The sequence below is a fragment of the Onychostruthus taczanowskii genome, unplaced genomic scaffold (assembly GCF_017590055.1).
Source record: "Onychostruthus taczanowskii isolate IOZ18803 unplaced genomic scaffold, ASM1759005v1 scaffold10, whole genome shotgun sequence".
Taxonomy (NCBI): Eukaryota; Metazoa; Chordata; class Aves; order Passeriformes; family Passeridae; genus Onychostruthus; species Onychostruthus taczanowskii.
The window spans coordinates 8,509,543-8,631,438 of NW_024496526.1; the positions used below are offsets into that span (position 1 = coordinate 8,509,543).

At 46.3% G+C, this 121,896-nt stretch overlaps 3 protein-coding genes across 12 annotated transcripts in view; 2 read left to right on the forward strand and 1 right to left on the reverse strand.

Moving 5' to 3' along the window:
- KALRN (kalirin RhoGEF kinase) overlaps positions 1–41,055 on the forward strand; it is a 473,687-nt gene extending 432,632 nt beyond the window's left edge. For 5 of the 10 annotated variants that reach the window (XM_041406297.1, XM_041406207.1, XM_041406217.1 and 2 more), the window contains 17 exons: positions 961–1,011; positions 1,326–1,403; positions 2,287–2,472; positions 5,498–5,669; positions 9,636–9,874; positions 10,738–10,985; positions 14,217–14,340; positions 15,678–15,737; positions 24,069–24,096; positions 24,541–24,712; positions 26,847–26,968; positions 28,074–28,205; positions 29,869–30,033; positions 30,895–30,973; positions 32,103–32,303; positions 33,193–33,331; positions 35,507–41,055. In XM_041406297.1, coding sequence (XP_041262231.1) covers positions 961–1,011; positions 1,326–1,403; positions 2,287–2,472; positions 5,498–5,669; positions 9,636–9,874; positions 10,738–10,985; positions 14,217–14,340; positions 15,678–15,737; positions 24,069–24,096; positions 24,541–24,712; positions 26,847–26,968; positions 28,074–28,205; positions 29,869–30,033; positions 30,895–30,973; positions 32,103–32,303; positions 33,193–33,331; positions 35,507–36,052 — 2,742 coding nt within the window. In that variant the 3' untranslated portion in view covers positions 36,053–41,055. The other 5 variants (XM_041406244.1, XM_041406254.1, XM_041406263.1 and 2 more) reach the window with 5 other exon arrangements.
- Positions 41,056–41,568: 513 nt separating this feature from the next.
- Positions 41,569–47,460, forward strand: UMPS (uridine monophosphate synthetase). Its single transcript, XM_041409441.1, has 6 exons — positions 41,569–41,724; positions 41,949–42,102; positions 43,751–44,419; positions 45,111–45,286; positions 45,799–45,913; positions 46,692–47,460. The coding sequence occupies exons 1-6, from the start codon at positions 41,575–41,577 to the stop codon at positions 46,871–46,873; spliced, it is 1,446 nt and encodes a 481-aa protein (XP_041265375.1). The 5' UTR covers positions 41,569–41,574; the 3' UTR covers positions 46,874–47,460.
- Positions 47,461–63,420: 15,960 nt separating this feature from the next.
- On the reverse strand, positions 63,421–121,284 carry ITGB5 (integrin subunit beta 5). The gene is made up of 15 exons (XM_041405265.1): positions 121,224–121,284; positions 117,197–117,282; positions 109,705–109,909; positions 104,924–105,173; positions 101,350–101,518; positions 95,339–95,500; positions 93,793–93,888; positions 92,653–92,742; positions 89,308–89,442; positions 86,591–87,020; positions 70,284–70,506; positions 69,411–69,514; positions 65,825–65,941; positions 64,539–64,705; positions 63,421–64,003 (listed from the first exon to the last, which is right to left on the reverse strand). Exons 4-15 carry the CDS (start codon positions 105,103–105,105, stop codon positions 63,908–63,910), a joined length of 1,971 nt encoding a protein of 656 aa, XP_041261199.1. The 5' UTR covers positions 105,106–105,173; positions 109,705–109,909; positions 117,197–117,282; positions 121,224–121,284; the 3' UTR covers positions 63,421–63,907.
- Positions 121,285–121,896: the final 612 nt, after the last annotated feature.

Genomic DNA, 121,896 nt, shown 5'->3' on the forward strand with positions numbered 1-121,896 from the left:
GAGGGGTCTGCTCTCTGGGCATGCAATGACAGAGACCTGTGGAAAGTGTCCAGAGAGCAGGAGGCCACATCTGTGTGAGGGGTTTGTAATTTAGGATAGTAAACAGGTTTTTTTTTAAACTTTCTTTTGAAATTTTTTTATAGAAGAGTACACTTCAAATAGGACTTTTCTTCCTCTGAAGTTTCAGAGCAAACTTTCATTTTGTTTTTAACTGGAACAAAGATACACAAGCGTACTGCTAAAGTCTGTCATAGGTGCTGAATGGCATGCTTCCAGTAAATGCTATAGCCTCCATTTCTGAATATCTGTCTTCAAATTAGCTGAAGAAACTTTTTTTCAGAATATTCTGTTGTCTTAAAATTTGGGGAGCTCACCACAATTTTTTTCCCAAGGAGCCTGACCACTCTGGTTTATGCTGACTTATCCATAATGACAATTACGCAGCACTTTCGAAAATTCATCGCGAGGGGTCTGAAGCCAAGATCTGAAATCAGGCACGTCTGAACCCACCCTGTAATCTCCAGCAGCACCGGGGCTCTGAGCTGGTTTCTCCTGTTTTTTGGACTATACCCCAGCAGGCTGCCATCAGCCCAGGTCTGGGAATTGCACACTAGCAAAGGCACAGCAGTGTGTTCCCCAAAATGCCAAAAGGAAAAGAAAAATCTTCATGTGTGTGTGTGTGTGGTCTTGTGGCTTAAGACAGGGACCAAATAAGCAATCCCAAGGTCTAACCCCAGCTTTGTCTTTTTTTCTGTGATCTTCTCAACAATCATCCACACCCCTTTTCCATATTTCTAAAGTGGTTATGACATTCAGCAATCTCTGAAGACAAATTTATTAATATTAGCAAGTTTCTTCTCAGAAAATCACATGCTGAATATGCTTTTTCCTTTTCAAACTGGTGTCTTTTGTTCTCTCTTTTCTGAAGTGCCTTAATGCAAACCTTTCTGCTTTCTCCAGGACTTCCTGAGGTACAGTGAAAAAGCTGGTCTGGAGTGCTCCGAGATAGAGGTACATTTTCATGACCTGGACAATAGGGCTAATGGGACTCTGTGTGGAGAAATGAAAACCCCAGTATTCCTTTGACAATAGCTGAAGATCCTGCTGGTATTCTAAATGTGGTATTTCTCTTAGCTTAAATCAGAACTAAAAGAGGATGGTGCAGTCCTGCATTTTAGTCCTGCACCATCCTCTTTTAGACATCTATTCATGAGGGCCTTGCCACAAGCACAGCAATCGTGCTATTGAACTTCATTATTTGACACTGTGCTTTCAGGAGCCCTCTGGTTCTCTTGTAATAATGCAACATCCCTTTTCCTCAACAGAAAGCAGTTGAATTAATGTGCCTTGTACCAAAACGTTGCAATGACATGATGAACCTGGGTCGCCTCCAAGGCTTTGAGGTATGCATTTTCCTTCTTCTTATAATAATAACTAGGCAAGGAAAATGACTTTCTCTTTATATGGATTGTCTCTACAGTCTACCCAAGGTGCTTATCTAGGGCTTGTTCTTCTGCAGTGCTGAACTGCATGCTTTGGTGAGGTTTCAAAGGTGGGGGAATCACGCACCTCTCACTCTAATCTTGTGACAATTCGTATTGTTTCTTCAAAATCTGAGGTCTGTAAAAGCTTCTGCAAGCTTTAGTGAGACTTATTATATCTATTACCAGAGCAAAATAAGTGATGAACCAACCTGCCCTGCCTATTAGTAAGGTCACCTGGCATTATTAACATGTTAACAGCTCCCACCAAATTGAACAACATCCAGGAGGAGACTTGGGAGTTAAAACCCCACAGAGTACAGCTTGTGGCTTATAACTAAGCCAGTGTAGGCTTTGGAGAGAGGTCTTATCTCCAAAATGAATTAAGATTTGTCTTACTGTCTTAGGCACTGCAAACGGGTAGGTCCTGGCCTTTGCAGATTCAGAGGTGTTGTGTCAGTGACTGCTGGCTTAGGGCATAATGGAGAGCTCTTGGCTGGAGCACTACAGTAACATAATGGGAACAGGATGTGGAATGAAGTGTACAAAACAGTCTGCTTGAGACCTCTTGCTGTTGGTTTTCTATACACAGTGGCTATGAGAGCAAGGAAAACCTATGTTGTTTGTCTTCAGCTGAGGTCACGATTCACAGGATTGCTGCTTCGGTAACTCAGAGGGGATATGATGTGTCTCACGTGCATGCAGGGCTACCTGGAAAACTTGGGCTGCATGAAATAGAGCATATCACCTTGTGGGATCACAGTGGGTCAGAGTTTGTAATGTTGGTGCCCTGTCTGCTTCCCAGGGCAAGCTGACAGCTCAAGGCAAGCTGCTGCAGCAGGACACCTTCTACGTGACGGAGCAGGATTCCGGGGTTCAGTCTCGGCCCAAGGAGCGCAGGGTGTTTCTCTTTGAGCAAATAGTTATCTTCAGTGAGCTCCTTAGAAAAGGGTCTCTAACACCAGGCTGCATGTTCAAGAAGAGCATAAAGGTAAGAAATGCAGAAGAAGCATATTCTGTTTGATGGCCACGTAAAGTTCATCCTGTCATAGGGGACAGCAATGTGCAGAAAACATTTGCATTTACCTTTCAGTGGATCAGAAGCTGCTTAAGACCATCTCTAAGTAAACCACTGGGTATCTAAATATATTCAGTAATTTTTACAATTTTTACATAGCCAGGGCAGATCCTCTCTCATTCATAGCTCTGAATTAGCAAATATTGCTACAAAACCTGCAGTAGTCAAAGGACCTTTACAATAGTTGCTTTTATGCATGATCATAAAAGGTAAATGAAGGTACAGTATCCAAAACAGTCATTTTAGGCCAAACTATAAGTCAATACTAAGCCTTTAATATGATATTTCTGGAAACACTCTCCCTAATTTGGGTGAGGGCTCTTAGTACAAATTTGGATGTTGCAAGAATGTTTCAAAGACAAATAAAATCACACATGATTCTAAAAATACAGCTGTGAGGAATTACAAAACGAGATAAACTATAAAGAGAGTTTTGAGAAATTAATTTTGGTTTTAAATAATCTGTCCAGATTATGGGGCTGGAGCTAAAAGTAAAAACTGAAAGTCACCACCACAAATACTTCTTTGTTTAACAAATGCAAAGTTAACCTGTGGAATGGTCAGTGAAAGTGAATGAGTGCTGCACATCTCCTGGTAGAACAGCCTTTGCTGTGCCTGCAGAAAGAGCAAAATCAGTGATTCATATGAATTTCTGGGTCGTTCAAAGCTGAGAAACCAGTCTGGCATTGATTTCCTTTTCAAAGATACAGGTTAAGAGACATGGGAGAATGCATTGTGTTTGCTCTAAATTTTAAATGGTGCATTAATACGGAATAGAAGAGAATACTATCAGCTGAAATAATGCATATTAACATATATAACTAAACAGATTTACAGTAAACACCATATTTACTGAAATGAGGTCATCTTGGCTGATGGAAACAGCAGCATTTACTGAAAAGCTTATATCCATTATATCCATTTGCAAGTCAGTGTATTTTATAGTTTCCAACCAAATAATAGGCTATACAGGGAAAACCCAAAGTGTACAAATGAAGTCGTCTTCATTTAGATGATCAGCTTTGATTTTATCTTTTTTGTTGATTTAAATCATTATTAAAATTGGAGATGGAAATAGTATGAATAATTTTTACTTCAGTTTATTGTATGTATAACAATGAGGCTTTTATCTGCAGGAAACAATTCCTGAATTGTATATTGTAGATAAAGAGAGAAAAATAAATCTCTCCTAATGTCAATAAAATTAGCTTGCCTCAAGGGTATGAGTTGCTTTTCTAGTTACACAGCCTACGAAAGAAATGCTGTTCCCACTGCCTGAGTTTAAAATTTTTGTATTATAATTTTCCAGCCCCTTTTCTTCCACTTGGCAAACAGCTCATTCTCCTGTAGAGTGTCTACTGCAAGTGTGGGATCCCCTGTGGCTCCACGTGTGTCTCCCCAGCTCAGCATGGAGTTTGTGTGCCAGCAGCTCTCACACCCTCCCTCCCAGCCCCCACCTGAGCTTCTCAGTGCTTTTACATTTGTCTGTTTCCCAGAGGGAAGAGCTGTGGCTCTCAGTGGAGCAGGACCATCCCCTGCCTCCCTGGGCTCTGAGCATCCCCACCTTGCAGTGGGGCTCCACAGATCCCATTTCTTTCCTCTGTCACAGCCACAGAGTAAAGAGTGCATATGACTTCAAATGCAGCTGTTCTGGTCTGTCAGTGAGATGGGACTCCCAGATACTGTTCTCCAAGGTCTGTCACACTCAAACTGTGACAGAAGCTTCAGCATCTTGTCCTGCATTAGCAAAGAATCCTTTTTTACACAATCAGATCCTTGGTGCTGAGAAATGGCACATCCCTTCTCAGGCACTGCTCAGTTGGACACCTTTCAGGCTCTCAAAGTACCTAAGTGAAAGCCTTGATGAATGCATCTCCCTGAGACACAAATAGGAGATTAGGGGACTCGTCTTTTACCTGGAGTCATACCAGGATTGGTTTGGCTGTCAACCAGAGGAAAATGAGCTCAGAGCAGGAGCAAGAGCACTGTCCAGGCTCACCTGTGTGTCCTTGTCTTTTCCATGTCCTCATGTCAGGGGAGTTCCTGCTTGTCACTGTACTTCACAGGGACCCCCAGAAGCAAAGAAAGATGCTAATTCCATCTTGCTGGACAATATTCTGATGAGGAGTGGATCTCCATATCTTGGCAGATACTCAGATTAATTAGAGATGGATTTCTTCTGAGGGACATTACTGCCTCAGTCTTCAGAGCTGTCTGCTTTTGACATGAAGACACTCCCTCTCTTGTGTTTTTGGGAGGCTATGCCAACTTATTCTTGTTTACTACCCTAAGTATCTCAGGAAAAGTTAAAGTTATGAGTACACTTAAAACAGAAGCCTCCTAAGGGCAGGACAGCAGCCAAAATTCCCATCCATATGATTTCCAGAAAGAGTATCTGTGACTACAGTCAAGTGAAGTGATTGCACACAGATGACTCTAGTCTGCTAGAAATAAGATCTTTTGGAGCATCACAGGAGAATTGCTCTTTTTTTTCATTATAACCCTGTGCACAGTCTATTCCATTTTTAAAATGCACTAATTACTGAGACTTTTGTATCAGAGCACAAGAAATATAAACATTTATTTAAATTGGAGGAATGATAGACTTTATTAACATATTAATAGGAACATTTTTGTTCTATTTAGGGGTTTCAGTAAATTTAAAGCGCACCAGTCAGGTCTGAGTTACTTAAAATAGAAGCTGTAATTCAAGACAAGGCAGGTGGATGTCTGGTACATCTGTCAGAGCTTTATTAAGCATCATATTTAAGATTTAGATCTATCTGGGTATATCTAGATGAGACAAATTCTTCTTATTATGATCTAACAGTTTCTTTTATTGCACTTAATTATTTTCAGGAACATTTCACAACAGTTTTAATTCTTGTGTAATGTTAGCTCATGCTCCCTGTAAAATGCTTCCCTTGGCTTGTTTCAGATGAACTACCTTATCATTGAAGAAAATGTGGACAATGATCCCTGCAAGTTTGCTCTAATGAGCCGGGAAACATCAGAGAGAGTCATTTTGCAGGCAGCTAATCCAGAAATTCAGCAAGCTTGGGTACAGGACATCAACCAGGTCCTGGACACACAAAGAGATTTCCTAAATGGTACGTACATGCTCTTTGTTCTCTTTCCCAAACTGTAGTGCTAAATGGGATTTAGAATCTTTAAGTCCTTGTTTCCTCTGTGAGAAAATTACTGAGCAACTTCTGCATGTGTCAGTGGGCTCATGTTCCTCAGGTCCCTGTGGGGGTGGTGCTTTTGTTGGTGGTGCTTCTGTACTGGGGTTTGCAGGGCTCTGTCACCTGTTGCTTTCCACTGTACAGTGAGATTTTAAATCTGAAGCCATCTCAAGATCATGATGAAGGCAGGTTGCCACTGTGTCTACACAGCATCTCTCATTTACTCAGACCTGGTTTATCCCCAGGAGCCTCCTGTTAGACCTCACTGTTTGCTACCAGCTGAGGATGTGAGGTGGGATGAAGGCTGCCCCACCATGCACCCCCCTACAGGTCCCAGCTCTGCAGGGCTGCAGCAGCATTCAATTTAAAAAAAAAAAAAAAAAAAAAAAAAAAAAAATAAAAAAAAGAAAAAAAAGAAAAAAAAAAAGGCAAGGAAACAAGGGCAAGGGCTTGTTTCTCCTAGGAACCATGGGAGCTGTGCATGAAAAGGGGCCTTTCCAAAGTATCAGCTTTGCTGTAGAAAAAGATCTGAGGTAGTCTGAAATCATATTTCAAATTAAAGCTATGTTTCAAAAAAAAAAAAAAAATTCTCAAAAACCAGACACACAACCAACAAAAGTGTGTAATTTTAAAATACAGAGGAATCAAATTCAGTTAACAATTTTAGAGTCTTCCTGCTCCTGAGTTGATGAGGGAAAGAGAAGGGAACAGGACTAGAGAAAAAAATATAAAAATAGTATCTCTTTTGTTTGCTTGGAAGCAACAAAGTAGCTCTGGCTGCCTCCAAGATTGCTTTGCACTATTCATTTCATAACAGCATATTTTATAGAGCTTATGTTAGAGTTCTATATTTAATAGCTTAATACATGTTCATTAATAAAACATATTTGCTTGAATCAAGATGTTTGGGCTTGGAACAATGTTAGGTTTTGTGATTTTTTGGGGGCAGGGTTTGTTATTTGGTTTTGTGAATTGTTTTCTTTTTTGCAAAATGGAAAGAGGTTCTTTCAGTTCACATCAAAGGTCCCCTTCTCTTTAGTGTGGAGGTTTTAAAAATTTTAATTCAGCTTAATTTTACTTTTCAGAAGTTAACTGGGAAGGGGTTACATGCAAAAGTTGTTTGTGACAGCTTAGAATCTGTGGCTGAGCTGAGAAGGGAAATATATTTCACCCATGATGGCACAACTTGATACTGGGTTTTGTGACTTGGAATAGAAACAGCCTCATGCAACCATGGCAAAATAATTCCTTAAATATACTGGTGAGATGCAGAGTCTAAGTGCTCCAGTTGGTACCAACACTTGATGGGTTTATGACAGTGCAGTTTGCTTTGGAATTATTGGAATAAAAATAACTAACCACTAACTATTCCACTAACAGTTAGCTGCAGACTTTTTTTTTAAAAGCCTTGTGAGAGCTCTGCAGGCACTAATGCAGGGGGTTTTGTCCCTCCATATCTTTCTTGCTTGTTCTTTTTATTTTTTTAAGTATTCCATCTTCTCTTCACAGGACTTACTGCCCTGTGAGCCTCTTTTTCTACTGAGACATCTTCACAGCCCCTATTCAGCCTATCTTCTATGAAGGCAGTGAGCAATTTGATGGGTTAGGAACATAATCATCACTATCTCTAAAGCAAAAGTAAAAATAGATTTCTATTAAAACACAAGCTTAAGGATTTACCTTAAAACTATAAATAAGATCCAAGAAAATTATACTGTATCCAGTAGAGCCTGTCCAGTCCAGAATATTTTAAGTGGCTTTTATAATGTAATCTTATTGAGGCTGACTAATCTTTAAATATGTTCTTTAGCTTTGCATTTCATTAAAGCAGATGTTTTCTGTCCTTATAGTCATATTAAATCCACACTGAGCCAATGCTATGTAAACTTAATAACAAAATATTCCCCTTGAGTTCTTGCCCAAGCTGTCTCTGATTTTTCTCTCTTCACCAGGGAAGTCCTAAAGATTCAGGGGCTATGTACAAAGCAAGGGATTTACATCCAAACTTCATTAATGTGAAAGTGTAATATTCAAGTTTTTCAATTTTTTTTCCATGGAAAAGTAAAAGCTGCTAAACTTGAGAAACAGGCTGTGCATCAAATGATGGGCTGTTGTGACCATTCTTTAGGAAGCAAGCTGTAATGAAAGTCTGTCACTGCTGGACATGTTTCATAAGGAAAATGCCATCCATCTGTACTTTCTTTTTATCATGTTTTGTGGGGGGAATTTGAGAGAGAAAGAGAGAACATGCAAGTAGATGGACACTGACTTTTGCCAGAAGCTTCTAAGAATACTGACAGATGTTTAACAGGAGGCTGGAAGCCAGGCATCACTGTGATAGTTCATGGTGGAATTAGCAGTTAGAAATGGACACTCAGCTAAATACCCTTTAAAAGTACTGAGTACAGTAGATTGTTTCAGGATAGATTGAGAAGTATCCCTTCAGATCTTACTGCTAACTGCCTTGCGCAGCCTTATTTACTGTATACAGGAGAAAAATGTCACTGTCAAAATCATTGTCAAAGTTCTCCCCAGCCTTCCTTGCCCTCTATTGCTGGTCTGCAGCAGGACCAAACCATTTTCAGCTGCAGCTGAGGTAAGCAAGTGAAGCTGGCAGTCACTGTGGCATAAATACAATCTGCTTTTGTGACAAGGGTCAGGTTTTAGAGACAAGTTATCTTCCAGATTGCTACAGATCTGTGTCTGTGTCCTTTTGAAGAAAATGGTGGTCTGGCATCCTCCTTGATTTTTTTTTTCCAGTCATTTGTTCTTTAGTATGAAGTGATTTCTTGAGTTGTCCTGCCTTTCTCTGGAAGGGAAGTGCTAGAGAGTGTGCAGTATGGTGCTGAGCTTTTCTGTTTTTCTTTCCTTTTCATTTTGTTGGGAAAGACATTCCTTCTGTTGTGGTTCCCTGGTGGGGCTGATGCCGTGACATTGTGTCCTCTGTCTGCCTCTTGCTAGACTAGTCTCTCTGCATTCCAGTAGATTTAGTCTGATGCATGTACACAGCATTAACTGACTATAAATCATCAGTTAAAGCCACATGACATGCAAAAAACCAAGCCCATAGGTCTGGGGCTGGTAGCCTGAGCCCAGCAAATCTGCTCACTGTGAGTCCCAGCCCTGATCCCTTCTCCTCCAAACATAACAGATTATTTCTTTATGATCTGGAATTCTTTTCCTTCCATTTCCCAGTGCAAGCTTTCTCTGTTACTATAAAATCTACTCTCACAAGCAGACTTTATTTTTTATAGCTTATGAAGCTTTTTAGTGTTGCCTGTTGGGTGTTTTCTGGAGAGGTTTGGACTGCTGGGATTAATGTCTTGGTGCCATCTATACTTCCAGCAGTTTCCTTGAACCAAAGCAGTTCATGTAGAAAGCACATTGAGAGACAAGTTGCAGTGCATCACATCCAAAGAGTATTTAATAGTCACATTTTCTTCGCGATATGTAAATGAGACTTAGGGGTCTTGACCTGTGTTTTCTGATGTTAGCGAAATTCACTGCAAATGTGCTGTGCACCCCTTAGTCAGGCTTGCATTTATTTTGACTACAGGATGTGATTAATTTGTGTGATTGCAAAGAAAATGAATGCAATTATGTATGCTGTAAATGGCAAACATTTTAGCCTACTCACTGTGTAGGTCAGAGAAGCTGTTCTTCACATCAGCATGGAGTCTTGTGTTCAGCTCATGCACAGCAAGTGTAAAGTGCTTTTGTCCTGTCTAGCCATGAACGCGCCATGTGCTTCCAAGAGCGGCATCTCCTGTTCCTGTTTGGTTTGCAGCGTATGAGTCTGTTCTGTTTGAACCATCCCACCTGTTGGAACACCTCTGCAGCCCCTGGCAGGGCTGTTGGGAGCAGGTGGCTGACTCCTGTCCTCTCTTGCAGCGCTGCAGTCGCCCATCGAGTACCAGCGCAAGGAGAACAGCTCGGCGGTGCTGCGGCCCCAGGCTGGCAGGGTCCCTCAGCCCAACACCCGGCCCCATTCCTCTATTCCAGTAGGGTCTGAGAAGCCTTTGAAGGCTACAAGCCGTAACCCTTCTCTCCCACCCCTGAAGATATCTACCTCCAATGGCAGCACAGGGTATGAGCACTCACAGCCTGGAGACAAGTATGAACAAAGCAAGGTACTGAGCTCATCTAATAAAACATGATCTCACAACCCGTTTCTTGTACCACAGGTGATCCGTGATGTTATCTTTAATTAGCAGCTAACCAGGTCAACAGGAATCAACATACTGAAGCAATGGGGTAACATGTGATTTGGGATTAAACAGCTCATGCAAAAGCCCTGGCATCCACATGGATGATGCTTCATCTGGGAAACAGAGACAGAGCCTGACCCTTAAGCATTGATCTCGATGTTTTTCAGGGCACTATGCTTGCAGATCTGGTGAACTAAATATCCATTTCCAGTACTGGCAGAAGTAATATTCAGTCTTCTCTTTTAACCATTAACCACCTATTCCTGAAAAAGTCTGTGGTAGGGAAGAGCTTAGACCTTTTCCTGTGTAACAGCTCGTGCAGGGTGCCGCTAAAGGTATAATTCAGGTACCTGTGCGCTGTACACAAACCACCAAAGAGTCAGTGGCCACCAACCTGTTTGGACCCTGCTGCTGTCTGAGGCTGAGCAAAGCCACTTTCCATCTGACCTATATTTAACTGTGAGTATTCACTCAGCTTCATTTGTCTCTGTCCCCATTTGGCTCAGCACAGCCCATTCATCTGTGACACCCCCCCAGATGAGAACACCCAGGGACGCAATCGTTAGCAGCTTTGAAGTCTGATGTGAAATAGGAGACTGGTTTGTATTAGGTTACTGCCACCCTTCAGATCTCTAAAATCCTTTTCTGCCAATGTGAACTTCCAAGTGTTTTGTGTCCTTTTCCCTGGTCCGGTTAGGCTGGACATGAAGTAGTAGGATTGCTGCCAGAAAGGGCAGGTTCCTCCATGCCGGCCGCTCACCGGTTTGTGTTGTGTCCGTTTGCAGACTGATTTGGGAGGGTGCAATGGGACCTCTTCCATGGTGGTGATTAAAGATTACTATGCACTGAAGGAGGATGAGATCTGTGTGAATCAAGGAGAGGTGGTTCAGATCCTTGCTATCAACCAGCAGAACATGTTCCTGGTGTACCAGCCTGCAAACGACCACTCTCCAGCTGCTGAAGGATGGATCCCTGGCAGTATCTTGGCTCCCCTCCCTAAATCCACTACAGATAATAGCGATGGAAGCATCAAGTAAGTGCCCTATTGGCTTCACTGGGAGCACTATGTGGATTTTTTGAGGAAAATAAAATAAATGAATAAAAATAAACAAACCCAAATGGTAGGGAAATCCTGCTGATTTTTATCCACAGTGCCATTGGAACAAGCTGAGTGGTCAATCCGCAGCGTCGGGCAGCCATGGTGGATAGCTCGGGTTTTGCTTATTTTCATTTTGTGGGATTTTGTTTATACTTTGGAGAGAAATAAAACCATAGACGGTTAAAGATATGCTTTACGTGACACCATTTTACACCAACATGGACCTGCTTGGACTGGACTTATATTTATGTTGTATTAAGTTACTAATCTATATATTGGTTATAACAGCATCTAGATTAAAAAAAAAAAAAACCAAACACAAACATCCAGGCTCTGTGTTGGACTGAAGTTTGCTTCTCAAGGAGGAGAGATTTTGTTGTCTATGGCAATTTCCTTGTACAGCTTGTATCTTCTTTTTTTTTTCTTTTGTTTTGTTTTTTTTTTTCTGTTTGCAGTATCTTTTGTAATATATTTTTTTGTTTGCAAGGCCCCCATCCAAGTACATTCCTGTAAAAAGTATTTTGCACTATTTAAAAAAAAAAAGAAACAAACTCACATTGATGAAGTCAGGTTGTGCAATATAATGAATAGTCGCAATGTTCATCATTGTACCTGTAATGTAACTAATTTTAAATGTACTATTTTAAATATGTAAAATAAATTTTCACTATGAGCATGTTTTAATGAGGTAAAAGAATTAGTTTGACCCTTATTTTTTTGTTTGATTTTGTTTTGTTTTGATTTTAATTTTGTTTATAATATTTTGTTGTTTATTTAACAAATGTGTGGATATATATTTTTCTTTTCTGATTTTTAGAAATTTGTCAGTCTGAAATGACTAATGCAAGGAAGTGGTTTTTTGGTATTAAATACAGAAGGTACAACCCTCTTTTCAGTAATACCTGTTGATTTCTTTAAACATCTAAAATGACTAGATGGTAATGCATGATGTATGCTACAAATTGTGTTACCTTACACAAATACCTCAAGGCGCAGAATTGAACACAAGGAAGGATTTTGTGACAGATTCACTAAAAATAATAATTTGATCTCTGCTGCCGTTTCAGTTAAGAGAAATGATGACTTTACCTGTCAGTCAGTAAGGAATGCTACCTGGAATTGCATGTTAAGCCAAAGGAATTGCTTGGCACATCTCTTGCACATCCGCCACGGCCATTCCCAGGTTCCTCTCTAGCCACAATTTGCAACCACGTGCCCTTAGAATCATCCACGGTACCAGACTCCTGGTGAAGACTGATTTCATGGCAGCTGTACAGTAAAATTCTGCATCAAATTCTCTAGGCAGATGAATTGTGGCCAGGAAGGTGTGGCAAAACTGAAAGACACATGAATTGCACTTTTTTCTTTCTCACTGCAATGAGATTTAAAGTCCTAGACAATTTTTTCAGATTCAAACAGCTAAAACAACCCTGAAAACAAAAAGATGCTTCAATAATAGGAGTCCTATGAATAAAAAACAACCTGGAGCTGTGCTGTCTTCAACCCTATCTGGACTGTCAGATCACAGTGGCTACTTAGTTTAAGTAATAAAACTGTTCTTCTGTGACAAATACTGTACACAAAATATACGGTCAATCCAGCAGTGTTGGCACCATGAATTATTCACCTATGTTCATTGTATAGATCAGGGAGCCTCATCTGCCGGGTTCTTGCTGCTTATATATCCTAAAGGAAAACATAACAGTCCTGAAGTGTTGGATAACTTCCCGTGCCGTGCAGTTCACGTTTGGATCTTGTGCAGAAACGCCCAAATACCGGTCAGCACTTAGTGCCTGTCTGAGCTGTGCAGGGTGCTCTGGTGCTCCCTATCTCAGACTGCCCTTACAGGCTGAGTTAGTGCACACTCTAATCCTGGTTGCAAAAACAGTTGTCATGACCCAGTTCAGTCTTGTGGCTGTGGCAGGGTTTGCTTGTTCTTTAACAGAGCTACTGAACAGCTCCCATCAGCGCTGAGGGAAAAGCAGGAAGCGCGTAGGAGGCAGACGCAGTGTTCATGGGGGAGTGTCGGCTGTGTGGGGCATCCTTTGGGTCCTGCCTTGCTAACATACTGCGTTTTATTGGCATCACAGGTGATCCCTGGATTTCATACAACTTCCTTTGTAAAATGTATCAAGGTACTGTAGACGTGACATGTGCCAAACATTGGGCTTAAACATGCAAATCAAATTTGCATGACTTAAAGGTGGGCAGATGCTTTGAACCTGGATCCCAGCTCATCACACTGCTGTTTTGAGAGCTTTATGCTTTGGACAACATACCCCTCCCCAAATTCCCCCTCAACCTGTCCACTATTTTAACCAAATGAAACCCATATCAAGAACTGTTTTGATTTTTTTCTTATGTCTGCTTTGATATGCAATTCTCTTGTCAATGCAGCATTGCTCTTACAAAGGTTGATATTGGTCTTTTTTATTTTTTTTTCCAAGAATGAGGTCATAGGAGCAGTAATAAAGGGTGAAAAATTTACTGGAAATGGTGCCTGCTGTAATGCTAGCCAAAACCCATGGCTGACTGATGTCCTCTTTAACTGGATTGGCAAAGTCAAATCAGAAATTCTTGGTCTTGAGAGACACAGCAGAGCTTGTCATTCTAGGAAATTACTTATCTCTTGGAAAATTAATAACACAGCTCCTATTTATTGAGCTGTTTGTGTTCTGAGCAACATGTAGTGAGCAACAACTTGAATTTCTTTTTTTTTAAAGTTTGTTATACTGAGTAATCTATTAGGACCATTCTTATATATTTATATTTGTTACACTACTTTCAACCAACGAGACTAAGGACCAGGTTGGTCTTTAAAATGTAGCAAAATTAAAATAAATTTGTATTTGTGGCAATGCAAGACAAAGTCCCTGAAACCAGATGACCAACTTTGAGTTGCCTGTGCTTCCATCATGGACATTTTTTTCCTGCTCCATGCATTTAAACAGCAAGTGTGGCACAACATCTGCTTTGCAGAACTCTTTGGTTTGGTTTTTAACTTCAGCTCTCATTGCTGAGATTGAGACAGGCATATTGCCTGCTGGTGGCTTTCACCTTCTAGGAAATTGCAGTAATTGCAAATGTGGATGCTGGTTCCCCTTTCCAAAACCTTTCTTCCTGCTCTGATTTGCCGTTTGATTGCTGCGTTTTTTGGTACAACAGGAAGTCATGTTCATGGCATACCCTGCGCATGAGAAAGCGGGCGGAAAAGGAGAGCAGTGGCAAAAATGAAGCCAATGGGCCACGTAAATCCAAGGATATTCTGGGGAACAAAGTCTCTGTTAAAGTGAGTAAGGCCATCTGAAAGCTCTGTGCTGCTCTCCTGCTTCCCATCCTTTCCACCCCCTGTAGCATCCTCTCCTGAGAGAGGGAGGGGGCGGCAATTTTGAGTTTGGTTTTGGTTTTTTTGTTGTTTTGGTTTAGTTTTTTGTTTTGGTTTTTTTTTCAACTTCAGTTCTCTTTTTTTTGGTCTTTTTTTGTAGTATCCATTTTAGCAGGATTTTTGCATGCAAGATAAAATGCAGTTTTTGTTTTTTGTTTTCTTTTTCCTGGCATCCCACACACAAGTAAGTAATCCTCATTAAGAAACCCAACTATATACATAGTTAAATAACTTAAAATTGGGACACTAGTGATTTACTGACCTCTGATCTGCTTCATCAGAGCAGCTGCAGCAGTGAGAAAGCCACTGGGTGAACCAGTGGCCTTGCTGATGAGTTTTCTTCAGGTCAATATTTCACCAGATGTTAAGATAAAGGGTTCTCAGCCTGGGGATTCTTAAGGTTTTTGGTCTATAGAGATGGTCTCAATGACCTTTTTCTTTCCATGTTATCAGACAGGGCAGAGATGCTGACTGTCTTGCCAGGAGAAGGTCTCGTGTGTGTGTCTGTGTGTGTGTCTGTGTGTGTCTGTGTGTCTGCGTCTCTCTCTCTTTCTCTGAGATCTCCCAGTATGGAAAAGTTTGAGAACTGTGGGGTTAAGCTCCATCTTCTGCTCTGGGTGCCTGACTACTGTGCTCCAACTCAGAGGATCCACCCCTATAAACCGACCATGAGGCCTGCTCAGGACTAGTCTGGGGCTTTCCCTCCCAGCAGAGGCAAGCAAACACTTGTGATTTTGACACAACCAAAGCCCAGCCTTGATGCAGGAAAGCACTTGAGCATGTCCTTTGGATCCACCCCTCTCTAGGAGAGTCCATGATGAAGTGTTTTCCTTTGCAGAGGCTTTCTGTCTTACAAGCCTGGTGCAATAGCCCTGGCATGTGCAAAGGGAGGAGCCCTGACACTGCATCCCGGGCGTCCCGGCACCCTCCGGATGAGGAAGGACTGGGTCCGAGGGAAGAGGCTGCTCCAGCATGGTGGCACAGCTCTTCCTTCTCTTGCTTCCTCCTTGTTTTCACCACCTGAATGAATTGCAGAATCACTGCTGCTTCTCTGGCAAAAGCATGTCTTTGCCTTTGATTCCCTTGTTTTGTTGTCAGTTTGTTTTTTGTTTGTGTTTCAGGAGCATTTTCCCTACCGTTAACCATTTCCATGCTGCTCACAATGGTGCTGCTCTGCCCTGACTAACCAGTCTCTTTTCTAATCTCTTGTTCTCTTTATTCTCTTCATGCTGCCAAACAAGGAGACAAACAGCTCAGAGGAATCAGAGTGTGATGACCTTGACCCCAATACTAGTATGGAGGTAGAGACAATCATCCTTGTGATTATTTTTTCCCAAAAAAGTGTGTCTGTTTTGAAATGCCTTTGCTGCAAGAGGAGTTGGTGGGTCTGTATTGCTTGCAGATGTGTGTGCCAATTTAGTGTGAGTCACAGAAAGTGTCAGTTCTGGTTTTGCCAAGCCTTGACCTGGAGTTTGGCCTTCATTTGTAGTGGGAGCTCAGTAACAAGCTCCTACTGAGCTGGAGGCTCTCATAGCCGCCCTCAGTCTCTGCTTCCTATTTGAGACCTCAATCCAACAATAATGCAAGTGTGTCAACTGCTGATAAATGTAGCATCTTTCTATATTAAAAACACCCTTTGCCCTGGCAATATACACTTGAGCTGCCAGTCAGGCCAAATATTGTAGCACAACCAGCACTTTGTCTAGAAAATCAGAAAATACAACGTTTCTCTTTTCTCTTAGCAGAGTGGGAATTGCATTTCTGTCAAGGTACTGGAGGAGGGTGGTAAAACCAGTTGTGTGAATGTACCTGTGTCTCAGGGAAGGCTGATGCAGATCTGTGGACCCAAATTATGCTACATTATGCCACTGTTTTTCCATTGTGAAACCACCAGTCCTAGTGGAGTGCCTCGTTGAGAGAGCCTAAGAGAGCTTAAAATCATGAAGAGCTATGTGTCTGATTCTCCTCAATTAGATCTAGCAGGATCTTTTTTGTTGTTTTTTTTTTCCTCCTGTTTACAGTGACCACACAAAGCATTTCTTTACATTTTTCCAAGGCCGAAAGAGATTCCTGTTGAAACAGGCAAGGACATGGTTCAGAGAGATGGTGATTTTGTGGTGATGACAGGACAGGTCACTGGAGAACAGAGATATTTGTGTCCTAGCAGATCTCCCGGATGCTGTCAGCCAGGCTGCACTATAAACATCCTGCAAAAGAAAGCTGATCTTCCTCCTGAAGGGAAAATAAAAAGAGGGAGAAGTGTATTGAGGTGCACCACCTAGGCAGTTAACCTGCTTTTATTTAAGAAAGCTTGCTTTTATTTTAATTGTGTTGGGATGTGTACAAAAGGAAAGCTTTTGACCCAGCTGACATCCTGGAGATTGAATGGTCCTCACCTCTAAAGCTGCATTATTCTCAGGAGTGTGTTTACATTTCCAAAGAGTGTTTTGCCAGTCATAGGTAATATCTGCAAGTGTATTTATTATAAGGCAGTGCCCATTACTACACAGATGTCTGTGTAATTTTCATTCACTGAAAATTGTCCTGTGGACCAACAGGTGGCTGAGACAAGGGTGATTGTGCAGAGCTGGGTGAAAATCACCATTCTTTTGCAGAGGATTTCTGTGGTTTGACTGTTCAACAGGAGGAAAACCAGATGGTTTAGAATTTCCAGTGGGAGGTATCTGAATCCTTGCCTTGTCAGCATTTCTAGTCTTTCTGATGGCTTGATTTGGGTTTTTACCATGGTACCGTCTACTGTTCTGAAATTCAGGAGAAAAAAAGCCTTTCTATTTAAACCAGAAGACACCAATGTGAAGTCTCAGCTATGGTATCAATCTGCTATTGGGGGAGTAACTGTGTGCCTTCTGTGTGACTATTTACACTCAAAAAGCCCCGTCCTGCATCTCCCAGGTCACTTACTGGAGCTGACAGTGCCACTGCACTGCAGAAGCCACAGTATTCTTCATGGCTTGGAAAGCTCAAGTTTGCTTCTGGCAAAACTCTGTGGCCAAGCAAATATTTAAAACGGCAGAGAAAGAGAAAATAAGAGAACAATTGTGGGGTGACTTATTAAGGTCACACTGCCCTGCAAGGAGCAGCACAGCCCTTGCTTCATGATGGCTTTAGTACATCTGCAGCCAGGATTGAGTGTGGTCATCTCACTGGTCTGGCTAAGAAATACTGGGAGGAAGGGATTGCAGATACCCAGTATAACCTAAATAAAGTCATCTGGAGGGAGCAGAGCAAGGGCAGGCTCATAAAATGCTGGTGAAGCCCTAGAAGAGGCCATGGGGGAGTCTGGTCTGTAAAGGTCTGAGGTGTTCACCTACTGGAAGCCACGACTGCTCTTCCTTTTTCTTCATTATGAGAGTTTTGATTTTCCTTTCCAAACATGTTAAAATAAATGGGCCACATTATAGTCCAGGAGGCCAAAGCCTTTTCTCATTAAATCAGAGGCAAAACAAGCTAATTCCAACACCAGAGCCTGATTCAGGGCTTCATCAATCTTCTAGGCCTCGTGTGCTGGGCTCAGATAACTTAGAGAGCTGTGCTACCCCTCCAGCCCAACCTGTGTGTGCAGTGAACATCTCCATCTCACCTTGTTTTGCTTTCCCTGCTCTGTGTGGAATGTCCACTGGTGAGTTCCCAGGGCAGCTGGAGACAACGTGACAGCCCAAGGAGAGGGAACACCTTGTCCTCACAGCTGGCCAGGCTCGTGAGGGGTTTTATAGATGCTGGGAGTGGTGACAGAAGAGCTGTGTCCTGGCCAGCAGCACTCAGAGGTGCCTTTCCTGTGTCATTAAGGTGGAGTCATCACTACAGCCTGGTAACAACAGGGCCACTCACCTGGCTTCTTGTATGGGACTGTCACCCCTGACATCCCTCTTCTTCCCATGAGAACATGCACCCAGTGCTGCAACAGATAGAGCAGTCTCTAAATGCAAAGCAGACATATTAATTACCTGGAAATGTGGGTGCAATTTAGCTCCACCCTACTTCCTGCACAATAAGTTAGTGAGCTGGTCAGAGTACCCACGAAGTCCCACAGCTACTGTGGCCTTTCAGATCTGGCTTTGTTTGCTTCTTATGAAATACCACAGTGGGTTCCATTCAGTAGATTACAGGTTTCTGGAAGTACTTTGCCTTTGTTTCAAGGGAACACAAAGACAGAAAGAAATGTGGAAAACATACATTGTGAGAGCAGGAAACAAATTCTGGGTGACTGTTTAAAAGAGCTAAAATTCCACTACTGGGTTTCCACTACTGGCATCTCTTGGTGACTGTTTTTTTCCCTCTTTCTTTATTAATATGTAATGAAAGTGCATAAAAATGGAAATGAAATTTGATTTTCCCCCTCCTAGTTTTCTGCTTTGTGCTGTAGTTTCATAAAGCAGAAGGCATGAAGTCACCCATTAAGTATGTGAGTAGGAGCGGGCACTTAAGGGCCACGTGTAGCCACGTGAGTGACAGGAGTAACCTGCACTTAAGGATGATCAGAGACTCTCTTTCCACATGTCTGTAGTTAACTGCACAGGGACAGGCAACTCCACTTCTGGGAAGATGTAAGCCCTTGTGAATCAGTATCCACACCCATGTCTGGGGTCCTGGACAGTGACACAACTAATTGTCCTACAATTCTTTATTGTAACATCTCATGGGGTTGCAGTATTGCTGAAGGGGTCACAAGGCAGCTGTGCAGATACCACCAGGATACCTCTCTTGTCTAAGGGAATGTTCTTCCAGCAGTCAGAAGATCTGACTGAGGTAAACCTCACTAAATCCAACAGCAGCTCCTCCCAGCTTTGGGTGGACCTCAGGTGCAGGGTTCTGACACGGCTCCAGATGTTTTGCACAACTCCAGCTGCAGTGTTACAAGTGCTGTTGGTGACACACATCTGTCACTGAGCTCTGGTGTCTGTTCCAGTGTCTCTGCTGTGCAAAGCAGAGATGAAGGCCAGGCCAAGTCACTGGAAGTTCCATCATTAGATTAGTGAGCTGAGCTGTTGCCAAGGTACGTATGTTGGCCTTCCTAATCTGTTTTTTTCAGTTGTGACATTTTAGCATGTCAAGAACTACTCAGAGACACTTAGACCACGATAAGCACTAGGAAACATACACTGTGGAAGAAATATTGTGTTAGCACCCCACAGTCCATGTGGTTGAGTAAGTAATGTTTTGGTGGATACAGCACTGGCTCCAAGACACAACTCAGCTCAGGCCAAGAATTCCCAAGTGCTTTATGCCTTGTAAGAAAGGCTTACAAACGCTCTGGAAACCCCATCCCTGACAAAAGGCTGATGTCATGGGATGCTTCATTAAATGCCATTTTAATTTTGCCCTTTGGTAGCCTCATTCCCTCTGTGGTGGAATCCTTATCTGCTCATTTTATCAAGAAATTTCTCTAGTTAATTTGTTTCCTTTTTTCGGTGGAGGGGAGGCGGGTGACACTGTGAGCCTGTCACCCTGAAGGTCTCAAAGTAAAGTTGACCTAGCCAGAGATGGGTGATAAGTATTTTCCTGAAGATTAGAGTTTACCTAATTTCTCTCCAATTAATTTCATTTTTTTTGAGAGAATCGTAATTTTTGGTTTTGAGCGAGGTAGCAGGGAACATGCTGCTTACTCTGCTACCAGTATGAGCAAATGTGTCAGTATAGTATTTTAACTCAGTGACCAAGAGGTGCCATGAAATGGTTTACAAAATACTCAGCTGCTTGTCTTGGAGTGAACATGCCCTCTGCTGTTTAAGTGAAGCACTGGCCTTGTTACAGAGGGCTTGGTTTGCAAGACTAGGATTCTTATGCTTTGGGGAAAAAGTAATATTCTCACTCCTGGTTTTGATATGTTCCCTTATAATGGGATTAAAACGTGGCACTGGAAAAATCTGGGCATCTGCTGGGCACTTCTGTGCACTGTGTGTCTGGGCTGGGTGTAATCCCTCCAAGGAAGTGGGGTAGGCATGGCAAGGACACCCCTGCACTGTAGAAACAAACCCTGGCCAAGGTGAGAACCCTCTCAGGCAGCCAAGCTGTGTTTGCAGAGCATTTTGGGACTGCCACTGGCGTGGCAGGATGGCTTCTCCCTCCCCACCAGATAAAGCATGTGTGCACAAGTGAAAGATAAGATTGTGCTAAGAATTAGGGCAGTTAGAGTCACTTTGCATATGGGCTTTGCAGCTACTGATGCAGATGCCTTTCTATCCTTATAACATAATCTTAACAGACCAGGAAAAATACTGCAAAATACTGAGTTTCTGGAGAAGCACCCCTGCTACTTTTCTAAAGCTTGACTGTTAAGTTACACTTAATTGACCTAGATGTAAGTGACTTAGATCCCTGCAGGTCCCCAAAGGCATTCAGGTATGTGCCTTATGTGCCTTTCTTGGTCTGAGCCCTGAGACAGCACAGGCTGGAACAGGGAGAAGCAAGATCTATTCATGGCTTTTTATTGAATAGCCCTGACCTGTTCTCCCATTCCTTTATCTCACCCCCTCCTTCCAGCTGCCTGGCTTTTCCTGGTCAGTGTTAGACCCGACATTACTTGAGCAGAGGCCATTTCATGTTCTGCCTTTTGTTACTTTGCATAGGATTTCCATTTTCAGCTTACACTGTATGGGAAACAAACTCTCCTGGCCACAGAGGGGAGAAACTTTAACTTGCTCTGGGCCACGCAACAGGTATTTCATCCAATTAAAAAAAAAAAAAACAAAACTACCTCATCTCAATTAAAATTATGTTTCAAGGAAAAAGTGCACATCTGTGTTTCTCACATGCAGTGCAGGCTGAGTTTGATCCCCTTAGGGTTTGTGTTTGCATGTCAGTGGACTGACACTGAAAATGGAGTGAGAAGCTCTTGTGCTGGGTGGTTCCATCCCCATGAGTTTGTCCTCTCACAGCCAGACTGGTAGCCACTCTGGTGCAGGAGGTTTGTGCTGGGATTTCTTCAGTTTGCCCTTTTCAGCATGAGACCCTGGCCACCTTCCCCTGCTCAAGGCTGCTGTGGCCACAGGTGCTCATCTGGGGGCTGGGCTGTGAGATCCTCATTCAAACTGCTGCAGAATGAGGGGGCAAGTGTGTCCATGGGGGGATTCAGCCCTGGCACCAGAGGAGGCTGTGAGGAGAAGCAACACATGAGCTCCCATCCTCTGAGGGCAGCGAGGACACGCTCTGGAACTCCCCTTCTCCACCCCTGGGGATTACAAACCTATTTGGAAAATGAAGAAATTGTCTACAAAGGTCTTGCACTTAATCTAGAAGGACTCTGTGGAGGCTGCCACCTCCTGCCATCCAGCCACAGCCCAGGAACCTGCAGGCAGAGGCAGCAGAACCCCAGGCCTGGGAGCAGATGTGTGAACCACCAAGCCACCCCTGGATGCAGATCTGGCTGTGAATCTTTGCTTTCCCATTTCTGCCCTTCTCGCCCCATCATTTGATGTCCTCCTTCAAAGCAGAAGAAAGCCCATTCCCTTATAAGGTGCTGTATTAAATCATTTAAATGTTCTCATGCAGACAGACTTTTATTTTTGTCTAAGCTTACAGCAGGCTAAAGCTGTGCTGTGGCTGGGGGGTGTTGTTAGGTACCACTTGATTAATTAACAGATGAAGTTTTGGTAAAGAAAATGTAAATTTTACCCACAGACTCTTCCAATAGTATGTTGCAGAGATAATTTTCTTTCTGCTATTCCCATGGTGAGGCAATGAAAAAAAAATTGGTAAGGCAATTATTATAAATTATTGTACCTTGGAAGTCACTAGAAATGTAGAATTATTTGTTTATAGGGATATCTATTGCATTCATCATTGTAGTTGCATCTTCTAATGAATCCTTTAGAGTAATAAAATTAATATAAAGTGTTAACTAGTGTTTCTTTCTTCTGATCCCTAATCCGCAGGGATGGAGATCAGTGAATAATAAGGGAATTTAGTGTGTGCTGCAGGGAAGGAAAGGGAGAGCTTTGGAGAATGGATATTTCAGTTAAGCCAAACACCACAAAAATGAAGATGCATGTGCAAATGAGATGATGCCTGGGGTTACTCAGCTGAAAAGTAGATGGTGTCTGTGAGTGAAAGTGGCAAGCAATGGTTATCCACAAAACAGCTTTTTCTTCCTTTGCTGTGTTGTGTGAGAGATACAACTTAATCACAAAGATCCATCTCTCTTTTTTTCACATGCACAGAGAGGACAGAGGATGTTTTCCATCCATTGTGCCACCATTTCTTCCTGTGTGCAGGGTCCAGGGGCTGTGTGTGGGTCCTGGAGCTGCTCCCCACACCCCTGGGCTGGCAGATCCATGTGCTGGTGGCAGTGCCCAGCTGCACCCTTCAGAGGGACTTCGTGCTTTCCACATTATGCCTGGTTCATTTGGGCTTTGTGGTGGTGGTAGGGGAAAGCAGACCCTGAGGTCTCAGTGCTGGTACCAGATCTTTGCCTGGGGCTGCAAAGAAAGGCTGTGAAACCAAAATGAACCTGAATGTGCCCAAATGCCTCCTTGAATGGCACCCTGAGCCATCGACCTTGGAAAACTATTTATAAAGCCAAAATGTAAATATAAATCTTGAAGATGTATCTACTTTATTTTGAAGGGTTATTGCTTCGGTTTTGTGGCCTGGTTTCTGAGCCTCTGCAAAAACCTCCTATCAGCTTTGGCAGGCCATGAATTAGGTCACTGCTTCATTGGTGTCTTCCAAAATAGCTCTGAAATAAATAGCAACAGAAATATTTAAGGTGAGATAAACCACATTGGTGTTTATGGTTGAACATGAAATGGCTTGAACATGAAATTATTAGATTGAATTTGAATACCAGGCCTTATGAGATTATTTAAACAGTTAATAAGGCTAAAACCACTCTACTGTTGTACACCACAATGTAGTTAGGATCGATTCTGTAAGAACTCAGTGGTGTTGTCTTTGCTTTTTCCACCTTTGCTTCCTGAGTTATATTGGCACATAGAGACCACAGGGTAACAGTAGCTTTTCAAGTCTTTGCTAACTTGGTTAATTAACTAGCTAGATAAAATAACTCGTAGTTATCCAAACCTAGTTTCAAGCTGGAAAGTTTCCAGCAGTCCAATGAAATGAGTGAATTTTCACTTATGGCAATAGACCAAGAATTGTTACAGGACTGATCCTCGACAGTAGGCAAAATGAAGTATTTATGGTCTAGTGCTTTACCTTTTTTCTCCTGAAGCTGAGAACAAATTAAAGAAATTTCCTCAGACCTGGTTAGTGGCCAGAGTGCTGGTGACGTGCCCCAGGTGTGTGGTGACTGCAGGTGCTGTGTGACACAGGTGTGGAGCCAGGCGCAGGGGATGCACAAACCACCTCTGGGAAGAGTTAATGGCTTCATCATTATCACACAGACAAAGAGGAAGCATGTCCACCCCCTCAGCCTTGGTGCTGTGCCTGTTACCTTTAAGCTTTTTCAGGGTTCAAGAAGCCATAGCTTTCATTTACTTTCCCATGTGTGTTACCACTAGAGCTTGCAGCAACTGCTGGTTGTTAGAAGGTGCCACTTGTCACCTCTGCAGCACTTCTGCAGTTCTGGTCAGTCACCATGGTACCTTGTGAAAACAAATGCCTCTTTGTCACTGTCTAGGAAATAAATGCTTGTATCTCTTTGTATTTTTCAGATAATCAACCCCAATTTCATCCAAGAAGGTGAGTTAAGGACAGCTGTGCTGCAGTCGTGATTTACTCTGGTGCCACAGCACGCTCTGTACCTAGCAGCATTTGCAGCAAAGGCAGCTCTCTGCTGCTCAGTCCCCAGGCACAGCAGGCTTCCTGCTGGCTGCTGGGCTCACACAGCCTGGGGCCACAGGCCAGGCTGAACCCCCCAAACCTGCCCTCTCAAAATCTCATCCACGTGCCAGAGCATAGGGCTGGGGGATGGACAGTCCCCTCTACCTCCTTCTCTGAGCTGTAGACAGCTGGCTTTGACTGGAGCGCAGTTTCAAGGACATAATCCCAGGACTCCCAGCTGTTTGGGACCCAGATCCCATAGTTCATCCTATAATGTATTCTCTAGCCTTGTATGACTCTAGACATCCTCACCTGAAAATTGAAAGAGGCGTTGTGTGTGTGTCCCCATGTTTTTTTTTACAGTGGCTCCAGAGTTTCTTGTGCCACTAGTGGACATCACCTGCCTGCTTGGGGACACAGTGATGCTGCAGTGCAAAGTCTGTGGGCGACCCAAACCAACTATAACCTGGAAAGGACCAGACCAAAACATTCTTGACAATGACAACAGCACGGCCACTTACACGGTGTCATCCTGGTAAGGTCCTGCCTGTGGATCCCAACATAGCTGGTCCTGATGGTTGTGGTACCCTCAAATATGGCACCAGCCTGGCTACAATGCTCATTGGATGCAGTTAATTAAGTGTGGCATGGCATATCAGCACATCAGTGTGGCAAACATTGGCTGGAAAGGGTCAGACTTTAGGGCTGGGGTAGCTGTATTTGTTTCCCAAGCTGAGGTAAGGTATAACCAGAAAGGGCTGCTGGCAGACCTGGGCTTGCTCCCGTTGACTTCCTGAGCCAGCTGCAAGCCAGAAGCCAGAATGTTTACAACCCTTTAGTTTGGCTAGTATTGCCTCTGCTGGGGCTTCTCTGCTTGAGCTTGATGCCTTTATCTCCTTTGGGAGTCAAGAAGGGCAAGCCCTCACCTGCTTGCCATACCCCTATCACTGTGAATTTTCTCATCTTATTGGCAGTGGTGGGGTTGCAGTTTTCCTGAGCCTTTCCTCAGCTGTTCATAAAAAAGCCCAGATGTGCTCTGGGAAGGCTACATCTGGCTGTGCTTGGACAGAAAGATGCTTGTCATAATGTTCCTGGCTTGGCTAGCAGAGAGGAAAACTATCTTTACAACAAGCACTGGGAAGATTCAGAAAGATCTGGAGTTGAATTCAGGTCAGGTAACAGCCTGCTGCTAGATGCTCATCTGCAGCTTATATAAGAAATTTGGGGCAAACTGCAGTGGAAATCTCCAGGAGGCAATCTTTCATTTCAACTTTTCAGCACTTCTGGCACAAGCTGAAATGAATCCAGGGAGTACAAAGTCACTGAAAGTGAAAAAAGAACAGTAAGAGAAAGGGATTTTACATGTTCTATAAAGAAAAAAAAAAAAAAAAAAAAAAACACCTCTGATCAAGAGCTTTGTTTGGAGACTATTGGCTTGTCCAGCTGCCCCAGAGTATCCAAAATTGTCTTTTGTTATTCCTCAGTAGATCTCCTCTTGCCTTATCTTCAGCCTCTGTCTGGGCTTGGGATGGGGGGATATTTCCATACAGGGTTCTGGTTTTCATCACAGTCCTCTTCCTGTTGGCTCCCTGTGCACTATCAGCACTTGTATTGTCTTGTTACTCAAATAATCTTTCCAGTGAAGACACTGCCTGCCAAGCAGAGCCCCAATGGATCAGTGACTCTTACAAATCTTGTTGGCACGAGTGTATGGATTTCAGGGAGAGGGGATATTTCTGTCCTGTTTTAAACCAGCACAGTCAGACCAGCAAAAGCTGCAGAGTCCAGACAGTTATCCCAGCAACCACGTCCTTCTGCAGTACCTGACAGATTAAGCATTCAAGAACTAGCCTAGTTTTGCCATCAAAGGAACTTATTGTTGGCTCTAAGATGGGTCTCCAGTACAGCTAAAACAGTTACACAAGCAAAATCTTTTCATTCAGGCCAGCTCCCTCAAATTGCATATTGGAAACTGAAGTGTGCAAACAGCAGTGACTATGAACAGACCTGCGATAAATTCATGAGATTGCACAGAGCTGTTTATTTTCTCAGTGTGTCTCATGAAGTCAGTGCTGTGCTCTTTATCCCTGGCTGCTATAAGATGTCCAGTCTTCCAACTGGGGCCCTGGCAGCAGCATCAGATCAATGGCACATGCTCCAGGGGCCTGAAGCTCCTTGGAAATGTCACCCTGTGCTGTGTGACTGCTTCCTGCATCCGTGGGAAGCCCAATTTGTCTGGTGTGTGTTGGACTTCACTGCAGAGGCACAGCAGCTTACCATCTGCCATGACAGGAAAGATCTTCATGGGTAAATCTTTCCAGATATATGAAGTCTAAGCATCCAGCTCTGGACAGGCACAGGCAATGTTTATCTCCTGGACTTCTTGCTGCTTGAGTGATCCTTGACATCTCATCCTAGGCCACAACAGACATGAGCATTTCATTGGTAGGCAATTTGTACCAAAGGTTTGCTCAAAGGTTTCATTAACAACCAGACCCTGACATATGAAGGGATTGTACTTGGACATCAAATTGCTGGAGGGATATTCCTTCAAATGAGTTAACAGGACTTGTGTGCACGTCTGTTTGCAATGAGGCAGGACAGGAACTATGTAAAAACCATCAGCAAGTGAAGCAGTGTTTTATAACTTGGGCTTCCTGCATCCACAGTGACTCGGGAGAGCTCACCTTGAAGATCTGCAACCTGATGCCTCAGGACAGCGGCATCTACACCTGTGTGGCAACCAATGAACACGGAACCGCATCAACCTCTGCAACTATCAAAGTCCAAGGTAGCACATCTGACCTTAACACACGGGATTTTTCCTCTCTGTGGTCCCTTGGAGGCTGGGGGCACACAGGAACACCCCAAGCAGAGGCAGCCAGATGTGGAGCTGTGCCAGGTGAATTGAGATGTTAAAGTCGTACAATTCCTCAGCCACATCTCCCACTGGTGGCTGAAGGCTTTGCATACTCCTTGTGATGATTAAGTCATCTGACCACAAACATCACATTTGAGAAATGAAAATGCACTGGCACAGGTTCAGCTCCTGCATCCTGCTCCTAGTGCTGCTTCCCAGGAACTCAGTAAGGTCAGCCAGGGGAAGCTCAGCTCCCTCAGGCAGCTGAGTCCCTGGGGGAATGATGCCCCAACTGACTGCAGGAAGCTCTGGGCTTCAGAATCTGCCTGGAGCGAGAGGAACTGGGATTCCGTGACACCAATTTTCTGCCTTCCCTTCCCTTTAGGGGACAAAGGACGTGAGAGTAAGTACAGCTGGGTAAAGCTGTTCTTCAGGGATTCAACTTGGAGACATGTCTCCAAGCCTGAATTCTCAGCACTGTAATTAATGACCCATCTAATTGGAATGAATATGAAATGATGAATTGATGGGCATTGCCTCCAGCTCTGAGGAAGGATTTGCTAGCACTAGCGATGAGGTGCCAGCTGTGTTGAAGGGGATGGTTCAGAGATGAACGTCTAACTGGAGAGTTACAGATGCAGCAATGTCACGAGCATTTAAAAGTTGATTTATTTGGTCTCACAAACTGCCCTAGAGATCCAATTTCCCCAATTTATCCAAGCAAGTCAATGGTTGCACTAACTACTCCTGTGCTGAAGGGTTCCCTAAGCAAAGCACAGAAGGATTACTGGTCGTTTGTCAATCTGCTCCCAAGCACACAAAACACCCTACACACAGAAGAATTCTGAATGCCTTGCTTGTGTCATCTTTGGGCATTCAATGGTAGCTGACTCCTCACCTGCTGCTTAGTTTAGCCCCTCTACAAGGTGCAGCTGTCCTGTAGTGACCTGGTGTACCTGATACACCTGATCTTCAGAATAAAGCACTAGCCCTTATTGATGTGATGCTGGATTTGGTATTGTTTCCTCTTCCCCAGGTGTGCCAGCTGCCCCAAACCGCCCCATTGCTCAGGAGAGAAGCTGCACCTCTGTGATCCTGCGCTGGCTACCCCCAACCAGTACAGGCAATTGCACCATTTCAGGCTACACGGTGGAGTACAGAGAAGAAGGTAAGTGGTGTGAGCTGTGCTTGCTGGCTGTGAGAGTTACAACAGGTTTTATGACACAACAGGTCCCAAAAACATTCTTGTCACCACTGGCATGCCACTAATTGTCGCTTACAGATCTCAAAGTCTAAGGCAGAAAGAAGCCCTTCTATCATCCAGTCCAGACTCTCATATATTACAGATCTTTCCTCTGGTCACTTATGACAAGTAAAGCTAAGCTAAAACTTATCCATATTTTTATCATTTGCATTTTACCACCACCCTTTCTGGTAGGTGCTTCCCAAAAATGCAAAACCAAATCAGCCTCATTATTTTTTTGATCTGGATAAAGTTGCAGATCCCTGCATACTTTTCAAGCTCTGTTCTGAAATTCATTTTTTTTTAAATCCAACCATCCATTTCCCCTGAAGAATTAGCTAGATATTAAATGCACTGTCTTCCCAATATGCACAGGCATACGCTCTTGAAAAGGGCATTTGAAATTATTCACATCCCTTTTTTCATTCTTCCTGCAAAGGTGTGAGGGTCCCTGGGCAGTAAATCTTGCCTTAGGCATATGGCCTCTGTTTTTCCCCCTTCATCCTTCAAAAAATCCTACCCTATTTTAGTAAGAGTGCAAACCTAATCGCTCCATCATACTAATGCCTTCTCCTAGTGAATATTTTATTTTGACCCTCACTGTGTCATCAGTGACTGGAATTTTTTGTAAAAGAATAGAAGGTCCTTTATTAAGAACAATGACCAAAATAAACATTAAAAAACCCCAGCAGTGTTTTCAGTATTCTTCCCACTTCAAAGGTAAAACTGACTCTTGTAAAACCAGCCATTACCTTGTGAAACCTGGAAATCAGAATCTGTCCACAGAACGCACAAAATAATTGGGTCATGTTAAATAATGTAGGGGTAAAATGCCCTGAACTTACTAAAATAAGATAAAATTTTATGTATTCTTGAAGAAATCTCCATCTGTGACAGGGCTCTGTGTTCCGGGGGTCCTTTTCTGCTCTCTGATCCTGTACAGATGAGTAAATCCTGGTCCTTTGGTTGCCACAGATTGGGCAGTGGCTAGGTTTGACAGGAGCAGAAACACATGACAGAGTCACACATTTCTTTGCTGCAGTTCTGCTCACCTGCAAGCTGCCTGTGTTAAGCATCAGAAAGCTGATTCTCCTCCTGCAGCTGCAGCTTTCACTGTAGCCACCACATCTTCATCTGCAAAAGCATTTGGATTGCACTGATGCCCTGTTCAGCTTCATCTCCCTTGCCCGTGGTTTTGGGATTTTTTGCAGTATTTCTGCTACTGTTTCTTTCATAACATCAAAACAGCCCTTCCCTTCTGTCTTACCACACTGCCCTGAGACATCACTTGTAGCACACAGCCACAGCTATAGTGCTGGAGAAATCAGCTTGTCCCTGGGCTGAGCTTTTTCTATCATTATCCTGAGTCAACTGAGGGGCGTTTCCTTCTTTTCTCATTTAGCCAGATGGGAAGGTGGCTGCAACACAACATAGCTTCTTGTGATCCATTTCTGGTTTAACAGTCTGCTGTAACACTCTTAAAAACCCTGTAGGTTTTACCCTGCCAGGGTACTGCCTAAGCTGGGCAGAGAAAGCCTCACACAGGGAGTGCTTCCCTCAGCTCCCCTTCTCTCCCTCTGTCCAACAGGCTCACAGGTCTGGCAGCAGTCAGTAGCCTCAACTTTGGACACGTACCTGGTCATTGAGGACCTGTCCCCAGGCTGCCAGTACCAGTTCCGAGTGAGTGCCAGCAACCCCTGGGGGATCAGCTTGCCCAGCGAGCCCTCCGAGTTCGTGAGGCTCCCGGAGTACGGTGAGTGGGCGCTGCAGGGAGGGACTGACCACACAGGAACCCACCTGTGCTCTGTGTGGTTTGTTTTGATGGGTCCTGATGAAAGCAGGGATGCTGGACCAACTAGGGATGTAAAAAAAAGCCTGGGAGATGCTCAGAGCTAGCTCTTGGCCCCAGAAGGGATTTTTGTGTCTTTACCTCATCCAGGCTCAGAGCCTGCCTCTGCCTCAGAGGCTGTTGCAGATGCTGAGCAGGTCCCTGCTTTCTATCCCAAAACTATTTCTTGTCTTTATCTCTGCCCAGCGGGCTCCATGTCCTGGCTGGTGTCTGTCCTGCTTTTGCACCAATGTTAGCAACAGCTGCATCTTCTGCTGGGCAGCCCAGCTGGGGGCTGCAATTCCACTTGCTAAATATCCCTCTTTAGCAATGCAGCTGGAATGGGAATGCTGTGATGGAGGCAATTCCCAAGCACTCAGTGCTGCAGGAATTTGGGGCACAGCTCACTCTCAAGTGCTGTGAGCAGAGCCCACTTTTCCCCATGTTTTAGCAGCCCTGGTGCACAGCTAGGTCTGTGACTGGATTGGACAGCTGGTGCTGGATGGGGCAAGAGCTCACACAACATAGCTCTACCCCCTGTCTCTGTGGCCCTTTTCAGCCCAAAACTGCAAGGACAGTTTTGTCTCTTCTATACCTTCCCCTGGAGTGCTCTGGCATTTAGTGGTCCAGCTCACTGGAGCTGTGCCTGAGCAGTATGAAACTGGACTTCTAGTGGTAATGTTTCCTGTCTTAATAATAAAGTCTCATGTAATTTTCAAATATGCTGTTTACAGTCCACAGCAAACTGTCTTTATACCTTCTTGACTGTTCTTTGTTCCCTCAAAGACTCTGCTGCTGATGGTGCCACTATTTCATGGAAGGAAAACTTTGACCTTGCCTATGCAGAGCTGCATGAGATTGGGAGGTAATATTAACCCTGTTTATCACTGCAATAAAACACTCAAACAATGGCTTGAAGCTTTTTCCTTGGTGGGGAGTTTAGGTTATTTTGGTAGTTAGCTTGAAAACTGCTGCTTCTTTCAAAGAGCGTTGCATATCAGACACTGATGAAAATACTGACTAAATTCCGTTTTTCAAGATAAGTTCTGATTTGAGAATTGCAGATTGGCAAACTGGTAATCAATTAGGCAGCCAGATCTCTGGCAGTTGGTATCTTCTCTGTCATCTCTGGTTTGAGGTCCTGTTTTGAAGTCATGATGATTTACTCGTTCTGGATAAGCTTAATCTCAAAGACTGAGTTTGCCAAAACACTTGGGCATGTGACTGACTTATCTTTGCTGACTGGGAGAGTGAGTTGAATAGGAGCTGCGCATGCTGTCAGCCCTTCACACTCTCCACAAATAACAGATAAGGGGCATGCAAATAATTCAGGTTAATGCAATTATTTCTTCAGATGTCAGAGACAATTCTGGGGCTGAAAGGACAGGAGTCCCTCTGGTTCTGTAGAAAACTGGGAAGTATTACTAAGAGCTCAAGTTCAGCACATGGTTTCACTGGGTAGTTTTACTTTCAGGGATGGTACTATCATCTGTAAAAGTTTCCTAAATGTTTTCCTGTTAGCTTTTCTCTTAATTTCTTACTGTGTGTCTGAAAAAAAAAATGAGACAAAATGGTAGGTCAGTGATTATTTAACATGGGTTTTCTTTTAGTTGTTTGAGAAGGTTTGGTGTCTTTAATAAAGCAGCTGGAGAAGGGAGACCCACAGCTAAAATAAAAGGAGATAGAACCAGTAAAAGTGGCAGCAAATTGAACCCAGGGGAGGTTGTTAGAGGATATCAGTATGGCTGCACAAAGCAAAGTGACACCGTTTGCTCTCAGTGTTTGCTAATCCCCAAAGAATCTGCACCCAGGGTAAGAGATGGAGGGCCTTTGTTGGAAAAGGTTATGAACAACTTGTTAAATCTGATGCCTTGTGAAATATTAATGTGATGAATCCAAAAAAACCTTTGAAAAACACTCTATTATTGTGCTAAAAACTATGCATGATTTATTCATGAAGCCACCTCATTATTTTGTTTTCTTTATCATTTCAGGGGTCGATTCTCCATAGTAAAGAAATGTGTCCACAAAGCCACCCGGAAAGATGTTGCTGTAAAATTCATTAGTAAAAAAATGAAAAAGAAAGAGCAGGCAGCACATGAAGCAGCTTTGTTACAACACTTACAGCATCCTCAGTACATCACTATCCATGATACATATGAGTCTCCTACTTCTTACATCCTGGTTTTGGAACTGTAAGTATTCAGAGCTTGGATTCAAGTGTCTGGATAGGAATCACAGCCCTATTAAAGCCAAACATAAAGATCACCCTGAGTCCAGCAGGGACAAGATTTTATGGATTGAGATGTCAAATTAAATAGCCATTTTCTGCAGTTTCCACTGCCTTTTCTTTACAGGAACTGAGATTAAGAGGGACAGATAAAACTGCTTTCTACTTGGGTAAAGCTTGGGTAATTTGTGCCACTGAAAAGCATCAGACCTACTTGGGCAGTTTTGTCCACTTTTTACATTTGAGTAAAAGTGTTTCAGCTAGATCAAAGCCTTCATCATTCTAATGCTTTTTGGTGAAAAGACCCATGTAGCAGCCATGCTTGTTCCATAAGAAGAAACAGCAACCAAACTCCAAAATGCTGTGCTACGGTATATCCAACAAAGTGTATTTGGGCTATTTCATTGTTTGGTTGTACAGATAAATAAACTAGGTGGAAAACTTTTATTGGGTTAGTTTTCCCAAGAAAATACTACCAGCTGAAAATGTCAATGATTTTTTTTCTGCAATTATGTAACCAGCTCTATAAATAAATAGATGGATCCAAATAATTAAGAAGTTCTGTTTCCAAAGGGATTGTCTCTGTCTATTGAATCTATCCTTAAGCAAATGAGTTTACTTTAAGAGTGTTGCTAAATTTGTCAAAGTCTGGAGATAACAATTAAGGATTAATCATTCTACCACTTCCATGGCCTGCAGTATCTTGAGATATCATTAAATACTCATCAGATCTTGCATTTTATTTTCCTCCCTTTTTTAGGTCACAAAGTTTCTGCTGCAATTTTGTTTTCAGATATTAAGTGTTCCTAGAGATGCCATGTGATGTTTCAAGCACAGGGTTTGGTTTGTTTTAGGATGGATGACGGTCGTCTCTTAGATTATCTGATGAACCACGATGAACTTATGGAGGAAAAGGTGGCGTTCTATATAAGAGACACAATGGAAGCCTTGCAGTACCTCCACAACTGCAGAGTGGCTCACTTGGACATAAAGGTAGGAACAAATGAGAATGATGCTGTTATTCTGTGCCCTGGAACAGAGAGTTCCCAGCTGTACAGACAGGGAGGAGGTGCAGCCCGTACCCCATGGAGGTGATCACTAAATGGACAAGCTGCTGATCAGAGAAAGGAGTTATGGACCTGCAGCACCAGGTCTCTGCCTTCAGACAAGAAATGCACCTTTTCCCTTGATTCCCTGGTTTGCTCCCAAGGGCTTTCTGGATTTAATGATGGGGAAGGAGGATGTCAGAGAGAAAAGAGTGAGATGTCACTAGCACCTGTCTGAAGGGAAACTATGAATAATTCTATGGAGTATGGTTTGGGCTCACACTGTGCCAACTCAGCCACCAACCTTCCAGAGCAGAGCTGGCTTGTGCCAGGCTGGCAGGGGCAAAGGAAAAGGAAAGCAGCATTCTACATTATGCTGGATAGCCTGAGAGGGGAACTGGGTGGGAAATACACACAGGGAAGGGTTCAGAGGAAGAACAAAGGACAAGCTGCACTGTGGACAAGAAATTGGGGTATTCTCTAACGTCACACTCAGACTAGTACAGCTTGTACCTGCTTTTGTGAGCACACATGGCTCACAGGAGGCACTGTACTATCCTGGATTTGGCATTGTACTCCTGTCCTCCCCAGCATCCCAGTTACCTTGGATGACAGAGAATTAGCCACTGAAGTTGTGATCAAGTGTTTCAAGTTTTGTGATCTGCAACATTGATTCTGGTTGCCAGGGATATCAGATAATCTATAACATTTTGTAGACTTAAATTACAATTAAAAATGGGGAATGAGGGATGAATTTAACTTTCTTATATAGCGGACAATCCAGCTTCAAGGAGATTTATTCTTATCTTTCCAAGCCCCAGGCATGTCAGATGAAGTGATACTTTCATTCTTCTTCTGCCTCTACCCCTACAAAAAAAAATTCCATTTGTACAGGACCTTATATGAGAATTAGACACAAAAAGCTAAATCATCCTGGTTTCTTTCTATGCAACTGTTTATATTTTTTGCTCTATTTATATGACCTGTCAAAAAGTAGGTATTACTTGGAGGTAAGAAACTGCAATGAATTCTCTGTTTGATAATAAACAAAGAAACAAGGTGGAAAGCTAATTTTCTGTGACCTATCTGCAGTTCCTCTGAATGAGGGATGCTAAATAAAGCACCTTCTGTTGCTAACTGGGAAGCAGGAGATGCACTGATAGTGACAGCTGACCTGTCCATGGATTGTGTTTCCCAGGATCCTGCTCAAGGATGTGTTAATTTTGTCAATAGAGACAGCACAAGAGAAGAGCAAGTGGAGAGACTGAAACAGCCAAGTAGTCAACTTTGCTTTAGAGAGATAGATAGATAGATAGATAGATAGATAGATAGATAGATAGATAGATAGATAGATAGAGGAGAGAAAAAAATATCTAGAAGGGTGCAAGAAGTAAATTCAGAAATCCTCTCAGGGCCAACAAAGGAAGGATAATCCATGTTAAGTCCCCAGAAGAGTGTGTATAGGCAATGCTCAGTATCTCTCACTGAGAGAGAGAGAGAGACCTTAAATACTGAGAGCTGCTAAAGCAGAGAAAACCAACTGGGATTAAATGTAATTTTACTGTCTTGGAAAGCATGACTGTGTTCTGGTGTATGTAGGGGAGCACTGGCAGTTCCATGTCAATTGACAGCAACAGTAATGGCAAACACCAGTCCCTCCCAGGATAGTGGGTGCCAAATTGAACATTTACTTCATGAGGAACATTTCTGCTGCAAGTTATGCACACTAACTTAGCCAGTTGTCACCTGAACAAATAAATATGGAATCTAAATAAACTGATCAGATATATATATGTCTTATTAAAATTTAAAAATCCATCAGTGCTCTTAATCTGTGGAGATTTGTTTGGGAATATAAACTGTAAGTACTTGGGACAAAGTGCAAAATCCCAGTGTGTTGCCCTAGTGCAAAGGAGGATCTTGTCATTGCAACTGCAGCATTGATCTGAATTTAGAGCAAACAGCAGCTGAGCTGGGTCCTTGTCACTCACTCTCCTGATCTCTTCCGTGCACACGTGATTAAATGCAAGTTTTGATTAGCTATTAAGCCTATACGAATCCTACACATTTTATTTGCTAAAATATAGTTACAATTAAGTTTATTTCATTGTCTTTTCAACAGCCAGAAAATCTGCTCATCGATTTGAGAATCCCAGTGCCTCGTGTCAAGATCATTGATTTGGAAGATGCAGTCCAGATCACAGGTCATTACCATGTCCACCACCTCCTTGGAAACCCGGAGTTTGCAGCCCCTGAAGTTATCCAAGGCCTTCCAGTCTCCCTGAGCACGGATATCTGGAGCATTGGGGTCCTCACCTACGTCATGTTAAGTGGTGTCTCTCCATTCCTGGATGAAAGCAAAGAGGAGACTTGTATCAACGTGTGTAGAGTGGATTTCAGCTTCCCACACGAGTACTTCTCCAATGTGAGCCACGCCGCCAGGGATTTCATCAACGTTATGCTCCAGGAAGACTTCAGGAGAAGGCCGACAGCAGCCACTTGTTTACAGCATCCGTGGCTGCAACCGCACAATGGCAGCTATTCCAAGATCCCACTGGATACCTCCCGCTTGGCGTCCTTCATCGAGCGCCGCAGGCACCAGTACGACGTGCACCCGGTCCCCAGCGTCAAGAGCTTCCTGCTGAGCAGGATGAACCCGGGCACGTAGTGCCTCCATCCACGGGATCCTCCGCTGCTGCTCCTGAGCCGTGTGCCGGGAGCACGCGGATCCGCCTGTACATATCCCATGTTCGGTTTGCATTTCACCAGCTGCAGGGTGGGAATCACTGCAGACGTGGCAATGGGACCAAGGCAAAGGGGGTGACAGCAGTGGGGACACGCTCCCTCTCTCGGGGCACACGGTACTGCCACGTCCACTGCCAAAAAGGACTGCAGGAAGCAAACACCAACTGGGAATGAGAGCCAAAATTGCAGTTGCCTTAATCGTTGTGAGGCAGCCTTATAAGAAATCCTCTTGATCTTGCTGAACTGAATTCAAAATGTACAAAAGACTAGAAGTAGGATAGTAGGGGGGGAAGTGAGACCAGCTGACCTTAGCACGTACTGCAGAACTGGACTGGTCAGTTTTTGCTGAAATCATTGCAAGCCTGCTCCAGGTTATCAGTCATATTTCTCATGCCCCATATGCCCAGGTCTGCCATGATTTCAGTAGGGACTTTGCCTGCAGAGACATGCAAGATCAGGCTCCAGTCACTGCTGGATCAGCTCCCATGGTGGCGTGGCTTAGGTACATTCGCTCTTGGTAGTGCTCAGACCAAAATCCTCCATTAAGCCCCTGCTTGGGCTTTCTGCTGTGTTAAGTCGACGTGCAGCACTTTTCAGAGCTACGATTAAGGCAATGAATTCACTGGAGCATACAGCTGGTTCTGATTAAGCACAATGGGACTATGGTGGGTTTTTTAAAAGCATTTTATACACATTGTACAGAAATCTTTTGCAAAACCTGTGCATTGAGAAAAGGCAGAGTCCAATTTTTGCAGTATCTGTAAACTAGATGATGATGGTGATGAAGACAATTTTTTCTATCACAGGTTTTCAGTATACATATATTGTATCATAGATATAAATATATATAAATATAAAGGATCCTGTTCCATTTCTAGCTTCAGAATGGCCCAAAGTCCATCTAAGCCTTTCAGAGTGCAGTAGGAGTGGTGAGTTCATTCTTGTGCTTACAGCTTGAAAATTGTTTTCAGTGTTTAAAGCATGTCATTTTTTTCATTTCCAAACTTGTAAATATCTCTCAGCCACCATTAGCACCTCATAACCAAAGCATTCATGAGGATATTTTTATGTCCAAAGCCTAATTTGTAATAAAAAAATTAATATTCACAATTAAAACATTTCTCTCTTGCAAGCCAAGTTGCAACATCATCATATTGATGTTACAGTGATGGAGCCAGCCTTAAGTATAAGGGAGTCTGCAGTGACAAATCAGCAGTTTGTAGGTTGGCCAAATCTTCCTTTCCAGAAATGAGACTGGAAGGGAAAAGTCCATCTGGGACTTCCCCATCCTACTGCCACACCACAAAGCTCTACAGCCTTGTAGGGTTACAATCAAAGAGATTTTTTTCCCCTGGCATGTGGGGACTTTGTCTCGGTGCTGAGTACCATTTGTGTGTCTGTAATGGGAAATGGCAGTTGTTACCAAAGGTTTTCCTAAGGAAAAGGACTAGATCTGACCACGTGTGCTCATACAGACTCTCTGATAAGGGAGAGAGTCAAATCTCATTTACCATCTGAGTAACTGCACTGTGAGCCTGAAGGAGCACGCGCTGTCTCTGCCGGTGGGGTGGTGGAGATACCCTGCAAGTACTGTTAAATTCTCAGGGCTCTGATAGCCCTTTTTTGATCCACCTCCAAGCTCCCTTTCACAGCAGGGAGGAGACCTGGCCTTTCTCTTTGTGCTTGCTCTATCACTACACCAGCGTGGTCAGTATTTTGTTAGCAGAGAAGAGGCACAGCAAAAACCCTCAGTGCTGGACACTGAGTGTGTGCAACAAAGAACAGCCCTTGAGATGGGGAAGGCACAGGCAGAGGGGTGAGCCCAGGGGCCTCAGCAGAGCCAGAAGCAGTTCTGTGAGAGATCTAATGCAGGGAGGGAGTGTGGCAAGGGTTGAAAGAGACAAGTGTTCACAGAAGGGTAAGCTCTTTGAAAATCATCTAGAACCTATCTCAGTTCCTCTCTAGAGCAGCAGCTGATTTGCTAAGCAATCCAGCAGCACCTCTTAGATAAAGAGCAGACTCTCAGAGCAACAGTGCAAAGTATGCAATTTCTTAGCAACTGAATACAGACAGCAGTCAAGAGGGTCTCTAATTACCACCAGCCTCAGGTACTTTCTCACTACAGGACTGTCTGTAATTCTTCCTATTTGTCAAAGCTGGCTCTTTGTGCTGTGATTGTGCTGCCCTTAAAAAAATGTATGTGGAAGTGTGGTCTGTAAAACCCACAGCTTTTATTAGGCCCATGGGTACAGTTTGAGCCACCGACTTTCTGCTTGGCATTAATACAAACAAAATCTCGTGTAGCACATGAAATTTGGAGTTATTTAGCATTTTGTTTTCCTACATCCTGCATTCATATGTCAAACTACATCAACAGACCCTTTGAATGCACAGGGGGGAAAAGCGAGACTGTTTAAGGTAATATTTAAGCCTCTCATTGCTATCAAATAACAGAAAAGAAAACCCAAAAGGCTGAAAGAGAGATGATATATGATTAGATATTGGTGCTCAAATTCAAAAAAGACTCCTTGTTGAGAGAGCTGGAGGTCCTGAATTCTGAAGATGTTGAATGTTGTGGGGTCACTTTCTTTTGTGGTTTTGCTTTTTCCATATTCATGTTAGAACACCTCTTCCTGGACACCATTCTTCTTACAGCCCATTCAGGAATACTTGAACCAGTTAAAACTTCCATAAAACATTTGTGATTACCAACTATTCTTGCTTTTGCCTGAATAATACCAAGTTGACATGCAATATTGCCATGTGATAAATGCAGAGGAAGTATCCTGACTTCGCTCTTTCAAAGTCTTTTTCAGCCAACCTGTGGTGCCTCTGCAGATACAACAGGTCCTGTAACTCTGTTGAAAACTATAACTCCATTTTAAAGAGATAACAGAAGCTGAGTAAGTAGGCCTGGAGTGCACCTGCTGAGTTAGAAGCACCACAGCCAACCCCCTGAGTAGCATTCTCCAGTGACTGGATTTTTTTGGTGCATGAAATATTGTCTGTAACAAACACGGTTTCTCAGTGAAGTTCCCCAGAGAATATCTGACCCCAAGGGGAAGATTTCCACCTGCAGCTGTGTACCACTCAGGGTATTCCCAAGATGGCTTGAAAATATGGTGGTAGCTGCACCCTTCAGCTTCTCCAGCAGCTTCCGACCATCCAGGATGGACAGGAATCCTGAAACAGTGCACCACAAGCTGTGTGTGGAGTGGCACTGTGCACACAGCCACTGCCATCAGACATCTCCACAGTGCTCTTACCCTGCTCTGACAGCAAAATGTGTTCCCCAGGTGCTGGGTGACAGGAGGGCAGCAGCAAAGGTGCTGGTGACACAGAGCCCAGAGGACGCAGTGACATGGGGGCGCCTTATTTAAGATGGATTCATTTAATGAATGTGCAATGAGAAATTAACTCACCTCTGTCTCTGCTCCACTTGGAGCAGCCAGGCCAGGACAGGAATTCTGCTGGCCAGTGTAAACTGCCAGCCCCCATCAGGTGTTGCTGCCCTGGGGGACACCCCATGTACCCCCAGGCTGCCCAGCCCCCTGTGCAGGGTACTGTTGGGGTGACACAGCCAGTCCAGGGTGGTAGACTTCAGTATTTTAAAGCAATCCAGGCTTTAAAATTTATTATATGCCTCTCTCTTCTCAGTGATACCAACAAGTTTAATTTAGTCTTCCTGCCCTTTCTTTTTAAAAGACTACAGATTGGGTTTTTTCAGTAACATGTATCTTTTTACTTCTAAGTTAATGCTGAGAGAAAGTCTGTGCCCTCAGCTGACCCTGAGGCTGTGGCTTCAGTGGAGTTCATGAGCATTTCTGACAATGCTACTAGGCCTGTGCTACAAATACTGTGCATAAAGGCTGAATGCAGAACCTGACTATATAGAATGCCCCTGCAATGAAGGGACTGTGTCAAGTAACCTAAGGTAATATAAATTTCAGACACAGATGTAAAGGCTTCTCTGTGCACATAAAGCTCTAGCAGAAAATTTACATGCACAGGGGCTCACCACCTTTTTTTCATCTTGTTTCTTTCACAGCAGAGGTGGATTCTCCTCTAACACAGGGCTTGGGTTTATTTTTGAGCTCATTCACTCATGTCCCATCAGAAAATGGTGCTTTCCCAAGGAAACTAAATCAAATCCCATTTTACTAGGCTGACTGCACACTGCCATCAAGTGATGTACTCTCAGTCTGGGATCTGTGTAGTGCTGAGTGTTTCCATAGCGTCAGGATGCTGAATGTTTGCTGTAACTGTAGTCTTTATTATGGAGCTAGTGAAAAACCAACATCTCTACTCAAGCCATATTTCACCTTCATGTCCAACTTCTGATGCTGGTGCTTTTACTTCTCTTTCTACAAAACTGTTCAACACTGCTCTGCCACTGAGGTCAATTTGCTGATAACTTTTGGAAAGCAAATGCAATAGCAAGTGCAAAAAAAAAAAAAAAAATCAATCTCAGACTTCTCAGACTTATTCACCGAGATAAGAGCAAATAGTTGGAACGTATTGATGCTTTTCAATCCTAGCAACAATCCACTGAAGGAGGAAAAAAGAAACAGTATTGCTAACAGCTCAGCATTTTCAAGGTGCAAAGTAATTCCACAGCCTTAATTATTTCAGTGTATTGCTGGTCTGCCTTAAATGTATCTTCAGTTTTATTGCGGATTTCATTTTGTATGCACACAATGTTGGTTTGTAAAGGCAGGTTTGTAAATATTTCCTTTGTAAGTCTGATCACTCATGTGTACTGTTGTGAGGTGACTACTTGCTGTCCCATGTTGTTGTTACTATACTGCAGTATATATGATCACCTACAGATGTAGCTTCGACCTGTACATCTCCCGTCCTTGCATTCCCATAAATAGAGTATACTAAAGACTCCGTTTCTGGGCTTTTTTGATTAAATAAAATTATTCCAAGAAGACCGGGTCAGTCTTATTTCACACATGTGGCACCTTTCTGAGTGAGGCCTTGGAGACTCGGGGCTGGCTGAGGGCTTTATTCAGCTCATCTTTTCCGGGGGGACCTCTCAGGGACCCAGCCCGCGGGATTGTCACCCTGGCTGCTTCCACCGAGCCTTTTGGGAATCACCCGGGGAGGAAAACCCCGGGAAAAATCACACCGAGGCGGAAAACCCTCGGGGCACACCAAACCCTCTGCCCCGGCGACTTCTGCTTCCCGGGGAATGGGGTGACGAGAGAACGGGGAACCGTGCAGGGGACAGCGGGCCTTAGGGAGCAGGGCCGGGATGGCGCAGGGGTGCCGCCTCGGGGAGGAGATGCGGGACGGGCACACGGATCCCGGGATGGCGCAGTGGGGATTCCCGGCGCAGGGAGGGGACGCGGGGCGGCCACACCGCCTCCCGTGTGCCACACGGTGTCCCCGCCCCGCGCGCCTCCCGCTCTGCATCATCTCGGTGCGCCGGGCCCGGCGATGGCGGCGGGGCCTGCGGGGGCCGTGGCGGCGGCGCTGAGCGGGGCGGGCGCGCTGCGCTTCGGGCACTTTGTGCTGAAGAGCGGCCGCTCCTCCCCCGTGTACATCGACCTGCGCGGCCTCGTGTCCCACCCGCGCCTCCTCCGGCAGGTGCGGGCCGGGGAGCCCCGGGCCCCGCGCGTGTCCCTGTCCTTGGCGGGTGGCGGTCCCTCACGGCCCTGGGGCAGCGGGGAGGCAGCGCTGCCGCGGCTCCCCAGGGCCGGGACCCCGCAGGGTCGGGTCGGGTTGGGTCGTGTCAGGCAGAGGGGTTTTCATTGATTTAGTCACGTTCGCTCCAGCCTGGCTCTTAAAAAGCGTTTGGTTTTCCTTTCCAGGTTGCAGGACTTCTTTTCCAGGCAGCCCAAGATGCGGGTCTGCAGTACGACTGTGTGTGCGGCGTTCCGTACACGGCGCTGCCGCTGGCCACCATCATCTGCTCGGAAAATCAGGTTCCGATGCTCATACGGAGGAAGGAGGGAAAAGACTACGGTAAAACCTCCAAATCAAGAGTTTGCAATTTACCTTGTTTGGGAAATGGCTTTATATACTTTGTGGTTCTTTTGTAAGGCACAGCGTCTCCCTTCCAGTTTAACGCTACCATTGCAATTTAACGGGTTGGGTTGGGTCGTGTCAGGTAGAGGGGTTTTCATTGATTTAGTCACGTTCGCTCCAGCCTGGCTCTTAAAAAGCGTTTGGTTTTCCTTTCCAGGTTGCAGGACTTCTTTTCCAGGCAGCCCAAGATGCGGGTCTGCAGTACGACTGTGTGTGCGGCGTTCCGTACACGGCGCTGCCGCTGGCCACCATCATCTGCTCGGAAAATCAGGTTCCGATGCTCATACGGAGGAAGGAGGGAAAAGACTACGGTAAAACCTCCAAATCAAGAGTTTGCAATTTACCTTGTTTGGGAAATGGCTTTATATACTTTGTGGTTCTTTTGTAAGGCACAGCGTCTCCCTTCCAGTTTAACGCTACCATTGCAATTTAAGAAGCAGGCCCTTTTCCCCCTAAAGCAAACCTCCCACAGCATTCCAGCCTGAGCAGCCTCTCCCAGCTGGTTGCTGTTTAGCCTGGAGCTTTAGTCCTGCTGTAGGAGATTTGGAGACTCTTGAAGGATGTTTTCTGTTTCTTTGGTTTTGTTTGTGGGAGTTTTTTCTTAGCAGTGTCTTTTTGTTTGTTTGTTTGTTTCCTTGTTGCCCTTGCTATGGTTCTGGGTTAGTGGCCTCATCCAGAAACAAGGATTTATAACTCAGATTCTCCAGCATGCTGAGACCGGAGCCACATTTTGCTCTCAAGCCGAGCTTTTTGTGTATTGACACCAAAAGGAGCCTTTCTAGTCTCTTCTTCATTTATCTCTCAAACCCCTTTTTCTTTCATTATCCTGTGGTCCTGTAATCAGTGAGCCAGGTGAGCAGCAGTCCCTTTACTCAATGAACCATGTATGTGGGAGAGCAGACTGAAGCATTAACCTGCCATATAACTGGATTTCTACACATCCTCCTCGATCAGTGTGTAATTAGAAAGTACACTTGTCAAAACTTAAAGGTGCTCCTGTGTCAGGCAGTGGGACAGCCATGGAAACATTTGCTGTTCCTTCTTGTGACAGCGATTAACTGCTCCTGGGAATGCCAGGCATCCCTTTGTGGTTGCCTCCCAGAAGGCTTTTCATGGATGTGTGCCTGTTGTTAGTTAGGACAAAGGCACTTGAGGCTTTACTCCTAATTGTTCTAACAGGCTTATTAAGCACACAGTGCTGCCTGTGGAAAATGGGACATGCTGAAGAGTGCTAATAACTTGGCTGCATTAAAGATGTTTTAAATAACAAGAGAATAATTTTGTAAGTCTGAGCTTTCAAGTCATGACAGTACTAAACTTCTGAAGTCATCTTATTCAAACATTTGAATTGGTGCTGTTAACAGTGTGTCAGTTTTGTTACGGAATATAACTTCTGGAAACATACAGATTATTTTATCAGCTTGGAGAAGTAACAGTCTGTATGAACTGAATTACAGATCAGTGAGTGAGCTGTGGTAAGAGCTGTGATAAGTGGTGTCATCTAATAAAGTTTTGATTCTGTTAAGGTTTTCTTGGGTTGTCCAGCATTTCTTAATTGGTGGAGTGTTTGCTTTTTATTTTTCAGGTACCAAGCGGATGGTAGAAGGCACCATTAATCCAGGAGAGACATGCCTGATCATTGAGGACGTGGTAACAAGTGGATCCAGTGTGCTGGAAACTGCAGAAGCTCTGCAGAAAGAAGGATTAAAAGTCACAGATGCTATAGTGCTGTTGGATAGGGAGCAGGGTGGGAAGGCCAGGCTAGAGGAACGTGGAATTCGCCTGCACTCTGTGTGCACCTTGTCTGGGGTGCTGGAGATTCTCCAGCAGCAGGGAGAAGTGGCTGCTGAGATGGTGGAAAAGGTGAAGAAGTTCATTGAGGGAAATGTGTTTGAGGCAGTGGCTCAGAATGGTGCTGCTCCTGTGAAGAGACTCTGCAAGGAGCTGAGCTTCAGCGCTCGTGCCCAGCTGCCAGGGCTGCATCCTATTGCAGCCAGGCTTCTCATGCTCATGGAAAAGAAGCAAACAAACTTGTGCCTTTCTGCTGATGTCACCAGCCCCAAGGAGCTGCTGCAGCTAGCTGCCACCCTGGGCCCCAGCATCTGCATCCTGAAGACTCACATAGACATCCTGAATGATTTCACCCAAGAGGTAGTGAAGGAGTTGAGAACGCTCGCAGATCAACATGAATTCCTGATTTTTGAAGACAGGAAATTTGCAGATATTGGAAACACGGTGAAACACCAGTATGAAGGTGATTATCTTCAAGCTGGATTCACTGTAACTTTGCCTCTGGTGTGTGTAACTGCAGTACTGGCACAGGTTGCCAGGAGAGAGCATGGAATCTCCAGCCTTGGGAAATACTCAAGGGGATAAGACCCTGAGCAGTCTGACCTAGCATTGGAGTTAACCCTGCTGAGAGGGCATGACCTCCTGAGGTCCCTTCCAACCTCAACCTTTTTATGAATCTGTGGTTGTGCTCAGTAAGTACTTCTGAGTTGTGTGCCATGAGAAACTGCTGCCTGCTGTTATTGTACTGCTTGTGTGCCCAGCATGGCTTTCTTTTGATACTCCATCTGCAGCTGTGGAACTGCTGTTCTCTTTTCCTGATCCTTATGTCCCATATGATCTGTGTGCTATCTGGGAAGATAAGCACCTGTGGACAGCAGATTTCTGGGCTACCATAAATGTCTCAGTAAATATTAAAGGTGAGACACTAACAAGTGTTTGTGAAAAGTAAACTGAGAGATTACGCTTTGTGGTTAGGCAGCTGTCAGAGCTGTCTGATGAGACTGAACTTGTAACAGTCAAGCTTCAGCAGTAAAACTGTCTTTTAAATACGTGAGTGATAAGGTGTGCAGCTGTTCCTGTCTAACTTGTGCTTCCTGTTTAACACATTTCTGACAATTCCTTGCCTCTTTGTGTCTTCCTGCCCCTGTTCTCAGGTGGCGTGTTCAGGATCGCGTCCTGGGCGGACATGGTCAATGCCCACGTGGTTCCAGGCTCTGGAGTTGTGAAAGGGCTGAAGGAAGTGGGTCTTCCTCTGCAGCGTGGCTGCCTCCTGGTTGCAGAGATGAGTTCCCAGGGGTCCCTTGCAACGGGTGAATACACAAAAGCTGCAGTAAGTGGGAAGTCTTGTGTTGGGATAAAAGCTTGTCAAGTGTGACAGGGAGGTTTTATGCGTTTCTAATATTTGCACTTCCAAGAGTCCCTCCAGCTCTAACTCTTAGAGGTGTTTGTTTTTTCCTTGGAGACTCAGGAATGTGACTGTGTGGTGTTCAAAGGTTGCAGCTGTAGGCCAGTGATGAGAGGTGGTCAGAGTTCACACTATGGAACTCTAGTACTTGTTGCATTTTCTATTAGCACCCTCCCCTTATTTTTTAAATTTGTTTCTTTAAGCAGTGCATTTCTAATTAGTTTAAATCCATTTGCAGTATTATTTATAACATAGAAAGAAACACAACATTCACTTTTCTGCCACAGGGAAGGAGTGACTTTATATTGGGAAAGCAAGAGGTGTTTCATACCCCTGCCTCACACAGCTTAAAGTGTCAGAGGGTGGATGAGAAACAGATTGCTAGGCCAGCTGAGTTTTAAGTATATCATTTGTAATTGTTCACTGATCTTTTTCAGGTACAGATGGCTGAAGAGAACTCAGATTTTGTTTTTGGATTCATATGTGGATCTAGAGTTAGTAATAAACCAGAATTTCTTCACTTAACCCCAGGAGTGCAGCTGCAAACTGGAGGTAACTTTTTCTGAAATATTTTTAGTCTATTTGTAAGTACAGAAGTGATCTAGTCTCCAGTGAAAAAGTGACTCCTGAAGAGGGCTTGTATGCTGATTCTCAGCTGGGAGGAGTCTGTTTCCCACTGAGGGCTGTCTCATATTTCTGGATATGCTGATTCCTTTCTTGGGAGCTCCAGAAGGCAGTGAGCAGGCTATACAATCTTTTTTTCTTGTTTTGGGGTCTGTGTACCATAAAGCTCATTCCTGAACACATGTAAAATGTCTCCAGATAGGTGTTAGATGTAAAACTATTCAGTAGTAGTAAAAAAACATAACAAATGGAGACGTCCAGCTGAAACACTTGGTTTTGATATAGATGCAGTACCAGTGAATGGAAAGTCTTGTGCTGACTGAAGAGGTTATCTTTGAAGCAGATAGGGGAGATATGTTTCTCTGCAATACTTAATTTTTATGAGACCTAAACTGAAATCACAAGCTTTTGCAATAATGTTTGGGGGTTTTGCCTGTTTGAAGAAGGCTGATTATTTTAGCAATCCTGACTGGTGCTTCTTTGGGTAACTGTTCCATCTATACCGAATGGTAAACCATGAAAAAGGAGGGTGCTGGCTGTCAGATTTGATCTGTTTTTTGGTTGGCCATGCAATTTCTAGTTCTGTTTGTGGATTGTTAGGATGAGAGCTGGGGATGGGGGAACCTGTTTTGTTCCAGCACCTCCCTGAAGGTTTTTAGTACATACAGTTTTGTACAGACAAAAATAAATGGTGTCTGTATTTCAGGGGATAACCTTGGACAGAAGTACCTAAGCCCCAAGGAAGTTATTGGTGACAAAGGCTCGGATATCATTATTGTGGGACGTGGCATCTTGGCAGCTTCAGACCGTCTCCAAGAAGCAGAGAAGTACAGGAAGGCAGCGTGGGAGAGCTACACGAGCAGGCTTGGTGCTCCAGCAGAAGACTGAAAACCACACGCTGTCCTAGCCAGTGTAAGCAAAGCTGATGGAGCTGCAGCCCTCATGAGGGGTCCAGTTAAATACATGGACACCTCAGCCTGTAGAAAAACTGCCCTTTTGGAGAAAAATCTATTACAAAGTTGTTTTAATTGTACACATGAGTCAAATTGTACTTGCCATTGTTGCTTTTTGATACTTGAATGTAAGAACCCAGAACTTCATGCCAAATTTTTAGCCTTAGTGGGATTTCTTGTTTGAAAAACATTACACAAAACACTCCAAGGGTATTTTTTTGGCTGTTGTTGCCTTCGTCTCTTTTCCCCACCCTCAAATTCTTTCTGGCTGTGGAAATGGTATTTAGTTACATCCTTAATAAACTTCACCTGCATACTTGATGTGCTGCCCCACCTTCATGGGGTTATTCAGCTCTCCTGTTTCCAAAGGAGCAAGTGCAGGTTTTAATGCCATACTGTGAAATTGAATTATCTGGTGTTTAATAAATTCTTTTTTGCTACTATTTTCCTTTTTCAATGGCTCTATATGTCTTTGTTCTGTGGCAGAAATATTATAAAAAGTCATCCTGGTGTGTCTGTGACTGCAGGAGTTGGTCATGATTCTGTTTACAGAATTTGTCAGAGCAGTTAGTTGTGTGCTTAATTACAGTGGAGCTGTTGATTTCTCTAATTGAAATAAAAATGTACTTTATTAGACTTCTTGTGACAATAGCTGGAATACCTGCAGGCTTTACTTTCCACTGTACATGGTAAATAAGGAGAAATATAAATATCTTTAATGATTGGTTTTGATTATAAAGTATGGAATAACCTTAAGTGTCTCTAGCATGGATGTGGTGCAAATAGCAACAAAAACTTTATTCCAGTGCTGATGCAGTTCTGGACTGTTGCTGTTCCAGAGCACACAGAAAGCTGGGTCCTTTTGTTAATACACTTACGTCTAGACTAGGAAAAACTCTGTTTAGTGAGGTTTTTGCCATTAGTGCTGGGCTCTTCACCAGGTCTTCAAAAATAGATTGGAGGATGTCTAAGACCAAGGGACACAGGTTGGGATCTGAGGGCTTTGCTTTATGCCTCCTGTTTTAGTGACACAGTGCTCTGCTTCGTTATTCACCTACTTGTGGGGCCTAAGATGTTGTGGAGAGAATGTTAGAACGTTGTGTGTGTTATTTTCCTTGGGGCTACCAGTTGCTTCAGTAGGATTAAATAAAATAATTTAACAGTATATTATTATATTATATTATTATTATTGATATATTCATTTTTTAATATAAATAATTCACACCTGGAGAATTCCACCCTGTGGAAGATGGAACTTGCTGATTATGAAGTATCCTGTTCAGATACCCTGCAACAGTCAGTGGGATGGGATATTTCACATCAACTTCTAAGAAGTTCCAGTCCTTCAAAGAGGATTTTGTTTGTTGTCTCTGTATTTTATGGTCTTGAGGCCTGTAGCATAAACAAGACTCTCACTTAGACCTCCTTGCAGAAAATGACCTTTTCCACCAGAGGGAGCCGAGACTCTATTTTTGGGGAGCGTTGACGCTCTGCAGTTTTTTACAGCTTCCAATAATTTTCAGCTCTAGATAATCCTCAGAATGAAAATCTGTCTGGTTTGTAACAAGTTACACCCTTGCTGTTGGGTGTATTTAAAACATTTAAACGTCATTCAAACATTTAAAGCAGTATTCTAAAGCTAATTTAAAACAATAGTTTATCAGAAAGCTGCCTCAGGCTGAAGCCCAGCACAGTGTGTTGTTGTGGGCTTGCTGTTACAGCACGAGCAGAATTTCATGAGTTGAGTGTTTTCCACTAACTCTGCTGAATCGTGTTTAAGCATGTGGCTGACAGCCGTGGAGCTAAATCCCTGAGCAGGCTCTTGGGAGAGCGAGTGTATCAGGCCTCTTGCTTAAAAAATAGCAACTGGATTTGGAAAGATGAATGTGATCTAATACCCAGTCACTTTTAGAGGGTACGTGCAGCTCACTTTCTGTACAAAGCGAGTTCTGAGGAACGGATCAATTGGGAAACTTCATTTCACAGTCCTTCTTTGTGCCCTCCAGAAAGAGCTGTGTTCTGGCACTTCGTGTGACACCACTGCTGCAAACATTTCAATTAGTAAAACAAAAACGTGTTACCTCCTATATGCATTCTTCTGTCAGAATGATTATAGTAAACAAGTGTGTGCACTTCCTTTGAGGCACCTGAAAGTGATTAAAAATCCATTTCAAATTAAGAACAAATGTTAATTTCCTTGCTTGCTCCTGCTGCTTGCATTCATCACACAGTCCCTGCTGTTGGTCCCAACTGTTCCTAACATGGGAACTAGGTCACAATTTACAAAACTCATTTGCATCATAATATATGAATCTGAAACTCTTGCAGTTTATTCTGTGATCTGATTGAACCTTTGGTGGAGACATAAGGCTATATTTAAATTTCTCAATTTAATGTTAACTGGCAGTAGGTATTTATACGAAATTGTGATCCTTATCTATTCTGGAGTATGGTTTATAACAGAATGAAAGTAAATCACTCTCTTCATAGTGAAATAAATTGTGGCCAAGTGTTGCCAGTGCTTGCAGCAGAAAGCTGCATGACTTGCTGCTATTTCTGAGCAGCAGTTCCTGAGAACTGTGAGACCAGCACAAGCTTGAGCCACTAAGGAATTGTTATGTAGCTGTTGATATTTGTGTGTAAAGTCCACTCTGTGTCTCAGAGGTTGTGGGTATCTGTGTCAAGAGAACCCAGCCAAGGCACTTAAATCAGTATAACTGCCTAAGTACAGTACTTTACTCAGACTTTAAATTCTTGCAAAGTCTTGATAAACCTAGCGCTGAATTAAAACCAGACAAGCTAAACCAGCATCATCCTTAAAAGTATTATTTGTATGCCACAGTATCAACATTGCTTTATTATTGGTTAACTGACAGGTCATATTATAGTTTCCATAGCCTAGTCTATGAAAATTTATTTGAAACTTAATCCCAGAAAAATAACTGAATCACTTCCCTTCAAGTTTGTGTGGAAAGCCTGTTGCTGTGGATTTTTTTAGTAAGAGACACAAACATTGCGTTTAGAGAATAGCACCAAAGGAATGTGAAACACCCAGAGGAAGTTTGTTTTCAGATCTGACTTTTGGAGGTCACTGTCTCAGGGAATGGTCTGTTTTGGAAGGCTTGTGATTGGGCTGTGGGCTAGACATGCTGTTTGTTTATTTGTTTGTTTGTTTGTTTGTAACCATGCTGGTGGATCTTGTCAGTCTGTGCCACAGTGACAATACAGCTTTGAATGCTGCAAGAAATTAAAACTCATCCTGGTGCCTGCTCCAGCTTCAGGTTTTCCTCCAACTCCTTTAGGCAGGCATTTTCATGCTGGGAGAGGGGACCCTGCCTGTGTGTCTGGGTTGGCTTTGTCCTCAGTCTTGGTTCTCTGTTCCTACATGACCCATGTGGCCTCTGAGCGTTTTCTCATAAGCTGGTGTGAGCCACAGTCCAGCTGTGAACCTGCAGGGCTGTGGAGGAGGCTGGAGGCTGGCCAGGACGAAGGACAGGGGGAAGCCTGAGCCAGGCTGTAACTGTGCATGAGGTGGTGGCATGTCATAGGCTGTGCAATACTGAAATACAGACTTGATGCTAGTATTGATTGCAGCTGCTCTGGAAATCCCTGTTTGCTTTCTGGTAGTAATTTGTAGTATCTTGTAGAGTAGATCTACTTGTTTTGCCAACTGTAACTATACTTGCCTTGATAGTACTAAAGTGTAATGAATAAGAGAAAACAGATAATAAATCCTCTGTGTCCTTGTGCATAACAGAGTCAGGCATACTACAAACAGTTGCAATCTTTGCATCCTCACAAGCCAAGTAATCTTTCTGGGTTGTGGCATTAATTGGTGTTAGAAGTGTGGATCTGTGATAAACAGGTCATGGATGCTCGGGAGAAGGAAGTAGAAAAGCAGTGAAAATGGCAAGATGCTTGTAGAAAACCCCTCTGTGGGACAGGGATAAGGTGTCTAAGAATTGGTTGAATTTGGAAAGGCTGCATAGTGAGTTTCAGAGGTGACAGGACGCTCAAATGCAAAGCAGAGAATAGCAAGGGGCCCTTCATCGGGCTTCTCACAGAGGTGTCAGCTGTAGGTGCTTTGTTTAGCACTGCTAGGCAGGAACTGGAAGCTTTGCTGCAAGCTAAGGATGCAGAAGTGTGAGCAGTTGCCTTTGAATCCCATGGCTTTGTTGCAAACCAATTAGTTAAAAACTACCCTCAGACATCCGGACCTATGGCACCTACAGCAAAAGCCTCTGTGTCTGGTCTCAGAGCAGATCACTGAAAAGATAAATACTGAAAATGGAAAATGAGGAGGAGGAGGCTTTGATTCTGTCAGTGAGTCTTCCTCTCCCTCTTCATTGCCCAAACTTTGTCCAGATAAGGCAGCCTCCTTGTACCCTGACATTAAAATTTCCAGAGGCTCCTCCTGGATCCTCCTGGAGAGGAAGGTCCCCCCCTGCCACCCAGGGTCACAATGACTTCTAGGAATTTTCATGCTGAGCAGCTATGGCAGTTGTCCATGCAGAACAGCCAAAGCCTCCTGAGGACTGGGTGGGATGGGTGGTACCTGCTGGGGGCTGGAGCAGTGATCCTTCATCAGGCTGAGGCTAGACAGATATTCCTGACAGGAAGAATATTTCTCCTAAACACCGATGCAGAGGCCAGAGTGAAAATCCTCTCCCTGTTATCATCCATAATAAATGCTTATAGAAAAATGCTGGGAGTATGGGGCTTCCTCCTTCCCCCTCCCTCTAGTAGTCTTGATGGGTTCCCTGGCTGGACAATGAGGCTGACTGCTCAGGATTTCCTTAAGGAACAGAGGTAACACCCTGGGACATGATGGTTGTGCCAGCAACATCAGCAGGGAAACTAAAATTGCAAAATACAGCATCCAGAGAGACCAGGAAAACCTGGCCTTAATGTTATGGCATGAAATGTGGCACTGAAACACCACAGTGGCCTGGGAAGGGCTGGAAAATTGACAGTCCTTAGGGGAGGCAACAAGGACAGGGAAGCACTCGCAAAGGAAAGGTCAGGTCAGGGTCATCCAGAGGCTTAAGGGAGCTCAAAGTAATAAGGGACAAAATGCTTGAAATGCTGAAATTAATAGATCTGACTCAAAGTGGCCCCCTGCAAACAGGAACATCATCTGGAATGGAGACAATCAGGCGATCTCCTGCAAGGAAAAGGACTCACAGTAGGCTGGCTAAAGGAGATGCCCATGGTCATCTTGCAAAGACTGTGGGGTAGGCATGATGGTGCCCACCAGCACACTGCAGGCAGGGAACAAGCTGCCTCCCCTCCTCAGGAAGCTGCAGAGCACAATGAGGTCTTACCTCAGCCCCATTTTCTCTAAACTAGATAAACCTGGAGTCTTCTGGATGTATTCAAGGATCTTAACATCATTCTTAAATTGTGGGGCCCAGCACTTCACACAGTATATGATTCAATTGTATTTAGTCCTCATTACTGAAACCCCTTCTTACCAATGCTTGCAACTCAAACTACACAGTTAAACATTTATACATTCTCATTAACTCCTGTCCCCTGTCCTTTTACAGACAGTTATTACTCTCAGGGTCCATGGGCTTCCTCCACTCCTCCAGATGTCATACTGATTTGGCAAGGAAATGAAAAAACATCATGAGCATTTGTCTTTTTTATAACTTACATTATGCACACCATGCCTTGTCACTACGTTATGGCTTGTTCCTTATTTAAAGCATGAAATAGTGATCACATTGTACAATTTATGAATATAATGCCTCAAGCAGGCAACAAATTGGATTGTTGGCATTCCTTACGCCACCCTTAATCATTAGATGCTAAATTTTGAGGCTCAGCAGAACCTGTCTCTGAAGCATCTTGGTGTCAACCTAAGCTGGCATACTTACTCCCCAATACACCAAATTATCAATAACAACAGCCTTTAAAGCACGTTCATATGTTGAGGCCCCATAGTCCATTATAATGCCCCAGGATACAGATTCAGTTTGGGTGAGGAAGACAAGCAACTATAATTACACTTTGTGTTACAATCACACCCAAGTGTGGTTTCGGTGTAAATGGGACAGAGCACAAGCTTTTATTGATTCTGGAAACCCCACGGACCTGAAATAATGAATCAGCAAATACAAAAAAAAGAGGTTTTAATGGACTCTGGCATCTTACATGGAATGTTAACAACATGAATTGTCAAAGATACTGTAATCTCACCGGTCCTAATTCTACATGCTGCTGTCTACAGAGGTGGCTTAGTACTAATGGTAACTGGGACATCTGTGACCCAAGCAACACAATTGACTCTGTAGTTCATAACCTCTGTTGGGCACTCTCATTATAACAAAATTGAATTTTTTTTCTAATCCGTATTTTTCTAATTCATTCTACAAACATGACAATGACCCTGGGTGAAGCTGGTGGCCAACTTTTTAACCCCTGGAGGGTTCTGTTTTTGTGGCTAAGAGATTGTCACCACAGAGGATAGACACTTGTACCACAGCACATCTTGCTCCTTAGGCATTCCCATCTCAAGGTCTGACATTTAACTTTCATCACAACCACTACCCTGTAGGTAATCAAGGCAGAGTGCTTAACACTGTCCTAACAGGTCCATGAGGTTTCCAGAATCAATACAAGCTTGTGTTCTTTCCCATTTACATCATAACTTATTGACTGTGCCAGATGAAAATAGAAGTCAGCAGCACCTATTGGCTGCTCTAAGTGCTGGTGTCCTATGCCTGGTTATGTCTCTGTGGTATAAAAAGGATTTATTTTGTACCCCAAATGGAGCCTCATTCTCTGATGCATCCCAATTTGCACAAATCCTTGTTCCCAGTGGTATTTCCTTGGCAGAGCAGACCCTCACCGGGGGTGCCAGGCTGACTCCAGGCTCCGTGGTGCAGTCAGCCCGTGAGGGTTGACCTTGGCTGGGTACCAGGTGCCCACTGAGCCTCTCTATCTCTCCCCTTCCCAGCAGGACACAGGGGAGAATAAGATGGAAAACAACTCGTAGGTTGAGACAAGGTAGTTTACTAAAGCATGAAAAAGGCAATTGGAAGTTTGCATGTGCATAAGCAAAGAGAAAAAGTCAATCTCTACTTCCCATCAGGCACATCCCGGGAAGCAGGGCTTCAGCACACGTGGTGGTGGCTGCAGAAGGCAAACACTGCAGAGTAACAAATGCAAAAATCCCTTAGCTTTTATATCTGAGCTGACATCACACGGTATGGAATATCCCTTTGGCTCATTTGGGTCAGCTGGCCTGGTTGTGTGCCTTCCCAGCATCTTGCCCACTCCCAGCCCCTTGATGGGGGGAATGTTAGAGGGACAGGTCTGCCCAGCAGTAGCCAAAGCACTGGTGTGTTACCAACACCTTTTCCACTGCAAAGCACAGCACTGTGAGGGCTGCTGAGGGAAAATCAACTCCATCTCAGCCAGACCCCTTATTCCATGCACTGTCCACCCCTCATTCCATACCATTTGCGTCATACTCAGATCCCAGATAATTTATATATCTTTCAACTGTTCCACTGTATTTCTTTCTCATTACTGGAATGCTTTCTTGCCCACACATATAACTTAAATTACATCCTTAAACCATCTCTGTGTCAAACATACATTTTCATTAACCACTATCCCCTGTCCTTTCAATGACAGATGTTATTTTCCCATTTCATGGGCTTCCTCCATCCTTCCAGATCCATGACTTGGGCTCCATTCCATCAGGATGAGTGATCAGGACAGAAGCAGCACACTTGATTGTTGAACACTGACACCAGCCTGGCTCTGGTTGTTTTTGCATTTGTCTTGCTCCTCATTCTTCATCAGTTTGTGTCATTTCTGCTACTTCCTGCAACATACAACTCACACCACAGATTATTTTCCCCCCAAGGTTAAATCTCCTTGAGGTATACACAAGGTCTCCCCATCCTTCTTCATCACCCACCAAGTACACCCATGTCCTTGGGCAAAGACAATCCCAGAAATGGGCTTGCCTTTTCCCATGGGAGGAGAAATCCACACTAACTTTCCCACTTCCCTGTGTGTGCAGGGACCTTATTTCCTCCCACAGTGCGTAGGGGTTTCGTTTGGGCAGGACCAGGGCGGTTACCAGATCCCCTAGGGCTGACTAGCCAAGTGGCTTCTGCTAAATTTGCATCCCAGTGCTTCCATGGCCCATGACCTTACACTCTCACAGAGTTTTCAGCAGTCCATTATACCTTTCAATCTTCCCAGAGGCCTGTGGGTAATAAGGGATGTGATATATCCACTCAATGCCATGTTTCTTTGCCCCAGAGTTTATGGGTTTATTTTTAAAGCGAACCCCATTGTCTGAATCAATGTAGTACCATGTTGCCACAAAATCTGGATCTCAAGGCCTGGGATCTCAAGGTCTCTCAAGCAGTGGCAATGTTTTACAGGGGATGTTTCCAGACAGCCAGCTGCTGCTTCTAAGATGGTGAGGATGTGACTCTTGCCTTGGCATGTTCGTGGCAACAACCCAACACAGTCAATTTGCCAGGCCTCACCATACTGGAACCCCAGCCACCGCCCTCTCTTCCAAGGAGACTCCACTTGTGTGGCTCACTTGATTGCAGCACGTTTCACATTTGTGTATAACCCACATGGCACTACTTGGCTGCCTTTGACTGCAGCTCATACTGAATTTCCAACATGTCAGGTACAGCAGCACTCACAGATGTATCATTAAGGCCCCAACAGTCCAGTTCCAGTCGGCCTCCATTCCCCATCAGACTCACACTGGCCACATGGGGCTGTTAAAGGGTCAGCAGGTCCTGCTGATCACTCCTTGACTCTCCAAGGACTAATGGATGGGGGGTTCATGGATGGGGCTCAGTCTTGGTTGGTGAGATACTGCTGCTGCTGCACAGTCCTGGTAGCAATTGGTGCTTCCTGGTCTTCATTCAACCTGCAGCAATCCTGCAATGAAGGGATCTTCTGAGAGGCCAGGCAGGGTGGATAGCTCTTTGATCTTCTCTGTATTCACTCTAGCTACACTAAAAGCCCATGGATATCCTTTTGGATCCTTGAAGTATCTAGCTGATGCCAAGGATACAAGGGGCCTCTGAGCCAGTCACAGCCAGAGCCAGTATCCTTCCCACTTGTTCCCTGTTAAGCTCACCTTGGCCTCTAACACAGAAAACTCCTGGCATCCGCCGTGACTCCAAAGACCCAGACGGATTCTGCACCCCTGTGCATTGATGCTATCAGTGTACAATGCATCTACTAAAGCTTTGCACTTCTGTGGATCTGATGTGCCAGGCCACCGAACCCACACAGTCCAGTATGCCTGGTCATCCCAATTCCTCCTCCTGGCCAGAGGCAGGGACCCTCTATTCCTGTTCCTGGTCAGAGTATTCACTATCTGACCTTTGCGATGCCAGATCAGAAGTGCCCTCATCAGGGTGAAAGGAAGTGATTTTTGCTCTTTTATGTCTGGGAAATCGCTGATTGCCTTCTTGTCTCTCCATGGCAACTACACTGGCAGTCTTCTTGGGTGACCCTTTAACAGCTTTCTTCCCTCTCAGTTCACGGACACGGGCTTCCAGCTTAAAGGTGGGCTCACCTACCCACTTCCTCATGTCCTCCCCCTGGTCCCGCAGGAAGAACCAGAGCTCACCACGGGGCCGGCGCTTGGGGCTTCCCTTCCCTCTGACTGGGGAAGGAGAGGAACGATCTCTTGGGCTGCCCCTAAAAGCTGGGCCGCTGGCTTGTAGGGACGAGGAGGTGCCCAGAGTTTCTTCTACGTTTCGGAGCCAGGAGGATGCCATCTCTACGGCTGGTGTATCCATTTGCGGGTGGTACAGTGATACCAAGCTGCTGGAATATGATGCAGGGGCGCTTTGAACCACCTTCCTCCACATGGCCATTGTGCACGGGGCATCCTCTGGATCTTCAGGGACACTGTCACTTCTTAGATCACTATAGACGATTTCCAGCACAGCTAATTCTCTCAAGTACTGGATACCCTCATCTGCAGTGGTCCACTTCCCTGGGGAGTTCACCAGATCTTCCTTAAATGGGTATCTTGCCCTCACGCTTGAGAGGAGCCGTCTCCAGAGGCTGCAGATTGGTCCTTCTTTTCCAATTCCTCTTTCAATTTCCCGATCTTTAGCAAGGGATCCCAGCTGCTGGGCTTCATGACCTTCTAACTGCTGTCTGCCAGCCCCATTATCCCAGCACCGAAGCAGCCAGGCAGAAATTGGCTCACCTGGCTGGCGGCTGTAATCTTTGCGCAGGTCTCGAAGTTCTGATGAGGTCAGGGACCGAATAACTTCGGTTTCCTGTTTGATTTGCCTCACTCCTTTTGATTTCTTTGTTGAAGGACCTGCCTCTTGATCCAACCCCTCCTTTCCTACTGCTACTTCCCCTTCTTCTTCCTCTTCTTCTTCCTCCCTTACTAATCGATGGAAAGAGTGTGTAACTTGCCTTGTCCATTTTTTTGCTTTCACTTCTGGGGCAGTTACTGTAGCTGCTGTGGTTTGAGTCCCTGACTCAGCCAGAGTGTCCTCACATGCAGTTTGGCTTCCTGTCTCCACTACAGACCTCTGAGAGTACTGAACAGTGGCTCGGTAGGCACAGGCCAGGCCCCAGTACAGAGCAAGAAGCTGCTGGTGTTCAGAGGGGTGGGCAAGGCACCCTTCTATCAGCTGCTGGGTCAGTTTGTCAGGGTTGATTACCTGCTCAGGTGTAAAGTCCCAGGCAATGGGAGATGAAAACCGCCCTAGGAACCTGCCCAAATCCTTCCATGCACCTTGCCACCCAGGAACTGGATGCCTCAGGGCATCTTTCAGTATCTCCTCACCTAAAGTTTGTTTTCTCCTACACCAGGATGATGCCAGATTCCATAAACTCCATAGAATGCCAACAGTATTAGCTAATACTATTAAGACTATTAAATGGCTTACATAAGGATGAGCAAAGACCATGGGAGCCTGCATTACAAAAGCATTCACATCAATTACTGTCCCCAGAACATAGCTCCCCACACACAACAAGGCCACCAGTGTAAGAGCAAAGCACAGAGCCATTGTTTTTGTTAACATGTTCCCAAACTCAGCAAGAGATAAGCAGTGCAGCTGACAAACTCTGTGTCCTGCAGAAGAGCTTGTTACTCTATAACTACAATTTACTTTTTACTACAGCATGCAATACAGCTATGGATATATATATATATAAAGCTGCCTTTATCTCACCCCACGTTTGGGCACCAAAAAGGACAGTAGTGTGTTGACCTTGGCCAGGCACCAGGTGCCCACTGAGCCTCTCTAGTGCTCCTCTTTGCAGCAGGACACGGGAGAGAATAAGATGGAAAACAACTCGTAGGTTGAGACAAGGCAGTTTACTAAAGCATGAAAAAGACAACTGAAAGTTTGCATGTGCATAAGCAAAGAGAAAAAGTCAATCTCTACTTCCCATCAGGCAGCGATGTTCAGGCACTTCCCGGGAAGCAGGGCTTCAGCACACGTGGTGGTGGCTGCAGAAGGCAAACACTGCAGAGTAACAAATGCCTCCCTGATCCTCCTCCCTCCCTTAGCTTTTATATCTGAGCTGACATCACACGGTATGGAATATCCCTTTGGCTCATTTGGGTCAGCTGGCCTGGTTGTGTGCCCTCCCAGCATCTTGCCCACTCCCAGCCCCTTGATGGGGGGAATGTTAGAGGGACAGGTCTGCCCAGCAGTAGCCAAAGCACTGGTGTGTTACCAACACCTTTTCCACTGCAAAGCACAGCACTGTGAGGGCTGCTGAGGGAAAATCAACTCCATCTCAGCCAGACCCAATACCTTGTCCAAGTGAGACTTTGCCCATTGTCAGCTGGCCCCAATGCTGGGATGGGTTTGACAAGCACTTGGTACCAGCAACAATTTATATAACATTTTATATAAGATTTTATATATGTATTTATAACATTTTACATATGTATGTGCACATACACATACACACACACACATATATATATATGCACACATGCACACATAGAGGCATGCATATAATCACAGAATCATTTAGGTTGGAAAAGACCTTCTGAATCACTGAGTATATATTTTTAGTCTATGCTGCCATCCAGTAACCCTAGGAGCTGAACACACAAAAGGAGGGTTGCTGCCTTTCTGAGCACACTGTCTGATGTTCAAATACCTCCAAAGTTAACCATGACCTCTTCACTCCAAGTATGCAAGGGTTGGATTAGAATCATAAAAACACAGAGTCATTTAGGTTGGAGAAAACCCTTATGCTCATTGAACCCCAGTGTTACCCCAGCACTGACAAGTCCACCACTAAACCACATCCCAAAGTGGTTTACTTGCCTTTAAATGCCTCCAGGTTTGTTGACTCCACCACTTCCCCGGGCATCCTGTTACAATGCTTGATAACCCTTTCAGTGAAGATATTTTTCCTAATATCCAATCTAAACCACCCCTGCTACAACTTGAAGCTACAACTTCTCTTGTCATACATAATAATTACTGGTAAGTATTTTTGCTGCTTTACTAGTGGTAATTTTATGGTGACTTGTAAAATTTAAATATAGACTTGCTACTAATATTCATTGCTGCTAATATTGATTTCTGCTGCTGTTGAAATATTTATTTGCTTGAGCCGGTTTTGGCTAGGATAGAGTTAATTTTTTTCAGAGCAGCTAGCACAATTCAGATTTTTGCTGGAAACAGTGTTGATAATACAGAGATGTTTTAGTTACAGCTGAGCAGAGCTTACACAGATTCAAGGCCTTTTCTGTTCCTCCCCGCACCCCACCAGCGAGGATTCTAGGGGTGCACAAGGAGTTGGGGGGGGACACAGCCACGAGCTGACCCCCACTGACCACAGGGATATCCCAGAGCATCATGCTCAGCACATGGAGCTGGGGGAAGAAGGAAGGGGGGTACGTTCACAGTCATGGCGTTTGTCTTCCCGAGTCACTGCCAGGCGTGAAGGAGCTCAGTTTTCCTGGGATTGGCTGAACACCTGCCAGCCAGACTCTGAAGGAATTAATTCCTTGTTTTGCTTTGCTTGCATGCAGCTGTGGCTTTACTTATGGGACTGTCTTTATCTTGACCCACGTTTTCTCACTTTTTTACTCTTCTGATTCTCTCCCCTATCCCACTGTGGCAGAGTGAGAGAGTGGCTGTGTGGGGCTGAGTTGTCAGCTGGGGTTAAACCATGACAGCCTTACAGCAGTTACTCATAGCACAGATACACTTGTTTTGCTAATCACCAGAACGCTTGCCTTGATAGTGGTGACTTGTATTAACATGCAATAAAGTAATTTAGGAAATAAAGCCTCCATGTCCTTGTGCACGACAGGGTCCTGCAAGCCCATGGCTGTAACCTTTGCCCCACACAGACTGGGTGATCCTGGGCCAGGCAGCTGAATGGACAAGTTTCTGATCTGGCTGTATCCAGTGGGCACCAGCAGAAACTAGTGGGCATGAGAAAGAGACAGGATGAAATAAACTCCTGTGTCTCTGCTGTATAGTTTAGACCTTTGCAGGCTGGCAGTGGAGAGAACAACAGCCAATTCCAGTTCCTGTGTTCAGGTATGGAGATGGTGCTGGGATATGCTCCTGGGCTGCAGATGCTGAGTCACCTCACTGTGGCATTTCCTGCAGGCAGCTTAGTGATCCTTTTCTCAAAACTTTAGCTCCTTGGCTTTCCACTTGGCTGGAGAAACCCAAGGTTAAATAAGTTCAAGAGTGTGGAGCATTCATCTTAGAGCCTGGGCTTTGCCTTCAGCTGCTGAGCACCTTCTTAGTCCACTGTAAAGGGCAATGAGGATGCAGGCAGGCGTGCCTCACTCAGGCTTGTGTAACAGAGAACGGTCCCACTGCACCTCCACAATTAACAAAACAAATCATGCTGCCATTGGCCTGGGCTTTTCCCAAGGAATGGTGCTGTCTCCTCCCCCAGCCCAGCAGCACAGGGAAAAGGCAGTGGTGAGCCCCAGCCCCAGCAACCCTGCAGCAGCAGCAGCCCTCAGCTGTGGCTGGGGAAACAGGAGGAGGTGATGTTGCAAGGGCATCCGGATTCCAACTTGGCTAGACAAGCACTGACATTTTCCATCACATCTGACCCGTTGATGCTTTCTGCTGGAGCTTTCGTTCAGGAATGCTAGCTGTGGTCAGGCTGCATATATTTACAGACACAAATAAACTGCTGCTGACTGAAATACACCACTCCCATAACTCTGCTTGGCACTGCTCTTGCAAGGGCAAAGGCAGATCTGCTTACCCAGTAACACAAAGCCTTAGCAGTGCTCCCTTACTTTTTTTAAAAGATGTAACCTTGTGGAAAAGCTGAATTTGGGGGGCTGCTCTGCACTGCAGGGTGCAGCACCACAGGCAGCACTGACAGCATCAAGCCTATTCACTTCTTTTGGCCTGTGGCACCCTTCCTTTGCTTCTTTGGTCCCACATTGCTCCCTGCCTACTCTGCAGACCAGTCTGCTTTACAGCTGAGTCCTCTCCCTGGGCAGGGGAATGAGGGCACTTGCAGTCCCATTCCCAAGCCTTTTCTCTGCTTTTTCCACTCTCCCTGCGCAAACCAACCCGTAGCAATGAGTCAAATCTTGGCTCCCTACAACTGCCTGGGTTGCCCAGTCTCTCAGCCCTAGTCCAATGTTGTGGGAAATGCCACAGCACAAAGGTAATCTGCAAGGGTGCAAGGGAAAGGGTGGCAGGAGGGCACTGCCTGTGCCTCTCCTTTCAGAGTGCAAAGGGGTGGATTTGTTTTTAAACTGCTTGGTCCCTCACAAATTAACTGAAGCAGAAGTGTATTCACAGCATTTGCTGCTTTGGGTGGCAAAGCTGGTTTAAAGCATTCCTGCCCTTCCTTTTCCTGGGCTTTCCTTCCTGCTCCCCCTTTCTGTGCCTGGGGCAGTATGACTTGTGTGGGGCAGCCATGTGAACCAAGCTAAAACTTGCTCTGTCTCCTTGTGATGATTATTTTCTGACTGCTATTTTTTGTGTCAGTGATGAAATCTGTCTTGCTATCTTGCCAAGTGGAAGTGGGATGATCACAAACCCCAAATTTACCTCAAGGATGCTCCTTCCCAGGTGGCAGGGTTAGTCCCAGCGATTCAAAATGCAATTTCTCAGCCTGCAAACTTTAGCCTGGACTTCATTATTGTGTAGGACACGTGGAGCTCTGAAAAGCTGCCCCTGTGCAGTACTCAGGCCTGTCCTGCTGCTCGTGCTGCTGCAGGGAGGAGGCAGCACAGCCTCCAGCCCACTCGTGGTGGGTTACACTAAGGCAGCATTTAACCAGAGCCTGCCCCTGCACTTGCTTCCAGGGTGGATCTATGCACCCTACTCCCCTGCTAGGGCAGATTTAGTGGAATCAAGTGGGAAAGACAGCACAAATTTCATTTGCTTGAGGTTTTGAGTTTTTTACCCCACCTGATCAGCACCGATGCCGCCAAGGTGCCACTTGCCGCCCTCCTAAAAATCCCAGTTCCGAGATATTTTTAGTATGGTCTGCTGCATTTCTTCAGGGTTGCTTGTAAGTGGAGGGGGGGCCATAAAGCTCTTGAAGGAGAGCTGTTTTTACTGAACAAATAGGAGCTTCTGTTCATAGAGGCAAAAACACGTTAAAAAAATAAATCCGGAAGGATGGGCCCATGGCCCTTTTCCAATGAGAAGAGCAAGTCAAAACAATGAACACCATTTGTTTTTGCTTTTCCCTGGCAAGCTTCCTTCAGCTGACTATTGCATGATCTGTTCAGGGTGAAGAGACAAGAAAAAAAGAAATTTAAAAAAAGAAGGGAAAAAAAATCCAGCCAGTAGCAATTGCTCCAGCTTCTCTCTCCTGGGGCGGCTGCAGCCTCATCTGTGTGGGTTTAAAGCTGCAGCTGTCAGCAGGGTAACCCAAACCCCAGCTCCAGAAGAAAACAGACAGGGCTGGGGGAATAGTTTGGGGGGAAAAAATAAAAAGAAAGCAAAAAAAACAAAGCAAAATATATGTCATGAAGCAACAAGACTGGTCTTTATCCAGCTCTCTTTCCAAAAGGTCAGGGCTCCCCTGCTTTTCCAGCTGGGCTCCATGGGACCCCACAGCAACAGTCCTCTGGTAAAAAGTCCGAAGTCTGGATGAGCTGCTGTGTGCTCTCAGCTGCCCTCCTGTAGCCCCCCGGGCTGGACACCTACCTGCACACCATAAGGAATGTGTGTTTATATTAGTTTCCTCAGACTGAACTCCCTTTTCCTTGGGCTCCCACCAGTTTCCAATCTGTTTAACACCATTGGTTCAGATCAGGAGCTCCCTGCCCTGGGTCAACACCAGGGTATTAAATCAACACAACTTCTGTGGCAGTCCCTACAGCTCCAGCTCCAAGTTTTATGGCCATGCTTTGACTGATTAGGCTCTATTAATAAATCCATCAGGCAGCACCACTGCTGCTGGCAGGAGGAGCAGGCCCCAGTTTTGGTGGGGGTCTCAGCAAAGAAACAATCCACTCTATTCACAGCATCATATATGCACAACTCTTTTATTTTGGGGTTTATATAAAAAAATTCCTAAAGACTGCAGAGCTTTTTTTATCCTAATTTCTTACACATATGGTTCCAAGACCCTGTTTTCAAGCTAACTCCCCCCCTAACAACTTGTGATGGAGTGGGTTCCCCTGATTTTTGACCTAGTCACCTTTTCTAACGGGATATGTCTAAAGCTGCAATATGGCACTTGGTTCACTTAGTTGGCAGGTTTAATACATCTGGAAAGCTTGGTATGGAGACGCACACGGCTCAGAGTCCATCAACACAGGCAGGGACCCTGCCCTCACATCTGTGCCTCCAGAATGAACCAGACCTTTCTCCTTACTGTGCAAATCACAGGCTTTGGTCATCGACCAGTCCCGTCGTAAGGGATTCTCGCCCCTGAAGAGAATCCCATCTTCAAGTGGGAAGCAGCCCGGCCATTCAAGCAATTGTCCACGGCAGTGCCAGGCACTGAGACCCCTTCAGTCAACCGTACCGTTGTAAGACTTGTTGAGCTTGTTGAAGGTGAACTCTACGTTATGCGTGGAAATAGGCTTTCGGTAGAGAGGATTGGATGCCTTTGGAGAGAGGAGCAGACAAAAAGAACAAAGATGAGGAATAAAGTCCATACCATGGTAAAAACATACCAATTAGTTTGGTGACAGCACAGTGTTTGGCTTTGAGTGAATTGAACATTCAGATCCAAAGGCAGCGCTGTTTACCCAGAGCTGGCCCATGAGACCCACCTTCCATCCTGCCTGCAGGCAGAGGCAATGCTGCCCTCCAATGCTGAGCACGCCCCCTCAAAGCCTCCCAGAAGGGTTCCCTCATAGACCTGACCAATACAGCTGCCACTACAGTCTCTCCTACCTCCTTCAGCCTCCAGCTCTGCTTGGAAATAGATGATGAAACCAAAAGCTGGGTATAGTTCTGCAAAGCATTTATAACTTGCCTAGGAGAAGGCAGTGCAAGATGCTGGACTCTGAAGGCACCACAGGGCATGGACACCTGCATCCCTCGTTCCTGCCACCCTTTTCCATCACTGCAGAGCTGTTTGCTGCCAGTGCATCCCAACAGCCCCCCCACCAAGCAGTACCCCTACCGCAGGCTCACCATTTCATATCTGGCACGGGAACGTTCGCTCTGGAATCGGTCGAACTCCCGCCTGTCGTGAATGGTGACGAGCAGCTTCCAGAGCGCCAGCAGGATGATGCCAATCAGCACCACGCTGCCAATCACTGCCAGCACGATGGTCACAGCACTGGGGGCTGAGCTGCAGGCTGGCAGGGAGGCAGAAAAGCTAATTAGCTCTGGTGTGAGTGTATCCCGGATCAGGTAATAACTTGGACTGCAGCCACAGAGCAAGTGACCTCGGGCAGCGCTAGCAGCAGTGGCTAAATTTGAAAAAGCAACAGTCCCCCTCTGAAATTGAACTGTTTTTTTTTTTTATTTTTTTTTTAAATTAAACTCCTGGCTAGAAGCAGGGGAAAGGGACACCTCTCGTGGATGTCACCAGAGCTGGGATGTCACATAGCAGGGCTGCAGTGCCACTGTCCAACAGTGATGCAGGGTTTAATGCCAGCTGAATGTCCCATGTGGGACACAGAGCGTTAAGGTGCCTCTGGCAAAATCCAGCTCAGCTTCTCCCACACAGAGACAGGTGATCACTAAGGACTTTATATAAGGACATTAACTGTCAGCTAATCAGCTGGTCTTTCAATTAAGTGCAAGCTGCAACACAGTTGAAATAGAACATGAGGAATCTCAATCTTTCCCATACTGGCCCGTGCCTCGGAGGACCAGAGCAAATCACAAGAAGCTACTGCTGGATGCTTGCCAGCTTGTCCTGCAACACCACAAGGGGTTTTCTTTGAGCAACTGCATTGCATGTGATTAAAATAGTGCTGGGAAGCACAGCTGTCTGCACAGCCTGTGGAGGGGAGTAGGGACACTCAGCCCTTACACTGCCTGGATCAGAACTCCTTGGCAATGTGGAAATCCTTAGGTGGTGCAGGGCTTTCCCAATGTCCTAACTTAACCAGCAGCTGCACCAGGTGTCCTCTTCTGATGCTTTTGCTCACAGGGGCTTTATCTCCAAATCAAGCATACTTTTTGCTACTTAAATAGGCTTCAGTTAATTCAGCCTCCTAAAGCTCTTCAGCCACTTGCTGGCAATGCTGATGGCTCAGGTGCAAAGTTTACTCTCACAGTTCTTTTTTACTAAGTTGGGAGCATTTGGAGCTGGGTTTCATCACTGTAAAACACTTCAGTCTAAACCACCCTCGTTTATCTGCTCACACACGCAGCCAGCCTTTCTGCAGCCCCCAGGCTCCCAGCAGCCCATCACCTCTCCTGAGGCTGCCAGTGCTGTCAAAAAAGAAACCCAAGGGAGGGCCAACCTGGCTCCTTGAGGACGGTGAGGTTGGATTTCCCACTGGGAAGCTCCAAGTAGGTGAACTTCATGACGCAGTTGTTCACTGGGTAGGCACAGAGAATCGCATTGGGGTCATCCGTTTCTGGAACCAGATGCAAGAATCACAGGATTTTGTATAAGTTTTTATACATTAAAAAAAAACCCTAAACACTTCACAACTTTTGTGCCATAATTTTTCAAAGAAATGCTTCCAACACCCTCTATTTTTTAATGTAATTCCCCCTAACAACCTGCAATGGTGTGGGTTCCGTGATTCTGAACTAGGCACCCTGTCTAACAGGCTATGCTTAAACTGCAATACAGCACTTGGTTGACTTAGCTGGGAGGTTCAATATTAGGAATTAGCACAGCTCTCCCCTGCAAGATAAGCAGAGCTTTCCAGGGATGCCTGGGAGCAGAGGAATGGGGAGTAAGCCTGGAAAGCAGCACAGTTTCATCACAACTCATACAAATTGTAACTGAGCAGTGTCCAGATTTACTGCTTGAGAAAATGTGGCACTTGGCAAACATCCCATAGCAAACAGACTCAACCTCACACGCACACACATTCTTCCTTCATGCAAGTCTGCTTCTCCAATAAATGCCATTTTCTTCTTAATTTGCTAAATCTCTTGAAGAATGGAAGGTGAAGAGAAAACAAGGGGCACTGACTCAGGGCCAGCAGCAGCAGCAGCCCATGGCTAGCTTGTGCTCCAGCTGTACTGAATGGCTCCAGCTCCGGAAATGGCTGAGAAATTTGCTTTCAAAGAGTGAGATAGAAAAGGAAAATGGGAAGGGGAGGAGGGAGGGAGGGAGGGAGGGAGGGGGAAGGGAGGAGTTGGTTGCAAGGATGATGTGTAGATATGGGAGTTGCAAGAAATGAGAGGACTTTATTCCCAGAGCCACGCGAGTGCTGTGTGTTTGTGTCTGACACACCATAGCACCAGACAGAGCCTGGTCACTGTCAGTGCTGCCTGAGGAAGGCTGCTTCACAGAAGCAATCTAAGATTCAGCAAAGCCATCACCTAAGGTTTGCAGATCTAGCTTAAGGGGTGATTTCAGCAGAGCCACTGCCCTGCACAGCCACAGCTCATTCAATGCCCTCCACTGCAGGGACAGTGACTGGAGGGAGCTGGGGAAGCATCTCTGGCTGTGACAGGAGCACAGCTCTGCAAGTCTGCAAGGGCTGAGAGTTTCATGGGACAGGAATTTGGGGACCCAGTGCTGCTGGCTAGCAAAGACATGCATGACCTTGTTTTAGGCACCTGGAAATAGGTTTCCACAGCTCTCGTATCCATGCCTGTCATGCTGAAAAATGATTGCATTAATGGCCACTGCTATGCCAGCCCCTTAGCTGTCTCCTGTCTGTTTGTTTTTTCTTTCAATGCCTTTGACCTGCATCCAGTTAAAAGATTAATACCCTCCATTTTAACAGCTGAGCTCAGATGCAGCTGCCCCTCTGGTGAGTCCTGACATGTTGCTGGTGTGGACAAACCTCAGCTGTTCCTACCCTGGGACAGGAAAACCTCCACTATCTACACAGCGGTAGCAAAGCATGGGCTGGAAAAGTGCTGATTGTTACAAGCAAAGTACTAATTAAATTAATATAGATAATACTTCCATGTTTCTTGACTAATGCCCTTTTGAGTTGAGCAGCAAATCTTAGTTCCTGTGGGTCTAGCTGCTTTCACTCCCATCCTTGCATCATTATTTCAGTAAAAGACAGTGATTCAAGTCTCAATAGTAATGATTTCTGTTGATCTTCACTAAGTTTCAGAGATCACAAGTCAACAGAGAGAGGTGTGAGGGCTCCACTGAGTTTTCAGGTACACAGATGTGTGCTACTGCCAGGTTCAGCTTGGAGCAGGACTTGTCATGCTCCTCTCATGCTGAAAGCTCCTCTCTGGAACTACCAGGAATGCAAAGGAATGCAGAACCAAAGGAGATCATGCAGAATCCAAAGCAAGTCATACAGGCCTCCCATGAGGCAGCCTTCTGGCTCGTGAGTCCAGTGACAGAGACGTCTGCTCTACAAAGCTTTGAAGCCCTGACTGCATCATATCCAGAGTCAAAAGGCAGCTGGGATGCTCAAGACTGTGTTCATTGCAATTTGATATTTAAGAAGGTCCTATCTTCCCCTGCCAAGACAATACAGACCTATGTATTCTGTGACAAATATCTGCCTTTCAGCAGGAACTTGTAAGATGTGCTAAATTATACAAAGGCACTTGAACACTAGAATTTGGCCAAGTCTACCTGTGAAGAAGTCCATAGTCCACAAGAACTTTCTTTAGGAATATTTTGCTTTACCTCTCTCTCTAGCAGCTCAGATCTCCAAACCACAAAGTGCCCTGAGCTCCCAAGATCACAGCCCTGTGTGCAATATGACTGCAACAGTTCAACAGAAACATAAGCATAATTCCCAAAAACATCTTAAAGCAGCAATCTGGCTGTTTTTTCTCTGAAAGTCATGCAGGGGGCTGGCAAACTACAGCCCAGCCTCACCTTCCAGGGAGCAGGCAGAACAAAAGCTGACCTTGGCACAATACACTAATCAGGCAGGAGGGATGAGCTTTCATTCCCAATATGTGCTGGCCAGACAGGCATTAAAAAGGAGTTTTGTGTGTTTTGAACTTCCAAACCTCTCACAGGGTGCTGGTGCAGGTGCAATCCCTGTTAAACTGCACAGTGATGGAGAGAATGAGAGCAAGTGTCCCAAAGGGAAGGGTAGGAAACTCCACTGGTCATAATTTAAAAGTGGGGCACTGGATGTGAAAGGAGTCAATGGGAAAAACATCACCTGCAGACAGCTTAGGAGGAAGTGACTGAAAGGCTGAGCAACGTGCGGGACTCCCACCTCTATAAACTAAGGAAGAGGAGGAAATGCCAGATGCAGACAGTAACTTATCCCTGCTTGATCTCCATCCCTCCCTCCAAGAGATATTGCTAAGGCCAAGGCCAGGATTGTGATTAAATCTGTTACAAGTCTGGATCCCCTCTACTCCCCTAAACAGCAACCAGGGACTCCCAGAACATATCTTGAAAAGAGTGGGGAGAAAGTCATCTGCTGAGAGATGCACATGTGTCTAGAAGAGGACACAAAGGACAGGAAATTGTCAGGGGTACTTGTAGCAGTCAGTTCCACCAAAGCAGAACTCATTTTCAAAACTGCTTTGCTTTCTTTTACCAGCTCAGTTCTTCCAAGATGAAACCTCAGAAGGTTAGAAAATGCCTTTTCTTGGGTGATACTTTGTCCTTTTGCACTCTCTCACGACTCTTCTCATCTATCTCATGTGACCTCACCCCACTCTCTCTCTGCTCCCTGCACTGGCAGTAGTGGTTAGATGTTATTTAAGATCAAAGAGGTTTTTACTTCAGTATGGATTATAGCCTGGAGAGAGCATCACACATACCACACATACACATATTCATACTACCTACACACACACATTTCTAAATAGCAAGTGCTCCCTGAAGCTTTCTTTACAGATATGTCTTAGTCTGGTTAAGAAGAGTTCAATGCCACAGTCACCAGTTCCCACCACCTGCAGTCCTGCTTGCTGCCAGCTTACCAAGAACATCCACAGTGGTGATGATCTCATCCTTGCAGTGCTTTTGGCAGGTTTGGTTATCAGCCAGTCTTCCTGAGTTAAACAGCTTGCATTCAATACAATCCCTGCAGGAACACACACACAGAGGGGAAGATTAAGCACACATCAGAAACTGCATGAACACAGAGATTCAGCCCTTGGGAAGGGACTCCCCTGGGTGCTGGTCTGGAGGCTGCACATCTGCACCACAAGGGAGAAGCAGCTTGAGGGCCAGGCATCTCCATTGCAAGGATGGATTTATTAGGATTCAATGAAAGTCCAAAGCAGCTTGTAGGATTCAATGAAAGTGCAAAGGATTCAATGAAGGTGCAAAGCAGCTGATAGGTTTGGGGTCTGTTTGCCCTTTAGATATCAGGAGCTGCACATCAGCTACTGCAAAACCCATTCTGCCTGAGATCAAGGCAGTCAGTCCTGCTGCTCTGTGCTAGTCTGAGGCTGATGCCTGGGGCACCTTCATCACTGTGAGGCAGGGGCAGTGATTTTGATTCTGTCCTCCCCACCTCTGCAGCTCACAGCTCTCTGCACCCAGACATCTGCAGCTCAGAGTGCAGCAAAACTGGGGTTGCCAGCCTTTCCTGCAGAGTGAGACGGCACTGGAAATGAGCAGGGATATGAATCTCAGGGATATGAGCACTAAGGCAACAAGACTTGTTGCTGCTCTACCTGGGATACTGTCAGGTTGCTTAGCATGTGCCCCTAGTAGCAGTAGGCTTACTTGGGGCTGATCACACATTTAACAAAGCATAAGTAATCCCATAGCTGAAAAGCCTCCCAGGAACCAAAGAGCTGCCCTTCCCACCAGTGAGAAATCCCTCCTGAACTGCCTGTGAGTACCTTTTAGTGCTACAGACACCTGGGCAGGTGGGACACTTCTCACAGGTCTCTCCGAAAGCGCCTGGCTCGGTGCACTGACACTTCCCGCAGACGCAGGCACCGCGGCCGCTGCACATCTGCCCGTCGCTGGAAACACAGCTGTCCGTCTCCGTGGAGCAGTTGCAGTTGTCCCCGATGTAGCCAGCGTGGCACTTGCACTCCCCGCAGTGACACTCCCCGTGACCTGAAGGTGAGAGCAGGGGAAGGTGTCAGCAGAATTCAGGGCCACCAGTGGGTGCTGTGGCTGGGAGGGACCAGCAGCAGAGCAGGAAGAGCTGCCAGAGAGACCTTACTTGGCAGGGCAACAAACAGATGCTGACGGGAAACACCTAAATATCAAATTAATATCAAAATTCAGCAGCAAAAAAAACCTACTCATTGCTCTTCCAGATTCCCTCTATGGTTGCTCAAGACAAATGGGCACCTTTCCCTTCCTACTTTTGTATTAAATAATCTCTTCTTTCTCTGTCTACATCAAGAGATATTAAGACAGGAAAGGAATACTGCTTCTTTGCTGGTTTTGAGCCCAGAGTTTAGCAGCAAAAAGCCTAGTAGGTTGTCCATCTCATAAAGTATTTCCTTCCCTTTCTTCTTAACAGTTTTTTAAGAAATTCTCTTAAAACCTTGAAAAAAAATTACATCAACAAGCACTATTCCCTGTGTCCAAACAAGACCTCTGTGTCCCAGCCAGAGCCATGATGGTTGCAGGGACCAGCTGAGTCCCCTCACCAGGGAGCAGCTCAGTGTAGCTCACAGCAGAAATGGATGGAGAAACCAACCCAGTAAGGTCTCTCCTCCACTGAAGCATCCCCTGGGAGCTACAGGGTTTAGTGAAGGGCTGAGAAAGTCACCAGCCTCCAAGGCTGTCAGTGACAGTAAGTGGAGTGGCTGTCCACTGAGCAGCTGGCTTCAGAGAGGCATCCATCTGCTGGGGACTGCTCGAATTCTTCCGTGGCCAGTCCCTAGGAGAAGGGATGCCTTTGCAGGCACAGTTTATTGAGCTGAAGGGCTTGTACACAAGCCTCATCAGCAATCTAATTACAGCTCAGCTTTTCCACCAGAAAGAGCCTCGAGCACCCCAGACATGGTAAATTGTATACACGCTCCTTTCATCAACACAAACATGCGGATCTCCCTGCCTCTCCCACTGTGCCAAGATTACCAGAGGCCGTGGATTGCCAAGCTATATCCCCTGCCAAAAGTCACAGGAGCACCTTCTGTTTTACTAGGCATCTCATATATCCCAGCACATCACAAGTTGTCTTTCTACAGCCTCTTCTGCACTCCCACCGTTTGCTTTGGATCCAGCCTGCATATTCAAACATTACTGGACAAAGGAGATTATGTTTACAAGATCTCAAGAGGTGACCTCCTTCTGTGCCTACATCTGATGGAGATTAAAATCCCTTCCTCTGCTTGCCTTCACAATGACAGCCTTGCCCTTTCCTCAGACAGAAAGCTCTGGGTTTGAGCCCATGGGCTCAGCTACATCCACAGCTGCTGCTGTTTGGGGGGCAGCGGCAGAGTGGGGGACTCCTAGGACCATCACTTCCCAAGCAAACCAAATGAGGTGTCTGGCTTTTATTCACAATTAATTCAGGTGATTGGGCTCTCACACACAGCAGGTTTCGTGTCTCTATGGCAATGCAAGGGTCCAAATTAGCTATAAGGTATGGTTTTGATAAAGGGCACTATTTCAAGGAATCCAAAGCAGCTGCCGATAAGTAAATGTGCTCAGGCTTGAATTTGAACTGTGAGGGCCAAGAGAAGCAAGCTGCTGGTATTCATATCACCCCTCAGCTCTCCTAGGACACCACAGAATGCAGCACAAGATGTGACTCCAGAGGAAGTGTGTCTCTGGACCATTAAATGTTTCTGTTTTTAAAGGCTAAAGTGCTAGGTCACAGGAGGCTAGAAAGACTGCATATCCATTCCAGCCCCTGGCAGGCTGGAGGTGGACCCTGAAATTACTGTTCTGGGGAAGGGAAATGCCCATTTGCAAATAATGCATCCTATTAAAGCACTGTGATTGGAAAACTTAAGAAACAGCATCTTAAAGAATGTGGTTTTGTTTATTGATGGAGATGAAGAAAAAGCCATTCTGTGGCTTTTTCATAAGGGTGACTAAGTGTGGGGTGTGAGCTTAAAATGTCAAAACATGTTGACATGTGTTTCCTGCCTTGGCCACACTGGCTTAGTGTTCAAGAAGTCACTGGCTGAAGCTCATCATGGTCAATGTGCCAAGAGAAGGAATTTCCATCTTGACCTTCAATGGCAAAGATGTCACAGTCTCCACTGCTTCCATCAGCTTGAAAGAGTGGCCACTCCTGCAAGCACCATGAGCTACACTTCTGGTTCTATCCATCTCCCACACAGCCTGAAGACTGGAGAAACTCAGTGAATGAGAAACATTTGTTGTTCATATGGGCACAACAGGAGTTGTCCCACTTCTCAACATCCACCTGGAGCACCAGAGGTGGGAATACACTCCATCCTCTCTCTAGGGAAACAAACTGAGAGGAATCCTGAGGCAATGTGGCAGCGAGGCTTTTGGTGACAGCGACCCAGAGCTGTGGTTTGCAGAGTGTTACCCAGTACTCACATGTTGCAGCACAGTGTGCTGCTCATTCCCAGTCCCAGCTCTCCCTCCCACGGTCACACACAGTGCTGATGTGGCTAAGCAGTCTCTGTGCCATCGTGCCTGCAGGAAACCTTCCACCACCGTGCCCATATGAACCCAGTTTCACTTCCCAGTTTCATTTCCATGGCAATGTGTCCTCAAGGAGGGTGTGTTTCAAGACACCTCTGCACCAGCAGCAGTCTCGTGGTACAGGACATCACCCTGGACTTTAACCCCCTTGAACCCTTTGAGTTTATACATTCTCTGTTAAAGCTGGTTTGTGAAGCCAAAATATATTAATTGTGTTCTCCAAACATAATAAGAGATGTTTTCTTCTGTTCCCATATTCAAAATGAGACAAGCTTAGGAGTTTAAAAGATCCAGATCTAACTAGGAAATTAAATGCTCCCCCTGAATTTGATAACATTCTTTCCAGTCAGCTCCTGACCTTCAGGGCAGTGGGCTAACACAAAACACATGTCAGGAGGCTGCAGAAACCTGCTGGGAGGGTGTGCAGAGGAAAGCAATGCTTCTGTGGGGTTAGAGCAGTCCCCAGACTGAGCTTTACTAGTCTGGGACCCATCCGGGCAGGAGCCATGGGATGCACTGCTCCCAAGGACACCACCAGAACGGCTGAAACTCACAGCCCAGCTGGTGCTTCCATCTCTCCCTATCCCAAAACACATCCCCATCCCACTGCTGTGCCCTGGCTGGGCTGCACATCTCACTGTCACTCAGGCAGCTTTTCCCAGGACATCCAACCATCCTCATTTCACCCCAGCTGCCCCCCAGGATGGCAGCCACAGCCCAAATCCTCCCTGCCCCCAGCACGGCACTGCACAGACCCAGCTTGGCCCCCCCACAGCAGCGCTGTTCCCAAGCAGGGTCATTCCCAGATCAGGATAGCAGCTTCTGGCAGAAGCTTCCAGCCTCTGACCCTGATTTCATCCCAGTCTTCCTGACAGCAGGCTGTGACCCTGCTTGGCAGGACAGCCCGTCTGCCCTCCGCGATAACTGCGCCTTAGGAACTGCACCAAGAGGTCTGAAACTCGGTGCACTAAAAGCTCTGTCACTGGGGCTTTTCATAGAAGGTGGTTTTCCCAAAGCCTCCTCCTTCTGGGGACGACAAAGTCATGCAAAAAACACCAGCTTTCTTTTGAAAGAAAAAACATGGCCCTAGTTTTTATGGAGAGGTAGAAGAGGTTTGAAAACAAGCCTCCTCCAACACTCCTTTTTTGCCCCATCTTCTAGAACATTAAACTGATGTGCCTAACACACAAGAAAAACAAGTCATGATTTTTAAGCCAGTTCAGTGGTTTCTGAGCACTCAGGAGGAGAAAGATCATACTGTATTTTGCTACCATTAAATCAAACCATTTATTTTTGTGCCTCTGTGCTCACATCCAGACTTTGGGCCACAATCTCCAAAAGGCTGTGCTTTTGTCATTTTTGGTTATTTGAACAAGTAGACTGAAATAGAAAAAAACCCACTGAAATAGGAAAAAAGACTGAAATAGGAAAAACAACTAAGAGAAGTAAGTTATGACAAGCAATTTCCAAATTCTCCAGTGTCATCCCTTTAACAAGGCGTGGCTGCTTCTTCATCCAGAGAGCCCCAGTGAAGAAGGGATCCACAACCATGGATCAAAAACATGTGCTTATGAAAGAAGTCAAACCCTACAGACACAGGGCACTGCTTGAACATCACTTTTGTACCAGATCAGCCAATCTCTCAGCAAAAGTGGTTGATGTCTGAGAGAGAGGCTCTGTGAACAGCACATTCTGAGTGGGAGGAAGAAGGGCAGCAGAAAAGCCTTGGAACACTTAGAAAACATAGGGCTTTTCATTTGGGAAAGGGCTAGGGTAAGAAACAGTGCCTGCTTAGGCAAATAAATCATCAACTTCTGCAGTAATTTCTTTCCACGGATCAAAACAGGCAGCACTGCACATCAAGAGGCCAGGCCAGGCCAGGCCAGGCCAGGAGAGCTGCCCATGGCACAGCTCAGGCCCAGGGCACTGCCAGATGGTCAGCACCCACAGGGACTTGGAGAGAGCTCCAGAAATTTCAAACAGCAGGGATAGGTTTAGGATCCAGCCCCTGGGTCATGCCAGTCCAGCAGGTAAAACAAGCGTGGCAGGTTAGCAGGAGCATCCCCAACCCCTGGAGCCCACTGAGCATAACAACCTTCTTGTGCTAAGGAGGCTACTACATAAATGTCCAAGGTTTCTGTGTAACCTGGAATTCATCCGACTGCCTCCACTCACACCAGGAGAGAACTTGCCCACAGTCATTTATCCACAATGCAACACTGAAGCAGCAAAACAAACACTAAGAGGTTAGTAAGAAGTAAATAGTGCTTTTCTGAATGTTATTTACACCAGACACCATGGATCTGTGCATCTCCCCATTGCAATGGATGTTCATACCCTGAAGCATATGGGTTTAACCAAGATTTCAGTCCCAGCACTGGGCTCACCAATCATCAAGAACAGCAATGGAGATGCAGACTAAAGAAGCCAAAGGTGAAGGAATAAATGCAGGCTTGAGCTGCTAATTCAGCCATGGATTCAAGTCCCATCACCAGCTGGACATTACTGCCAGCATCCCCCACAGTGCAGCACTGCCATTACAAAAACCCCCCTCAGCACTCCAGTTTCTCCTCACTTGGGAATTTCTGGGTTCAGTGAGAACTGGACAAGGAAGACATGGTTTTGGAAACTGCTGTTTCATGAAGGCAGCTAAAAGCTATCCGTGGCAGGCGGATTTCCTGTGGCAGCCCTGGCCAGCCTTTCCTCATTTTCCTTCTCTCTACTAAAGAAGTGAAGCTGAAATGCAACCACGAGATACAGCTGATGATCCATCAGAAAGCCAAAACGGGCAGTGAGAAGTCATTTCCTGAAAGAGATCTAAAGCTGCATTTCTTAAAATAAAGCCTTCCTCTTTTTTTTTTTTTTCCAAGTAAGCTCAGCACTCCACAAATCCTTGACTTCTACTTTCATTAGCTCCTCAGCCAAGCCTGCCACATGTGGCCTTTTGGATGGAGACCCAGAGCTGGGAATTGGAGCTTTCAGGTCCTGCTGCCAACTCTGTTACTGATGCAGGGAGAGCTATGGGGCAAGGGCTGGTGCCAGATCCTCCCAGAGGCATAGAGCTTTACCCTGAGTGGGGGCAGTTGGGATGGATGTGCTGCTCTTCTTTGAGCCATGGGCCCAAATACCATCCCACCACTCTGGACACGTGCTCATCCTTGGCTTTGTTACCCCCTAAGTACCTGAGATGGAAGGCACTGCAGGAATTGCCAACAATTCATGTTATTCCTTAAGCCAGATCAGAATTGGGCAATGTCTGTGAATCCTCTGGGGTTTTTGCCCCTGCTGTGTCTCCCTCCAAACCTCTAACTCAAAAAGGGCCACTTTCCCTTCCTGTCAATGTCCATCTGTCCACATGCAGGTGTTCACTGGGTCTCCCATTGTACACAGCACCACCTCTCCCACAGCAGTGCTCCTCTCTCCACCAGCTCTCCAGCCCCTCACAGACTTGCTCACAAATGAAACCCTCCTGAATGCAGAGTTCTCCATTTGTTTCCTTTCTCCCCAAAAAGCCTGACAAATAAAACCGCTTAAAAAAACCCCCATTTTCCATTTGGCCCTCCCAATCCAGTCCAGATACCACCAACACCCACAGGCAGGTCAGAGCCAGGAGCTTCTCCCCCACTTAGAAACTTCCTGGCCTGTCTCTGCTGAACTGCTTATACAACTCTGCACTTCAGCTTTAGTCACTGTGAAGGCTCTGGAAGATTTGGAAACACGAGGAGACATATGGCAACCATGCAGTTGCTGAAAGGCATAGAAAAGGCTTGAGAAAAGCTACAGTGTTGTAACCCTTCCACCAATACACCATGCCTCCAGGAAGGATAAGCTTCATCCTCCTGCTCTGACACCTGAGCTGACTCCTACCAGCTCCTACTACCCAACTCCAGATATGTTCTTAAAATAAAACTTGTCTCCAAAACCAAAGCTGTGTGCTTCCAAATCCCTAATCTCCAGGGCCAAATTCTATGGTTCAGGTCCATCCTTCAAATAAAAAGCAGTTTAATTCCCTTTCTGCTGAAGCACAAGTGAGTTGAATATCCCTTCTTCTCGACTTTGTTGAGAGGAGTGGGCTCTAGAGTAGAGAGAGATTCTTCTTTCTCTGCAAAATGCAGTGCCTTAGGAGCCTTGCCCAGTGCTGTGTTTGGATGCAAACACATCATTTGGTGCAAGTTCATCAAAGGTCCATGGTTTTCTAAGAGATTTCTCCCTTAACAAAGTACCTGGAAAAAGTCAGGATATCACTCAAAGTAAGACAGAGAAAAAGAAAATGAGATAGGATGAACACACAGACTGTGCTGCACTTCACTTTCAGGTCAATTACGTAAGCTCAATTTTTTAAATGAAACTGGGTAAAATTCACAGGTTGTCAGTGCATGTCAACAAGAAATGCAGAGACCCAGAATTCCACTCACCTGTTGGTCTGAGGCTGTCATCTGCCTTTAAGCCCTAAATACAACATTCATTTCCAAATGTGCATTTCTGTCAATGACCATCACCAGAGAGACCAAATTCAGACACCAAACTCACGGAGATGCTGGCCAGTAGAGCATTTAAAGAGAGCTTGTTCTAAGACCATCTAAGCTTTATTTTCTGAGTTCATCTTGGGTTTTTTGGAGCTTTCTATTGGGTTTTTGGCCCTGGGAGGGGGCAGCTGCACAAGACAGGGCGTTTGGGTACATGCATGAATCTTCAGATGACATCTCAGGCTGCAGCCCACTCGTTGTGCCACTTTAAGAGCAGAGCCCCAAAGACAGAGCTCTGGCTCCCATAAAGATGTCAAAGACGTCACTCCTGTATTCTTCAATTCTGCCCGGGCATTTAATGGCTCATTAGCATGCGTTCACACTTGCTAAAGGTCTGCTCAGGGACAAGGAGAAACTGCAGTGAAAAGAGGCAGGAACAGCAGTGCTCTGTGTGGCTTGGCCCTCAAGGAGCTGCTGCCAGATTTGGGGAGAGCTGCAAGGCTTGGACAGCAATAAGAGCCTGGGCAGGGAGAAAGGAGGGGTAACAAAGGGCAGCTTTGCCCTTTCGTGCCAGGAATAGAGACTCTGGGAGAGCAGTACTCCATACACTGGGGAGAGATGTCCAGCCTAGTTGCTGTTTTAGTGAAAAACCAATACAAAGCCCTGGTGTGAGCAAGGTGGGGCAGGCAGGGTATCCTTGCTGCCAGGAACACCAAGGAACAAAAAGGAATAAACACAGCACTGAGCACTAACACAAATGGAATCATCATTTGTATTCCTGTGAAAAATCCATGCAAAGACCATCAAATATCTCAAGGTGGAAGGGACCCATGAGGACCACAGAGTCCAACTCCACAATAATCAATAACATTTTACAGGTTATAATGTAATGCTAATGCCTGGTGGTGTAATAACAAATACTGCATTTAACTGCTGTGAAAGAAATCTAGAGGAGCATATCCATGGGGCACAGAGCATTCTAGCTAAGAACCATCCACCTGCACTGACCTGCAGCCATCTCTGACCAGAAGCACAGCATGGGAGTCATTAGCAGTGCAATTAGAGAGGGGACCAGGCATTTTTACATTGCAGCTACAAGCACTGGCCATGCTTTCACAGGTCACAGCCAGCAGACAAGGGTCACCCCATGCTGTTTGTCCCAGCCATTTGAACTCTGGGATGTTCAGCCTTTTGAACAGGCATAGAGCAGGATGGGGAGCAGGATGGGGAGCAGAATGGGGAGGCACATGCTCTCCAAGGACAGGGGCACATGACTCAATATTAAACTGAGAAGAGAAACCAGGTTAAAGAGGAAAAAATAAATTCTGAGAGGAAGAAGAAGAAGAAGAGAGAGATTGGGGAAGGATGGAAATGATGCCCTGGGAGGAAGCGGTTTCAGGAGCCGCCCAGGGACTGGAGATGTGAGTAAACACATGCACTGAGTCAGCCCCATGCTCCTCCAAAAGGCCACTGAGGGTTTGTGTGCCAGACTTCATGAAGATGAAATTTGGAATGCAAACACCTCCTACATGGCTCTCAGCCCCTCTCTGCATTGGGACTCTGAGCCACAGCTCCTGGAGATGAGCACACCCAGAACACCACGGGACTTCCTGCTGAATTTGGTCCTGGCTGATGCTCAGGAGCCCTTTGCCTACAAGTTAAAATCAAACACTTCTACAGAGGAATGCTACTGCTAGCCAGCCACTCACACAACCCCAGTGTGGAATCTCTCCACAGCCTTTCAAATCATCTGGGAGCTCAGTGCTGGGTGCCTCTGCCCTCAAATAAGCCCTCCCTGCACAGAAGGTGCCACTCTGGCACAGCAAGCACATGATGCAAGCACAGAGCACCGCAGGCTGCCCACGCCTTTAGGTGAGCGTGTCCCAGACATGTCCCTGCAGTTTCTGCTCCTCTTCACACTGTGTGAAGAGCAGACTTTCTCAATGACACTCCACACTAAAGGCTGAGAGGTTTCAAGTGTTGCTCTCAGAGCTCACTGCTGTCTGGCAGAGCATGGCCAGACCCAAGGCAACATGGGAAGCAGCCCGGGTTGACCCCAGGGCTCAGGCACCAGCTCTTGTTGCCAGAACAAGGCCTAAAAGCCAACATCCCACATGTGTCAGTAGCAGCAGGCGCCTCCACAGTTCCTTCCTCACCTGTGGAAATGTTTTCTAAATCACTGCTTGAGCAATCACATTCCGCTGCTTCAAAATGTTACAACAGCATGGCAGCCCCACACTCTACAGGAGGGGAAGCAGGAATACCAACAGTTCAACAGCTGGCCTAAGAAAAGTTCTGGTTTATGGAAACACACATTTAAAGAAAAAAAAAATTATTTTTCTTGATTTGGGACTCAGACATTGTGCAGCCAAATGTCACTAGACACAAAGCCAAACAGCATTTGTAGGGAGCTTGTAAGCAGGGCAAGAGTGGCATCAGTCTGAGCAGGATGAAGGTGGATTCAGTTGGCTGCTCTTCCCTACCACAGCCCTCAGCCCTGCCTGCTCCAGCTGACCTGGTCCTTACTTTTTTTTTTTTTTTTTAAAGCTGATCCACTGGATTGGGATAAATGGAGTTGACCTAAACCCTCCAATTCTTTACAGCAATCCATGTGATGAGAGTCAGCAGCACAGCTTTGCAGTTCAAAACAGCTTTGCAGTTCAACCAGCAGAGGTACCCCATTTGATTTGTTCCTTATTAAATGTTTGTAGTCTATTCTTACTGGAGCCAAACTGTTTCACAGGTGGAGGAGGAATGTAAGCTGGAGAGGGGATACCCACCCAGTAGTGACACCAGGCACAGGTGCTCTGGCCTCAGTTCCTCACAGCTATGGGACACAGCAAGTCAGAGGTTTATTTTTCCGTCTTATTCAGGGGGGTTATTTTGTTTTATCCATTTATTCCCTGGCTCACAGACATCTCAGTACAGGACCCTTGGCAGAGAAGCTCCTGCAGGTGATAAAAGTAAAGGCCAAATGGGAATGCACCAAGGAGAAAGGTCTTTAGAAAGCTTGAACATGCAGTCTCTTGTAAAAGAGAGATACAGTGCCATCTCCTTGTTGTCTGTTCTGGGCATAAGGTCCCCTGGTGCAAGTGGCACTGTAGACAAGAGACCTCAGGGTGCCTGAAACCAGGTTTGTGGGCTGCCAAGGGCATCCTGTGCCCCACACAGTGTGACAACACACACAGACTGCTGTGTCTTCCAGCCCAGACTCCTCCCCCTACCCTGCTCTTTTGGGGGGAAAATGGGCATTCACAGTGCTACAACACCCTAATGATACAGGGGTTTGTTTCAAAGGACTTAGTTCTGCTCACCCCAAGCCCCTCTCCCATGCCCTGCACCCCGACAGCACCCGCAGCCACTGACCCCTGTGCCCCCAACCTGCTGCTAATGACTGGGACTACTCACAAAGCAACTGGTACTGTGAGGTTACAGCACAGTGACCCGAGCTGACACTGCATCCTCTGTCACCAAAACAAGCCTCAAATATGCTGGTAGATGTGTGCTCCCCATCCTCCTCCCACATGGGAAGCACAGAGGGATTGACCTGCGGGGCAGCTGCCCCAGAGACGGAGCTGCATCTCCCCGCAGCTGCCTGGCTCACAGCTGCACCAGCACTTAGCAACAGCCAAAGATTTATTTTTAACTTCCATATCTATATGGTCCTTTTGTCTCTCCTCTTCAGGTTCTATTTTACTAAGCAGTGATCAGAAAACCCTACAGATAATGAGACTTGACGTGACTTAAAAAGGAAACATTGCAGATGTGGCTTAGGCTCTGTTCCCTCTCTTCTTTCTGCCACAGGCCACCCTTTTCCCTTCTGGCAGGGGTATATTCATCAAAAGCCACACCACCTGCAGCACAACCACAGACAGTGGGCACAAAGGAAGCTCTCCTTCCTCCCCAAACCACACTCAAACATCACCTGCACCTCAGAGGTTAACAAATCAAATACTACCCATTTCTTTCTTAACAGCAGCTTCTGGTAAAAATTTAGGCATTAGGAATGAAAATAATTAAGATCAAAAATAAAATGCTGTGGTGTGTCTGAAAGATGTGGATCACCTTTATTCTCACATCTCAGCTTTCAGAAGCACACCAGCATTTTCCATCCAAGAGGCAGTTATTACTGCCACCCAGGATGGCAGCTTTATTCACCACTGGGTAGGTGAGTAGTAATGTAGAAGAAAATCTATTTTCTTATCCTCCTAATGTGGAAGGAAGTCTATTTCCAGATGATGTGTCCATGGGCACAGTGATTTGTACAGTAACAGATCCCATCCAAATGCCCAGGGTGGAGATAGCAGCAGGGGAATCAAACCCAAGTGCTACTCTCAAAGCATAGAGCTCTAATGCAGGAGCAGAGACCAGGGCACTGGCACTGAGCCATCATCCCACTGGCTGTTAAATGTGTTATGGACAGGGTACAGCGAAAACAAATTGCAAAAGCACGAGTGAGGTTTCTAATTTGAGGCATGTTAAAAAAACAAAACAAAACAAAACAAAAAAGTCTCATCTCCCTGGGCCTTAGTACAGGCTAAAACCTCCCTGAGCTTCCCTATTTACTAAAACCAAGAGAGGAAGCATTCAGACGTAAATACTGAGGACTTGAATGAGCTCAGCAGTTTTTGTAGTGGTTTGGGCAGGGCAGCTGGAGTCACATTGTGCATCAGCTTGGCTATTCTCTGCAAAATAAACCCCGAAATTTCAATGAGCTGTCTCTTCCCACATCCCATCTCAGAAGTGATTCTGACACTTGCATGTACTTGCAGATGTGACACCCGATGCTCTGTGGCTGGTCTGAGTTTTCTGCGTCACTGGAAGCCCTGTGCTGGTAAGGGAGGCCAGACCAGCTCCTGTGCTCCAAGGCATCCCCATCATGCTGTGCTTTAGCCAGCCACGACCTTTAGTCACCTTTACCAGTTCAGATGCTCAAGCTGCTTACAAGCTAGAGAGACTAGCTTCATTTACAGATGCAAAACTGTTTCTAAATCTGATTTATTATTCAATTCTAAAAAAAAAAAATTAATAAGAGAAACCACAGAAAACTCCCCCAAAGCTGGACCACCATCAGTAGCTGCCGTGTTGCTCAGGCAGTATGGATTTTCAGGATAAGATCTTTTGTGTTTTAGGGGGAGGAAGGGCTGCAGCATGACAAGTGCTCTTCTGTAATTAGTGATGTGCCCGTGCACAACCAGAGTCCTGGGCTGAAGGGCACACAAATGACACTCACACAGGGAGCTGGGGAACAGGGGTGGTGAGTAAGGGGAAATTTCTTTAGAGACCCATATGATGCCATATTACTCTGTGTCCCCCCATCCAAGAAAAAATAGGTCTGAAGCAACTGAAACTAATGAAGCTTGGCCTCCAACAAGCCAGTCTTTCTTCATTAGAGGCAAATGTGTGATGCCCTTACTGGGGCCTCTCCTCCCTCCTGCCACCTTGTTTTATGGGACCTGCAGGAATGCAATTAGGGCAGAGATGTTTCCTCCTTTGTCAAACTGCCTGGCAGGCAGCCAAGGAGTTCAAAAGCCTGTGGGTTGTGCAGCCAGCTGCCCCTTCCCCAGCCCAGCTGCAGGCAGGAGGGATTTCTGCCCCTCTCCCACAGCCACACACATTTCAGAGTAAAGGGAACAGAGTGATGTGTTGAAGATCTCAATGCAAAAAGGCTACCTCTCCACCCAAAGAAAAATTGGGAGTAAAGCATTTGAGGGTTTGAGAAGCCTCTGTCTGCTTTGTCAGAGCACAGTGCTGCAGATAAGCCAGCTGCATTTCTTTGGTAGGAACAGAACACTTGTGTAACCCATCCCCTGTGGCCCCTCCAGAAGCTGGATTAATGGTTTGAAACAGCTACTCCAGAGCTGTCACCTGGGCTTGGGGAGCATCAGAACAAATACCACTTATTAGTGACTAAGTGACATGGATTCTGATTTGGATGCAACTTGAATTAACATTTACTCCACATTATAAATTACTACCTTTTCCCACTTCCCTCATAGATGCAGGAGGCATGTTAAACCTCCCACTAACAAGAATTAAATCTTGCTGGTTCCTCAGACTCTTTCTCTCCCAAAATCTGCTTCTCCACTTCATGAGGGGGACTACAAAAGGACTGGAGCCATAGGCAGCACTGTCTGCAGGCATCTCTCCTCTCAAATGCTGACAAAAATGAGGCTCCAATATTTATAAATGGACCTAGGAATTAATTTTTTTTTCCTAGCCAAAGGACCAAATGCCAAGAGATAAGAAACAAGTTCATTTCAGAGTATTTCTACCCTACTTGGCTTCTGCTGGGAATACAGGATGCCTGAGCATAACATGCCACCCATCCCTGTGCCATGGCAGTGACTCAATGGGGACAGCTTTACTAGAGGTCATAAAAGGAAGAAATGCCTGCACAGATTGGTGATGGGCTCATGCCACAGCCATGTAGGTGCAAAGCAGTTTTCCTGAGTGGATTTTTACTTCTGAGCTCAGAAATCTGTGCTCTCCTCCTGCTGCTCCCCAAAACCTCAGCTCGGGTTGGACTGGCTGTTTTCTCACCAACTCTCTCTGGGATGGGCACTCCAGGTCCACGGTATCACCCTGCTCATGACCTGGGGCAGGTGCAAATGCATTTGATGGGGGACACCACAGCCTGTGTGCTAAACCTGAGGTTGGGCTCCACTGTTCAAAGCATAGTCAGTCATCAGAAATGCACTGAGAGGCAGTGACTGCCTTCTACGCAACCAGAGGATTCAAAGAGTATAAATAAAACCCTTGACAGCAGTGGTGAGTTTCCCTCATGGGTTCAAGCCAAGAAACTCCCAAGCAAGGACAGAGACAATAATCTGCAGCAAAATCACAGCTCCCTACACTCTGCTTTTTTGGTTTGTGCTTTAGCTAAAACCTGCATCCTCCCCCCAGAGAGTGACAGGCACAGGGATCACAGAGCCTTTCAGGGACAGACACTGTGCCCAGGAACAGAGAGTGAGGAACAAAACCAGCAACCAGCCACCAATTCAACTGCCCTGAGAACCAATCTGCTCCCAAGGCATCACACAAGCTCTTCTGGCTTCCAAGTCTACGTGTGCTGGTGGGCAGATGCTCAGTGCTGAGCTAAACACCTGGTCTTTTCTAAGAAAACCCCATTTTTAGGGGAGAGAGAGCGTGGTCTGCTGGAAGCTCCCAGCATTGTTTGTGTTTCAGAGGGCTGTTTGTTAGGGGCAGCCTTGGGCATAGCCCTGCCATGCAAGCTTGTGGTGGGCTGGGAAATCCTCCCAAGCCTCTTGGCCTGACAAAACCACCTCAAAATGTTATGTCACTGGCACAGCGCTTGCTACAATTCAGATTTAGCATCACAACTGCTGGAATTTATGGAAAAAAAAGAAAAAGAAAAAGCCAACAGACCACCTCACACAGCCATGTCAGACTCCATCCCATCCCTGAAGCAAAGAACTTGCTTGGCCTCAGCCTACCCTTTGTTTTCTTTCGTAGCTATAAAAAGGACTTTTAAATTACTTTTAAAAACTTCAGCAAGTCCCAAACTAGCTATGATGTGCTTCCCAGCACCAGATATCCTCCACAGGGACAGAGGCAAGCAGGTGCAACAGAAGATACGTAACTGGCTTTCCTGTGGAGCAGCAGAGCTCTAGCCCTCCTGCTGGAAAGGAAATTTTAGCAGAGGCAAGTCCTTCTCTTGCAGCAACTGCTACACCAGTAACTTACAACCTCTCTTTATAGCACTGATGCCCTGCTTGCTTTTAAATATACTCCTTTTGGGTGGGATGATGCTTTCAAAGCAATGTGGTCTTCTGGAGAACTCCCAGGCGGTAGTGCTCCTAATTATTTCACAGTTGAGTTTAATTTTTCCCCCTGTCCACCTTCAAATACTTTTTTTGTGCTTGTTCACCCATCTTTCAACTCATGCATCAGCAGGGAGAGCTCCACACACCCCCCAATCCAGCACTGTCAGGGTGGAACAGGCCCTTCCCATTGCATCCCAGCAGGGATCTCCAGGGCAATTCCAAACCCAGAGTATTGCCTGCCTCATCTTCAGCAGTGGCAAAATCACTAGCCAGGCTACAGGAAAATTAACATAAACATCCTCTATCCGCCTAACAACACAATCGCCTCAAACAGTCAGAAACTTGCAACCAAAGCTTACTGCCCCACTCTGAAATATGCAGGGCAAGATAAACAGCAGTGGAAAAAACACCACTTCCCTGGAGAAAACATAAAACGTATCTATTTTTTCCAAGTTTACACTTGTTTGGAATTTTTGTCCAAGGTTTTCAGCTACGGAAATATTTTAGTTGCTTGCAAGCAGGCAAATTTTAAAGAACAGCCTTTGCCCTGATCCAACTGAGGGAATTATGTCCGAGGGCTAATCCAGGCAATTATGTTCAAGGTAAATTATTTGACCTTGGACTGATGAGGTTTTAAAACCATTTCAGCAAACACAGCTAAATAACTTGTCTACCTTTGTTTAAGCAAAGCTGACTGGCTACAGCTTTCCCAGTGAAGGTCTTGTTTTCCCAGTGGGAGAAAAATCCATATATAAAACAGCTTTAGGAGTCTTTAATACAGCTTTTCTCTAATAAGTAACAGCCTGAAACACAATCTTTCCTTTCACCTGTGACGCCCCAGGGGATTACACCAAATACTTCATCTTTAAAAGAAGGGAAGGATGCCTAGGCAGGGAACGATGGCACACATAGGAAAAATCCAACCTATGACCACACCAAAAAAGCCTCAGGGGATTCAAGCCATTGCTGGTTTACTCTTTCCTGGGGAAATACATCGGTGTGCAAGAGATGTGCATAGTTACATCAAAATAACACCTCTGCTCATTTCTGTGGGACGCAGGCAGCAGACAAACCTGCAGGGAGACAGCCTTGGACTCCAACGCTGGAAACCCAGTTCTGATGAGGACAATGCAGTTTTTGCTCTTAACTGTGGATGCCTCTAAACCTCTCCTTCCTCATTCCCATAAGAAAGGGAGCACAGCTCCTCCAGAAACACGACAGATTCCCTGCACACTCCAGCCCCGTTTTGAGTCAGCTTTCACCCTGCCACCACACGGAGGGGCACAAGGGAGGGAAGGCTCCTACCTGAGCAGAGGACTCCCTTGTACCTGGCGCAGGAGAAGTCGTCGCACTCGCAGAAGGGCCCGTAGATGTTGCCGAACTCGCTCTCGTAGCACTGGCACTGGTTGCAGCTGCACTCCCCCCTGCCGCTGCACAGGGGCTTGCCCTCGGCCTCACGGCACAGCGCGTGGTGCAGCTCGCCGCCGGCGCCCTCCTCGCACTCGCAGCGGGCCCCCAGGTAGCCGGGGTCGCAGTCGCAGAGCCCGCAGGCGTAGGTCCCGTTGCCGCTGCATTTGCCGCTGGCCGGCGCGGCCCGGCCGGTGCAGCCGCACTGGCAGCTGTAGGTCACGGCCACCTCCAGCGTGTCCCGGAAGCCGGCCGGCTTGATGGTGAAGCTGTGGGAAGCGTCCTCGGCAGGGCAGCTCCGCGCCTCCACAGCCACCTCGAAGGAAACCTGGGGGGAGATGTAAGGTGACAGGCACGGCCCCAAAGCAGCTCCCAATGGTGCTCCCCGGCAGGGAAGGGCAAATGTGCTGGGGAAAATCCATGGAGCGATTCCACGGACCGGGGCCCAGCTCAGCGCGTCAGAGCTTCACTCCCAGGTGTGGGAAAAAAACCCCAAACAATTGCACATCCAGCAAGGGCACCTGCAGCTCAGTGCACCAACATCTGCCGGTCCCATGAGGGCTGGGCATCCAAAGCGTTTTAAAACTCTCTGTTGTCAGCCATTCACAGCAATTTTCCCCATCAGGCACAACTGGTTTCTGTGAAGTGGGAAGGAATCTGCCTATTCCCATGAAACAAACAGGGCAAGACTCTAGCAAATCACCCGGTTTTCATGCTATTAAAAATAGAAAACTCTCTCAAAACAAGCACTATCAAAGATCTAACCAGCACAGCAAAGAACCCAAGGTGCCTATAAGATCATGGATTTAGAAGGTTTTATGGGACTCCTGATTTGCATGTGGAAATGTGCGTCAGCCCCACAGTCCCAAGCTTTTGGCATGCTGCTCACAGGCCATTTGAATGGATGCTTCTATCAAGCCTGGCTTCAGAAGGGTTCCACACATCACTGAATGGTTATACTTCACACCCCTACTCGTTTTATGTTGCTGCAATCCAGTGTCAGGGATTTTCTCCTTGAGAAAACCAAGACCATACTTTGGTTGCTTGCTTAGCCCCCGATTTAATCCTGCTCTTTGTTAGGGCTGGTCAGCGCTGCCCAGAGCTGCCAGTTAGCAAGGAGGATTAACCTTATTCCAAGGAAATGAGACCCTTTCCCAGGCCTCAGGAAGGAATGCTTTCTCTCTGGGGACATTTGGGGGTCACCTCAAGCTCTCACTGACTTCACTGTCCCACAGGTCAAGGGGTGATGTGCAGATGAAGACACAGCAGCCTCCCCTGGCAGGAGAGCTGCACCCCCAGGAAACCCCCCTTGACCCCCTCCCATTCCCAAGGCCTGAAGCAATTAGGATAGAAGCTCAAATTACAGAGGAGGAGATCAGAAAGCAAGCTAAGGGGATCAGGGTAATCCTGCTCCCTTTCACCCACTGACACCCACAGCCCCGGGACTAAGCCCTGGAAGATTAGGGCCCAGTGCCAGCATCATCCTCTTTGTGGAAACTTCCCTAGCAGGAGTCAAATCTCCTGAAAGCAATGGGACAGAAAGCAGCTGAAAAGAGGGTGTGGAGGTACATGACCTCACAATCCTCTGGTATCTCTGCCTGTGCAGGTACCTTGACACTCAGAGTGCCCCTAAAATGGAGTGGTGCCAGTGCCAGCTCCCTGCTGCACTCACTGCCAGACCCTTTATGGCACAAACTGCAGCAGCTGGAGCCATTCCCCTGCTCCTGCCAAAGCTGGGAGCCCAGGATCAACCACCAGACTGACTCTGCTTCCTTGGGGGTTCAAGTTTTGCCATAGGAACAAGGAGCTACAGGGATTGCTTTTACCCACCTATCCAAGACCAAGTAAATTCAGTTTAAAAAGCAAGGCCACCTCCCTGTTTAACACCTCACATGATCCTTATTTGGTGGGGTAAAACTCCAGCTACTGTTGACTCTTTCAAACTATTTTTATATGCCACAGCACTGAGAGCTCTGGTATGTTTGCAGAGTCACTCTTCTCAAATAAGGCAATCGGGCTGCTAATGAGCCCACACCCATGGCCTCAGACAGCAAAACTCAAGAAAGGCAGGAGATTCCCCACCAACCTGAGCCCTCTTGCCCTAGCCCTGCAGCCCAGCAACTCATTTATCTGCATCAACACTCAATTTAAACATGCAAAGCTTAGCTTCACCGCTTTTTCAAAAGCACAGAATGGATTATGCCATGTTAACATTTATTTCAGCCTGTCCTGCCATCCAATAACCTAGGAACTGAACACAGGAGAGGAGGGTTGCTGCCTATGGAATTTCACAGGTGAGGGTGTGATGTGAATATCTGTGAATAAGGGAAAAAAAGCCCATTTTTGACTATTGCATCCTGCTGCCTGATCAGGACCTTTAGCTCATTACTGTAGAGAGGATGCTTGTATTCCCTCTTTCCTCACAGCTCACCTTGGACTGACCTGCACCACCCAGAACTACTTCTAGTAGGGCCACTCTCTGTGGGTTTCTATATCATCATGAGGAAAACAGAAGAAAATGAGCAAAACTGTGTTTTATTGCCCAGGACCCCTCATCAAAGGAGGGAAGCAGGTGAAAGAGCCTCTCCAGAGATCAGATTAAAAGGCAGACTCACCGTATCTCCAATTTTGAGGTCCCCACACTTCCTGAGCCCGGGATAGGACAACCCATCCTGGCACGTGGCAGTGAAGGTCAAGCCAATGTCCTCAGGGCTGTCCCAGACTGTGAGCTCCACCTTGGACCGAATACTCTGGAAACACAATGGGAAAGCAAACCATCAAGCTCCCAAAGACAGAAAGGTTTCTTCTGCTTTAGTCTCTTCTCTCAATGTTTCCAGAGGGTGGGTAGGACATCCATGCACCTATATGAAAAAAAATCACCCCTGCACACACACTGACATTTGAGTTTGACTCAACCAGCCCAGAAGAGTTCTGATGATCACAACTAGGTTCACAAGGAGCTGCCTACCACCCCTGCAGGGTGTCATGGACACTGCAGCCAGCACTGGAAACATACGTGTGCACAAGACAAAGAAAAAAACCTTGACCAGAAACAGAATATCTCTGAATTGAAGGTCAGAGCTTTCTGTGCACATCTGCACCTTCTCCTCCACATAAACCAGCTCCTGAGCAAAGTGCAAAGCCTGATTCTCCACTGGCAGCTGTCCTACGATGTCTGTTGTGCAGCACAGAGAAGATGTGAAACTGCACTAACTCTGTCCTGCTTTCTTCATTTCACCCAGCTGGTCAGAAAAATGTATTCTCCCTCTTAGAAGAAAAAGCTGAACAAAAAGCACCCTTTCATAAGTGTCAGCTGGAAACAGCACCATGGGAAAAAAATTAATGAAAAATCTCTCTCTTTGAAACAACTTTTCAAAGTAAAGAGCATTTTCCATCTGTGAGGTTTTGGTGTGCTTCTACCCCTTTCTTCTGCTTCTCAACTCTGCCCTGTTGCATACACAGACTTTTTAAGTCACAACAAAATGAAGTTTATAAATATTAATTTGGAATGACATTGTTTTGTTTAATTCTTTCAACGGCTGGAACTGATTTTTCATACCAGTGGTGTCCAAAAACGACAAAGTTTTTCAAAATGGAGCTTTTTGTACAAATATGCTTATTATCCAAAGCCAGCTTCCAGCTCCATCCCTCTTTCCCTTGTACCCAGCCCTCACCAAAGAGGCCAGATTAAGGACAAGTGATAATTCAGACCTCTTTCCAGTACATGTGATAACAAAAGCAGGGTCCACATGCCACCAAAGACTCAGTGCTTCTGAGAAATGGACAGGAAATAAATGAGTTTTGGCCGGGTGAATCCAAACAGTCCTTGAGGAAAGAAAGGAATAATTCCCATCTCTCTACTGTAACAGAGAAGCCGTTCATGGGTAGCAACTGGGACCATAGGGAGCATCCATGGCCTGTGGGCTGAACACTGAGTGTGCCAATTGCCAGTTCATCTATGGATGCTGCTCTGCCCAAACCATCCTGCAGAAATTATCTGCTTCACTGATATGCTCCCCTGTCTTCTTTCCCAGAGCATCCCATCAGTAGCATGGGAGAAAACAGGACACCAGGCCAGGCCTCAGTATGGCCTTGCACAGGCTCATCCTATGTTCCTACACAAATCCTCTTATCAGCCCTGTATAGTCCTGCTGTTACCCTAAATGCAGTGCCATTATTATCAGCCCCTTGGCACTGTACACACAGTGTCTTCTGACAACACCACAGCCACCACAGAGGGCAACTGGTGGTTACAACAAGAAACACTCCCAGAACCTGCCTGGATTTGGTTTAGGAAAGTGCTTCTTAAACCAGCATCTCATTTGCTCTCATCAATCCAAACCCAGCCCTGTGTCTGGGCACAGCTTCCCATGAGCTTTTCCATCTCCCAGGCATCTTGAGATCTGGGGGAAGGGCAGGGAGAAAGCAGTCACCGTTCTCTTTTGCTTCACACCTGGTGGGATGAGGGAGAGGGGACAGCATGCTGGGCAGATGAAAAGGCAGATGGAAACTGAAGAGATGGGGAAAAAAGATCTTGAGCGTAATGTAAGCCCTGAGCAAGTCTGGTGTGTGCATCAGTGAGGGGAAGCAGATGAGAGAGGATCAGAAATGGAGAAAACACTGAAGGGGAGGGACTGAGCCCAGGCCCAGAACATCAGCCACTGCCACCCCGCAGGAGAAGACAGTCCCTGTTTGCAGATGAAGGATTTCTCCAGGCTCAGCCTTTCCTTTGCACAGAGAGTAAAAAAAGGTTCACTCCCATTTGGGAAACAGAATTTTAGTCATCTCCTTCAGTGAGAATTTCCTCCGTCATTTCAGAAAAAAAACAAAGCTACCGAGAGGAGACGGGCTGGGTGGGTGCCAGGTTTCCGGTGGCCCCGGGCTGACTGTGGCACAGGCAGGAGCTGCCAGCTCCCCACAGCATTCCTGGGGGTCCCACCCACACCCACCACCCAGCTGAACAGGCAGGAAACTAACCCCAGTCTCAGCAGTCAGGCAACCCACAGAGCTCATTCCACAGGGCACCTTGGTCAAGCACCCAAGTAGCTTCCAGCCAGCTGTGCTGAAAGGCTCACAAGCAAAAAGAGGAAGCAGTGGTGCAGCTACAGGATTCCCAATGGTTTTCATCGGCTTCAGCAGTATTGATCTGCAAAGGCTTGAGGGGTGGTGAAATGGAGGCATGGATGCATCTTATAGCTGTAAAAACAAGGCAAAGGGAGGTTTCCACCTAATGGCACTGAGGCCACAGGCAAAGTCAACATGGAATAAATATTAATTTCTTTCTCCCCAGCCAAGCATCTCAGCCACAAGACTATCCTGCCTCAAGGGGACAAACTGGGACAACTGGGCTTTTGATTAGCAGTATCTCCTGGGCCTCATTAGCAGCATTAACCATTCATTGCCTTCCTCAGAGGGTGAAACTGCTTCTAATTGATCTGCTCCCCTGATCTCCATGGAGATGGACAACATCAGGTCAGCAGTACAACTCCAGGTCCCTTGCTGTCCTCGTCACTGTGCCAGGGCAGGCTGCATAGGCAGGGCTCCTTTGGGAGCATGGTGATACTCATGGGGTGTTGAAAACCAACATGGGCTGCACGGAGAGCAAGGCAAGAATGAAACCTTACCTGGACCCAGTCGTATCCTTGACAGGCCTCTAAAAGGAAGAATCTATTTTATCTACTGGTAGGGTGCTCTGAGAGAGATCTGTTTTAGATGGGGGCTGTGTTTGGGGGACATCAGGTGAAATTTCTGCTGTCCCACAGGCTCTCTTGGGTATTCATGCTTCTTGTCCTCTGCACACACCTTGTTTCCCTCCCCAGGGTGGACATCCCAGCTCCAGCAGTGTGGAGAGGACAGAGGAGAGAGGCAGCCAAGCAGGGTGGAGCTCACTGGGGGGAGCTGAGCTGGCCAAGCTTTTAGCCCTTTTCACTTCAGCAGCTGTGGTATTAAAATGCACTTACGTTGTAGGCTTTGACAATCAGCTCGATGATATTCTTGGAATCTTTGTGCAAAATCTCCACTGTTGTTCCAGGGATCAAAGTCGTAAAGTTCTTAAAAAAAAAAATAGAAGAAAAATTAAAATGTTGAGGTGCAGAGTGGAAAGCAGAGGATGAGGAGGGATTGATCCCATGCCAGGACACAGGCCACACACACTGCCCCATCACCCAGTGGAGTACATGGTATGTTTTGGCTCTGGTTAATGTGGAGCTTTCAAAAGTAAAGCACTGCTAATGAAGCATGTCAAATATTAAACAAAGCTCATGGCCATGGGTCAGGAACAAACATACCTGGCTCTGCTGCTGGGGGAGCAAGACCCAGCTGCTGTGCACTCGGGAAAGCTGGCACTGCAGGGAGGGAGGGGCGGCTGTCCCAACTTCCCTCCCAACCCTGGGCATCCCCAGGAGAGGGGGTGGAGAACAAGCTCAGCCCTCCCACTCCCCATGGATGAACAGCAGCATCCCCACCATAGCAACACGGCTGCTTGTTGTTCCTGCTTGAGCCTCGAGGGCCTCAGCAGAGGTTTCCAAAAGCAACCCCGCCTGAAACACCATCCCTGCATCCACAGAGCAGCAAAACCCCGCAGGGCAGCTCTACACACAGGCTGGTCCTTGTGCCTTGGGTAAACTTTCCTTTTGAAGGGGAGAGCAGGAATGGCAGGAGAGTTCAAATTGTGTGTGGCACGTCAGGGCCCTGGACTCCGTGATGGAAAAACACAGCTGGGCAGAAACGCTGTGCATGATTAGGTAATGGGATTAAGTCACTGCAGAATGGGCCGAGCAGGTTTCTGCTCTCTGGCACGCTGCACGCTGGCAGCCATCCGAACATCCAGATTAACATGGAGTCTATTTTTGCTCTTCACATGCTCACTTACACACATATATCTGTTTGCTCTAAGAAGCTTTAGTGCTTTCTGCTGAAAGGACCAGCAGGGCTGAGCCTTGCCTGCCTGCACCGGGCAGCCTGTGGCCACATGCATGCACCCTTACCACTGCACACACGTGTTTGCTACTGCACACACATGTTTGCAGCTGCCTCCACTCCCCAGGGTCTCAAGAGGCATTTCACTCTCCCCCCAGCTCAGGCAACTCAGCAGCACTTACCTTGTAGAGGATGTAATGACTTTTTGTAACAGCAAAAATCAGGTGGATGTTGTTTTCAGCAAGTTTCTCCCCAAGAAGTGCCAGGGAAGGATAATCCTAGGGGGAAAAAATAGGCAGAAAGACTGGTGGGTAAAACAGAAAAAAAAGACTAATTTCATTGCTCTTCTCTTCCCAAGAGCAAAATTCATTCCAGACACATGGTGCGTTTTGTTGTGGGATGAAGTCCTTGATGTACCAGTACAATCCCAATGGAAATAGTAGAAATCTGTTAAATATTTCTACAGCACTGCTCACTAAAATGCATGACTGACAACACCACTAGCCACAGCAATACCAAAAGCACAGGGTTATTTCTTTCCCTTTTCTATTTTGCCATCAGCAGATGCACATGTGCTAAATGCCTGCTACCTCAAGGGGTGCGAGGCAGGAAGATCTACAACTACAGAAAGTCGAAATATATCAAGTTTTTTTCTTCCAAAGCAGAAACATCCATTGCCTGTTCTTTCTGCATACTGGGACCACAAAGAGATTACAATAAACTCTAATTCTGCAGATTTCCCAGGCAGAGAGGATGGCAGGGAGACACTGCTCTAGCAACAAAAGAACGAAGCAGGGCTCAGTTTCTAGAGACCAGCTTGAGTTCAAAACTCCCACCTGCTTCTGAAGTGCTGTCCATGGAAAAAAACATCTCATTTTCTTGAAGACTGGAGGGCTGATTGAGAGCCTCTGAGATTCAAACATGGAAACACCAAGGCAGCATCCCCATGCCAGCTCCCCAGCATACTCTACATAAGGGAGCCAGTTTGGGGACTGTGCTCCCTTCCATATACATTCAGTGGTAGGATTATACAGGGGGTTCCACTGTAGAGCCCAGCTTCTCACCTTAACACAGGCACCCAGTTTTCCTTCCCCTCACAGGGTAACATTCAGGAACAAAAACCATAATTAGTGCATGTGATCTGTTGAATAAAGCACCATTCTGCAGAAGGATGGGATAATGAAGTGGCAGGCACATGCTCATTCATCCCAGAAGTTTCCTCCACTGAGTTCAATTTTTAAAAAGGGCTAGTTTGCCTGTTTATTACTATGACTTATGATAGTGTTGTGCTCCAAGGGTATGAATAAAAGGAGCATTCTGTTGTACTTGCTAGTGTAGTCACATCAAGGTAGATACACCCTCCTCAGGAAAAGTCCTCTCAGACTCCACCCTCCTCAGACATATTTTAGAAAAGGGATGACATATTCTGTTTCCTCTACACTTTGCAGGCAAAATATAATGCTTTTCAGGACACCAAGTTACTTTTCCATCCCTTGCAATAAGCTTTGAAGGAACTCATTAAGTCACCAACTCATTTTTGACCATCACGGAAGCATTCCCTATGGGGGAATGCCCAAAGGAAGAGCAAATTTTATTTGCAAATTGCAGAAGCTGGGTTAAACCAGGCACTGCATTTGCCAAAAGCTGCTGGAGTAGGGGCTGGCTGGTCTCCAGAGAGGTCCTCCAGCCCTCGAGGTCTCTAAGGGCTGGCCCCCGTGCCCCACTCACCAGCTGGCTGGACGCGCTGTACTCGTTGGCTTCATTCAGGTGGCACTGGCCATCGTGGGGCTGCACCAGCCCCCCCAGCTTCCCATCCAGGGCTATGTGGGGCACATCATCCGTGGTGAAGACCAGCAGGTGAGATGCCTCCTTACGCCAGCCAATCTTCTCCTGGGGGAAAGCAAACCCTGTGAGACAGCAGCCTGCCCCTGCCAAGCCCACGCGTCACCCCTCACCCTGCACATGGTCCCAGCCACGTGCCTGGCCAGCAGCACACCCATTAGCATTAATTAGGAGAGTACCATGCTCCTGATCACCCATCCCTGGTATGAAAACGAAGTGTCAGGAGCCCATCCAGCATTTCCCAGCATCTCCTTCCAACACACTTAATTTAAAAGGCATGAGGAGGTATGTGGACTGTCCACCAGACCTTCTCTGCCCAGATCCAAGAGTAAGAATTTCAGCTGCTTTTATAGCCAAAGGAGACCTGCCAATTTCCTCCACAGACATTTAATCTGACCTTGTTTCCTCAGCTCTGTGGAGCGGCCAACGCAACAGCAAGAGCTGCAATATCCCTGCTCAGCATTTTCATTGCTGCCCGCTCATAAAGGCTGTTTCTAAGCTGTGATGGACAAAGTGAGGTCCCTGCCTGAGGGCACTGGCTTTGGTGCAACCACACTCATGCCCAGGCACTCTGCCCTGATCCCCTTCTGCACACATCTCCTGGAAGCCATGGGGCCTCTGCTATTTCGTTGTACAACTCTACACAAACCCCAGGCAGCTTCATCCCCCTGCACCACAGCCCAGGAGGGCCAGGATACACACAGCCAGAGCAGAGCAGGGACCTTTGCCATTGGTGCTGGCACTAATCCCACACAACCACTCTGCACAGTGCTGTTCTGAGAAACTCCTGCCTATTTAAAAGCATGGTAATGTCAAGATGTGCTGTTGAGGTCCCTAACAAAGCACTGAGGCATCAAGCACAGCACATGAAACATCCTCTGACCCCTCCTTGGTCCCTGTGCAAGGACCAGACACTATCACTGTCTTTATATGAAGAGAGATGCAAGGACAGATTTTTTTCAAGTAAAAGGGATAAGATCTAGATTACAAACACTTCCCTCCCATGGAGCTTCCCCAGGTTTCCAAGTTTTCATCAGACCAGGAAGCAGATCTGTGCCTATAACAGCACACTGAAGCACTTTGTTGCAATGGAAGTGGAAGGAAACAGAGGTGCTCAAAAGAAATTTTTGCAAACCACTGTGGTGTTGCAGTGACCTGCAAACCCCCTCAGTGCTGGCAGGTCACTGCCAAGCTGGGTGAGCAGGGGTCTTGCTGCTGACCACAGCAGGGAGATCCTGCCACGCACAGACTGGAGGCAGAAAGTCCCATTGTCCAGAGCTTCCCCTTGGGCTGGCCACACTGACCATCTGCCAGCAAAGACACTGCCCCACACCTTCCCTGCCCACACACTTCCAGCATCCCCCTCCCTCCAGGACCTGGCTCAGAGCACCATCACACAAATCCTTTGGGAAAGCACAAGGGAAAAGCTGGGTCACTGATGGGAACACAGTGCAGATGGAGATACCCAGCTCCTCCAGAGTTACAGCTCAGCTTATTTAGCAAAACCCAAACTCTGCCCTGTTTACAGGAAGGTGCTGGCCCTTCCTATGGAAAGCAGTGGCGTGGGCAGGGCAGGAGGGCAGAGCAGGCAGAAGGGTGTAGAATCACATGTGCCAGGGCAATTTTCGCCTCCAAATGTGAGTCATAGCCCAAAGTCTGCTGATCTTTCCAATAAATATAACTCTTGCTTCAGGGACATTATTCCAGAGGAGATTCCTTTTTCCTCCCAATTACAGAAGGTTTATTTTCTTTATTGACATTTTAAAGACCCCCACGATGCATATAAGGCCATAGGAAGAAATTTTTGGCAACACACATCCTTTACCATGCACCGGCACGTTACAGTCCAGCTCAGGAAGCAATGAATACTTTTTGCTCTGGGAAGCAGGATTCATTCCTCTGAAGTTACCCCACTGGACAAAAGGCTAAAACCTCATGCCAAAATGTAACTTCTTAAGAACTCAACCCAAAAGTGATTACAGCTCTAATAATGCAAGAGGCAGTTTTCAGTCTACTCAGCCACCAGACAGAAGCCCATCCAATTCACTTTTCTTTGAGTATCCAAAGCTGATTTCTTTTTAAATGATTAAGGCCAAGAAACTCCCAAAGAGATTAGAAGGATTAATCTGAGTTTCATTTCCTTAGAAATGTGCTGCACACAAAGAAAAGGAACAGCATTCAAGCAGCAGTTACAAAGTCACTTCAGGGGTGCTGGTGCTGGTCACCTGCCTGCTAAGCCCACCTTTAAATCATGGGTTAAGAATTCCTTTGCAGACAAACTCTCCATGACTCCAACACAATTTCCCATATAAACAATACCAGAACTGCTGTGGCAGCTCAGTTCAGGAACTCACTCCCAAAAAGCAATGAGCACCCACAATCTCAGTGCCAATATCCAGGCACTGAAAGTATCTGATGCCTCAGAGCATCAAACCAGGGTGCCTTGGATAGGCTGGGTGAGCCAGTGCTGATCCCACATCAAAAAAAAAGCTGTAGAACTACAAAAAAAGCCCCCCAAGGAGGCTGGCATGCCAAGGAGCATCTCACACTGGTCTCTGCCAGCGGCCTCAAGGCACTGGAAAATACAGCTCTTCAGCATGCAGTTTCCACTGAGAAACCCAGAGCAGCACTCCACTCCGCTTAAAGCAAATAACCAAGGAGAATTTCATTTATTTTTATTGGACTGGGATTGCTGAACAAAAAAACCCTGCACTGATGCCTACCCTCTCATCTGGTTTTTGATCCTTATGGGATAAGAAGGATTTTTAAAGCAGGGGTGGACCCAAAGCAGAGTAACACATTTCCACAGGGACTTGGGGTGCTACGAATCCTGCCCCTACTCCTACAACCAGCTGCAGTTGTCTTCTGCACCCCAAAAAACTCACTCCATACAGCTAATAGTGACTGGCAAAACTGCCACAGCTGCCTCCAAACACTACTGAAAAAGCTGCAAAGCCTGTATTTCCATGCCTGAATAAATACCTACATTTATACTTTGGGCACTGAATAAAAACCATTCAATTGCCAAGACTCAGTTCCTAGGAGACCCTCCCCCAGATTCATCAATTTATCTAAAATCTCACCAGTTTTTCAAGTGCAGACCTTATTGGAAGCAAGAAACAGATAAAGGTGCAAGGCAAGTATGCCTTAGGGATCAAAAGCCAAAACCTCCTTCACTTGGTATTGCTCTGAAAGGCACCTCAGTGTCTCCCAGATCCCTTGGCTATCTCCAGCTACTAGTGTCTAGCAAGCACCAATCAAAACCATTCCAAAAGATGCTTTATATTCCAATCTAGCATTATCTCCTCATTTCATCTTAGCATATAAGATCTGAAACTTACACATACCACCAAGCCATATGAGGCTTGCACTTAGAGAATGGCAAAAAACCAAAATGCTGCAAATGGAAAATGTAATTATGGAAGGCTGATTAATATTCCTGGCATAATATTTTAGCATCAGAATAAAGGCTTATTGTCTCTGGCTCTTTCATTGCCTCGAGAATAACATTTACCATACCTTCATCTTTCAGAAAGCAGCCAAACCCTGGGCCTGCTCCTTAGTCTCTATTTGCTGTACAAACTTTCCCCATTCCTTGGGCTGAAGACCAGGCCAAAACATCACTGAGTGCTACAGAGCCCTTAGGCAGCTCATGCAAAAGAAATGCTTGCTATGCATTCCAGTGTAAAAACATCTAGTCAACACAGGAGGTATTGTTTGTGACACCTCAGAAGGGGAGGAGAAGGCCTTGTTTAGGCACCATGGCTTGGACACAGCGAGGCTCTGCTATGCTGTGACCCACTCTCCCCTTGATGATCCCCTTGATGAGCACAAAGAGCTTCATGGGCAACACACTGCATGTCCCCAAGGCAGGGACTTTCTAAGGTGGTAACTTAGAAAAAGCCGGGGCATGCCAGTGAGATGCAATGGAGTGCCACAGCAGTGACAAGGAAACCCACCTCAGAAGTCACCAAGGTACCCATATGCTGCTGTCCTTGCATGGGAGGGGGAATAGTTCCTGAGTTAACAGAAATTACTGTCTGCTTCTGGGATTTTCATCCCCATGATATGCCATTAGTCACTGCAGGATGAAAAACTCCATGCCGAGAACATCCTTGTCAGCAAGCTGCACTTCACTGCCACCCCAGATGTCTGCAACCCGCACCCACCTCAGTGGTGTTGAGCCTCACCACAACCCACAGCTCACCAGTCTGGGTCTTTGCTTAGGAACCACAAGGGAAATTAAGCAATAAGTTCCCATTTTGACTCTGGGACCATCCTAATGTCAATCAGCTGCCTTGAAATTTTGCCTTTTTTAACTCTGGACAGACAGAATCTTTGCTGCTCATGGCTGTGATGAGAGGCAGCTGCTCTGCCCAGAGCAAGGCACTGCCAATGCAGCATGAGTCATGGCACAGCCAGTTCTCCTGCCTTGCACACCAGGCCCATGGACTTCCTGTCCCACACCCAAGCTCCAGTAATTAATTAACTGCCGTGGCTGCAGAAATTCACTGTCAATGACCTGCCACATCATGCCAACAGTCATGCATGTACACATGCTCACCTTTGCTCACCCTTCCTTGAAGGTGCTCATTCCTGAATTTAGATGGTACCAGCATCTAAATTCATATTCTACATTTAGAAGGGACCAGGCTGTGCATTCAAGAAGGACAGATAAAGATTTTGGTCCTAAACAACAATCTGAGACTGCCACAAATATAGAGGAAATATCTTGCAGGTCTCCTGCCTTCCACCAACACTTCAGAAATGAGCCCTTGTGATACACACTGAAGTACTGCTGCACCATAGGGAAATATTTGCCTGTTTTTGCAGTAACATCATGGAAGGGATTGCAAAAACCTACATGGTGAATGGCACAACTGAGTCACCATCCTGAGCCATCCCTGCTCTAACCATGGGAGTCACCTCTCCAGAAATGAGAAGCGCTTTTTATCCACAGTTATTGGGAGAAGCACTGTAGTTGTGCCAACAACGTCTGTGGGAAGATGCCCCAGTGGGGCAGGTTCAGTCCTGCCAAGACCATGAAACACAGCAAAGCCAACCCAGGCAAGGAAAGATCTGATTTCCCACATGCCTGCATCCCATCACTCCCACAGACCATGCCTATCCCCCATAATTCAGACCCAGAAGAATCATGCCCAACCAAAAGGACTAAGCAAGGCTGAAGCAAACACAAAGCGCATTGCAGCAATAGGGGAAAAAGCAAATCGAGCCAATCCTGATGAGCAGGGAAGCACAGCCTCATGTCAGTGGAGCAAACACTTTCATTCATGACAAAGGGATATGGAGCAACCCGACTACTTGTTCCAGAAAGATCTCCAAGCAAGCATCTCCAAAAACCCTAAGGACATGGCTAACATGGCACTAAGCTAATGAACTCTGCTCCAGTTCTGCTGACAAAGAGGGAGAGAAGGCTATCAGCACCCAGAGGTGAGATCATCCCCCCACACAAAAAGAGAGAAAGTATGAGCAGTAGGAACCAGCTCCAACCCTCAACATGGGTCTACTGCTGCAAGATGTGTTTGACTGAAAAACACATTGAGCTGATGTGCAGTACTGCTGCACACAAGTGTATGTGACTCTGGAAGGATTCTGTCCCAGGTGCTCAGCACCAAAGGTCTAACTGTGTCATGAAATCTCAGCCCTAAATCTGCATTTGCAAAAGCTCCATTTTTAGCCCTTTAATCTAGAAAAAGAATTAACCTTTTTTCCTTTTTATCTACAGAAGCACATAAAAACAAAAGCCTCTACTTTTAAAAGCATTTTTCAGTTTCTCCAAGAAAAATTTAGTGGTTACTTCCAAGAAATGGCAGACTGAAGCTTTGCCTTGGTTCAAGAACAGAGCAGAAGAAACCTCCAGAAATAGAGCAACTCACCTTGCACACAGCAGCCTGCAAAATGGCATCGAAGCCGCCCTCTGGAGCATCTCGGTTGCGGGAAACTTTCTGTTTCTGGACTTCTTCGTTGAAACGGTCGACTTTATCCGTCAGGGACAGGAGGTGGCGGAAGCCAAAGGATGGGACACAGCTGGGGAACAGCTTATAACTGTGGGAAGAATAGAGGAGTGGTCAGCTGTGAGGAACCGCACCCACAGCCAAGAACTGCAGAAGCTCCCAGCTCTACCAGGTTGGTCCCTAAGATTTTGTTCAGAGGGTTGGAATACTTTGTCAGTGCTTATTATTTTGGACACTTCAATTTCTGGCTATTTCTCTACAAAGCCCTACGGTAGAGCCCATATTTTTTTCCCCTCAGGGGCTTTCAGAAGCTGAAGTTTCCAGAGATCCCACCAGGAGTGAACATCTCTCTCCATGTACCATGTAAATGGAGACACTGAGCACCAGCCCATCCTGGGCCATGCAGCTCTGCAGTTTCAGCACTCATAAAGTGTTTTCACTGGGAATATGCAGCCAGGGATGCCACATAGTGATAGGGAGGCTGCATTTTGGCAACCCATCCTGGGCCATGCAGCTCTACAGTTTCAGCACTCATAAAGTGGTTTTCACTGGGAATCTGCAGCCAGGGATGCCACATAGTGATAGGGAGGCTGCATTTTGGCAGATCCACCCTCCCCAGCAGCCCAGGAGGGCCATGGGAGCCGTGTCCCACACCTGCAGAGCCTGTGGGTTACCTTTCCCTTCTTCTGCAGTATAGATTTTCACTGTGTCATCCAGTTTTCTTGCCAGTATGAGCCACCCTACACCTACTGCACATCACCAGGCACCTGGCAATTGCCCAGTATGAGATGGAGTAATAACCAACACCAGCTCAAGCTTCCTCCCACTCTCCCTGCAAGCTGGTGAGCAAACATAATCTCTGCTTCCCAGGGCGCCACCGGAGCAGAAAGGTGGGAGGGGCACCCTAAGGCAGAGAAATGTCTTGGCAGGCTACCAGGAAACCTTTTTTCCCCTATACAAAACCATGAGAAGGCAGTTTTGGCGCTCCCCTGGAGAGCTCAGCAAAGCAGGTCTTGTGGCATGGGAAATCAGTGAGTGTGTGCAGGAGAGAGGGATGGGAAGGGTTAAGAAGAAATGTGTTTAAAAAGGAGTTGGCCTGGCACTAATTCACCCTTATCTTTAAACATATAACCCAGAGTACAATTAAAAGCTTCTGCTGACACATGACCCACTCTGGGTAAGAGGCTTTTTACACAAAGGAGTATTTAAAATTTACCATCACTGAGAACTCAAATTCCTCACAAGGGACCCCAAAGCAGGGATTTCCATACACACACACACACACACACACACCTAACTGTGGGGAGGTCTCACTGCCCTAGACTTGGCTGGCAATTAGAGACATCCCTTTTGATCCATGATCCACATCCAGACTTCGATCACGCTCACGCCCAGGGCAAGGCAAGGAGTCTGCCATGTCTGAAACCTCTACACTGCAGGGTCTCAGCAAGCTGCCCTTAGCCCATCAGGATGCTGAGTCAGGAGCAGAGGTGATGAAGGAGACAAGGGAAACAGGGCTGCACCCCACCCACACCTGCAAGTCAGTCACCACCACAAGGAAGAGGAGGGGAGAGCCTGGACCAGGGGCAAAAAGCACCCACTGCAGCTCAAGTTTACTTGCAACTTTTCTTAGATGCTGAATGGTTTGTTTTGACATCAGAAATAGCTGCACAAAACCACACCTGACAACCCACTCGCTGCTCCAGGGGCATGTTGCAGCAGCCAGAGCCCCCACACAGCGCAGGCTGGGGAAGGAGAGTCCATCAGAGAACAGGGAGCCAGCACCCCTGCTTTGGATGAAGAGGAGACACATGGCAACTGGAAGGGAGCACCTACCAGATGAGCTGCCATGGGCAATCCTTCCTAAGTGTTTTCCCAAGACCAGGTTGGCTTAAAGTAACCCAAAGAAAGAAAAGCAACCACCTGAGTAAAGCCAGAGGAACACACATATGTTCACTTAGATAGCCTGACCATGGTGGGAAAAGCTGAGGTGACAGCTCTGGGTGTTCTTGGTAAAAGGTCATTGGAAGTTTCAGGTACACATTTATTGCTGAGTTGTCCAGTTCCATCCTCTCCTCCTTCTGCATGTTTCACTTGGCAAAAGCCATGTCACGCCAGTTAAATCACACACCAGCCAAAAAAAGTTTCCAAGATTTCTCCAGCTGCAGCCTGTCCCCACCCTGAGGGCAGGTGTCAGAGACTGAGGAGGACAGAGATGACAGAAGATCCCTCAGAGGCTATGCCAAATTTCTGGGAGAAGCTCTATGAAGAGTGTGGTATGCGATGCCATCGTGGCAGAGACACCTTCCTGGCTCAGTGTGGTCACTTGTGCCTCATGATTAAAGAAAGAGTTTTCTTTGAGAGTGTTAAAATCCATTTGACTTTCCACTCTGGACAGAACTGGTGAAAAGCGAATACAGATATTTTCTGTCTGGTCAACAAGCAATGTGCAGTGAGATGCCAATTCTTGGTCAGTGCCAAAAGCTGGGCTAGAAACTCACAGCTGATGCAAGCTGTCTTTATCTGCCTCACAGAGCTTGGCTTCCATGCATGAGGTGATCTTACAATGTAAGCATCCACAAATGGCTCAAATGAAAGCACAGGACTAGGAAGCATCCACTTATGGATGAGCTGAAGATGGGGACTACAAGGGTGTCAGTGGTGACACTCTCTCAGGAGGGCACTTGCTGCTGTATCCATCCTTCAGTGCCAACACCCAAACTCATCTGAGCCTGGACACCCTTCCCTACACCCAATTTCACTCTGGCATAATCCTCTGCTCAATAGACTTGATCCCACCTCTGGTGGTTAAAAGGCAGATAAAAATACACTTGCAAAGACACAAGCCAAAAAAAAAAGGAAATAAAGGGATGAGGGTTCTGATATCACCATAAAGGAAACCACATCATTTGTGTCTTTTGTAACTGCCAGTTTGCTTTCCTTCCGCACCAATAGAGATGAAAAAACCCTCCTGCCATCTTAAAAACACTCTACAAAACTCATTAATCAGCACTATAGGCCATCACAAATCTCAGTTCCTCCAAACACTTTTGTTGAGAAGAAGTTACATTGCCTTGGTCTCCTTATCTGTAAAATGCAGACAAAAAGCTTAATTGATTTACTCAACGCCAAACTATGACTCAGAGCTAGGATCAGAAATCAGGAATTTCTGGCTCTGGCTCCTTTTCCTTAAAGGCTGTAAAAAAGCCTGCTATGTCTGCATCCTTTTCAGGTACTTAAAAATAGCTTCAGGCTCCCTGGTACACCAGTTTCCCATGTCTCGATGCAGAGATCTCCCAACAGCCACAGCAAAATTAGAAGCTGTCCTATTTTGAATTGCTCAAGTATCACAGTGACAGCCAGGCTCATCATCATCATTCCCAAAAGCCAGGGCTGAAGTGTGGTTCATTATTTACAGCAAAAAGGCACACAAAGACTGCAGCCAGGCTCTGTACAAACACAGACCTTCCCCCTCCAGGGTGCACCCACCACTTACCCAATGCAGGGATTGTTTTGGTATCTTGGCGCTGTGTAGGAGAAAGGAGAAATGTTTTTGTCCACGAAAGAGCCAAAGCCCAGACGGAAATTGCTGGTGAGCTTTCGCATCTCTTCAGCCAGCTTGGTCCCCAGATTGCGGATGTTGTCCAGGTCGTCGTTCATGGACAGGGACAGATCCATCAGGTAGTAGAGGTCCACGGGATAGTCCTCCACCTGCCGCACCTGCACTCGGAACGAGGTCCGGTCACCTGCACACACAAAGGTTGGGCACGCTGAGCAGCAAACTCCCAGCACACATAAAAATCCAGATCACACTTTTTTTTTTTCCCCTGCAGAGCAGACAGATCGCTTTTCAAAAGAAGAGGGTGAGGGCTATAAGCTTTTCCAAATGCATCCCTTAGGAAGACTACAGGAAAACAGGTATTGACTTTGGGTCCTCTTAAGCTATGTAGCATATTGGCTGGCAAGAAAAAAACATGGAGTGCATGTCTCAATTTTAGCACTTTGGAGGTATCAGAGAGAGTCTTTCCATCTCATATGAGAGAACATCTAAGGGAGGGACACATGAAAAGCACTGTTGCCCAGTGTGCAGTCCAGGGATGTTTCCTTAGAAAACAGGAAAGAAAAGCAGAGTGAAGCCTAAATGGATGTTTCATGGACTACTGCAACAGGAACCCTGCCCACACTTACTTGAGTATATTCTCAAAGAAAACCAGGAGCAGTCCAAGAAATCCTGCACAAGAGAGAGTAGGAGGTGGAGCAGGAGAAGGAAGAGGATCAGGAGAAAATAGCCAGCATGAAGTGAATGCAAGATGTCCTCTGAGCTGTGCAGGGAAGTCAAGGTGAAGCAGACAGAGAAGAAACACCTTTGAAAATGAGCTCCCTCCAAAAATGCAGCTGGAGAAATCAGGGCAAAAGGGAAGTGAAAAAGAAAGTTATTAGGGTCACCCAGGGAAGCACTAAGGCAGAGGTGAAACTTCCTGAATTGACAGACACAAGGGAAGGAGCTGGCAGGGCTGAGTCACAGGTTGTGCAGATGTGAAGCGAAGCAGAGAAAAGCCTGTCCCTGACCTTCTTCTTTGCCACACTGGTTTCAGCAGAGATGCCCTCTGGAAGAGGTGCCAAGGAAGGCCACCACAGGCAACACCTACACCTCAGAAAAACTGGGGTGGCTTCAAAGTGAACTCAGCTTCACATCAGCTGGACCTTGGTGGCAAAAGGTGGCAAAAGTTTGCCTTTCACTTTGCTAAGGGAGGGGTCTAAATAAAATCATAAACCCCAACCTCACAAGCCAGGCTTTGGAGATCCCATGTTCCCAGCTTCCAAATTAGCCCCTTTCCCAGTTCAGTGGGGTCTCAGCCCCCGGGGAATTGGATCATTTCAAAACCAAGCTCCCAGTTCTGCCCTCTCCCAGCCCTTCATGGGTAAGGCTGATCTTGGGGCAGTGGCAGGTTCTGCAAAACACTTGTGCCTTCCCCTCTTCTTCCCCAGAAATGGAACTCACATTTTTTAGTATTGTGAAAACATTTCCTTAACTGCTTTATTGTTCTCCTCCTTGTGCACAGCAGCACAGCTGTTCCCACTTACTTGCAGCCCAACAGCAGCAACAGCATCCCAAGACTGCCATGCTGGCAATGCACAGCACTAGGGACTCTGCAGCCTGGCTGGCAGAGCCCTGCCTGGCACCTGGTGTGAGGCTGCACCAAGTCAGATCTCCTCAAACAACACCTTCCTTCTCCTTCAGCATTTCCCTGCAATCTGCTGCAGCCCCACCTGGAAAAGGCAGGGCTGCAGGAGGCACCATGTGCAAACATGCACATGCAGATAGTGCCCCACTGTAGGAAGCAAGAAGCTCATGCCTTAAATATTCCTCCTTACTCTCCCCAGCTTTCTTGTCCAGCAGGAGCAGGACAGGGCACAGGGCTGGGATGTGGAGTGCAGCAGGTGCTCCAGATGGGCCTCACAGTATAACTGGCATGCATTTTCTGGGGTAACAAAGAAGAGCATAACTCATGTAGCACAAAAACTGTTAGCACTGATTGCAGGGTAAAAGACTGTGATTGCAAGCTTGATTTTAATTCAGTGCTGCAAAAATATGCTTAAATCTGGGAAAATTCTTTCCCATGTCCATATTTTTCATTCCTACATATTCTTCCCACTCAAAAAGGGGATGTGTCCTTTGTATTTTGCAATGTTTTCATTTCCAAAACACTGTTCTTCCTGCCAGAAAGGCTATTTGGGATGCTGTGATCAAACGTGCTTCTCTTAATAGTTATGAATTTATTAGTCCCTGAGAAGCACCAAAACTAACAGGATCCTGTGGCTGGTTCTTCTTTCATTCCTAGCTAAGCACAAACCAATTATGTCAAAATATCGTTAATGTATGTAGATGTAAGTGCAAAAGAATTTATTATTCTCTATGGACAGTATTACTCTTACACTTCTAGGGATAATCTAGCCCCCTCCTTCTTCATGTACTGTTGCCACCATCCTCTCCTTAGGGCTTTTACTGAAAAGTTTTAAACTCAGAGCTTAATTCAGAAATTTTTCTTGGATACCATCATGCAGAGGCAGTGCAGAAATTGGAAAAATTGATTTTGGTCAATTTAAGAACATAAACTCAACAATCATGCTTATCCAGCTTATTCCTGCTTGGTGAGGCTTATGGCTTGATGAGCAACACAGCTGCATCTACTAATTTTTTAAGCCAGTTTACTCTATTTCTATTTCCTTTAACTAGGAGACACTGCTTTATAGCTGGGCTCAAGATTAAAAAGCAATATTATAAAAACTAAATGCTCAATCCAAAAGCTATCCTGTAAGGACACCAATTTAAAGCCTTTGGAGTTTAGCTGAGGACACAGATCACAGATTTGGGGATGTGACTTCTGCCACAGGATGATGAGATCAAACTGCCTGGGTGGGAACAGCAAACAATTGACAATCCACTCCCTTCTGCTTCTGCTTAGTGGTCTAAGAATAAAAGATTACCATTGCCACAGACCGCCACGGCATGAATTCATCTTTGAAACAGTACACCCCTCATGCCCAAAATTAAATCAACGTTGTCTCCTTTTTGTCTTGGGTTCACAGGGTGAAACCTGTTCTTCCAAACTCATGGATTAATGGATACTTTAAGCTGGGCCTGCTAATGCAAGGGTTTAGGAAGTCATCAGATTGAAGGTGAAGTGTTGCCCAACATCAAAAAGAGAACAGAAATGGGAGATACTATCACAAACATCTAGGTTTGTCCCTCCTCTTGCAAAGACTGTGATGCTCTGCAAGAGGAGCACAGGGAGAGGATTTCACTTGCTCAGAGTGGGAATTGCTGCAGGAGTCCTCAGGGTGATTCCTGCAGCTCAGCCCAGACCTGGAGGGATTCTCCATCCCGAAGAACTGAGGATGGCCATGAGTGTGGTCCCCGCAAGGGTGGGCAGAAGCAGCACACCAGCCCTGTGCAGCCCTAGGCTTCCAAAAGCCAGACCCCAGGAGGCCACAGGGAGATGGATCCCAACTCCTTTCCACTGATTGGAGCAGTGGACACTGGATGGGCAAAACTGCAGGGGACTGGCAAAGCAGAATTCGCTGAGCACCGGGCACTGCGTGTGGAGAATGCACAGGAGATGAGATGTGGAAGCTGAGCCAGCCCTTTCTGTCAGGAATTGCCTCAAGAAACAGCAGTAATAACAACTCCCTTTTGCTCCCTTTTTTAACACAACATTCAGTGGCAGAAGCCATGCCACCAGATATATGAACCATGGTGACTGCTCTCAGGTATCTGATTTTAAGGCTTTGAAGCAAATTTTTTTAGATTTGAGGGTCTGACCAATGACAGCTGAGGAAGTTAATTGAAAAACATGCCAACTTCTAACCTACACAGCTAAAACAAAAAACTCTTGCAGTAACTGGTAGGCTCTGGGAGAGCACTGATAGCATAAGCACCAGCTCAAACCCCCGTTTTTCTTGGGCAAAACATCAATATTTCTCTTTTCTGTATGCTCGTGAGAGCTGTCACAAAACTGTAAGCCTTAGAAACCCACACCAATTGCTTATAATGAATCAAGCTTTTATATTTGCTTCTTATCTCTGCAATAAAGAGCTTTTTTCCCTCTTCAGAAATGTCAGCTGCCAAATTTTTTCAAGAATTCTAAACCCACATTAAAGCCTCCCCCCACCATGCAAAAACTTTTGATAGCAAGCATGCTCGCATAGCTCGGATGAGCTGTTCCCTTCTAATTTTTAATTAAAAGGAAGAGATTGAAGAAAAGTGATGGCTCAGGAGAATGAAAGAGGGACCTGGCTACAGTCCAAGGCCTGAGTCACAAGTTCAAATCTCCATCTTCTGCCTTGATCCTGTAGCTCTTTTGCATACTGACAGAAAACAGATATGTGGGTTTGTTTCCAATTTATAGAAGGAGCTGTCTCAGTTTAGAGTCATGCCCTGTCAGCTTAGCGGAGGAACCAAAGTTATTTTAACTCCTTCCACACAGTGATTCCATTTTGAAGCTGAGCAGGTTCCTCCTAAACACATGCAGGTGTTAAGACCATTACTGGAGCAGTTGTGGGTGACTTTGCCTAACAGCAGTGTCCTCTCATGGAGGACACATGCCCCAGCCCCAAACCTGTTTGTGACTCACCACCAAAGTTCAAAGGAATGGAAGGGGCCAGCAGTCACCTGCTTTACTGGGCTACAAGGCCACAGGCTATAACATGCTCTTGGCACGTCCTGGCCACCCTTTCTCCCTCCCCCCACAGCCCACGGAGCCGCTGGGGACTCACCAGGACGAAGATTCAAGGCGACCTTCTGAGGTGTGATCTGTGTGACGTCCAGGTGGCTCTGGCCGGAGCCCTTGCTGCTCAGAGGGACGTTCTTCACCACGCTGATGCTGCTGCTGGGGTTCTCGATGGCTCCGGCACAGCCGTTGGCAATCAGGTTCTGCAGGAAGTCGCAGCGGGATGTGATGGACTTTGTGCTGCTGAAATCCTGGGGGGTGAAGAAGGGACAAAAACAAGTGGAGGGGAATGCATCAATCCCACAGCAGGGGCTTTGTTTTGACATGCTGGTATCTAACAACTAGGTGATGACAAGGAGAAGCTGGTGTTGTCCTTTGTGGTGACTGTACTTGGAAGGAGCCTGCACTGAGGCTTGAGCTTTTCAAAAGGATCAACCAAAAATGGAAGTTCTATGAGGATTTGAACACTGAATTTGCCCACAAAGCACTGAAACAGAAACCTAAGGCTGTGTTTTCAGCCCAGCCACAGCAGCAGCACCTGTTCCCAGCCCTGGCCACAAGAGAGCAAGGCAAAGCACTTGGTTTGCTGCAGGGACAGCCCATTGCCATCCCTATTATTTTTATGCACATGCACCATCTCAAAGGAGCTCTGCAAAAGACAGAAGAAAGGACAAGGAGGTGGCACTGAGGGAAGCAGGGCAAACCCACCAACCCAGAGAGGGCCAAGTAAAGATGTGAAGCTGAAGACAGGCTGGGTAGCTCCCTCTTCCCTGGGTGAGACACCACACGTCCCCACACAAGCACTGCGTGGAGAGCAAGGGAGGTGGGAGAAACTTCACGGGAGCCAGTGAAAATGCAGACTGTGCCCACAACACACAGTCCGGCACAGGCAGCAAGGTGCAGGCAGAGGCCCACTCCCAAAGGATGGCCAGGAGTCTCCCAACACCCATCCCAGAGCTCCAGCCCTTGCTGTGAGCCCCATGCGTGGTGCACAAAGCAGCCTTGTGCAGGGCAGTGCCCAGGAACAGCAGGGAACACAATGCACCCTTTTGCAAGAGCCTGTTTGTTAGAATGCCTTTTTTTTTTTCTCCCCAAAAGTGCCAAAGGGAACAAGTCCCATGCCCAAAACTTACTGGATTTTCAACAGTCGATTCCTACTTATTTCTGCACTACAACAATAGAGACAACCCTCTTCAGCTCCAGGGCTGAGGGACTAATATGACATTAAATAATTCAGAGAAGATGCTTGCAGCCATGCCAGCCTCTCCTTCTGCTGCTCAGCCAAAAGCAGTGTGGGGCTGAATAAACCTCACTTATTGCTGAAACTCCAGCATGGCAAAGGACAGGAGAGACATCAAGGAGGGAGAGGCTCCTGACAGATCCTCATGGGGTGATCTCCAGGGGTCCCTCAAGGACAAGCTTGGATACAGGGCCCTCGGACACAGACAGAAGTTTCCAGCTGCATTTTTCTCACTACAAGGTCCCAATGCTATTTGAAAAATGAGAGATTTGCATTCCAGCATCCAGCAGCAGGGTCCAGCCAAGAAACTGACGACGGCACATCAGATGGATACGAACACAAACTTCTTGGAACGTGTCGTGTAAACAGATGAACTTCCAAAAAAGGAGGACTGGGACTATTTAAATCATCTCCAGCATGACAAAATAAAAATCAGAATCCCTCACAAAGCTGAAAACAACGCCCAGCCTTTCAGAGACGCATATTTCAGGCAGCTTTGGAGAAAAGTTCTCTCAGATGTGGTTTTACCTGAAACCAGCAAAAAGCTGGTGGAGTCCAGGTGCTCCCCTGGGTCTATCCACCCAGCAGCAGGGGGAGATGCTCTCCTACTCTCCCAGTACCCAGACCACAGTCCAGGTGAATATCCCTGCCAGCTCATTTCTGCTGCCACCTATAAGAAAGGACACTCCAAAAAGTGTTGCAAAAGCAATACAAACAGCCCAGGAACACAGCTGGGAAATTCCAGTTACTCTCGAGCAACTAACATTGGAGAGAAGCATCCAAATAGGACAATATTTAGGGCTGCTCACAAAACTGCAGCTTCTGTCAGGTGTTTCCAAGCTTTCCCTGGGTCTGCTCCAAAGGAAGTCCAGAAGGTCAGGGAGAAGCTCCTACACAACTCTTAGGTCAGCAGTACCTTTGCACTCCTCCAGGTTCCCCTTCCTTGATCCAGCTATTTTTTCTAAATTTTCTTCTAAAATGGGTCCAGAGGACTTGACAAAGGGCAGCAATTGCTAACCTACAGTTCCAGTCAAATCCAGCTATTTTCTTGTCCGTGAAAAGCCGTGTTACCTGAAGTGGAAGAAAGTATCCACCCTCAGTGGTGCAAATGCCTGAGGGGAGGGTGGTGCAGCTCAGCACCCAGGGGTGCAGGACTGAGCCCTACCTCATCTTGATTTCTTACCTAGGCAGAGTAACAGGAGGGTGACAGTGGCCTTGGGAAAGTCCCTGCAATCACCACTGCACCCTGCAAACAAACACCCAAGCTGCACCCATAGGTCAAAACCCAAAGCCAAAACTGGGGCCACCACGTACCATCCAACTCTAGTGCAAAGTTTCCTGTGACAGAGAAAATCAAGGCTCATTGGGGTTCAGTAGAGGGCAAAAAGGATGAGCAGACCTGGGGAATAAAGGGCATTGCACAGGTCCAGACAGCTCATGATAAACCACACCAAGAGGCAGCCCTGCAGCAGCTCAGACACAGCACGCTGCTTCAAACCCCAATTTTCCCCAAGCAGAGAACACCCTGGGGTCACTTAAGCAATTCAGTGTGCCCACATATTTTCCAATTGTCTGCCAGCAGGCCTGCTTGGGCAAGAAATGCAGCAGATGCCCCTCACAAGGGGGAACCACCCCAAACTTTGCTTTGTGCCACAGAGGAGCACTCTGGAAGATGCCCAGCCCCTGTCAGTCACTCTGGCTGCTCCAGCCCCCGGTCCGTGCTAAGAAGCTCACAAAGGCAAATGCACACAAGCAGACAGGATGAATGGAGACAACAATGTGACGATTACATGCTCATCAGTTTGACAGTTTTAAGACAAATTGCTTGGTTCATGCTATAAAAATGGAGAATAGCACTCACTGTATCTAATATCTAATTCCTGACTAGGCATGTCCCTACCATTCAGCCCATCCTGTTCTCTTTTATTGAAGGTCTCAAGCATTTTTTGCTTTAATCAATCCAGTTCTGCATTAATTCTGCCTGAAACATGCCTGCTTTCTCCATTAAAAAACAAAAAAAAAAAAAAAACAAAAAAAAAAAAAACCAAAAAAAAAAACAAAAAAAAAAAAAAAACCAAAAAAAAAAACAAAAAAAAAAAAAAAACCAAAAAAAAAAAAAAAAAAAAAAAAAACCAAAAAAACAAACAAAAAAGAAACCGAAACCAACAAAAAACCAAACAAAATCCCAAAAACTTGACATGCTCCCTTTAGGAACATCCTTGATTTTCTTTCCTCATTCTCTAGGCATACATTTCTGGAATGTATGGAAGAGAATGAGGTAAAAGCACCTGCTGGAAAACAGAAGGTGCCAGTGGGGAAATTTCACTTCACTTACTCAAAAAGAACCTTTCAGTTTAATTAATGTTATCTCTGGTTTCCACATACACACATAAATGCATCCACATAGGTAATGGACAAGTGAACACAGTTCATCCACCTAACAAACACATTTAAAAAACAAGAGGAGCCTCTGCACACTGGTACACTGCTCCCCAAAGCAGCAAAAAAGAAAATGTAATGGTGACATTTCCCCCCCATACTGGTACTCCCAAATGCTCTTTTGAAGAGCTTCACCCTCTGCAATCACCCCAGGAAGGCTTATCACAATCACAACCCCCACCTGTCTGTCACACCTGCCCTGGCAGCTCAGGGGACAGCATTTTCATCCTGAGCTCCCTGCTCTCCCCAGCAAACTCAACAAGCCCTGCTCAGCCTGGGCAACCAGGTGCCACTGCAAAAAATTCCACAAGCATCCCCTTGTCCCACACATGGAAGCCAGGCTGCCACAGAGATACAGCAACCCCACAGGCCAGTGCGCAGCTTCCAGTGAGAATATTACACCGGCACCATGTCAGCAATTTCTCATCGTTTCCAGCTTTTTCTCTGAGACCTTGCAGATTCCTCAGTTCCAGCGTGGAGGGACAGGCTGCAGCAGTCTCCATCACACCAGGAGTCATTCTCCCTCAGAGAGCCCTGTTTCAAGGCATGCTCAGGTGATGGGTAAGGCCACATATTCACACATCCTCTTCTCAGTGCCACTGAAATCACCACCTTTGAGGCCTGCCTTTCAAGGTATTCTTCCACAAGCCAACAGAAACTGATGTCTGCTCCCAAATTTCCAAGAGCCCAAAGACTTGTGGTTAGCTCAGCAGGCCTGGGAGGCTCCAGGGCTGCTGCACACCAGGAGCTGATATCATCAGCTCATCCATCTTCACCCCTCTGGATGGGAACAGAGATGCTGAGCACAAGCAGAAGTGAAAAGTCCAACCAAGGCAGGGGACCTGATGAAGCCTGTACCAACAGGTTAGGAGGTGGCAGTCATAAAGTGAGAGCTCCCTGACTGCTTGGCTGTAAGATTTGTACACATCCCCTTACCCTCACAATTCAGGGCAGTGTAAATTCAAGGGACTTTATCCCTCCTAGGAAACTACTGGGATAGGGCTCCCAAAGAAATTGGTATAATGGTACCACCAAGTGAAATTATTCCCCAAATATTTCCCCAAAGAAAATACAAGAAGGTGTACGTACACAGGAAGATAAACTATACATATAACTATACAATGCCATTATATATATAGCTATACAATGTGTCTATATATATATATATATAAACACTGTGTAACAGACATCTCTAAACATACTGTATACATTATATATAGAATTATACTACATGTACTGTATGATATATTTCTACTATATATATTTCCTGACAAAATTGTTATTTTTTGCTTGCAAAGTTGATAAAAGCTGGCCCAATTTGCACACAAACCTGTAAATGCAAAGGGAGTACAAAATACACACAAATCAGCTGGCTGAGGTTCTACCACAACACAACTGCCATCTGTGGAATACACTCCAATATCCTACCCCTGAGATTTAAAGAGCAGCAGAGCTGTAAAATTTGACTGGCATACATGCAACCAGGAAACATAGATAGCAAACTGCAGCCAATGGAAAAGCTAAGGAAAACACATTAAGAGCTATCCAATAAATTTAATAAACCTGACTAGGCTGCAGCAGAGGGAAGGGGAATAAGGTGGTGAAATGACTGAAACACAGGCGGATATTATGGAGTTTATAATATTCCTTTAAAACTTTCTGAAGCTGAAAAACTCCAAGTATCTTGTAAATCCCATTACCTCACCTGATGATCTCAGCTAAAGAGAAATAATTAGTTTCAAACAGTACATTCTAAAAAAAAAATACAAAAAAATACAGAATTAGGATAAGAACTTGCTAAGTTTAAGCATGTAGCATGTAATGGGAACAGCAGCTTTTGAACACATAGCTCTTGGCACAAAACACCTTGAACTGTGTATTTTTAAATAGCTTCTGCAGGCTAAAGGTCAGGAAGTATTACAGGACTTCCCTGTAAACACCCATCTTCCTCCTTGGCCCCTCCATTCCAGTCAGGAATTTTCTTTTTTTTTATCAGTAACTACCCTGTTTGCATGATAAGAGTCAGGCTGCCAGTCCCATTAGTACAATTAGTGGTCACAGTGACCACCAGATAAACATTTCCACTAGCAGCATTCTGCAGAAAGTTGCCTTTCGATGCCAAGTAAGGGGAAAAAAAAAAAAAAAAAAAAGCACAAGCTATTGGGTACCCACAGTTAATAGCCAGCGTTCCTGGATCCAATCTCACCACCACAGATTAGCTGGCTGGAAGAGGAGCTCTTACAGCTGTTTACAAGATGTCTCAGAAGCAAGATCTATTGCTTTACCCTTTCCCTTCAGCACACCAATTGCCTGGCTGGAAAAAACAACCCAGGAAAGCTGTGATGCTGTCAGGCAGCATGGTGCTTGCAGCATTACAGGGTTTTCCCTGGAGAGCTGCAGCTGTGCTTACAGTGAAACATCCAGTGACACAGACCTGGAGAGCCAGTGGCTGGGGCACCCCCCCAAGACCCAGCCAAACCAGAGGGACTGGAAGCCACCTTCACCCCACATCCATCTCCATCCCCAAGCCCATCCTCTGCCCTGGAGCTGGCAGCTGCCCCAGGCAGGCCTGGCAGGAGGAGGGAGGGGAACAGCAGAGGGGATAGAGCCTGCATCCTCAGCTCAGCAACACCAGCTGCAGCTGGAAGGTGAAGTGAGTGCCCAGAAGGGGACAGGGATGGCCACACTAGAGGAATAAGGGTCAGAGGGAACAGAACAGCACCACCACCGGCCATGCCCATCGAGAGGTTCAAGATCATCCACTGCTCTGGGGTTCTCCCATCCCAAAAGTGGTTCCTGACACAGCAGCTGTGCCAGCCTGTTTTTAAGATTTTTCCATGCATCTGAAAGCATCCCTACTTCTGTCCTAAACACCTAAGACAGGCACTAAGCAGACAATTGCTTTCTATGCATCAAACATTATTAGGGCTTTCACACACCTTGTTCTCTAGAAATTTAAGTCTGCTTGATAAGACATATATTGGATTATATATATAGACCTAAACTCATGAGCAGCCCTTAGGGAGCAGGGGGAGGTATTTGCAATCGCTCACAAACAAGGAGGTGCAGTTGAGTTATGGGTGAGCAGCTTCAGCATCAGCACAAGGATGCATTTTCCCTTTGAAGTGCTCAGTTACGCTGTGCATCTCATGGCACCGATGCCAGAAGCATGGATCACCCCCCATATTGGATTATATATATAGACCTAAACTCATGAGCAGCCCTTAGGGAGCAGGGGGAGGTATTTGCAATCGCTCACAAACAAGGAGGTGCAGTTGAGTTATGGGTGAGCAGCTTCAGCATCAGCACAAGGATGTATTTTCCCTCTGAAGTGCTCAGTTACTCTGTGCATCTCATGGCACTGATGCCAGAAGCATGGATCACCCCCCCCCCCCCCCCCCCCCCCAAAAATGACACAATAGATTCAGAAAGGAGAATTATCTTTGTTACAGACAAAGAGCCCATGCCAGGCCACACGACGAGGGACACGTAGCAGGACACTAGCCAGGGGCTTGGGGCTTTTTGGGGAGAGAGCTCTGGAGCAAGGCTCCTTGTAACACAGAGCCCATGCAGGGACGCAGCATCCACCGAAAACAAGAAGGTAATTGAAGGGACAGAAGGACTGAAGGAACAGTGCTGCTCTGTTGAGGGTGTGTGGGGGTCAAAGTGGGGTCAGAGACTTATTTCCTATGATGTCAAAGAGCTGAGGAGTCCCACACACCCAAAATACACTCGGCATGCAGCATTCTCTGCCCTCACTCCCCCCGTGTGGCATGAGCCAGGAACAGGCAAGGTGAGACAAGAGCTCCCTTCCAACACCACAAAAAGCATGAAAGTCAAACGAGGTGTGCCCACCTACCTCCTTGGAGCACCAGGCACACTTGGGATGGATGAGGAGACACTCTTCACAGGACGTGGCGCTTCCACTGGTGCACAGATTGAGACCTTCAGCAAGAGAGAACAGTGTGGGCTGAATGGTTATTCCACTCCAAAATAGTGCTTAGGGGGCTTCTGAGACATTCTTAATGCTAAGCACAGTGTAAATTCAAACAAGAGCAAATAATCTCCCAGGAGCCTAAAAGGCAGGAGAAGCTGTAAATTTCTCTTCACCTGTAAGGAGGTCTTGTTTTCTTTTCCTTCCCTACGGTAAATGAAAAGGACAGAAACTTGCTTTGGGGTGCTGAGAACCTCTAAAAATGACTGAATCTGGTGATTTTTCTTTACGCTTTTTCAATGATGTCTGGTTAATCAAAGAGTCCAGCCTAATCAAAGACTCCCCTTGCTGTGGGCAGAACTCAATAACTGTTTGACCACTCTGAAACGTGGAGCTGGCTGTCCAAAAGCCTGACATGCTGACTTTTAAAGACACATCTTTAGGCATATCTTCTCTTTTTTTCTAGCTGAATATATGGGGGGGGGGGGAGGGGGCCCTCTCCCCATAATTTTCTTATTAAAGCACTCTTGAAACATATCTCCCCTTCCCACACAGGTGACTCTCACAGTGGACTCATGTGGCAGTACATTACTTTTATTTTACTACAAGAGACATTTCCACACGATATCCAGGTTTAGCCTTGCAGTGTGTTATCACTGGGACATGTCCAAGGCAGCAGGGGTGGAAGACACTGAGGGCTCTCCCTGTCTGTGATCCCAGCAGGGGCATCAGCCAGGCTGATGCTCTTTGCTCCTGGATTGCTGGTGTCTGGCAGCACAAGAGGTCCTGAGCAGGTTTCACTTACAAAATCTACAATTTGCACTTTGGGCTTTAAAAATGAAGTGGAAGCACACAAGTCAAGCTGAAGTACATGTCAATGGTACGGGCTTTGAATGCAGCAGCTTGTTCAAGCATGCCTGTGGCTATGAATGTGCCCTTCCATACCACTGATGGCCGAGCTCCCCCGGGTGCAGCTATTAACTTCCACTGTCAATAAATGATTAAAGAAATCTTCAACCGAGGTTTCAGCACAGAGGCTGCACACTCCAAATGAAATGCCTCAGGCTTGAACTCCCAGTCTGCTATTTTTTCCAACCCAAATGTCAATAAAAGCATTGTCAGGCCTCCATTTTCAGCCAGTTGCATCTGCAGATAGCAGCGCACCATGCCGATGCTGGGTGTAATCTGCAGATTCCACAGAGCTGCAAACAGCTGCTGAAGAGTCCCATGAAGTTTTCTCCTGACCCAAGAACTTTCTGCCATGAGAACTTTTGAAGAAGAATTTTTGCTGTATCCCATGTGAATATTGCACCAAGAAATGGAAAGCAGTGGCTGCCTGGGTCGCTCCCATAAGGGGCTGAGCTGTGAGCACAGGAAGCAGTGAATCAAGCTGGACAGCTGGAGGAAAACCTGGCATGCCCTGGACTACAAACAAAAAGAGGATAAGTAGATCCTGTCAGTCATGGCAGAGGCCTGACCGTGCACTGGCGGGTCTCTGCTGCCCACAAGGTGGTTAACTCCAACCCCAGAGAGCCAAGCCCTGCACTCTCTCTATGGCTCTCATTCAAACAGGCTCCTTGGGCTCATTCATACCAAACAAGAGCCTTCTTAAGAGTGGGGTTTTTTGTGTTTTTTTTCCTTCTGGCTGTTACCACATCCCCAGGCGTTTCATTCCTTTTTTGCATTCAGAAGTTATATTCCAGCTCCTGGACACTACAAGAGCTCAAAACATAAATAGGTAGTATCAAGCAAAATGTAACTTGTTCAACTGAGTTAAAATTTAGACAGCAATTAACACTTGCATTTGCAAACCCTACAACATGGCCCAAAGCCTCTCCTTGAGAGCTGCTGCTCTGGCAGCTGTGCACAGGGTAACCCAGGAAAAATAATGGGCTTTATGTAGCAAATACTTGCATTCATACCCTGGCTACCCAGGCCTGGCTCTCCCACAGCTTCACTCGCCCATCCGCATGGAAATATTTACCTCCATTCCTGACTGCTGGGTTTTTGAGAGTTTACTTAGTCACAGTAATAGCTGAATGAAAACCAAGGTCTCCTCCTTCCACTGCGTGCCATGACCAAAGCAGCCCACGCTCCTGTGGCCAGCCATGGGGTGACATTCCTCCCGGTGGCAGCTTTTGAAGTTTCCAAGTATGCTTTTCTTTCCACTGTGCAGCAGCACTAAACCATTTCCAGCATTGTTGTGAAAACAGAGCTTTGTGAAGCCCTCCAATTTTAGACTGAAACCTGAGCTTTTTGAGTTGGAGTAGAAACACGCAGGATTTTCCAGATGCAAGTCTTCGCTGTGCTTGGTTCAGGGCAGTCTTTCCCAAATCCAGCAGAGGAAGGACCTGATGATGCTCACGCCAGCCCAGATCCTTGCAGATGCTGGGGCAAGTCACCCACTGAGACTGGAAGGAACTCAGTCTGTTCTTTGTACGTGATACATTTAACGAAATCACTCCTGAAAAATCAACTAAACTTCTTATAATGGGGAAGATTCCATCCAGGGTTTAGCTGGGATTACTCTGGAGGTAAATAATCCACTCCCTGGACTGCTGAGCTGCACAGCCCACATACAGTCCTTCATACTGATGCTACTGAGTCCTAAGCCCTGCACTCTATTTATTTTGCACAGTAGCATCCGGCAAGCACAAAGAACATCTCCAAATGACATCCTTCCCTTGGATTGTGCTGCAGGAGAGCCCAAAAAGCAGAAGATGACAGTGTATTCCACTGTAGACAGCAGAGATTTTAATACATCAAACTACAGATGCAGAGCAAGATAGGAAACTCTGATGAAAGGTACTCATCAAATTTACTCATAAAGATGCTCCAGGCAATCAGACCTCATTTTAAACCTGTTCTGCAAGAAATCCTAGTTTGGGCAGCTCCTCAAACAGAGGTGAATGTACTGGCTTGCTTAGGGAAGACAGAGTAAAAAAAAAGAAGTGATGCACTTTATACAGCTAAGCATGAAAAAGCAGCATTTTATCTGTGCTTGCAATAGGAATTCTGAGATACCCGAGATGGTCTGCTGCAATACTGAACCATCCATTTCATGGATCAGACACACCAAAAAAAAAAAAAAATTAAGAAAACTTCTCCTGAGCTTTTGCAATTATGTGCCACAGCACTCTGCAAGATGAGCCTCTTCCTAAGATTACTCATTAAAATATCAAGTACTTAGAGTAAGTACTGGAATGGTGGACTTAGGCATTTTGTGGGCTCCCTTCTTATAAAAAAGTTTCCCCAAGTGCTCAGAGAGGAGGAAAACCCTATTTCCAATACTGCTAGAGCAGAGTTACTAACTGCAGTGCACACTGTGCGTACAAACCGAGAGCATCCCCACGAGGGACAAGGACCTCTCTCTGGGTGCCACGGTTCAGGGTGCAAGCGAGGAACGATACAAGGTGACAGCGTGGAGAGCGGTGACCGGCAGGGCACAGCCTGCGTGCGGCTTGCTGCTGCTGCTGCTCACCCCATCGACGAACACACCGCGCCCAGGCAAACATCCCGGGGAAGTGTGCGCCCTGAGCAGAAGCGGCCGCAGCCGCTTCCATTAGGAATATATATAGAGCGAGGGGTATAAATAGCAGTTCCGTGCTTTTTAAGGCGAAGGTGTAACACCCCGCGGATGCGGTCCGTGCCCCGCAGCGCCGGTCCCCGCCACCCGCAACCGGGGGCACGGCGGGAGGGGGCCGGGGGGATGCGGGAGAGCCCCGGCAGTGGCCACCCCGGGCACGGCGACAGCGGGGACAGCGGGGACCCGCGTCCCGCCGGCTGCGGGCGCACGGCAAAGCGGCTGCGGGGGAGGCACCGGGAAGGGGGGCGAGAGGAGGGGAGAACACAGCCGGCAACAGAGAGCACCGAGGCGGGTCTGGGGGACAAGCCGCCTTCCGGAGCGGCGTTCGCAGGGCCCGGGGCGGCCCGGGAGCGGAGCGGCCCTTACCTCTGCCGGGCTGCAGCGGGGCGGCCAGGAGGAGGAGGCGGAGGAGGAGGAGCGGGGGGTGTGCGGGTGCCTCTGTCCGTGCGCCTCGCCGTGTGTCCGTGGGTCTGTGCGTGTGTCTGTCCCGCTCCCCAGGGTGCGCTGCCGCCTCCCCGCCCCGCGCAGGGAGGCGTAGCCCCGTCCGGAGCGGGACCCGCGGGCACGGCCGGGCCCACGCACACGGACACGGACACGGACACGGAGACGCTAGCTCTGCGGCGGATGCACATGTACCCGCACGGACAGGCACAGCCAGACGCGCGCGGCGGGCGCGGACACACGGACACGCAGACAGATGGACACACAGGCACACGAGGAATGCGCGCCCTCCTCTCCGCCCGCAGCAGGGCTCGCACTCATTCCCCACGGGTCAGTGCCTGCTCTTACGTGGCGTTTTTCCCGCTTGAGGGATTTTCTCTGTGCAAACAGACTGTGTCCCTTTGCCGAAGGGCTCTTGGAGCCGGGGCACCCGCGCTGCGCTGCGCTCACGGCTTTTGGGCACGGTCCGCGCCCCCGCCGCCTGAGACAGCAACACTTCAGATCTAAAGGGAGCACCGCATTTATGGTCGTGTTCGGGTTGCTGGAGAGCTTACTGTATTCTTCTTCTTTTAAAATAAATCATAAATCATCCCTAGAG

Excerpts from the sequence above, each read along its gene's own strand:
- ITGB5 (XM_041405265.1), bottom strand. The coding sequence starts at position 105,105 with ATGGATCTGTCCCTGTCCATGAACGACGACCTGGACAACATCCGCAAT. Across the intron at positions 69,515-70,283 it reads GGTGTCTGTAGCACTAAAAG|GGATTGTATTGAATGCAAGC; the intron begins GTACTCACAGGC and ends GTGTTCCTGCAG. Across the intron at positions 64,706-65,824 it reads CACCGTCCTCAAGGAGCCAG|CCTGCAGCTCAGCCCCCAGT; the intron begins GTTGGCCCTCCC and ends CCTCCCTGCCAG.
- UMPS (XM_041409441.1), top strand. The coding sequence starts at position 41,575 with ATGGCGGCGGGGCCTGCGGGGGCCGTGGCGGCGGCGCTGAGCGGGGCG. Across the intron at positions 44,420-45,110 it reads GGTGAAACACCAGTATGAAG|GTGGCGTGTTCAGGATCGCG; the intron begins GTGATTATCTTC and ends CCCTGTTCTCAG. Across the intron at positions 45,914-46,691 it reads AGTGCAGCTGCAAACTGGAG|GGGATAACCTTGGACAGAAG; the intron begins GTAACTTTTTCT and ends TCTGTATTTCAG.